This window comes from Astatotilapia calliptera, chromosome 3, assembly GCF_964374335.1.
Source record: "Astatotilapia calliptera chromosome 3, fAstCal68.1, whole genome shotgun sequence".
NCBI classification, from domain to species: domain Eukaryota; kingdom Metazoa; phylum Chordata; class Actinopteri; order Cichliformes; family Cichlidae; genus Astatotilapia; species Astatotilapia calliptera.
This window is the reverse complement of record NC_137424.1, coordinates 69274976-69383517: the sequence shown is the minus strand read 5'-3', so window position 1 is coordinate 69383517 and position 108542 is coordinate 69274976. Positions and strand designations below refer to the sequence as shown.

The 108542-nt window shown below is 40.8% G+C and overlaps 7 protein-coding genes across 18 annotated transcripts; 6 read left to right on the top strand and 1 right to left on the bottom strand.

Annotated features, from left to right (window-relative positions):
- Positions 1–9671: 9671 nt before the first annotated feature.
- On the top strand, positions 9672–15576 carry LOC145425681 (myelin-oligodendrocyte glycoprotein-like). Of its 2 annotated transcripts, none has more exons than XM_080298970.1 (4): positions 9672–9796; positions 11106–11233; positions 13669–14022; positions 14261–15576. In XM_080298970.1, the coding sequence occupies exons 2-4, from the start codon at positions 11167–11169 to the stop codon at positions 14458–14460; spliced, it is 621 nt and encodes a 206-aa protein (XP_080155096.1). In that variant the 5' UTR covers positions 9672–9796; positions 11106–11166; the 3' UTR covers positions 14461–15576. The 2 variants fall into 2 exon arrangements, with proteins under 2 accessions (XP_080155096.1, XP_080155095.1); XM_080298969.1 differs by having other exon boundaries at positions 9711–9990.
- A 3614-nt stretch (positions 15577–19190) lies between these two features.
- On the top strand, positions 19191–21294 carry LOC145425672 (E3 ubiquitin-protein ligase TRIM35-like). Its single transcript, XM_080298923.1, has one exon. It carries the CDS (start codon positions 19541–19543, stop codon positions 20936–20938), a length of 1398 nt encoding a protein of 465 aa, XP_080155049.1. The 5' UTR covers positions 19191–19540; the 3' UTR covers positions 20939–21294.
- A 2855-nt stretch (positions 21295–24149) lies between these two features.
- LOC113018460 (sialoadhesin-like) lies at positions 24150–53095 on the top strand. 6 transcript variants are annotated; one of them, XR_013906400.1, is made up of 14 exons: positions 36793–37021; positions 37890–37964; positions 38323–38398; positions 39501–39608; positions 39759–39791; positions 41176–41457; positions 41742–42008; positions 42879–43184; positions 43279–43539; positions 43927–44175; positions 44380–44442; positions 45436–45487; positions 48792–48860; positions 52304–52429. XR_013906400.1 is itself a non-coding variant. In XM_080298909.1 (13 exons), exons 3-13 carry the CDS (start codon positions 38338–38340, stop codon positions 52509–52511), a joined length of 1890 nt encoding a protein of 629 aa, XP_080155035.1. In that variant the 5' UTR covers positions 24150–24378; positions 37890–37964; positions 38323–38337; the 3' UTR covers positions 52512–53095. The 6 variants fall into 6 exon arrangements, 5 of the variants coding, with proteins under 5 accessions (XP_080155035.1, XP_080155037.1, XP_080155034.1 ...); XM_080298909.1 differs by lacking the exons at positions 36793–37021; positions 48792–48860 and adding an exon at positions 24150–24378 and having other exon boundaries at positions 52304–53095; XM_080298908.1 differs by lacking the exon at positions 48792–48860 and having other exon boundaries at positions 36791–37021; positions 52304–53095.
- Positions 27990–31875, top strand: LOC113018500 (Fc receptor-like protein 5). 4 transcript variants are annotated; one of them, XM_026161567.2, is made up of 6 exons: positions 27991–28968; positions 30486–30521; positions 30732–30995; positions 31075–31320; positions 31389–31568; positions 31649–31875. In XM_026161567.2, the coding sequence occupies exons 1-6, from the start codon at positions 28938–28940 to the stop codon at positions 31750–31752; spliced, it is 861 nt and encodes a 286-aa protein (XP_026017352.2). In that variant the 5' UTR covers positions 27991–28937; the 3' UTR covers positions 31753–31875. The 4 variants fall into 4 exon arrangements, with proteins under 4 accessions (XP_080155060.1, XP_026017352.2, XP_080155061.1 ...); XM_080298936.1 differs by having other exon boundaries at positions 27994–28968; positions 31479–31568; XM_080298934.1 differs by having other exon boundaries at positions 27990–30521.
- On the bottom strand, positions 53059–65816 carry LOC145425674 (uncharacterized). The gene is made up of 4 exons (XM_080298929.1): positions 65766–65816; positions 57727–58464; positions 57377–57540; positions 53059–53706 (listed from the first exon to the last, which is right to left on the bottom strand). Exons 2-4 carry the CDS (start codon positions 58435–58437, stop codon positions 53619–53621), a joined length of 963 nt encoding a protein of 320 aa, XP_080155055.1. The 5' UTR covers positions 58438–58464; positions 65766–65816; the 3' UTR covers positions 53059–53618.
- Positions 65817–69892: 4076 nt separating this feature from the next.
- On the top strand, positions 69893–74330 carry LOC113018079 (GTPase IMAP family member 8-like). Its single transcript, XM_026161147.2, has 2 exons — positions 69893–70081; positions 71515–74330. Exons 1-2 carry the CDS (start codon positions 70057–70059, stop codon positions 73719–73721), a joined length of 2232 nt encoding a protein of 743 aa, XP_026016932.2. The 5' UTR covers positions 69893–70056; the 3' UTR covers positions 73722–74330.
- A 16791-nt stretch (positions 74331–91121) lies between these two features.
- LOC113018071 (uncharacterized) lies at positions 91122–105480 on the top strand. Of its 3 annotated transcripts, XR_013906398.1 has the most exons (7): positions 91122–91410; positions 93315–93665; positions 93769–95948; positions 96211–102595; positions 102922–103077; positions 103311–103406; positions 103608–105480. XR_013906398.1 is itself a non-coding variant. In XM_080298906.1 (4 exons), the coding sequence occupies exons 2-4, from the start codon at positions 102964–102966 to the stop codon at positions 103845–103847; spliced, it is 450 nt and encodes a 149-aa protein (XP_080155032.1). In that variant the 5' UTR covers positions 101608–102595; positions 102922–102963; the 3' UTR covers positions 103848–105480. The 3 variants fall into 3 exon arrangements, 1 of the variants encoding a protein (XP_080155032.1); XR_013906399.1 differs by lacking the exon at positions 102922–103077; XM_080298906.1 differs by lacking the exons at positions 91122–91410; positions 93315–93665; positions 93769–95948 and having other exon boundaries at positions 101608–102595.
- The last annotated feature ends 3062 nt before the right edge of the window (positions 105481–108542 follow it).

The following is a 108542-nucleotide window of genomic DNA, read 5'->3' as shown; positions in this document are numbered from 1 at the left end:
TGGAAAAGTATGCAACATCAGTTTCAGCAAATGCAAGTTCAAGTAAAAGAAATGACAGAACAGCAGCAGGAACAAGAGGACAACCAAATCAAGGAGGGAAGTGAACCTGATGAGGGGCCTAGTCTGACTGGTCAGCAGATGTGGTCTCTGCCAAGACAGGAACCATTTCACCAGAGAGATCCCAAGTTGTTGCCACTCACTCCAGATGATGATATTGAGCATTTTCTCACTACTTTTGAGAGAATGGCTCAAGTTTGCCGTTGGCCGAGAGATTTGGTGTCTAATGAAGTTCCGGGACATTTGCATACAGTTCATGTAGATCAGGACCACAACGTACAGAAGCAAGACATTATTCTGCAGGCACAGCCAGAAAGTGCAATCCCCAGTTTGATCACCACAAGAGCTCAGAGTGCAAATGACCCATTAAAAGAGCTACCTTTCTATGATGAAGAAATAGAAGTAGGCCCAGCAAAACCAGCTAAATCTCGAGCGCAAAGACGAAGAGAAAAATTTAGGGGTTCATCCAGGTTAGAGGGTGTAGACCAGAGCCCCAACCTCCCTCTCGAACTTGATATCCCACCAGATATCTCTTCACTTCAACGGGCAGATCCATCATTAAAATCTTGGTTTGATAAGGTGTCGGAGGTTGATGGACAGGTGCGAGGGACAGTAGATGTGTTGGCAGATGCAACCTATGTGTTGAGAAATGGTGTCCTTTATGAGTGTAAAGGCAAGACTGAAGCCATAGCATTACCACAGGCACTAAGAAACAAAGTCATGGAACTTGGTCATTCTGTACCTTGGGCAGGCCATCTTGGTTTTCAGAAATCTCTACATAGGATTGCAAGCCGTTTTGTCTGGCCTGGCATGTACACTCAACTACAGCAGTTTTGTAAGTCGTGTCAGATATGTCAGCTCACCCTAAATAAAGGAGTGGCCCGTGCCCATCTTCAGCCATTGCCTGTTATAGATACACCTTTCGAAAGAATAGGAATGGATGTAGTGGGGCCCCTTGAAAGAAGCTCATCAGGTAATCGTTACATCTTGGTCATTTGTGATTATGCCACTCGTTATCCTGAAGCTTTCCCCCTAAGATCAGTGAAAGCGAGACAGGTTGCCAATTGTCTCCTGCAGTTGTTTTCTAGAGTAGGTATAGCTAAAGAGGTCCTGACAGACTGTGGCACAAATTTCCAGTCTAAATTTCTACAGCAGGTATATAGATTACTTGGCATAAAAGGTATTAAAACCACCCCTTACCACCCCCAGTCAGATGGACTAGTAGAGCGTTTTAACCAGACACTAAAGAACATGCTGCGGAAATTTGTAACAGACACTGGCTCAGACTGGGATCAGTGGCTGCCTTGTTGTTTGCCTATCGTGAAGTGCCACAGGCCTCTACAGGATTTTCACCATTTGAACTGCTTTATGGCCGTCAAGTGAGAGGTCCACTCGACCTGCTGAAAGAACAATGGGAGAATCCAGAGCCTGATGGAGATAATGTAATAGCTTATGTGCTGAAAATGAGAGAGAGACTAGAACAAATGACAATACTGGCACAGCAAAACATGAAAGTGGCTCAAAACAAGCAGAAAACCTGGTATGACAAGAAGGCCAGGGAAAGAACATTCCAACCAGGACAGCATGTGTTGCTGTTGCTTCCTACGACAGACAGCAAACTGCTAGCCAGGTGGCAAGGCCCCTACAAAATTACAAAACGTCTTGGCAATGTTAACTATGAGCTGTACATGCCTGACAGGAGGAAGAAACATCAGGTCTTCCATATTAACCTGTTAAAAGAATTCACGCAGCAGCAGCAGTCCACCACGCAGCAGCAGCAACCGCCAATGCAGTCCATGCAGCAGGTAAAACAGCATTGTCTTGTTCGGGTAGTCAAGGACGAAGAGGAGGGAGAACAGTTTTTTCCCACAGGCAAATCAGGGCCATGTTTAGTGTCACTGGCCCATCTTAAGCCCTCCCAGCAGGGAGATTTAAGGGCTCTTCTGGATCCAAATTTGTTCCAGGAAAAACCTGGTTTTACAAAACTGGTACAACACAAAGTCCACTTGAGGGATAATGCTCCACCCCGTAGAAAATTCTATAGGATTCCTGAACGCCTGGTTTCACAGCTGAAGAAAGAAATCGACCTAATGTTGTCACTTGGGATAATTGAAACATCAGCGAGTGAATGGTGCAGCCCAATTGTTCTGGTCCCAAAAAAGGATGGAACATTGAGGTTTTGCATTGACTTGAGATATCTCAACTCTGTCTCAAAGTTTGACCCCTATCCAATGCCTCGTATTGATGAGCTCTTGGAAAGGGTGGGGAGAAGTAAGTTCATTACCACTCTTGACCTAAGCAAGGGCTACTGGCAGGTGGCCCTAGCTCCAGAGGCAAAGGAACTGACGGCCTTCAAAACCCCGTTTGGGCTGTTTCAGTTCAGGGTGATGCCGTTTGGTCTCCAAGGGGCACCAGCAACGTTTCAGCGGCTGATGGACCAGGTCTTGAGGGATGTGTCAGACTTTGCTGCAGCATACCTAGATGATGTTGTGATATTTAGTCAGACCTGGGAGCAGCATGTGGCTCACCTGCGACGCGTTCTAAAGTTAATCAAATCTGCTGGTCTTACTATCAATCCTCACAAGTGTAAGATCGCACAGAGGCAGGTGGAGTACCTTGGATATGTGGTTGGACATGGACAGGTGAAGCCTCAGGTGGGAAAAATGGAGGCAATCCATGCATATCCAGTTCCTACAACCAAGAAGAAGGTGCGGGCATTTATAGGCTTAGTGGGCTGGTACAGTAAATTCATCCCCCACTTTGCAGAGAGGGCAGCACCTCTCACGGATTTGACAAAAGCGTCGGCGCCGAATAAGGTGAAGTGGACAAAAGACTGTGACAGAGCTTTCATTGACCTTAAGTCAGCCATCACAAGTGATTCTGTTCTACACAGCCCGGATTTTGCTCAGCCTTTCACACTGCAGACAGATGCTTCTGGAGTAGGCTTGGGAGCCGTGCTGCTGCAGGAGGTGGAGGGAGTGAGGCGCCCGGTTGTTTTCCTCAGCAGAAAGCTTCAGGACAGAGAGTCTAGATACTCCACCGTGGAAAAGGAGTGTCTTGCTATGAAGTGGGCGGTGGAGTCACTGAGGTACTATCTTCTAGGCAGACATTTCACCCTGGAGACAGACCACCGTGCCCTTCAGTGGCTGCACAAGATGAAGGAGACCAACATGCGTGTTGCGAGATGGTATTTGTCATTGCAACCCTATGATTTCACAGTGCGGTATCGTCCAGGCAAATCTAACTGTGTTGCAGACTGTCTTTCGCGTATGTATGAAGATTGAAGTACAGTAGTCTAAGGAGAAGGGGGGAGGAAATGTAATGGAGACCAGGGGTTCCATTACCTGGTTGGTATTGTTAATAATAAATTGTTGGATTGGGAATTTAAAATGGGGTAATAAAGAAAACACACTAGTTCTTATGGAGTCTTTTATTAGGTTATTTGACATACGATTAAATTGACAACTTGTAACAGAAAAGAGACAGTGGGACTGGCCATCCTACCTGTGTCGGAGAAGAGCCAAAGTTAGAGCTGCTTGCAGTTAATCATTTATCAATAACCTAAACATATGCGAAATGAGAACTTGTAAAGGTACTCACCTGTCCTAGTTGCTTCTTGCAGGATGTGGAGCAAAAGAGTGAAAGCAGCTCAATCACCTGTTTAAGAGCTCTTGGGGCAGACCAGTGTGCCAGGTTAGGGAGTATGGATAAAGAGGGTTTTAATTTAGATAGAAATGGGTGAAGCTTATGTTATTGGTTTGTTTATAGTATGTGTTGGAAATATGTATATGTTTGTGATGTGCTTTAATGTTATTGTATGTTTGTTTGTGTGGAGGGTTATGTGTTCATTTTGATTAGTTAACCCCCATACTTGGGCTATTCCGGATGCTCACCTGGAAAAGGTAGAGTATAAAAGGAAGCCATTTTGTTTAGTTGTGGTTAGTGTTTTGCTGTTATCATGCTCCTTCTTTAATAAAGTGCCAATCCATGGATGTCTTTTACTCCAGTCTCGCGTCATATTATTGGACAGAACCTATGACCGCCGGCCAAAACTGACACTTCAAATACAGTCATGACAATAAAAGAATATGACTTTAACCCTCCTCTCGTGTTAGGGTCGGCACCGACCCATTTTAAATTTCAAATGCATAAGAAAATCACATACATTGGTTTATTGTATCAAGGCTTTTTGACTTTGTCAGGAACCTCTGTTTCTACAAAATAAAACAAAAAAATATATTTTCACTAAATTATAAAATGCCCTAGTTGAAATTATGACATTTGTGTTGTTAGGGTCGGTTTCGACCCAGGTATAATATTATGAGTATAAAGCAATAATTAAAGCCAAAACTGAAATCATAAGTGCACTGTCAGCTAAAACGCTTACAGCAAGCGCCTCTCCTAATCATATGAGCTTTAGGGGATTCTTATTTTGCATGTTTTTTGCAGTATACCTGCACAAAAACAAAACAAAATAAACACGGGCATGTGAGGTGAATTCACTATTTGAGTGGCCATTTGACTTCCAGAGTGCACATTTACAATTTGCAGCATACAAAAAATGAGAAGAAGATTCACAGTGAGCTAAGTTCAGCATCATATTTTTGGTCAAAATGAAGGAGAGGACACAGAGCAGCATAGCGATTCAGATGGGCAGGTTTCTACGGAAGAAGGCAATGTGGACTATCATCCAGAAGACACAGACACATCTGATCAGAGGTGGAGGTCGCTGGTGCTGAAGCTACTCCTGCTGAAAGATTCAAGTCCAAAAATGGTAAGATCTTTTGGAGCTCAGTACCTCATGATGTACATGGCAGGGCAGCTGCTGCAAATGTCATCAAAATGACCCCTGGAATCACAAGGTTTGCTCTGACCAAAGTCAGTGACATCAAGAGATGTTTTAAGATATTTATGCCATTGTCACTAGAAAGAATCCTCATTACTATGATAAACCTTGAAGGGAAAAAAGTCCATGGCGACATGATGAGGAATACCTGGATGCTTTCGTTGGTGTTCTTCTTGCTGGAGTGTACAGATGCTGCAATGAGGCCACTGATTGTCTATGGGATGCATCGACAGGCAGAAACATTTTCTGGGCAACGATGTCACTTCACACATTTGATATCATTTCGATTCAAGAGTCCTCAGATTTGACAACAGAGAGACCAGACCGAGGTCTGACAAGCTCGCTCCCATCAGGGATGTCTGGGAGAGATGGGTGCAGCTTCTACCACTGATGTTCATCCCGGGGCCAGTGACAGTGGATGAACGTCTTGTCCACTTTTTGAGGAAAATGCCCCTTCCGGCAATATATACCCAGTAAGCAAGGGAAAAACGGCAGAAAAATCTGGGAAGCCTGTGATGCAAAAACCAACTATGCCTGGAATGTACAGATTTTCACAGTCAAAGCTGTGAGTGGCACCCCTGAGAAGAAACAATGAAAATGTGTGGTCCTCCATATGACCACTGGACTGCAGGATCACAATATCAGCTGTGATATTTTATTTTATTTTTTACCAGATATGACCTCGGACAAGAACTTCACAAAGGAAACTGAGGTGAAGCTGTATCATTGGGAAGTGATAAAAAGCCCACAATTACCCACGGCTATAACTAAAACAAAGGAGGAGTGGACTTTTTCTTTTTTTCAGTTAATATTAAAGGTCTACTGCTGAAAAAAACAAACTTTTTTTGTCTTTTCTTGATGTAAATGTCTATGGGTCGAAATTGACCCGTAACACCATAGATGTCATTTTAGTTATTAATCTTAAAATGAAAAAAATCAATAAAACAGATTTATTTAAGAGATGTGTCCTATACCCCTCAGTAATACTCAGGTAACACAGAAAACTTTTATTTATTAATATGATTCTCTTGAGGTTAATTTTACAGTTTTTTTTTTTATTGAAATCGAGGGGTATAGTGACAAAAAAAGACCCAGAGGCCCACGCCAAAGGTATTAAAACCAACATTTTCATGGATAAGGAAGCCTAACAAGGTAACCAAGAGATGAGAAACAAATTGGATGATAACTTATTGTTTTTAGTATATTTTATAGCTGATTTAATTCACGGGTCAAAACCGACCCGCTAACATAAGAGATGATAACAGAAAGCTAACACGAGAGGAAGGTTAAGGACTTAACAACATTACTTCAGTTATAGTACACCAACATCTCTTAGATGAGATGAGATAGCCTTTATATGTCAGTTGCAGTTGCCCAAAACAGAGATGACAGACCTTGCCAACCGTACATACAATACACAAACATTACATTGGGGAGACAGGTCAGGCTAGGTAGCAAGGGGGAAAAAAAACATTGAAATGTGTAACACAAAAGGATAATAATACAGGAATGCACAGATATTGACACACCATAGCACAATAAACACAGACAAGCAACATGGGAGAGCATTCCAGTGTGTACAGCTGATCTGGGACCACTGCAATCTTCGATTGCGCCTCCAACTGATCCGGTGTCCAGATCGGATGGGAGGTAAGCATGGGAGGAGGAGTTGGATCCGGGGTGGGGAGGGTGATAGTGAGGGCATATCAGTGTACATGTTTCGTGCGTGTGCATGTGGAGGGGGGATGAGTGAGTGCTTATCAGTGTATATGTATGTGTGTGCGTGTCCATAGTTCAGCTGAGACAGTGTCCTTCGCCCTGCCAGGCTAAGTAAACAGTCTTCCAGCCAACCCAGGTGGCCTTGCATGGAATGGGAAGAACAGTCTAAACACAGTCGTTATCAGGGAGTTTTTGTTTGGCTCCAACATTGAGCCCACAGCTGGCGCCGAAGGGGTAGCCGCATTATGATGGTGATTTTTCTTTTGCAACAACTCATGAGAATTTCAAAGCTGTTCTTTAACACTCCGACACTGGTCTCTCAATCTCCCGTTAATAGCTGTGAGTTTCTCCATGATGTTATCAAACTTACGTTCCGTGATGTTGTTATTCTTGTGCTCAAAGAGCAGATTCTGAGACCTCACGACTGCAGTGAGCTGCTCCAAGATGTGATCCAACTTTCGCTCAGAGGTGTTATTCTGAGTGAACTTCTCCTTGATGTAATTCAATGTACGCTCAAAGGTCTTATTCTGAGTATTCACGGCAGCCATAAGCTTCTCCAAGGTCTTAACCATGCTGCACCCAGTGAGCCCATTCTGAGAAGTCGCGCCTCGTCCCATCGTTTCAATCCCAGCGGGCAGCCTTGGGGGGTTTGAACAGCCGGTTCCGCTTTCTTAATTCTCTGATAAGCCAGGGCCAAGCCAGCTCTGATCAGCAAGAACCCTGTTACCATGGTTCCGAATAGGTAGATATCTTCAGCGTCCTCGATCGACAGTCCCGCCAGGCACACGATCCTCCATGTCTGCCACCTGTCCATTGTGTATCCGGCAGGGAAAGTCCCTCCAGGGCACTCAGGCTCTCCCGAGCCCAGACTTCTCGTTGAGAAAAGGGTGTCAATAGCATTCAGAGACCAGTTGATCAAATCCATAATTCTCTTTTAGATTTTAGAAACAGACTGTGAGAGAGTGTTCCAGGGAAAAGTAATACAAAAAACACGAGACTAGACAAGGACATAAGAGCTAAGCAGGGAAGATAAGGGAGGGGAGAGGAGAAAAAGTGCGTCCGCCTCCTCCGAGAGCCAAAGAAGTTACACATTAGCACTAAGTGAACACTGAATGACCTGGTGGTTTTTGTCTATAAAACTACTCATCTAAGATCTCTCAGCAAAATTATGCAACATCGTAGGCACTATTGCCCCTATCAGATCAGTGAGCTGGGATTTTATATTCTAAACATGAACTACTGTTACAGGAACAGACATGGACTACTGGTGCCCACACAACAACTCAATGTTCACTATGTGAAGGAGCCAAACACATGCCTTCTCCTCTCGTTAACTGAGATAAACTGCTGGCATATTTGTTTTACATCTATACTGTCCAGTCTCTCCTGGTGGACATGGCAACACGTTATTCATGGTTACATACAATTTTAGACTGATGTGGACCAAAGCTTTGCACATACTTGCCAACCTTGAGACCTCAGATAGGGAGTCATTCAAAGGGGCTGTTATATGTATATATATATATATATATATATATATATATATATATATATATATATATATAAACACCCAGCACGCCCCTGCGGGCGGTTTATCCTTCAAGCTCGGGTCCTCTACCAGAGGCCTGGGAGCTTGAGGGTCCTGCGCAGTATCTTAGCTGTTCCCAGGAACAGCTAAGATCTCTGTCTTCTGGACAGAGATCTCCGATGTTATTCCCGGGATCTGCTGGAGCCACTCGCCTAGCTTGGGAGTCACCGCACCTAGTGCTCCGATTACCACGGATATATATTATCCGATTACCATTTTTATATATATATATATATATATATATATATATATATATATATATATATATATATATATATATATATATATATATATATATACAAAAACTATTTATCGGATAAAATAAGTTAAATGTTACCGTTATTATTGGGATATGATTTTTCAATGATTTTTTTCAATTTTGTTGTCCGGGTGGAAAATTGAGAAATTGGGAAGAATGGTGGCTCCAGGAGATTTTGGGGAGTCACACTGGAATTTGGGATTTTCCCGGAAGAATCTGGAGGTTGGGATGTATGTCCTAGCATAGCCTGTAACGTTATTATGACGGACACATTTTATGAGTGAACTTGACTTTAAGTCTTTAAGACTTACAGGTTTCTTTGAAAAATACTTTCTTATATCCATGTTCTTCCTTTTTGCTGCCATCCTCCTCTCCTCCTGCAGCTTGCCACTGCTAATTAGCAGCTTTCATGGAGCTCTGTTTAGTTTTAAAACTAAAATAGGTAAAAATGTACAGCCAAACACATATTTGTCACATGAGGCAGGACTCCAGTAGAGAACATAATTTAACTCTTTCTGCACCGCTGGCTGAACGAGACCTTGACATATCTTTTTTTTTTCTTCTTCCTATTGGTTTTGTTTGTCTTTACTCGAAGAGATCAAATTATTGGTGGGGACATATCCCTTCCCTCCTTGACAAATCTACGCCCTTGACTACTATTGTACTATAAAGTTTATAAAGTTGTTTTCAGAAATATCATATACTTGTAAGACTTCATCACCCACCAAATATAGATTGGATTCTAGTATTTGGCACAGTGTGCTTTTTGTTATCAGAGAGAGGCTTTCATTCAAAGAACACTCAGTTGAAACCTGGGAGATACCTTCGTGACATATGTGTTTCTCAGCTCTTTGGCAAAAGAGCCAATGAAACATATGAGCCAACTATGCACTTCATTTAACTGGTTCAAGGTTTGGCAGATTGGGTTTGGAACGCAGTCCACTTCCACCACATCTACAAACTCTTAACTTTTAAATCACGCCTTAAAACCAATGTTTTAAAAATTGCATATCCTTCATCATGATCATAGTCTTTCCCCCCCCCCCCTTGGTCAGCTTTTATGCTTTCATACTTGCATTCTTTTATTTTTACATGTTTCTATTTTGTTCTACTTATTTAAGGTGACCTTCAGTGTCTTTAAAGGCACCTGTAAATAAAATGTATTATTATTATTATTATTAGTCACTGCTGAGCCAGTTTGTCCAGGATGCAGATACGTAGAAATCCACATAATGTTGAGTAGCTTAAAACAGGTCAAAGTTTTGTCTTGTAAACCAGGTTAACAAGGAAATAAAGGTGCACTTGTTGGTGGCTGTTTGGTACAGAGGTATCTTTACTTTTGGATTCTTAACTTGATGTATTTCATCTTTTCGGTTTTTAGTTTTTAAACCTTTCAATTTTATTTAACTTTTCACTTGGAATCAATCCTTTGAACCGATTAAAAGGCAACAGGATAAATCAACCTTACACAGTTTAGTTAACCTGTCAGTGGATAGTTTTCGGAGATCCTTCAAAACAACAGTAAGTCTTTAAAATGATGTCTTTCAGTCTTTTAGCTAATCCGACAGGTTGACTGAAGTCTGTGAGCTTCAGTAGATTAACAGATTGTTAATGTTAATCCATCTGAACTAGGATTAAAGCTTCACTTTTCTGGTGACAGATGAATGTCATGTGTAGTTAGTGTGAAACATTTGATTTACTGTTGGCTGGTTTCATCTATGAAAACACATCATATGAAATGAATTCAATGCGTTTTATCATCTGGGGCGATCGTAGTATTTTGTGTGAAGGGACAAATGCCTATTAGGGGCGATCGTGGCTCAAGAGTTGGGAGTTTGCCTTGTAATCGGAAGGTTCGAGCCGGCTTGGACGGTCTCGGTCGTTGTGTTCTTGGGCAAGACACTTCCCCCGTTGCCTACTGGTGGTGGTCAGTGCCAATGTCCAGCAGCCTCGCCTCTGTCAGTGCGCCCCAGGGTACCAAAAGCTGTCAGATTTTATCTGACACAATCTAAAAAAGAAAATCACATCAATCACAAACAGGAAATGTACTGAGTTACTCTCCTGTACTCTGATTACTGTTGTGAATGTTTTCTCTGTGTGTGTTTCTGCTGCTTCTTTGTCCTCACTGTAAACAGATGTACTGAGAGACTCCTGCACTGATGTTTCATAGGAAAGTCCAAACAGTCTCACTGGTTCTCCATAAAGAACAAAGATTTGCTCTCTGTGGCTCCAACACAACTTAAAGACAATCAAAGGTGGACAAAGTTCTCCAGAACAGCTGTGGTTTGATGGAGGCTACAGCTAAATGCTGCCTCCTCCATAGTACTATATACATTTTATACAGTGACGTCATGCTGAAGTCCTTTGGCTGATGAGTGTAGCCAAAGGTTATGTTTGTGTTGCTCTGTGGAGATCATTCAAGAACTGCACCTGTCCTGCTCTTTAAAGATGACACATGTTCTGATCCTCCTCCATGCTACCAAACATCACTCTAATGTTACTTCTTTAAGAGAACTGATACAGAAGTGTCAAGTTTGAGCGACTATATTATAGACAAATCGTTCAGCTTTATTTAATCCTTAAATTTAATCTCATGTAGTCAGATTTGAAACTCAATTTCTGTTATTCTATCATAGAAAATACCAACCTGCCCACATTTATGACACTCAACGTGTTGGATCAGGAGACCTGGACAACATGGAAATACCTGCTGCAACTGCGTTGGCTTTGCTGTTTGTCGGCGTCTTCACATTTGTCACTGCAGGTGAGATTTATAAACCGAAGCATGTTCTTAGTAAGAAAAATAAACAGTATCTGCCTCGTTCACACATTACTTCCCAAATAATTATTTTCATATTTCATATTAAGTTTTTTTATGTCTGTGAAGGCATCATGAGGTCTTGTGGCATCAGTGTGGATGTAAGTGCTTGGTCAAGTGCAGCTTTTACCACAGAGACAAAGATGTCTGCGTCAGTGTGATGTAGTTTCAGGGGTCAGTATACAGCTACAAAGCTTTTTCTTCATGTTCTACAGTATAAATTTAACCTGTGCAGTTGCATGTAAAACAACAATTGTATTTTTTGTAGATACCCTCTGAGGTACCCAAGGGGAATCACAGTTACTGCTCAGCCTGTGCCCAAAAGAATAGAATAGAATAGAAAAAAAACTTTATAATCCCACAGATGAGAAATTTCGGTGTTACAGAGCCTTTAAAGCAAAGGAAAATAAAATATAAAAGGGGGGGGGGGGGGTATTCCTATAAACATAAGCAACCGAAGTCCGTATATACAGGTAACAGTGTACAGAATATGTAAAGATCTATTTATAAAATGTACAGTAAACAAACAAGCTGGTGAGTAAGATGACCAAAAGAATTTTAAACTGTATTATAGAGTCTGACAGCTGCTGGTAAGAATGACCTGCGGTAGTGAGCACTTGACATATTTTACCTACATAACCCAGGCCAGGAGGTTACTGACGTCCATTCATTCATTTGCTGATCAGAGAATACAAATGCTTGAATCAGTGGATTGATTAGTTATGATGCTTCCTGTGGAGAGAACAGAAACTATGTACGTGGCGGTTCTATTCTCCTAATCTTAAGGAGCTTCATTATTCCGTTATTGCGCAGTGTAGTACAGGGACTATCAGTTGTTTATCAGACCATCTGTTCAGTTGTACGATACAGTTTGCATTAGTTATGGCCTTTGCTTTATTGATTATCATAAATTTATGTGTGTGTCTGTGTGTGTGTGTGTTTGGGGGGGGGGGGGGGGGTTACAGAAAAACATGCATCACAAATATATAGCAAACGAGCGCAACGCCCCCTGCTGGACATAGAATAGAATAAACCTTTAATATCTGACCTGCAGTCAGCTGAGACTGAAGAAGTCACTTGGATGAGTGACGAAACGTTTCTCCCACAAAACGCTACGTCCAGATGAACAGAATCAACTTTTGGAGAACCTTTAATATCCCACGTCGCACAGCTCTTATAGCAAGATGAATATGACATTTAGAAGGAAGACACAAAGTGGTCTTATATACATAAGCAACCATGTACAGAGATTTGTACATGTGAGTGTGGGGGGTGTATGGATGCTCCTGGTGAAATAAACAGTGTACAAACAAGCTGCAAATAAGTAGCAGCAATAAAAAACATGGGATCCGTTAATTAAACAGGTGATGAGTAAGATAACAGTGTTAAACTGTGTTATAGAGTCTGACAGGTGCTGGTAAGAATGACCTGCAGCAGCGCTCCTTCCTACACTGTGGGTGTAAAAGTCTCCTGCTGAACGAGCTGCTCAGAGCTCGTACAGTCTCATGCAGCGGGTGGGAGGTGTTGTCCATGATGGATGTTAGCTTACACAACATCCTCTCTCCCCAACCTGCTCAATGGACTTCAGCGGACAGTCCAGCACAGAGCTGGCCCTCCTGACCAGTTTTTTGAGTTTCCTCCCGTCCCTCTTTGCCATTCCACCACTCCAGCAGACCACAGCATAGAAAATAGCAGACACCACCACAGTGTCCTAAAATGACATTTTTTAAAATGTCCTTAGGAGAGTCCTGTTCACGCCAAAGGATCTCAGCCTTAGCAGATCGAGGCGACCCTTTTTGTAAAGTGTATGTGTGCTTGTAGACCAGTCCAGTTTGTTATTGAGGTGAATACCCAGTTATTTGTACTCCTCTACCGTATCAAACCCTGGATGTTTACTGGTGTAAAAATGTTCTCCAAACTAACTAACAAAAATTCTTGCACATAATTTTAAAAAAAAATGTAACTACAGGTTGTCCTTTAACAAGAAGAGAATACTTCACTGTCAACAGGACTACAGTATCAGCAGATCTGCTGATGCAAGGAGGTCGGGGTGCCTTTGCACTGCAATGCATTGGTAGCATTTGCCCTGATGCTGACAGTCACAATGAACAATTCACATTTTCTCCTCTTTCTACTTATTTCCAGTCTGGAGTCCTGGCACCTCCTCTTTATTACCTCACCATAGGCACACTCAGTGCCATCAACTATCTCATGCGTTAAAGAGAAAGGCTCCCAAATAAGTTAGAATTAAAAATAAATGATTAGTGATAACAGAGAAAAAGATAGTCTGCAACTCTGCTTTTTGGTGTTTCAACCTTGTTCAGGTGAACAGTTGTACTTCGACCTTTAACCTCTCTGCTCTGTGTTGTTTCCTCTTTCAGAACAGAAAAACATCACAGCTGAGTCTGGACAGGACGTCACACTGCCATGTCGAGCTCCAAACAACAACACCATAGTTGTGGAGTGGAGAAGAGCTGACTTGGATGAGTATGTCCTTTTGTACAGAGATGAGGGGTCTGTACTTGAAGAGCAGCATCCATCTTTTATGAACCGGGTGGATCTGCTGGACAGACAGATGAAGGATGGAGACGTGTCTTTGATTGTGAAGGATGTGACGATTAATGACACTGGAACATACGAGTGTCATGTCGTCCAGAGAGAACCCAGCCTCAAGAAGAGACTCATTAACAACAAGCCTATCTGTATCATGGACGTGAGAGTTGTTGATCCTCCAGGTGAGTGAGTAGAGTTGAGTGTGTGTGTGATCAGAGGTGAAGCTGCTTCCTGGTTGTTGATGTTTGTTTCTAAAGATGTTGTTGATGAGACTTTGTAGAAAGCAGCTGGTCTGAGTGATGTGATCAGAGTGCAGTAGATAATGTCTGACAGCAGTTTGAAGAGGAAATGGATTCTGTTCTGTTCTTCACTCATCACCTACCTGACAGCTGACACCTCACACCTGTTTCTCACCTGCAGGTCAGACAGGAGGAGACACAGAGGATGGAGGGAAGGAGGATGGAGGGAAGGAGGCTGGATCTGTTGGACTGGTCGTTGGTCTGTCAGTTCCTGCTGTGCTTCTTGTTGCTGCTGTTGTTGGTTTTCTCATCTACAGAAAACATAAACAACAGCAGAGTCAGGATTCATACCAGCCTCCAGTTGAAATGCAGCCTGTTTGAAATCTTTGGAGAAAATGGATCTGGTAACGTCTTTCAATTCTTATGATTATGGTGATCTGTGATGGTTTAAAAAACAAACAAATCAACAAGAAAAAAAATGGCAATGTGATTCAGAATGGCAAAAATCCAAAGTAATTAAAAAGAATACTATTGCCATAGTAACTAAGATATGTGACAGTCTAAATTAAGATCCAATAAAATAAGAATGTCTATAGGAGATATGATTCATGTTTGCTGAACTGACAATTTTTGCCCCAGTAATGTTTTTGAGTTTTAATTATTTTCACAGCAAAGAGTATATTTACTATGTTTACTGTAAACCTTTAAAATAAATGATTGCTGACAGTTTTTATATCAGCAATAAAGAGAGATATCATCATGATCATATAACTGACTATTTTGATGAGTTTCTCATCCCTAAAATTATTTTTGTCTAAATTAACATTTATTTCTGGACTCTCAACATTTTTTTGCAATTTGCTTCCTGCAAATTGGTGATTAATTCTCAGAAATCACCCCTCATTCCCTTTAAGTGCATCATATCAGTAAAGTCTTATCTAAAATAAAAGTGCTGTCTGCTACACACACACATATGTGTCAATTGATGCATTCAAATGAAATCGTACTAGCAGACTTAACAAAACTGGAGCAAAGAATCAGATTTAGTTGATTTTTTTCTGTTTAATCAAAACATGAAATTACATTTTCATGCAGCTTTCATGCTGAATTGAATTGTAACATAAAAAGAAAAAAATGGTATAGAAATATTATGGATTTTATGAATCACATTCCTGATTTGAAAACAGTGAAAGCTGCAAATATTAATCTCTGAAGGTTTTTGAATTATTATAAAATTATTTTTTTGTTATTTTTTTGTGGTACATCTATATTTGATCATTAAAGCATTGAAAAACAAGTGAAAACACTCAAGCACTTTGACAATTTTGTTATCGTGATTTTCTGCAGGCTGGGTGCAGCCATTAAAACAGAGAAGCAACACTGCCACCACGAGGTCAAACTTGAACATGACACCTGACAGCTCTTATCAAACAAACTGCCATTAAAAGAAGACATTCACACATTTTTTTAAACATTAAAAAAGACCAATATGTTTGATCTCATGCGTTTTATTGTAGCAGGAACTGAGAATTATTCATTCTTTAATCTACTCCCGTGCATTTTTTGTGAGTCAGTGAGAAATGTAACCTCAGCTTCCAGTTAGCTGACAGGAGTGGAACCTGCTGTGATCTACTGAAAGGCCACTCTGAGCTTAGAGTAAATGTATTATGCTTTGTAGTCAAAATCCTTTTGACTACACACTTCCACCATATACATATGTAATTTAGAATCACCAGTTAACCTAACATGCATACGTGTGAACTGTGGGCCGAAGATGAACACGTGAGGAAGCACACACAAAAAGACCCCAACTGACATTTTAACCATCGCTAACTACTCCACCAGCATCCCAACCAGTTACAGATCTTTTCTTTATGTCAGGGCCCTCTCTGACCTCTGCTAGTATGGCCTCTGCTCTTTCTATGGACAGCATATGATCACTCATATGCTGTTTAATTGTTTCACTGGCTGTGGATTCCCCCATGGTCCTCCATGTGCACGTAATACATTATTTTATATTTAAGTAAACTTTGTGTGTGGACTCCCTGCTTGTCACCTACTTTCAGACAGCTTGTTACACGCATTTAAGACTCAAACTATTGATTCTGGTCTCCAGCCAAGCCTTTCAACCCGGACTATGAAGTTTCACTATTTAAAAGTAGAAAATGTCATTTTCTGTACATTAACATGAAACAGTACATCTATAAGAGCTCATGTGGAAAATGGTGTTCAGAGAAACCACAATAAGGGATCAAACTCTTGTCTGGAAACAGAAAAAAAATGGAGAAAGTGTGTTTGCAACGTGAATCAACAGATTAAAAGTCTTGACTGTGTAGTGCCTCTACTCAGGATCAGTACAATATCAATTCAAATAGAGACCCCAGACATTTATTGAAGCTAGGTTCAGAAGGTTTTGATTTCACACAAGGGGCTTAAGTGAACAATTAAGGACCAATTTGTCTCAGTAAAACTCCTAAACACTCATAATTGCACAATCAATTGCAGTAAACAAACTTTGCACAGTAATAGTGCTTCTTTAAAAAAAAAAATACAATAAAATAAGAAGCTAATGAAAATACTTAAATTGGTGCTCCCTTAACTGAGTGCCAATAGAAGCAAATTAAAGTTTTCCTGTAGTATGAATTGTCCTTTAGAGAAAACACAAACTATTGTCTACTACCTGGGTAGGACTGATAGGGCTCATTTGATATCCAAGGTATGGCTTGAATCATTTCTTCAAAGACTTTCCGATTGCATGGTTGGCATGGTCACCTTCCGGATCAATTACTGCAAATCTCTTCTTTTTTGTCTTAGTCAAAAGTCCATCCATAAACTTCAAGGTGCCCACAACTCTGCTGCCTGTATTATCACCAGGACCCCTTCTATTCACCACGTCACCCCTGTACTGCAGCAGCTCCATTTACTTCCAGTCAAAGATCACATCAATTTCAAGATACTTTTGTATACATTTAATGCTATTCATCATCCCTTCATACCTCGCTGATCTGGTTCAGATCACCATTACTTCTCAGTGTTTTAGATCCTCGTCCTCTCTTTCTTTTTCCATCCCGTCCCCTCATTTAGCCACCATGGGGTGCAGGACTTTCTGCTTCCTCAACTTTGGAATTCCCTTCCTCTTGATATAGGAAAATATCACTTCCCTCTCTCTTTTTAAGTCTAAACTCAAAACTCACCTGTTCATAATAACCTATTAATGACTGCCAGCCCTGGCAGTTGCCATTGTAGGGCCACTTCTTCGATGCACGTTCTCATAAAAAACTCGGCTATGTGAACTGGTGGTCTTCAGGGATGCTGCGGTGTATAAGGAGAAGCTGGATTTGGAGGAGTATACATCTGCTGTCCTAGGCTACATGAGTAAGTGTGTGGAGGATGTTACCATCATCAAGTCTGTGATGTGCTATCCAAACCAGAAACCCTGGCTGAATGCAGGAGTCTGTGCCCTGCTGAAGCCGGGGACGCCACCTTCAGGTCTGGTGATGCACAGAGACTCTGGTTAGTAGAGAACTGACTGCAGGTGTAATAAGAGCCAAAGCCACATACGCACGGAAGACTCACGGTCATCTTTCTTCCCAGGACCCACAGTATGTGGAGGGGTATCAAGTGCAACACTGACTACAAAACCAGGGACGTACAATGCCCCAGGACCCTTCTCTGCCTGAGACTCTCAACCGCTTCTACGCCCACTTTGAGGACCCTATCCCGCTTTAAATACAACTAACTTGTTGACAAATTACTAACCCTGGGACTGAGCTCCTCTCTTTGTAACTGAGTCCTGGACTTCCTGACTACAGACTGCAGTCTGTGAGGATCCACAATGTCTCCTCATCTTCCAGAGTCCTCAGCACTGGCTCCCCTCAGGGCTGTGTGCCAAGTCCCCTCCTGTTTACGCTGCTTACATATGACTGTTCGCCCAACCATCCAGGCTGTCATATTGTAAAGTTTGTGGACGTCACAGCTGTGGTTGGTTGCATCACAAACAATGATGAGACTGGCTTCAGGAAGGAAGTGGAACTCTTGGAGGACTGGTGCAACCAAAACGATCTCTGTTTAAATGAGAAGAACACAAAGGAGATGACTGTGGACTTCAGGAGGGGAAGACACACACACACACACCCCTGCACGTCGGAGGATTTGTAGTCAAAGTAGTACCCAGCTAGAAGTACCTGAGTAGGTACCTGGATAGCAGCCTCACCTGGAAAAATAACACTTTCAGCCTGATCAGTAAAGTTACTTCCTGAGGAGGTTGAAGCGTGCAGGAAATGAGAGCTCAGTCCTCATCTCCTTTTACAGCAGTGCGGTGGAGAGTGTTAATGTGTGGCACGGAAACTGCACAGTGGCAGAGAGGAAAGCTCTACAGAGGGTGCACAGAGAGTTGTCGGAGGCAGCCTCCCAACCGTCACATACATATACACCTCCAGATGCAGAAAGAGGGCAGCCTGTATCATGAAGGACCATTATTGACACTTATTATCACTTTATCAATGCAGGTCACCGTGCCCTTTGCTGCTAAAGTCTTTCTTTACACCTATATTTATACCTACACTCTAAACCCATACTCCATACTGGTACTCAGGTTGTTACATTTACTTATAGTATTATTTATTGTATTGTTTTATTACTTGTCATTTCTGTTTGTTCAAAAAAAAAAAAAACAACCCAACTATTTATTTATTACTTAAAAAAAATCTTTTTCGTCATTATTTTTGTTTCTTTTCACTCCGGGACCATGTGTACACAATTTTGTTCCACCTCATGTTAACATGTGATGTGAATGTGTTGAATCCTTGAACCTTGTTTATGGGTGAAGCAAAAGCTGTAAAAAACTAGTTTACATAGTTTTAGCTATGTAGAATACACCAGGCACAGACACACGCACACACAGGTAGGTACAGCCAACTTCCACATTTATTCAAGTGTTGTTGTTTTGACAGCTGACTCAGTCACACAGTCCGACAGCTCACGAGCCCAGCTGATCTTCCTTCTGGCCGCTGCTCCTCGTCTCACTATAAACACAGCGGAGGGAGTCCATCATCAGTCCATAAACAACATCAGCTGTTCCTACCGGCCTCGCAGCGCCGCCCTGTTGAGCCTTCCGCTCCACTCCTCCCCTGCAGCTGCGCCCGGGGCCACGCCTCCGCCACAAGCTACTTGCAGGATGACATTTAAAGTCTGGAATGAAACACCTGAGTTACAAGTGAAACAACATTTTTCTCCACAGCCCTTAACCGACTCTAACCAGGAAACAGGCTATTCGTCTTTCTTAGTAAAGACACACATATGATCAAACTGAGTTCAGACAACACTATCAGCTTCCTCTGAGTGAGTCCAGCTAAAGGACAGAAAAGCAGAAAACTCCAACACTGCTGCTTGAAGCTGTTGACGGGAGAGGAGCCAGGACTGACTGTACTTCCTATCTGCTGTTTTCAGCTTTACTCACAGAATGGCTTCCAGATCAGAGGAGGATCTTTGCTGTCCAGTGTGTCAGGAGGTCTTTACAGATCCTGTTATTCTGTCATGTAGCCACAGCTTCTGTAAAGACTGTCTGAAGAGATGGTGGAAAGAGAGACCAACACACGAGTGTCCAATTTGTAAGAGAAGGTCTTCAAGGCCAGAACCTCCTTTAAACCGGGCTTTAAAAAACCTGTGTGAGTCATTCTTACAGGACAGAGATCAGAAAGCTCCAGAGGCTCTCTGCAGTCTGCACTCTGAAAAATTCAAACTCTTCTGTCTGGACCATCAGCAGCCAGTGTGCGTTGTCTGCTGTGCTTCAGACAAACACACCAATCACAGATTCAGACCCATCGATGAGACTGCACAACAACACAAGAAGGAACTTCAGGAAACTCTGGAGGCCTTAAAGGAGAAGTTAAAGATTTGTGAAGACGTTCAAGTGAAGTTTGATCAAACAGCAAAACACATTAAGGTCCAGGCCCGACACACAGAGAGGCAGATTAAGGAGCAGTTTAAGAAGCTTCACCAATTTCTAGCAGATGAAGAGGAGGCCAGGCTGGCTGCACTGAGGGAGGAAATAGAGCAGAAGAGTGGGATGATGAAGGAGAAGATGGAAGCTCTGAGAAGAGAGATAGCAGCTCTTTCAGACACAGTCAGAGCCACAGAGGAGGAGCTGAGAACTGAAGATGTTTCATTACTGCACAACTACAAGGCTGCAGTGGAAAGAGTCCAGCGCTGTTCACTGCTGGATGATCCACAGCTGCCCTCAGGAGCTCTGATAGACCAGGCCAAACACCTGGGCAACCTGACCTTCAACATCTGGAACAACATGAACGACATGGTCTCCTACACTCCTCTCATTCTGGACCCAAACACTGCTCATCCACAACTCATCCTGTCTAAAGATCTGACCAGTGTGAGACGACGAGAAGAGAGGCAGCAGTTTCCTGATAATCCAGAGAGGTTTGATTATTACATCTCTATCCTGGGCTCTGTGGGCTTTACCTCAGGGACTCACAGCTGGAATGTGGAAATTGGAGACAGTACAGGGTGGGTACTGGGTCTGTTAGCAGAATCTGATGAGAGGAAGGGAGATAAACTGTCTGGATTATGGGGAATACGGCACATATTAGATAAATACTACGCAGTCTCACCATTGGCTCCAAAAACCTCTCTCTCAGTTCAGAAGAAGTTCCAGAAAATCAGTGTGAATCTTGACTGGAACAATGGAAAGCTGTTGTTCTGTGATCCTGACACTAACACACACATACACACCTTCAATAACACTTTCACTCATAAAATAATTCCATACATTTACACTAATGGTAAAGTGAAGGTGTTGCCGTTGAAGGTGTCAGTGTCAGTGGAGCAGATGAGTTTAGGATGATTTTATTTCTAATCTTGTTTCCTGTCAGTGAATTGAATCTGGTAAAGTGCAGCTGTTGTCCTGCTGGTTCTGTCTGGGGGTTTGCTACGGAGGGGTTTCTTGGGTGATCGACGCAGGGCTGTTGTCATGACCTGTCCTGAACAGAGTAAAGCAGTGAAGGAATGGTACGCAGTAGGGGGCAGGTGACTGTCCAGGGTAGCTCCTTCAGCCCTGCCACTGACAGCCAATTCCAGCTGCAACTCCACTTCACAGTAATTATAATACTGCACATTCAGATTCCATTACTTGTTGAATACCTTCATAAATACCAGTCTGGAAATGTACAAAGCTCAGATAATAAAATCATATATTTCACATTTGTATTTGGAAATGTTGTCTTCATCGTCTTCGACATTTAATCTCTTTATCCCTGGAACATAAAGGCCTATTATTTTCTGTAAAATGACCTAAGCGAGTGAAATGTTTATGGCAACAGCTGTGTGCAGATCAAAAATGGATTATATAATGAGTGCGTGAGAGAGTATGACTGTGCAGGGTTTAAAGCGTGGAAGTACTGACCTTACTTTGAGTTTGATTCCTTAAAATGTGACAAAAAGATTAGCGTTTGCTGTTCACTGCGTGGGACGAAAACTACAGTGAAAAAACCCCTGAACTTCTGAGCAAGCATCGAGTACGCTGTCACAGGAATATAAAATTCACAGAGAAACTCCTGAATCCTGCCAATGGCCGCTGCAACACACCTCCACCAGGGCAAACCTCCACCGACCCTACCCCTGCTAAACAGGTGAAAATAGAGCAACAGGATCGCTGAGTCTTTGATTTTATTTATTTTTTACTGTGTTTTACTTGTATCTATTTGAAAGACTGAGTGTAAATACAAAAGAACTGTTCAGGGTGTAAATCATATTTTTAAAAAGTAACTAAGTAACTAATTACTTTTAAAAATAAGTAATCAGTAAAGTTATCGGATTACTTTTTTGGGGAAGTAATCAGTAATTATTCGCTGATTCCTTTCAAGTTAGTTGTTGGTCAAGTAACTTGCCCAACACTGATTACAGCTCAGTAACTGTAACAATTATTTATTTTTACTTTATTCATCATTTTTGATGAATGACCAAAACAAAACTCCTATGTGGCACGTTAGTGACCAGAAATTGTCGTTTAAGGGCCAAATGACCACTAAAATGACCTAAATTTGTTTTTCATTTTGTGCGCGTGTGTGCATTCTTGTTAGCTGTGGGGTGCACTAAACACAGTAGAGTGGTTTTTGTAGGCACACTCTCCACAGCTGGAGCAAGTGGTTGCTGTTCTAATCCTGTATTCTACACCTTCTTCTCATTTTGTTGGTGAGGTAAGGGTCACACTGGCTCAGACTTCCAGGATCACTCTTCATTTGTAGGTTTTAGAGGAATCCCACTCCTGTTAAATTATTTCACGGGACAAAAGCATTGTATTAAAGACACCCATGAGATTGTAGAAAAGAGGCAGCAGCCATCAGCAGGGGCAGATCTAGAACGGGGGCATGGGGTAGCATGTGCCACCCTAAAATGATGTCTTGCTACCCCTAGTTCTACCCTAGTTTTGCATATGACAGTTGTTTAATAAAATAGCAGTAACACAGTAACAGTTCGAGCTTAGCTACAGGTAACACTGAATGTAAATTCTAAAACTGAATATGTTGCATACCCCTCCCCCCCCAATTCAGGTGTGTGTGTGTGTGTGGGTGGGGGGGGGGGGGGGGGGTTAGGGGTTATGGGGTTAGGGTCCATGCTATGTGTTCAGCCCATAGCATGGACTGTCTTTATTTCTTGTTTTCAGTAGCTACCCGATCTTTACCGGAAACCTGATCTGTACCACGCATGCCCGAATCTTACATCACTTCCTGTCGTTGCCAACATTGCAACAGTTAATATATTTGAATGACATGGTTAGTGCCCAGTTAGCTCCTAGCATTTCTCGACACCTCTACCTCCTTTTCAATTCCCTGGGACATTAAACAATGGATACCTCCATACACAAACAAATTCACGCTTTTTTCCTAAATGGAGAACTTCAAAATATAGCCTATTGTGTATAAAAATAAAAAAAAATGTAATATGTCACGTGAAGATTCATCAGCCAGATTTAGTGTTTACTGGCAATTGACACTGATAGCGGACATCATCATCACAATTCCAATCAATCCTCTCCACACAGACAAGCATAAACACACTTGACTATCACTACATGATTTGTAATGACGCAAGTTCAGTTTACAATAGGTCTCATTCGCTCAGTGAGCAAGTGGCTTGTTTTTCAAGCCTGATACTTCTTTTCTCCTCCACTGGTTCATTTTTCTCTTTCTTAGTTCTTAAGGAAATCCTGCACACTATGCTGTGATAGTCTCTTCTCTTTGGGAGTCAACTTGTGCACCTTCCTGCCAAACTGTATGAAACATTCTTATGAAAATAGCTGGATACATGGATGGGACTGGAAAAAAGTGAAAAATCTGCTAATGTCCAAAGAAAAAACTGAAAAACCTTTAGAAAGCCTATAAATATCACTCAAGAGCACTTTAAAAAATTACAAAAATGCTGTTTGGAAGATGACAATTATGAAGTGAGAGGAGGCTCAAGAGTTTTGCACAGCACTGTATGACTGTATGTGTTGTTGCTTGGCATCAAAACTACACGAGTTACAAGGAGTGGAACATCAGGCTCTGATTTGACTGATTTGTTTGCAGTGCAGCTGTTAACAGAACGACAACTACCATTGTAATAATTTTATGATTTGGCAGATTCTCCCTTTACATTGGCTTTATGCTGGCTAAGAGCTCCTAAGCAGCCACGATTGGCAAACTGCAGTTCTTGGTTAGTTCACACTGCAGTTCGACTTTTAACTTTATTTGCAATAGTGAAACCAAAGCCGTAGGACTCATGAACCTCATAAAGAGGCACAAACTGGTATTTGTAGCACAGTGTCTGTTGTGCCACAACCAGGCTGACAGATGGTTTGTTCCATATTCTTCGCTTTAAGTTCAATAAATACCACACATATATATTACACATACAGCAGGTGAAAAGCAGGGTTTATGCACACAGTGCTACTGCTCACTTTAGCACGAGTAAAAGGAATGCACCCCTGCTCCAGGAATCGTCGCTGACTTATCACTGAAGCATCTTCTGAGCGACAGAATGCTGCCGCTCAGGTCGTCACAGTGCTTGGCAGGTTAAACTTTTCATAATACGGGTAAGGGTTGGAAATCTGCCAAATCCCACTTTAACAGTGATTACACTGACGTCTGATGATGACTTGAGATCTGTGATCTGAGATGCCTCCACCCATCCCATCCTGGGCATGAACAAAGGCGAGGACTTACATAAACAGAGCTGTCCTCACAGACATTCCTGCCCAGCTGCACCAGGATCGCCTTCTGAACAGCAGCCTTCATCAGAGCCAAGGTAAGATGAGCTGCAATCTACTCCTTTGGTGGGAAGCTGGGACAGTCTTTGACTGTTAGCAGCAATATGACGGGAGATGAGTGGGGGTTGGTGGATCCTGCTAACTTCTTTTTTCTTTTCCCTTCTTTTTTTGATCGCCTCTGTCAGTAAGCCCCACGGCGGCTGTGGCTACAATCTTGTAGAGGAACATAGACACTTCAATCCATCCATCTTCGTCCGCTTTGTCCGGGGTCGGGTCACGGGGGCAGCAGCCTAAGCAAAGAGGCCCAGACCTCCCTCTCCCCAGCCACCTCCTCCAGCTTGTCCGGGGGAATACCAAGGCATTCCCAGGCCAGCCGAGAGATATAATCTCTCCAGCGTGTCCTGGGTCTGCCCCGGGGCCTCCTCCCGGTGGGACATGACTGGAACACCTCACCCAGGAGGCGCCCAGGGGGCATCCTTGTCAGATGCCCGAACCACCTCAGCTGGCTCCTTTTGATGTGGAGCAGCAGCTGCTCTACTCTGAGCCCCTCGCGGACGGCCGAACTTCTCACCCTATCTCTAAGGGAGAGGCCAGCCACCCTTCGGAGGAAGCTCATTTCTGCCGCTTGTATCCGCGATCTCGTTCTTTCGGTCACTACCCACAGCTCGTGGCCATAGGTGAGGGTAGGGACGTAGATCGACCGGTAAATTGAGAGCTTCGCTTTTACACTCAGCTCCCTCTTCACCACGACGGACCGGTGCAGCGTCCGCATTACTGCAGCTGCAGCCCCAATCCGTCTGTCGATCTCCGGCTCCCTTCTCCCATCACTCGCGAACAAGACCCCGAGATACTTGAACTCCTCCACTTGGGGCACGAACTCATCCCCGACCTGGAGTGGGCACTCCACCCTTTTCCGGCTGAGAACCATGGCCTCAGATTTGGAGGTGCTGATCCTCATTCCCGCTGCTTCACACTCGGCTGCGAACCGTTCCAGTGCGAGCTGGAGGCCTTCACCCGATGAAGCCAACAGAACCACATCATCTGCAAAAATCAGAGATGAGATTCTGAGGCCACCAAAGCGAAAGCCCTCCGCCACTTGGCTGCGCCTAGAAATCCTGTCCATAAAAATTATGAACAGAACCGGAGACAAAGGGCAGCCCTGGCGGAGCCCATCACCCACCAGGAACGAGTCCAGTGACCTCGCCCCCGGAAATTGGCGGGTCATTCCCCTCATCCCCAGACGTGTCAGTGGGATTAAGGAGGTCCTCGAAGTATTCCTTCCACCGCCTGACAATTTTCTCAGTCGACGTCAGCAGCGCTCCGCCAGCACTATACACAGTGCAGGTAGAGCACCGCTTTCCCCTCTTGAGACGCCTGACGGTTTGCCAGAATCTCTTCGAGGCAGTCCGAAAGTCTTTTTCCATGGCCTCTCCGAACTCCTCCCACACCCGAGTTTTTGCTTCAGCCACTGCCTGAGCCGCATTCCGCTTGGCCTGTCGATACCTGTCAGCTGCCTCCGGAGTCCCAAAGGCTAACCAAGCCCGATAGGACTCCTTCTTCAGCCTGGTGGCTCCCTTCACCTCTGGTGTCCACCATTTGGTTCGGGGATTACCACCACGGCAGGCACCAACCACCTTGCGGCCGCAGCTCAATGCAGCAGCTTCGGCAATGGAGACGCTGAACATGGTCCATTCGGACTCAATGTCCCCAGTCTCCCTCGGAATGCTGTTGAAGCTCTGCCGGAGGTGTGCGTTGAAGATCTCGCGGACTGGGGCCTCTGCTAGACGTTCCCAGCACACCCTCACTACGCGTTTAGGTGCACCAGGTCTGTCCAGCGTCCTCCCCCGCCACCTGATCCAACTCACCACCAGATGGTGATCAGTTGACAGCTCAGCCCATCTCTTTACCCGAGTGTCCAGAACATATGGTCGCAGGTCTGCTGATACGATTACAAAATCGATCATCGACCTACAGCCTAGAGCGTCCTAGTGCCACGTGCACTTATGACTTATGACACTTAGGACTATAGAGATTAAAAAAAAAAAAACATTCAGTTAGTTTATTTCCTATTACAGGATTTTACAAACATGCAAGTGTAGTGAAAGTTAAAACATCAGAGTCTGGCAACAGCTTGCTGCTTGCTGCTTTTACACTGTGACTGTCACAACTGAATCCATGACACAGGCAAGTTCTGGTAGGTGAAGCCTCACACCTGCATTCTTTTTAATGACACTTATTAATGGCAGTAAAACGTTCACGAAGGTTGTTTGGCTCAAACACACACATATGTGTGTTTGACTCAAACACACACTCAAACACACACATATGTGTGCTTGAGTCTGCGGTGGTTTTGGCTCAGGTGGTAGAGCAGATCAGCTACTGATTGGAAGGTTGGTGGTTTGATCCTTGGCTTCCCCGGTCTGCATGCCCCATATCCTTGGGCAAGATACGAACCCCAAGTTGCCCTCCGATGAGTTCATCGGAATGTATACAGTGTTTTGAGTACTCTGGGAGAGTAGAAAGTGCTATATAAGAATCAGTCCATCTACCATTCACTATGTCCTGACAACCCTAATAGATGAATGTTGGTTGTCAGGACATATTGTTGTCCATGGTCTCAGCCCCACTTTACAACTGTGATATTGTTAACTGGAGCTGCTTATGCTGGAGGGTGGGGCCTGGGTGCAGTACAAGCATTAAAAAAATAAAAAAGAATTAAATAAAAAAGAAGCTATCTTTCCAGCAGCTGGTGTGTACTCACCTCAGGACACTTACATTTCATTTCATGGTTCTCTTTGTTGTGTAGTGGGAGCTCAGTTGGATGTGTAGCAGTTCTCTGGGGCCTGGGGTCCCATCGTAGTCTCGCACTGGGGCCATCAACATCTGCCAGGTGTAACTTTTTAGATTCATAACAGTGGACAAATTCCAGCAATAAAGCTGCCGCTACTAACCATGTGGATATTTAAAATTAAACAACTTATTGTTGTTAAATAGAAATGAGATATAATATCCAAAAAGTTGGGTAATTGCTCTTTTTTGCTGAGTTCAATATAGTCTTCCGTCTTCTTTCAGTCCTATTTGTTTTTGTTGTTTTTTTTTTTTACTTACTTCGACAGCTGAGTCTTAAGAGTCTTCACTCCACATTGGCAACTTTTGGTAGCTAAAACATATGAAGCGGCACATAAGGACGCTGTCAACAACTTTATTTAGCTGCATATATACGAATGTAAACCGCATTATTGGCTGGAGCAGCCAGCCAGTCACCGGTCACTTACTGACTCATACTGCATAACAGCACAGAAAGAATTGTTACGTATTTATTTTGATTTCAATGCAGGTTAGATTTTTTTGGTGTGCAGCACAGATTTTCTGTTCGCAGAGACCAGCACTGCGCAATTGCGCACACTTAGAGGTTAGAGGGGACATTGTTGCAGTTATGCTCATAGTGTCTTTTACATTGCACATGGACTCTGACTTAAAAATTAGTGCCTAAAATAAAAACAGGGACTCTGGTCATCATTTCATTGATCATTTTGTGTATTATGATTGTGTTCTGGAACTTAAATGTGCATGTTTTTCACAGCACATGGTGAGTGTTTTAATGTTCTGTAATCCAATTTTTCACTGTTTAAGTTTACACTGAACACACAGAAATGGAAATATTAAAAAATGGAAAATAATATGATGCCTTTGATCCATTTAACGTTTTCCCTGGCACAATGGTGGTGCTCTTGAAGCATGCTGGTAATACTGCCTGGGCAAGCAAGAGGTTAAAGATGTCTGTATAGACCCCCTGCTCAGCAAGTGCTCGAAGCACACGTCCAGGAATGTTGTCAGGGCCAGCACCTTTGCGAGTGTTGATTCTGCTCAGTGCATTATGGACATCTGTGATGGTAAGAGTGAGTTTTTTCACAGTTTTTTGGGGGTAGTGTTTTCAGGAAGTCAGTGGTGGTCAACTTGCCTGAAGCCTTTCAGCCATGACAGCACATCAGTGGTTAAAGCAGAGAGATGCAATCAATCAAACAGCATTCGTACCACCTCCAGCTCACTTCCTCTCAGCTGAACTGTGGTCAGCTACAGGAAGATGCAAGTTGTTTCCACGAATCAACAACATGATCAACACAACCAATGTCTAAGATAAAAATTAAATAAATCATTGATGATGATCATTATTGAGATAAGAATAGTTTGCCCTGTAATGACAAAGACATAATCCTGTCAGTGAAGGCACCATGCGGGCGATCTATAAATATCTTTTTTTTTGTTATTTACATGTTTTTGGTGGGGATTTGTGTGTGTGTGGTTTCCTAACTGACTTCAGCCACTCACAATGTTTTTTTTTTTTTAAGTCAGTGAAGGGATCTGTTCCCCTTTATGTCAACTAAATTTGTTGGGGCCCATGTCTACAGTCACTTAACAGTCAGTTTGACCAGTTTAAAGTTTTTTTTTCTCTTGTATTTGTTGCAGTCAGACAAAGAAACTTTGCTTCCTCTAAAAACCACAACACTTACATCCTGTCACAGAGCAGAGGATTACGGTTTGACTTTATCTGACTGTGAACTGGTTAAAGTGTTGACCTGATATCACAGAGAGTAGGATGAAGAATGCATCTCTGCTGTGGCTGCTCAGTAAGTACACTGAAATGATTATATATGGAAATCTGTTATTTCTTCAGGAACATGCATTCAGGTTAGATTAGAATAGGAGAGCAGTAGATGAGTTTTTATCAAGGACACCAAAAAGAAGGAAGAGGGTCAACAGGAAATCAGAATATTTCATAATAAATTAATACAGTGCAGAAAATTGACATGGATACACTGATTTACAGTTTTGTGTACATCCGTCATACAGATGCATGACATTTAGTGTAGTTTAATGTGGTTTGTGTTCAACAGCAATTTAAAAAAATTCTAAAAGAAGCTACTTTCATAAATATCAGAAGGTATAAAGGTACAAAGATTTCACTATTTCACTAGATTTCACTTCCAAAAAGTAAAATTCCTCTGTTTAAATTTCTCAGCTTTTTGTGTATTTGTATCTTGGTTCTGTATTTTGCACTGTTGACATTTAGCTTGTTATTATTTCTTATAGTTCATTGGTCTTTATATCAGTTTACTTGATACTAGTTCCTTTTGCTGTTATTTCAGTTCTTTTGTCCTGATGCTCATTTATTCTGTGTGTCGTGGGTTTGTGGCTTCCTTTTTGGTTTTAAGATAGATGTTATGTTTGTGCTCCATAGTCTTTGTTCATGATGTTAGTTTTACTTCTCTGGTGCTTCTGAATTTCTTGTTATGCTTCTAGTTCCTTGACATTTTATGACAAGCCTTTTGTGTTCTTATTCTGTTCATTCCATGTTTGTCTTCTCTCTCTATGTTAAATTCACATATGTGAGCTTATTATCTGTTACTTGCTGTTGTATTTTATTTCATTTTGGTTGACTTTTGTCTCTTAAGTATCTAGTTAATTCACCCTGTTCTTGTTATTCCTGATTTATTCCCACCTTTATACTCTCCCCTTGTCTGTCACCATGCCTGCAATGCAGTGTGCTCCTGTTTTTTGTGTCTTTCCCTAGATTCCTAGTTTTGTACTCCTGGCTCCAGCACTGCCCTGTTTTGTTTTTTGTATTTTGAACAATTTCAGCATTAAAGCTGTTTTGAGTTTGTTTCCCTTGTTGTGAGTCCAGCATATGTGTCCAACCAACTGTTTTAATGAAAAATCGACTTAATATATACTGCTCGGTAAGTTTATCTATAATAATATAACAACATATGGTACTTAAATCTTTAAAATATCTGGTGTGCAATACAATGTTTTAATCCAAGATACAGCTGAGCTGAAGTTGAAAGGTGCAAAGCAAAGAAATGCTTAAACATAGTATAAAGTATGTAGAATTTCCATTAACTACTCGAGTAAATGTATTACTTTACACCGTGTCCCTGCTGATATTAACAGATTATCAGCACTATAGTCCAGCACACATGCCTCTGTGTAGGACACGAAAGAGAAAACTGTTTCATCCTTTCTACGCTTATCAGTGGACAACTCGGAAAAAACCCCGTCTGTCTCCACAGTCTGGTGGATTTGCTTTTACTCCTGTTTAGTTAAATGTCAAACTCAAATCAACCTGAGTGTCATTTCTCTTTAGTTCTGATCTCACTGCTGAGCTGCACAACAAACCAAGGTCAGTAACCTTCTTCTGTCACAGTTTAAAGCTGACATGAACTAAACCTCACTAAGTGTCCTTTTTTGAGCTTTCTTGTAGCATGACATGACAATCATGCAGAAACAGATCACTTCAGCCTGCTAAATATTTAACCCTCATAGGTATAAAGGAAGTAGAGTCACATCATTTATTTTATGTGATAGAAATTACTAAATATTCTCTTCACAGCTCGTCTGACTGTGAGTCCCAGCAGTTCTCAGTTTTTTATTAGAGACTTTGTGTCTCTGAGCTGTGAGGAGGACGACAGCTCTGCTGGATGGACTCTGAGGAGAAACACAAGCAAACAACAGAGGACTCAGTGTGGAGATGGGTGGGGAGAAGCAGCTGGTTCTTCCTGTAACATCAGCTACATTTACACATCTGACAGTGGAGTTTACTGGTGTGAGTCCAGAGAGGGTCCCATCAGTAACATGGTTAACCTGACAGTCACTGGTAAGCTGAGTGTGTGGAGTTAGTGTTGATGAAGCTGTGTGTAAATGGATGAAATGCTGTAGTTTGTCTCTGTGTTGAGGTGGATCAGTGATCCTGCAGAGTCCTGTCCTCCCTGTGATGGAGGGAGATGACGTCACTCTGCTCTGTAAAACAAAGACCACTCCCTCCAACCTCCCAGCTGCTTTCTATAAAGATGGCTCCCTCATCAGGAAGCAGCCTACAGGTCACATGACCATCCAGCATGTTTCCAGGTCTGATGAAGGCCTCTACAAGTGTGACATCAGCGGTCATGGAGAGTCTCCATCCAGCTGGATCACTGTCACAGGTGAGGATTTTCACTCTGGTTTCACCTCTTATTTTGTCCATATATTCACTGACCAGAACTCTCTGCAGGGAGACCTACAACCACAACCTCGCCCACCGCCTCTACAAATATGTACCCTACCTCTGCTTTGCCCCCTTCCTCCACCACCCTCCCTCTAGTGATCAGGCTGGTCTGTCACCTGGTGGTGTTCTGTCCATACTTCATCTCCACTCTCCTCTCTGTGTCTTTATATCAACACAGAGCCAACGGTAAGACTCTGAGTTTCCTTGATTATTTATCAAACTCAATTGCTTTTGCCTCAAAAATATCTGATGACCTCATGTTACAGGAAATGACCCCACCGTCATCTTGGCAACAGCAGCCAATGCTGAGCAGAGAATGTGTGAGGACTATGATGATATTGCGGCGGTGACCTCTGAGCATCAGTTCTGAGCTTATGCTCCATCAAATTGTGGTTTTGAGTGAATTTTATGTGACTGTGTGAATTTTATGTGACACCACAATGCGAGTCTTTGTTTGTCTGAACTTTATGAATAAATTTTGATTGTTCTGTCAGCTTTTTTTTACATGTCAGTATAACAGAAAGAGCTTGTTGACATCCTGATGTTGCTTTGGCACATTTTTATATTATAGGTTTTATGTTAGCACCAGGCAGGCTTGATCAACAACAACACAAGAACATGTCAGCAGTTAACATGACACCCGTATCTTTATACTGTGGTAGTAAATGCACACAACCTGTGTTGTTTTCTACAGACTCATGTACATCACAGCCTGCAGACTCTCGTTTGACACGTCTCTGTGTAACTGAAACTTTGACTGTGTCTCTATTTTAGCCATTTGTGGTGTGTTTGCTCTCAGCTTTTTCTGTAGCACCACCACTTACACCTAACCTCCTCTTGACCTGAAGCACCTTCCAAAGCTGTGACCTAGACTCCACTGGGACCCTAAAACATTTATATTTTAGTAAATCAAAATACAAAGCAGAAGTAGAAAACAGTGTTCTGTGGGAGAAAATGCCTTATTGATGTCATAGGTCTGACGTGAGTGATCTGATTGCTTTGATGGCACAGTAGGTTCATAATAACTCAGATAAGCACTTGTTACAATCAAAGTATGCAGGATAGCATCTATGACAACGTTTACACTATGAATCAGATGGGCTACAACAATGTTATAAAAGCATGGATCCATCCTTTTATCAGCAGTTCAGGTTGATGATGATCATGGTGTAGAGGTGTGGGCCATATTTTCTCGGCACACTTTGTACCCTAACTCTGGCAAAAATGTCAACCCCAGAGTTTTGCAGTCTGAGTATAAGATGAGTATAATTTTCTTTCAGATGGCGTCCATCATATTTTACACAAATTTGCATAATTTCGTGACTTTGTGGTGGCTCACGGTCTGTTTTGCATGAGCTCAAAGTGTGGTCATAAATATTTTGTAAATAACTGAGTGTAAAACTCTGCCTAACGCACCCCTCCAACAGCCAAACCCATCTGTTCTCGGACTGGATTGTTAAATTTCTGATTGACATGACATTGACCAATCAGCTGAAAGGAAGAAAAATCAAGTCAAAATTTGTACGTGTAAGTTGAAAGCCACACGCAGCCAGGAAACCTGAGTGCAGATGTTTTACATGCAGGTTTTTGCTTTGTATCTGTAAACAGACCTTAAGCAAAAAATGTGTAACTCGTGTAAATATTTTTTACAAACACACAAATTCTCATCTGTAGACACACAAACATTGAATTTTCACATATTTTGTTTTACGAGGTTACAAAACAAAAATATGCATTTGATTTACAAGTACAAAATATTTATGACCCAGTTTGAGCCCATAGTTTGTTTTCTGTGTAGTGCTGGCAGGAAGGCTGCTGCAGGTCAACCTGCATGAAGCGTTTCCTGTTTTCTGGCTAAAACAAAGACTTTAGAAATGTGTTTCTCCCACACTGATGGCAAGATCCTGTCACGGTTTTGGTCTTTGTCTCAGTGTCTCAGTTTTTCTAACAGCAAGTCTGTGGTTAAAGCAGACTGATTACTGATGCAGTCACTCATCAGTAATCAAACCATCTCCAGCTCACTTCCTCTGTGCTGAACCACAGTCAGGTAGAAAAAAAAATGTGTCAAAAATGTGCAACACTGTCACGGTGAGTGAGAGGAGCCGTGTGGAGGAAATGAAGGAGGATCCAAACGCAGGCAGTAGTGGGGAAGTGAGGGTGGTTTATTAAGCACGAAATAAATATGGACAAACAGCAAATGGAGCACGAACTAAACTAGACTGGAAACAACTAAACTACAGAGCACAAACCTGGACAAGAATGAGAACGAGCAGAGGAGATGGACAGCAGGGTGAACACACGAGCGAGACACGGTGGTTACACAGACGGACCAGCAACTACAATAACTTAAGGATACGACTTAAGGTGGTGGACACAGCTGGGAACAATCAGTAAGATGAGGCAGAGGTAAAACTGAACACACTCACATGAGACGCAGACCTTCACAATAAAACATCACACGCAGGCTCGACATCGAGAGACAGACAGGAAATGACATATGAAACTAAACCCGCATCTTAAACCCAGATAAACAGAAACATGGAACTCTAATAATAGACATCATAATCATCATCATTAACACAACAAGAGAACAAGAAAACAATCCCTGATGCAAAATTACACCAAAACATAATAAACTCAAAATACTGGGTCCCAGGGACCCAGAACCGCGACAAACACAAGAAAATACTAAGACAAAACTTAATCAAAGTAACTAATAAGTACTGTTGAAATTCTCTTATATTAAAACAGAAAGGTTTGCTATCAAATAGTGAACATAAAGAACTGCCAATGAAGGCATCTTATTGGTACTGACATGTTTTCATGTATTTAATTTTGTGTGCGGTCTCCCAACTGACTTCAGCCACTCACCCACAATGTGTTTTTTTTTTGTCTGGCAATAATTTATAATTTATAATACCTGGTGGCAGTCAGGTTATCTAACTTTTAGAGATCTGTTTGTCGCTCCACTGACTCACCACCAAATCTGTCACGTTGAGCAATCTTACAGGCATAAATTAGCTGTAATAAATCCTAAAGTTTGAAAACTTTACCTGCTTAACAAAATGGGATCCACCTTCAATAGACAAAGTCAAAAACATGGTGCAAAAGAGGTGTTTAGTCTACAAGTGTTTAATGTCTTCTTGCTGTAGAAACATATCTACTAACATTACTCCCACTTCTTTCTCTAACATTACTTAAAAAAAACAATGCAGGCACCTGATTAGTGGAAAAGAAGCAATACTGAGCACATAGTTTCTTACAGGACCCTATTCTCTGTTATTGAAAGAATTATTGAAAAAAATATCCAATTAATTGTGAAAGGCAAAAATTACACAGAGGTCCAAATGATTATTTTTTTAACCAACCTACAAATATGTTTATGTCTGCTGTGCATTTGGACAGTTTAACTCACTGGTGAGATCGCCTACTTAGATAACGAGTGAAATCTGAGTCTGTGTATTGAGGTGAGAACTATTACTGAAGACCACTTAAACAAATCTACTAGAACATCTGGCTGCTTGGAAAAAATTAGAAAGACACAAACATGAGCTTTAGACTTTTGTCTCCTGTTGTTCTCTTCAGGAAAATAGATCAAATGATGGCAAACTGGATGCCAGGAATGAGTTGTCCCCCCACTGACTTATCTCTGAGTGACTGAATGCTGCCACTCAGGTCTTGACAAAGTGTACAAGCTTGGCATGACATAGTTTGTGTTGCACTTTGTTTTGGTACATAGCACTGAAGTCAAATGTTTCACCCAGGAAGAATGTACAGCAAAGAAATGCACAGTAGTGTTCAGTGTTCTTGATCCACCCCTCACTTGTCACTTCTTCATCTTTTCCTACCAAGAAGCCAGACATTCTTCTCTATGTTTTCAAGTAGTGTTGATAAGCAGTTCCACCGGGTTTCTGGAGGTCTTTCAAAGTGTTTCTTTGGATATCGGCAGATTTATTTTATTAATTTTCCACATCATCCTTCTACTTGATCATATTCTTAATTTCTTTTTCTTCCTTTTCTGTTAAAGATTATATTATATATGCTCCTGAGAACCAGCCTACATTTGTATTTATTAAATTTGTTTTTCAAGCCTGACACTTCTTTTCTCCTCCACTGGTGAATTTTTCTCAAAGTTCTTAAGGAAATCCTGCACACTATGCTGTGATAGTCTTCTCTTTGGGAGTCAACTTGTGCACCTTCCTGCCAAACTGTATGAAACACTCTTCTGAAAATAGCTGGATACATGAATGGGACTGCAGCAAAGTGAAAAACCTGCTAATGTCCAAAGAAAAAACTGAAAAACCTTTAGAAAGCCTAGAAATATCACTCAAGAGCACTTTACAAGTTACAAAAATGCTGTTTATGCTTTATGCTGGTTACGGGTTCCTAAGCAGCCATGACTGGCCGTGCAACCAATTTCATACCACTTTAACCCATGATCACACCCACATCAAGTGCAACATTAGAGTTTGGGGGGGGGGGGGGGGGGGTTGGCACACTAGTGTGCGTCACTTAACTACGTTTAACTTTAGTTGCAATAGTGACACCAAGGCTGTAGGACTCATGAACCTCATAAAGAGGCACAAACTGGCATTTGTAGCACAGTGTCTGTTGTGCTACAGCCAGGCTGACAGATGGTTTGTCAGCCTGGCTTTATTAAACTTAAAGCCTTTGCTTTAAGTTCAATAAATACCACACATATATATTACACATACAGCAGGTGAAAAGCAGGGTTTATGCACACAGTGCTACTGCTCACTTTAGCACGAGTAAAAGGAATGCACCCCTGCTCCAGGAATGAGCTCTGTCATCGCTGACTTATCACTGAAGCATCTTCAGAGCGACAGAATGCTGCCGCTCAGGTCGTCACAGTACTTGGCAGGTTAAAGTTTTCATAATACAGGTAAGGGTTGGAAATCTGCCAAATCCCACTTTAACAGTGATGACACCGACATCAGACGTAACTTATAAAGCAGATGTTTTTTTTATTTTATTTTGACTTTACATATTACAAAATCTTAATGGCTTTAGTGACACTTAAGCCACATTCTTACAATTACCTAAAAGTAATTTTAAAGGCCTCTCATGTCCCAAAGCCTGCCCGCCCACCCATATTATTACCTTTTTAAGTTTTTCAGGATCTGTTGATTGCTATGAAGTCTGGCGATGTGCGATGTGTAATTAATATCACACATAAACCAGTCACAGCCATCAATTTAGAGGCGTTTATCTACAGCCATCAGTTGTATATGCTTCAGTCAGTCACCAGCTGATCGGTAAAAATGGAAACTGAGGCACTAAAACAGAAAAATGAAGGTGCAATATTTGCAGGAAACACTGGCAAGACTCACAGTACTGTGAGTTATAGAAGTTATCCAGCTAACTCTGTTGCTACCATTTCAGGCAGAGGTGCCATTAATTATGCTCTCTGATTGGATCAGTCAAGGCCTCGTTTTTACATAATGAATCATCAGTGGGAGGTTCCCATCAGGCAGCTCAACTGTGAACTACACCTCCACCCATCCTATCCTGGGCATGAACAAAGGCGAGGACTCACATAAACAGAGCTGTCCTCAGAGACAAATCTGTCCAGCTGCACCAGGATCACCTTCTGAACAGCAGCCTTCATCAGAGCCAAGGTAAGATGAGCCGCAATGTACTCCTCAGCACGCCGGTACCTGTACTTTATTTATTCTAATTCAGTTTTAACATGAATCTCTTTTCAATATTGTCTTTTAATTTGACACTTTTATATGTGAAATATGTGAAAAGCATTATTTAAATAAACTTTACCTACTTACTGACATCCACATTGCAAAGTTTTACTTGAAACACATCAGGACTGTAAACAAGCTGCACAAGCAAAACAATAAAAACACAGAGATCCAAAGGCAGCTCTGTGGTGTCATCCGGAGAAATAACATGAAGTGACTTTTTAAAAACCCTTTTAAATAATGAAAATATTTTACTGAACTCCATCCCTCTGTGTAAAAGTATATTTTAATGATTGTCTGGAATTAATCTGTGACTTTTAACAGAGTCAGTCAAGGTATATGTAGATCTTACAAAAACATACAGCCAGTTTAGCATTTTAGTCCAAACACAAGTAGAGCAGATAATAATGGTTCTTTTATGCATTGTTGCCTTAATGTTAACGTAGTTAACCATGTCATGATAATGATGTAAAGTTGGGTGAATGTAAAATATAATGTTATTAAATGTACAACCTTCAAATGTAACATATTCAAAATGTCATTTTATAATGTTCCTGTAAAAGGAGCCTCGGGCTGCTTACATCTTTATGTTAGTTTTCATAATTTGTTTATAATTGCTTAATTATAAGCAAATTATAATTTTTCATAATTGCTTAATCCCAGTTTTGTTTGTAAGGAAGGATGGCATTAAAAAGAATTGTTTGCTCTGCAAAGACTGAAACTTCAGGAGATTTGCAAATGAGAAGTGACCCATTTAAAAAATGCAATTTGTTTTTTATCCATGTTGTTTTAGGCAGAATCAAGAAGTGACTTCTTTACCCACATCACAAGTGTGTTTATCACAGACACACAGCTGGTTGTGTTTGAGGTAAACTCCAAACTCTACATCCCAGAAATGAAACATGCCTGGTATTTATTGAAAAAAATCAAGTGACTGTGTGACAGAGAATTTATAGTAAATATGCTGGGCGAGGAACACTTGAAACTTTTGGATTTGATTATGAAATAAAAACAAAAATAGCAAACTGAGTTCTCTTCCAGTCTAGAGAAATGTGTGAAATATAAGTGTGAGGAATCAGATTTTAGAGATGAATTACAATCATTACACTTTCTTTGTTCAAACACTGAGTCTGTTCGCATGTTATGATTTTTTTTTAATAATGTGCACTGTTCAGACTGTGGCTTTGACTTTCTGTTTAGTGGTTTCGATCTTTGTTGTCTTATAGTTCCCTATCTGCTAGATGGCTCCCTACAAGATGCTCCACCCCCTGCTCTTCCTGTCTGCTCTCATTGCACTTTCAGGTAAACACATGCATCAGTCGTTTTGAATGTGTCCTTACAGAGGAAAGAGGAAAAGCGAATCAGGAGGGTTGGATTATGATTTAACTTTCCATTGAGTTACATGACGACTGTTATTAGATGTTGGTTTTACATGTAATTCAAATAAGTAATTCTTTGTAAATATCCTTTTTTACTTTTTATGTTGAATCTTGATGCTGCAGTTATTCAGTTTCATTTTCTCTTAATAATCTACTCTCAGTATCTCATGATGACAAACTGTAATCAAAATGAAATAAATGAATTGATCATTGCTATAAGATGCTTCCAAAGCTTGACTGGAGTACACCTGTTGACCAAAACTGATTAGACATGATGTGGAAAAGCATACACCTCTTTATAGAAGGCTTCACACCTGATTATCCACATCAGAGCAAAAATAAGGCCATAAAGTCAAAGGAACTCTCTGCAGAGGTCAGAGATGAGGTTTTACAATGCAAAGCTCTGTGCAAGGCTGCAGAAAATGTTCTGCTCTACTGACGGTTCCCAAGAGTGTAGTGAGCTCCATAATTTTCAAATGGAAGAGGTTCAGCACAAATAGGACCCTTGTGAGAACTATTCAGCTGCCCAAACTGAGCAGTTGACATAGACTAGCTTTAGTGAGAACGCTGACCAAGAACCCGATGACCACTCTGAAATCCAAAGATCCTGTGTGGAGATGAGAACAAGAACCCACTGTGACTACAGCCCTCCAGCTGTTCTTCAAACAAGAAAAAAGCTTTTGTAAAACAAGAGTAATTTTTTTTTCTTTATTTTCATAAAATTTTTGAATATATTTTGATTTACATATTTTAGGGTTATGTTTAGCAAAAGCAGATTTTTGTTATCAAAATACTGCTGTTCCAGTAACACAGTTATGTCAAAGGTGTATTTATGTTAATGAGGTGGGATTTAATAAATGGCATCATTGTCCCTTTAAAGTCCTTATAAACTGCTTATTTTGACCTTATGAAAGACATATTTGCCCAAATTCAAAGTGTCCAGTTGGTGTGTTTTAGATTTTATTGACTTCCATACACAGTGTAAGAGGTCTGAAGTGACCCATTTTTTTCCCCATACTTTTTAGAACAGCGCAGCCATCCGTTCAGGAGTCCAGGACCTGTGCAAAGACTACTCCGTCTAGACCAACAATTAGCAGGGTTTGAGAAAAGGGCAAAGCATACAACCCATACCAGTATGTGTGTGTGTGTGTGTGTGTGTGTGTGTGTGTGTGTGTGTGTGTGTGTGTGGCAGGCAATCTTTTGTAAAGTTTCCTTTTTCCCATCGTTTAATGATTTTGATAGTCTGCTAATTTGATAATGCCCTAATTTAATCTTTGCTACAGAGCTTGCAGCACTTTTCTCTGACGATGCTCAAGGTAAGAAGTTGTTTTCTTTCTCTTTTATAATATATAAACTATCCGCACTCTAAGTTACAATTAAAGTTACATTTTCTCTGTATTTATATTTTACATATGTAACAGTTAATTCTATGTACCTGCACTGTAAGATGAGTTGCTTGTCTCAAATTGCAGTTGCATGAAGAGTATTTTTAATACTGGCTAAAGTGTCCTATTATCACGAAGACACCTAAAGCCGCTGGAAAGACCTCTACCTGTCAGATAAAAACTACTATTGGGCAGGGGAAATATGACAACAAAAAAAGAAACCTAGTACAAAATAAAGACTTTAAATTTAAGTTGTCTTAAAAACAGTAAGACAACAACACATGCAAAAATAGTGACCCAGCTAGCTGTCTTGCATTTATTCGTATGTTATAAAGACCAAAGTTTTTTTTTGTTTTGTTTTTTATCTCCTAAATGGATATTTTTATGTAAACAGTTCATATTCAGTTTATTGAAGTCCTAGACTCATGATAAAACAGCCACTGTTATATGTGGTGCTAGGCAAAGCTAACAAACTGTTAGGATGCCTGGGTCGTTGACCCAGGGTTTTTGAGTTTATGATATTATTTATACTTTCTAGTTTTTGGTTTCTTTGAGTTCTGTCTTATGGTTTATGTCTCTGTCTTCTTTAGTTGCTCTGTCTCCCCTATCACCTGCATCCCCTTGTCTAGTTCGCGTCTATGTGTATCCTTAGTTCCTATATCCCCGTGTCCAGTCAGTGTTTGTGTCTGCCCTGGTCCCACGTCTCTGTTCCCTCTGTAGTGCCTGCATGTGAGTCTGTGTCTTTGTTCAGTCTGTGTTATGTGCTTCCTGTTTTACTTTGAAGGTCTCTGTCTTTTCTCAGTGTGTTCAGTTTACGCTTCTTTGGTCTCGTCAGTTCTGATTTGTCCCAGCTGTGTTTCCCTCCTGTTATTCATTCCCTGATTGCTCCCTCTGTATATTTAAGCCCTGTGTTTCTCTGTGTCTGTGTCGCGATCTACTGTTTTCCTAGCTGTGTGTTCTGTCAATCCGCCGGTGTTAGTTTATTTTTGAGTTTTTCCAGTTATGTTATGTTTGCGTTCAGCATTAAAGCTGTTTTGGTTTAAGTTCTGTCTCCGGAGTCTGCACCTTGGGTCCTATTCCTGTTTGCACACAGCCGTCACCTAACACAAACTCAGAGTTGTGCATACATACCCCTAACATCCGAATTTGGACAATTTCAATTCAAGTTATTATTTTAGCAGAATAAGTTGAACATTGTGTTTTATGCTGCTTTTTCACACTGTTTTGTTTTTGTGGTGAAAATAAAATAACTGAAACAACAGCTTTTAAAATAAATCTCTCTCTTTCTGCTTTTCTCTAAATCCTACTGGAAAAGTTAAGTACCTTTTTGACACACCCACTGCCACACTGAGACCAACGAGGTATGAGATACCACTAGGGGGCAACGTGACACTGAGCTGCTTTGTGGACGGCTCTGACAACTGGACCATTTTGTGGTACAGAGCTGCCACATATGGCTCTAAAGACGAGCCTATGACAGAATATGAAGGGAAGAAAGCTATTAATGTGTCACAGGGAGGTATCTACCACTGCAGAGGAAGAAGCGATTCAGGTAGCATCACACACCAAAGTAATGCTGCCATCATTGAAGACACTCGTAAGTTCCTCTATTTATCTCTTAGTTATGGAAGTTAAAGTTATGAGATTATGTGATCTGTCCTTCGTTTTGTCTTCCTCTCAGCCAGACAGAGAGACTTTGTGTGTGTGTGTGTATATATATATATATATATATATATATATATATATATATATATATATATATATATATATATATATATATTTATATTGTTGGCATCATTTGGTGCTATGTAAATAAATTTAATTGGACTGAATTAGATGATGCTTCTGTGTTTCTTTTAATTTCATATTTTATGTGAACAGTTCCTATTACGGCCATTTTGACCCTGAAGCCCAACTGGACTAAGATATACATGGGTGAAACATTCACTGTCAGATGTGACATCCAGGGAGGTGAAGGAACTTACTGGAGCTATGATTGGAGACCAAAAAGGTTTACCACATATTATACAACCAATGAAAGAACATTCTACAATGTTGGTTGGGATGACAATGGAGATTATCAATGCAGAGGCAAAACGGATCTTTCCTTCACACAGTGGAGTAATGTCATTCCAGTAACTGTATCATGTAAGTTGGGCATCTTTCATCCATATAAACTGTTTCATCCAAATTAGCATTAAAAAAAAAGAAAAAAAAAAGACATACAATAACTTGTCTGTGCAGATTCTCATTCATCCAGGCCATGGTAACCTAAGGAGCTTGGAAAAAAAAGCAACTCGACTTCTTTAAGTTTATTGAATGGACTTAAAGAAGTCCAGTCACTTGACTGATTCATTAAATAATGACCCAGTATTTTGAGTTTGTTCTGAACATGTGATTCTTTGCCTTGGAGTTAAGAAATTATTTATGTTCCAGTTCTAGAATGTGTGTTTTTTCTCTGAATTTGGTAGCTATAGCACTGGACTTCTTGTTTTATGTTGGTTCCCTTTTTCATGCCTTGTCTGATCTCCATGTTCTGTCTTCAGCATCTTTGTGCAAATTTCCCTTTTTTTACTCCCTCTCAGTCTGTCAAATCTAAATGTCGTGTTTTTCCAGTTGTATCTCAGTGTCTGTTATTGTGTTCTCCAGTGTGTAACTTTATGTGTGCCACACACAGCTTATTGTGACATGGTGTGGTTCAAATGACAACAATTACAAATTAGTATTATGTATGACAGTGGTACAGTTTGTAATTCCACTGTCAAGATTTGGTGATATTTATTTACATGTTTTCATCCAGTTATTTAAATGTTTTTGTTCAAAAGTGAACAGACACTAAACCAGATGATAAGATGAGTATATAATATATATATACAATAAGATGAGTGTTCAAAAGGGCAGAGTGAACCTGGCCTGATTTGCAGACCTATCATCTAGCAATATTATTTTAAAAAATACATAAATATATAAGCCTAATCTAAAAAAAAATTGTAATAATAAAAAATCTTGTTTCAACAGTTAAACTGCATCCTGTCCTCACTCTGTCTCCCTCATGGCTCAGTCCTGGAGCCTCAGTAACTCTGAACTGTGAGGTTGAATATCCTTCTGAAGGATGGAGCTTCTCCTGGTATAAAGCTGTTCCTTATTATAAAATAACAGAGGAGCCCTACACATATGAGCTGCTACCTGATGGCAGCAAGACTGCTCAGAGTTTGTACATCATTACTGGGCAGACAAGCACAGCAGCATATGTGTGCAGAGCGGAAAGAGGAAGCAACTACTACTACACCTACTACAGCGATCCAAAGTTTGTCTGGTCTGCTGGTCAGTTTCTTTCTGTCTCTCAATACTTGTAATGATGCTTAGTTTTTATGTGTTCTTCCTGTGCTTTCACTTATTGATCCATGTTGTTTTTCAGATGCTTCATCAGCAGCGTCTCTCACAGTCGGCCCTGTAGTGCAAAGATTAGGCTATGACTTTGTCAAACTGACTTGTAAGGGAAACTCCTCTTCATGGAGAGTGAGGAAGTTCCCAGAGAATGGCCGGCCATATTGTAGCAACTTTTGGCTGTCAGGAGAATCTGTATGCACAATCGACACAACATATTCAGATGACGGAGTGTACTGGTGTGAGTCTATGTTAAAAGAGTTCAGCAATGCAGTCAACATCACTTTACAGGGTTTGTAGAAGGTTTTTTCCCCTTTTGTGTTATAATGTTTCATGAATATTTCTATCACTATGTATGTTAAGCAATTCTGTTTTATAAATTAATTTACCAAAATTTATATATATATATGATTATGATGTAATTGTACTCCCCATTCAGCTGAGGCTGAATAGCATCTCACTGAGACACACTTGACAGTTGAAAGGGCTCTATGAGCTAAAAGAAAGGACGATTTTGTTGTTTTTTTTTATAAGTCGCATATCAGATCTTTAGCTATAAGCTATAAGACATTTGATCAATCAGTAATTATTATTGCACATGTTTTTTCCCTCTTTTTTATTTTCTAAAATCCAGCACCAGCTGATCCATTTGAAACAATATCTTCTGTATGTTTTGCAGACTTTTATTCTGGTCCTCTCATGGTGGTCCCTGCTGATCCTGTGAATGAGGGAACTTTTGTTAGTCTTAGTTGCAACTTGAGAAGAAAAAAAATCTTTCCCAATGTGGCTTTTTATCACAATGACAAACTTGTCCAAAATGATTCCCGAGAGGAGCTGAACTTCTTGGCAGTGTCAAAGTCTGATGAAGGTTTCTACAAGTGTCAGTACTCAGGAAAAGAGTCACCATCGCGTTACATGACAGTTAAATGTGAGTAGCATTTGAAAATGTGACTTCTTTTTTAAATAATCGTAATCTTTGAGAAGGAACTCAGTTGTCATTTGTTGTATTAGCACATATATGAGCATCGAAATAATCTTGTTCTGTTTTGGGAGAATGGTTTTAAAATTGTATTTTGAAAAATGTCTCATATAGTGTCATTTAATACTGTTTAAATGTTTGGTATCACAATAGCTACTGTACCACCTGAAACCTTCAGCCAGAATGAAAGTAGTGAAAACAGCCCCCTTCATCCTGGTCAGTACTTAAATTTGTTATTATTAAAATTTTAATTTTGATTGAGGCTGCGTTACAAGTCAAATTTTTATGTGACATGATATGGTGTCAAGAGAGGAACTGTGGATCTGCTGGAGGAAGTCAGAAGTGACAGAGAAGTTTGTGAGGGTGGAGCAGGACATGTTTGACAATGTGTCAGGGGTGATTTGTGATATTAAGATTTTCATTGGGAGTGACCAGGATAGACAAGAGTAGAAATGAGTACATCAGAGGGACAGCTCAGGTTGACAAGATTGAAGGTGAGACTGAGATGGTTTGGATATGTGCAGAGGACAGTGGGCATAGTGGACAAAGAAAGTTGAAGATGGAGCTGCCCTAGAGGAGGTAAAGCAGACGACCATAGAAGAAGATTCATCAGTGTGTGTATAGCTTAAAAAAAAAAAATCATATGACCGAGCCAAATTGACTGCAATTTCCAAATCACCAAGAGGAGAGGTGCTAGCTTTTTATCCTCCATTAAACAATCCAAGTTGAGAGAAAACATGATTTTCTCCAGTCTGGGATCATCTGGGATCCCAGTAGCCGGAAATGTTTTGGGGGGTTTTTGTTTTGTTTTTTACAATTCAGCACATATCGAGTAACACGCCAACACAGTATTGACACAGGTGACATAAGGTGCATAAGGTGTCATCTATCCATAACTAGTCGAGTATGTAGAGGGTTGGTGTGACTGTGGAGAATGATAGGGAGGCTGAGATGGAGTCAGATAATGTGTTGTGGTGACTATATGATAATGTGTTGGCAGCCGGCAGCCAAATGAAGAATATTTTAATTTAAAAAGACTCACAGTATGAAAATATTTTGAATTATGAAAAATTGCATAGTTCTGGATTTATTTATACAATAAAAGTTGTTGTTGTTGTTGTTGTTGTTGTTGTTGTTGTTGTTGTTGTTGTTGTTTATTCAGTCTAATGACTTTAAAATAATTGTTGCTGGATTTATTTATTTTTTTAGGTAGTGCCGCTGTCCATGAATCAGCAAACAAAAATGGAAGACACTGGAAATGGTACAGTACAGACACACACACACACATATATATATATATATATATATATATATATATATATATATATATATATATATATATATATATATACAGTGGGGCAAAAAAGTATTTAGTCAGCCACCGATTGTGCAAGTTCCCCCACTTAAAATGATGACAGAGGTCAGTAATTTGCACCAGAGGTACACTTCAACTGTGAGAGACAGAATGTGAAAAAAAAATCCATGAATTCACATGGTAGGATTTGTAAAGAATTTTTTCGTAAATCAGGGTGGAAAATAAGTATTTGGTCACCTCAAACAAGGAAAATCTCTGGCTCTCACAGACCTGTAACGTCTTCTGTAAGAAGCTTTTCTGTCCCCCACTCGTTACCTGTATGAATGGCACCTGTTTGAACTCATCATCTGTATAAAAGACACCTGTCCACAGCCTCAAACAGTCAGACTCCAAACTCCGCCATGGCCAAGACCAAAGAGCTTTCGAAGGACAGCAGGAAAAGTATTGTAGACCTGCACCAGACTGGGAAGAGTGAATCTACAATAGGCAAGCAGCTTGGTGTGAAAAAATCAACTGTGGGAGCAATCATCAGAAAATGGAAGACATACAAGACCACTGATAATCTTCCTCGATCTGGGGCTCCACACAAGATCTCATCCCGTGGGGTCAAAATGATCATGAGAACGGTGAGCAAAGATCCCAGAACCACACGGGGGGACCTGGTGAATGACCTGCAGAGAGCTGGGACCAAAGTAACAAAGGTCACCATCAGTAACACACTACAACGGCAGGGAATCAAATCCCGCCGTGCGAGACGTGTTCCGCTGCTGAAGCCAGTGCATGTCCAGGCCCGTCTGAAGTTTGCCAGAGAGCACATGGATGATACAGCAGAGGATTGGGAGAATGTCATGTGGTCAGATGAAACCAAAGTAGAACTTTTTGGTATAAACTCAACTCGTCGTGTTTGGAGGAAGAAGAATACTGAGTTGCATCCCAAGAACACCATACCTACTGTGAAGCATGGGGGTGGAAACATCATGCTATGGGGCTGTTTTTCTGCCAAGGGGACAGGACGACTGATCCGTGTTAAGGACAGAATGAATGGGGCCATGTATCGTGAGATTTTGAGCCAAAACCTCCTTCCATCAGTGAGAACTTTGAAGATGAAACGAGGCTGGGTCTTCCAACATGACAATGATCCAAAACACACCGCCCGGGCAACAAAGGAGTGGCTCCGTAAGAAGCATTTGAAAGTCCTGGAGTGGCCTAGCCAGTCTCCAGACCTCAACCCCATAGAAAATCTGTGGCGGGAGTTGAAAGTCCGTGTTGCTCGGCGACAGCCCCAAAACATCACTGCTCTCGAGAAGATCTGCATGGAGGAATGGGCCAAAATACCAGCTACTGTGTGTGCAAACCTGGTAAAGACCTATAGTAAACGTTTGACCTCTGTTATTGCCAACAAAGGTTATGTTACAAAGTATTGAGTTGTATTTTTGGTATTGACCAAATACTTATTTTCCACCCTGATTTACGAATAAATTCTTTACAAATCCTACCATGTGGATTCATGGATGTTTTTTTTCACATTCTGTGTCTCACAGTTGAAGTGTACCTCTGGTGCAAATATACTGACCTCTGTCATCATTTTAGGTGGGGGAACTTGCACAATCGGTGGCTGACTAAATACTTTTTTGCCCCACTGTGTATATATATATATATATATATATATATATATATATATATATATATATACTGTATAACTATGCATGTGACAAATAAAGAACCTTGAACACGCTGCTGTCTGCATTACACTGAGTGATAAATTCACTACTTCTCTTTTCAACATATGATCCTGTCACAGAGGAAGCTCTCTGTCAAACCTTATTCCTGCTTCAGACTGAGGTGGCAGAGCTGTAGCAGCTACACTCTTTGATCAGAGCTTCATGTTGTCTCTGATTACAGTAACAGGTCCAATGCGACGGAGTGAAAGCCCAGATTATGTGTGTGTGCTTTGTTATGTATGGATGGATAGATGGTTAGATAGATAGATAGATTACCAACTCACAGGAACATATCAAATACCACGTGATGATGATTATCTCCCATTTGTCTTGCAGATATATCTTAGCCTATATTTCATGTAGCTCTGGATCTTTAATGGATGTTTCTGCCTGCATGTGTAGAGGATTGAAGTATTTAGCAAAGAAAACACAAAGTGACCATATAAGAGGGTTAAATTATTGTCAGTGTGACTAAAATCTTATGTGCAAATTGACAGGTGTTTTTGACAATGTCAAAAATTGTATATATTTCACTTAATATGTCTTTTATTTCTTCTATTTTTAACATTTGGGAAAACTTAAGTCTGAAATCCAAATGAAACATATTTTAATAGTGTTTGTGTCCCACACTTTGACTGGATCACTGGCAGCTGATCAAGGTCAGTTTTCAGTCACACACATATTTATTTTACAGCTCCAACATATTGACACTGTTCCTGCAGTCCTCTGTAGGTGACTATGGTAGCACTAAGACAACACTGCCACCTAGAGGTCAAACTGAAACATTTTTCTTTCCTTTTCTGCAAAGTTTTTAAGATTCAAAAGAAGATTAAACAAGTAAAGTTTGTTTTGAAATATGAACAATGTTACTGAGGAAAAAAGTAGGAAAAAACAGCAGCTGGTGATAAACTGGACTCACTCAGACTGACACAAGTGCAAAAATATAAACAGAATTTTATAGTTTCTACTCTGTGGCCACTTTATTAGGTATAAGATGCTTGTTACATGTTTGACGCCTTTTTGTCACCTGAAACTTTGGAAGCTGTGATGTAATTGAAGTTTGTGGAAAAATGTGCATGTAGAGCAGCAAAATGCATGCGTGTGGGTTTCCTCTTATAATCTAAAGATGTAAAATGTAAAGACAATAAGCTGGCCCAGGGGATCTCCAGGCCCCAAGGTTTTAGATGTGTCCTTGATTCAACACAGCTAATTTAAATGGCTAAATGACCTCCTCAACATGTCTCATAGCTCTTCAGAGGCCTGCCAATGAACTAATAATTGGATTCAGGCTGCCGAGGCCTGGAGTTGTTCTACTTGTTGCCTGGTCTAGTTGTTTGTCTGTCTGTGTCAGCCCTGTGAAGGTCCAGGATGTACCATGTCTCTCACTCTGTGACAGGAAATAATCCAATACTTTGATCTGCAGGGCTGTCACTTCAGTTTAACCCAAAACTAATTCTATGGATGTGAAGGAAGGTAACAACATGTTACCTGGCCAGTAAAACATGTCAAAAATTATTTTTCACCATCAGATCCTGAGTCGTCTATGTGCTAATGAAGATGATATTATTATGTTCTGTGAAGGCCGTTCGAGGCAACAGGTAGGCCTACAGGACAAAGTCAACGTTACGATTCACACTAGAGTTTTAGCTACTGATCATTTTATTTATCATCTATTCATCTTCAGCTTTAGCTTTCAGGCCCATCCACCAAGCTGCTGCTGACTTCCCCTACACGCACTGAGCATTTATTTTCCACTCACCATTTTCACTTTTTCATTCTGCAGATGTTTACATATCTCAACTATGCTAGATAGTCTCTATTTTCTCTTCCACTGTTTGTGTTTGTTTCTTTACACCACCTCAAAGATTCGTGCAAGATTGCTTCTCCTCCCTGAGTCTGGTTCTGCCATAGATTTATTGAGGGAGTTTGTCCTCCCCACTGCTTGCAGGTGCTTGCTTGTATATAAATAAACTTTCAATGTGGGATTTTTTTTTTATTCATGGTCATAACAACAACAACCAGTCACATCAAGAAAGTTTAGTTTGGACTTCATGACTTTTGTTCTGCACAACAGCAAAGCTGTATTCCAGTATTTACATAATCAAGTATTTATATTTCCATTTCATGGATCAGGAAGATGTGCAAAGGTTGTGATATCTCTGTTGCTTTCTCTTTCTCCTCTCTTGCTTAGCAGAAGTGCTTTAAATCACAAGATTAACTCACGCCCTCCTTCCCTCCCATGTTCTCAGGGCTGTTCGCAAAATACTTCTCTGTTTGGTTCAGACTGCAGACAGTCTTCTCTCCAGGGATAAATTCTCTTAAAGTCACGTTTTTGGGTCTGATTTTCCAATCTGCAGGTTAGTGAAGAAGATTTTCAGCTCAGGCTACAAATCTGCAATCTGCTCTGTTAGTATTTAGTAAAAAATAACTGCAAAAATTCGTTGTGTGAATAAGAAGGGAAATTAAATGCATTTGACTCTAAATCACCGTTTAGGCCTGTCCCTGTCAGACAGCAGAGAAATACTGAGTCGCCATGATGGTTTTGTGGTTGGAAGCTGTGCAGCAGATTGCAGCACTTCCTGCACTCTGGATACAAAACAGAACCAGCTTCCTCGGTCATGTCTCTTCAGTGTTTCCCACAATCCTTTCTTAGAGATGTTTCAGAGTTCAGGCTAAATGACTCTGAAGTCTTCAAGACGTCAACAAAATTCATCAGCTATATTTTTTTATAATCAGTCTCTTCTTTAAATAGTAAATGATAAATGGCCTGTATTTGTACCCCAAAGCGCTTTACACTACATTCAGTCATCCACCCATTCACACACACATTCACACACTGGTGATGGGAAACTACAGTGTAGCCACAGCTGCCCTGGGGCGCACTGACAGAGACGAGGCTGCTGGACACTGGCGCCACCGGGCCCTCTGACCACCACCAACTCAAAAACAGAGTTAAAGTAACAGAGTCTCCCTCTTTTGCTTCTTTGTAATGCTACTCTCAACCCATACTCTTTATAACACATGTCCACTTAGATTAATATCATACAACTGCAGTCAAAGCTTCTTCCTCTACGACAGCAGAATTCCTCCTCCTCTTTCCTCCACCCACAGACAAAGCTGTTGATGAAACCTCTCTGTTCAGTTCAGACTACAGTCATGCCACGAACTCTCCATTTGTCATGGATGGATTCTCTTGAAGTCGTCTTGTTTTTGTTTGGGATTTGTGACGCTACATGTGAGTGAAACTGAGCATCTAATGTGTTTCATGTTTGTTTGTGTAAGAGCAGCTTACTTCATCTATGGCAGTGGTTCTCAAACTTTTCACAATGAGTGCCACCTCATAAAATATATGGCTCTTGAAGTAACACCCTTATGACCGACATTAAAGTACAGTAGTATAGGCCTATTTAACACCACATACAGTTTACACGAGACAATTTTATTTCTTATATGAATGTTATTTATTTTAACTGTCATAAGCAGGAGGTGACAACCGATAATAACAACTGTACTGCATTAAAACATTCTTAGCAGGTGGAATATCCAATCTTTCAAATCAAATCAATTCAATTTTATTTATATAGCGCCGAATCACAACAAAAGTCACCTCAAGGCGCTTCATAGATACAGAGAAAAACCCAACAATCATATGACCCCCTATGAGCAAGCACTTTGGCGACAGTGAGAAGGAAAAACTCCCTTTTAACAGGAAGAAACCTCCGGCAGAACCAGGCTCAGGGAGGGGCGGGGCCATCTGCTGCGACCGGTTGGGGTGAGAGAAGGAAGACAGGATAAAGACATGCTGTGGAAGAGAGACAGAGGTTAATAACAGATATGATTCAATGCAGAGAGGTCTATTAATACATAGTGAGTGAGAAAGGTGACTGGAAAGGAAAAACTCAATGCATCATGGGAATCCCCTGGCAGCCTATGTCTATTGCAGCATAACTAAGGGAGGATTCAGGGTCACCTGGTCCAGCCCTAACTATATGCTTTAGCAAAAAGGAAAGTTTTAAGCCTAATCTTAAAAGTAGAGATAGTGTCTGTCTCCCGAATCCAAACTGGAAGCTGGTTCCACAGAAGAGGGGCCTGAAAACTGAAGGCTCTCCCTCCCATTCTACTTTTAAATACTCTAGGAACAACAAGTAGGCCTGCAGAGCGAGAGCGAAGTGCTCTAATAGGCTGATATGGTACTACAAGGTCATTAAGATAAGATGGGGCCTGATTATTTAAGACCGTGTATGTGAGGAGCAGGATTTTGAATTCAATTCTGGATTTACCAGGAAGCCAATGAAGGGAAGCCTTCATTGTATAATATATGATATATTATATATATGATATAAGTATATATATATATTGATTATTATATTATTATTATAGTATTATATTGATATTGAGATTGTGGTATCCTGTTTGGTCAGGTTCTGGATACACTGTAAAACAGATTTTTTTTCTATGAAATTTTAATGAATTTTAATGTTATTTTTAAATACTTGAAATATAATTACAAAAGTAGATTGTGAATTCAGGCATCACATGAGGTCATAATTTGAGTGGAATATATCGATCCAAAATACTTACTCCAGGCAAAGAATTTAAAGAACAAAAATACACCTTTATTTTGGGACGGGACCCAGATATTTGGATATGTGTATTTTGTATATATTCATTTTGTTTTCTTCTTTAAAATGTACTTTAAGAAGCAAAAACAAGTGCAGACTGCAGGCTTTTTTGATCACAAGTTTACTTTGTACTTTAAGCACTTATACATATATTTAAATTGTTACTTAAACAATTATAAGTTGTTGCTGTATCTGCAAAAATCATGTACACTAAAAAAGTTCCCTATGCCAGCATTATTTTGTGAAATAAGCATAATTTGTCGGCAACATTAACAACTTTAGAGCAATGTATACTGGATCATGATACTATGTGACACATTGTGCTAGCTAAAGGTTGAAGCTTCATTCTGGCTGGTGTGGGATTATAATATTATTTTATGCCATGTTATATCCCTAATTATAATTATAATTAACTACAGGGCGACCGTGGCTCAGGGGGTTGGGAATCGCATCTGTAACCGCAAGGTCGCCGGTTCGATCCCTGGGCTCTCTGTCTTGGTCATTGTGTCCTTGGGCAAGACATTTTACCCTACTTGCCTGTTGGTGTTGGCCAGAGGGGCCGATGGAGCGATATGGCAGCCTCACTTCTGTCAGTCTGCCCCAGGGCAGCTGTGGCTACAACTGTAGCTGCCTCCACCAGTGTGTGAATGTGAGAGTGAATGAATAGTGGTATTGTAAAGCGCTTTGGGTGCCTTGAAAAGCGCTATATAAATCCAATCCATTATTATTATTAATTAAAGACTGTGAATTATTATGTAGTTTTAGTGTGCATTATTCTCCTGAATTAGAAGAAGGTGATAACTATTGCATTAGTTAAACTGATTTGCATTATATTAGACTGCTGATTCATTGTGAATGAATGATATTGTTTTATGATGCAGTATACTGCTGAGTTGTAATAATAATAATAATAATAATATAATAATACTGTTCACAGAGGGTCATCGCCTTATTTGTCTGATTAGAAGAGAACGGAACATGCTGGAGTTTTCTGCCCCATCTCAGCAGGAGCAGATAAACAGGGAGCCAAGGTCATAGCTTAGGCGCTGTGTGAGAGAAAGCATGTGAATGTTTAGGCTTTTATGATTAGGTGGGGGCAACTAGAGGCTATAAGAGTTTGATCAATGCGCCACCATTTTGAGATCTGATGCTGTCTGCGTACGGTGTCCATCTCCCACGCGTGTGATCATTAAAATCATTGTTTGACTCAACCCGGCTGGACCAGTGTTGTTATTGTGGTTTTTCCTCTTGTCTCCATCCCCAATATTTGAATGCGTAACACTGGCTACCTGTATGAATGTCTATTAGTCACTTAAGAATATGAAGAGAGCGAGTAGAGAAGCACTGTATAAGAATCAGTCCATTTAAATATACTGATAATGTCTAATTGTGCCATCAGCTAGGAAAATTAGATATCTATTTTGATTACACATTAAACATTATGTAGGAGCAAGTCATGGATCATAGGTATTGATATGTAAATATCTGGATGTGAATAACTTGAGCTTATAGTACAATATATTTCTAACTAACTTGGCAACTCATCATTCACAGCACTTTCTTTAAAGATTTAATTTATATTGGGGTCAAAATGAAAGAAAGACAGATGTTTAATATATATATTGGTCCCCACACTGGCTATAGAACACTTGCTCACAGATGCTTAATATTATTCATATTTTCATTCATATTTTCATACATGAGAAATGATTCAGTGATCCCTCTTTGGTTATATCATGGTGATGAAGAAGCACATGAACACAAACAGCTTCTCTTTCTGTACTTCTTCCACTTTGTGTCAGCTAACCTCGCACACGTTGCCCTGAAAGAAAAACATAAAGGGATGAAATTCACTGTGAGGCAATGTTTGACATTAACTGTTAATACCTTATCTCTGTGATCCTGTCCTTTGGAGGAAATTGATATACATATCAGAATCAGAACAAAACTAGATAAATATGTTGTCAGTGACTGCGAGTAAAGGTAGGGCTCACGATAAAGAAAAAGAAAGAAGTGAGCGTTGCCTTTGTCTAAGATTAAAATTAGCTTCAAACATTAAGAAAATGTTAGTAATACTCATTACAGGTCCTTGTAGTGGTCTTAACATTTAGATTTGCTTTTCATGTATATTTGTATTGACACCAGTTTTATTAAGAATTTAATTGATATGTTTTGTTTGTTGATAACTTGTCACATCTTATTGTGTTGATACTAGAGCTGGGCGATAGAACGATAACGATATGTATCGCGTTATAACTTTTACTCAAGAGAGAAATTAAGCTATCGCGATAGACCTCGCCGCTCTTGTCCTCTTAAAAAAAAAAAAAGAATAAAAAAAGGTCAACCAATCCAAATTAAGTAGCGCAGAGCCGAACCAATCACAGCCGCAGCGTCACGTCGCGTGACTTGTTACGTACAGCACAAGTGCCAAGCCGCACGTGTGTTTGTTTGGGAAGCAGCCAGCGGGTAATGGAGGAAATGAGTGTGCCGACTAGAAAAATCAACCGAGCGTGACTGAAGAGAAAACAGATGATGGTTCCAATGCCGGAGAGATTGTCGAACGGAAGAGCCATAGAAGTTCCGTAGTGTGAAGGTATTTCGGCTATTTCAAGTCTGACAAAAAACAGAGTAGCGTGCACTGTAAATGTGCCGAAAGCAAGTCTGGAAATACAATAAACTGGTGCATGCGTCACACTGTGCGCCACATTATTGTTTCGGTGAAATGAATTTCTACAATACTGTTAATTCTACTCTCTGCAGTGTTTAAATGCTTACATATACACACAGTTACTGTCCCTCCACACATACGACTCGGTTCTGCTTCTATGCCCCAGCTTTGTTTACTTTTTCCCACTGAGGCTTCTAGACTTCTGATTGGCCAACATTTCTGCACGGTTAGGAATCTAGCGCCACCTGCTGCTTTGGCATGTTCATAGCAGCGTTTTCCTTCATTTCTGCCTTTATGTGTGGACGGGATTATTTTTTAAAACAAAAACGGAAAATCTCAGTTTTCAAAAATACCCGTGTACGTGTGGACGTAGCCTCAGTCTCTGACTGGAAGCGCTAATTCGTCATTTGGCTTTTGTCAGACTAAAGTAACTGTTAAAACTGTTTGAAAAGCTAAGCTATACAACAAGGAGAGATTGAGAATTTCCTTTTAGTTCTCAGTTTATTTGATATTGACAAAAGTTAGTCAGTTGTGTCTGTTCTTCTGTAAAACAAACTAAGATTTAGTAGTTAGTAGTGTTTCGTTTGTTCTATTTTTAAACTTAAACGCTTTAGCGGCTGCCTTTTGTGTAGTTTGTAATATTTGCCTTCATTTATCTGAAAAAGTCTCATGTTCCTTAAGTACATCTACCCTGTTGAACTTATTATGGGAAATAAATATTTAAATAAAAACAAGCTGCTGATTATTTCACATTTTACTTGTGAGCAACGTCACATTTAAATCTTACAAATATAGTTATTTGGCTTATATCGTGATAGATATCGTTATCGCCTGAAATGAAAAAAACATATCGTGATATGAAAAAATCTTATATCACCCAGCTCTAGTATATACTCAATTTCACTTTTCACAGTTTGAATACTAACAAATAGTATTAAATAGTAGTAAATAAAGGGGAAGTTAGGATACAGCATAATAAGACCACACCCTTAATAATCCTGTGCATCTAAAATGTTAAAAGTGAAAGATTTCCCTTAAATACCCCAAAGAGATTCAGAAGTATAGATGAGAATCGAGAAATGATTTCCAGTTGTTCAGTTCCTTGGAATTGTTTGTCAGCATGTCTGTAGATTTTCCTTATCAGTTCCAGTTGCACTTGAGCTACAATGAGCTGATTTCAGTTCACGCACAGGTGAAGAAAAATAGTGTCACAGTCTACAGCTTGGATATAGACATACTATATTTTATATTGCACAAAAAGATGAAAATGCAATAGATTTATATTAGTAAATGGTAGCTATGCAACAATGTGTTTCAGGTCATTTTAGGGAAAAACCCGAAAGTAACATAATGAGTATTATAATAAATTACCTTCTCCTGGGAGTAATTAAGTAACGTACAGCAATACTTTTTTTAAAGTGTTCTGTGTAATATGTGTAATACTATGCGTGATTACTTTTTTTGAGTGACAACAACGATCACTGTCCTACATGGAGAACTATGTCCAACACACACATTTGACCACTCAGCATGCAATTTGCATGAATGTAATGTCTTCGATGTGCTGCTTAGTGTGAACCCAATGAGAATAAAAACAAGGGATCAAATTGTTAAGTGATATTGATAATGTATTCAGAATCACTACGTTTTTATCAATTCCATCCCTACTGAAAACTTTGAAAAGATTAAATTGAGATAATATGTTTTTACTTTTCTGTAAAACTGACAGTTGTTACTCTCTTTTTCTACTGTGCTTATATTTTAAGCACCATTTGGAAGCAGTCAGTATTTTCAAATACAAAAATAATTACACCCTAAAGTCACAAGAAAACATGGTAAATACTGGGACATTACATTTTAACAGGTAAGCTGCATTATGAAGTGCTGCCATACTGTATAGTAACTGTACAGTCACACCATCAAAGTCTACTTTCCAGAGTGTACTCTTGTTCACACAGAGCTCACGTTGCTTATAAAATCATTATTGTGAGTGATTTTAAGATCCATGTAGATGGTAAAAATGACAGCCTCAACACAGCATTTTATCTGTTATTAGACTCAATTGGCTTCTCTCAAAATGTATAGATGTCTTTCTGAAAGTGCTGTCACTGATTTTTAAACTTTATAAATTATTGTAGGGTCTACCTTTCAACAAGTGCCTTGAGGTGACTGTTATTGTGATTTGGCACTGTATAAATAAAATGTAATTGAATTGAAAGTCCCTAATAAAATGTTTACAAAGTTATGATGCTGCAATGTAATGTATGTTGTTAGTCAAGTCCTGATGAACTTTCCTTGAACTAAAGCAATGCTAAGCTGGTCCAAATCTTTACCGGAATGTTGGACTTAGCTGAGTTTAACAGTTTGATGACATTGTGTCCTGTATACTGCTTAACTAGCACCAAAATTAATAACTATGTGGAATTAACATCAATTTGTAGTGGGTTTTACTTAAATGTTATCTTGTTGTTTTCTAAAATTACCATTAATAAACAGCTGTACAAGAACAATTTTACTGGGTTTTTAAGAGAAATATAGCTGCATGTTAGCTTCTTGAGTTGAAACATAATTTTTTCATGTCATCTCACAGCTCAGTGAGGGTAGGGGTATATAAAAACGGCCTTGAGGTGACTGTTGTTGTGATATAGTGCTGTATAAAAAAATTAATTCATTTGACATTTACTGATGCACTAGCATGGTTTTTATTTTAGTGTATTTACGGTGCTGGGCCGATCAGATCGCATCTTGCACTTTGCCTCTAACAATATTTCCAGAACAGCCCTTCACCCTCTATGAAATAATAAATTTTTCTCATTTTACTCACTCAATTTCATCCAGCTCTGATTTCATGGCTTCGTAAGCTTCTTGTATTGCTCCAGCCTTCACTCTCAGGTACCGACTGGCGTCTGTCTCATTGTTGTTCAGATTTTTACAGTTTTCAATGAGCTCAGGAACCGAAAACAGAAGTCCTACTGCCCCTCTGCCAATCTGAAAGTGAGCATTTAAGAATAAGAGCTCCAGGATTTACTGCACTGAGATTATTTTATATTGAAATGTTAGTTCACATCTGAGTATGTTGTTTAGTGCTCTGATTAGTGGTTCTGGAAACACAAACATACTCTGGTCTAGAGTATTTCTTAACCCCGCCCATTGTAATGGCTGTCTGATACTCACTTTTCCAACTGCTGTAGTCGATGCCTTTAAACCCAGGGCATTGGCTTTGCTGACCTTATTTTTCATGAGTGTTTCTGAGACCAACCCTGTAACAAAGTCTGAAAGCAGTGGCACCTCCGTTGTTGACTTTTTGAGGAGGTCTGATTCTGCGTCGTTCTTAAAGATCTTCTCAAGAGGCAGCTGAGATAACAGCTTGATTAAACTGTCCTTCTCCTTTAATATCAAACCCTTGCGTTTGGCCATTGCTCTCAAGATCGCCTCCTTCACATATTCTTCTGGAGAAACATTTTTACCCCGTTGCTGTCTGCCTGTTGCTTTTGTTAAGAGGGACTCCATGAGTGCTGTGATTTCTGCTGTAAGATCATCAAGGCTTTTTGAAATATTTTGGGCCTCTTTCATAGTCCTACTTGATAAGACAGCACCAACAACATCAGAACCCACACTAGTAGCCAAACCGAGACCTGATGCCACTGCTCCTGTTCCAGCTAACAAAGGTATCGACAGTCCTCCTGTTAAAACACTTACTACACCTGCTACTGTCATGGCAGCTGCACCACCCACAGACACTGAGCTCCCGACAACTTTAGTGACATTAATAGTCTTCTGCTGTTCCTCCAACTCACTGGCTAGCTCGTTCAACTTGTCTACACTGTCCTTTTGTAGATCCATCCATGAGAAGATTTTATTCACGATCTTGTCTGCATCATCCATCTTGGTGTCACACCTACGTCAGCAGCTCTATAAAAGGAAAACATAAGTACAATCAGAAATAAAATTCAAATATTTTGAGACAACAACATTTTAAATTAATAACAGAATTGTAGAATTTCCAACATTTATGAAAATGTCATGTCAATTTTTTAATTTTAAAACATAATTACATTGTCAACCGATCACCACCTGTGTGAGTTAGATCAGGTGGCGGGGGAGGATGCTGGACAGACCTGGCATTCAAGCCAATAGGCTGCCAAGCAGAGCACACCAGCTACCTGAACGCTATTCCTTTTTTTTTTTTTTTTTTTTTTAAAGTGACATCAGAAACAGCAGCATGTGACATCACGTGATGGCGGAGCTTCAGTTCATCCTTTGTCATCTTTTTTTTTTTTTTTTTTTTTTTTTTTTAAATAGGACAGGGGGAAAAGAATGAGAGAAAGAGGGGGAGAGAAAGAAAGAAAACCTAAGGGGAGAAGAGATGGTGAGAAGGGGGGGGAAGGGAGAAAAAAAAACAAACAACAAAAAGAACAAACTCCTGGGTCACCTGTATGGAGAAAAAAAACAAACAAACAAACAAACAAACAGAGGAGACAGCAAACAACAAAGAGCAACACAATAATAGAAAAAAAAAGCACCTGAACGCTATTCCAACAGAATTCCATCTATCCATCCATCATCTTCCGATGGATGGATGGCCCTTACCCAGGGTCGTTTCGCAGGGGCAGCAGCACTAAGCAAAAAATCCCAGACCTCCTTCTCCCCAGCCACTTCTTCCAGCTTGTTTGGGATAATACTAAGGCCAGCCAAGAGATATAATCTCTCCAGCATGTCCTGGGTCTGCCCCGGGGCCTCCTCCCGGTGGGACATGCCCGGAACACCTCACCCAGGTGCCCAGGAGGCATCCTTGTCAGATGCCAAAAGCACCTCAACTGGCTCCTTTTGATGTGGAGGAGCAACAGCTCTACTCTGAGCCCCTCACGGATTGCTGAACCTCTCACCCTATCTCTAAGGGAGAGGCCAGCCACCCTTCGGAGGAAGCTCATTTCTTGTATCCATGATCTCGTTCTTTTCAGTCACTTCCCACAGTTCATGACCATAGGTGAGGGTAGGGACGTAGATCGACCGGTAAATTAAAGAGAGAGCTTTGTTTTTACAATCAGCTTCACCAATTAACCAAACAATTATTGGACACTTTCTGTAAATCCAATAAACTTCATTTCACTTCTCAAATATCACTGTGTGTGTCTCCTATATCAGCGGTCCCCAACCTTTTTTGCGCCACGGACCGGTTTATGCCCGACATTATTTTCACGGACCGGCCTTTAATGTGTCGCGGATAAATACAACAAAATAAAACTAGTACCGGTACCGAAAAAAAGAAGATTTATTCATAACACACGTGAAAAGACCCAGGAAAACCGAGTTAACGATAAAAACGATAACAAAATAACCCTGAAAACCGATAAAAACCCTGAAAACCATATATTTCACACCTGAGCCCCAACTCTCGCGGCCCGGTACCAAACAACTCACGGACCTGTACCGGTCCGAGGCCCGGGGGTTGGGCCATTGGGCCATTTAACTGACATTTTTTTTATTGTAACAACACACGATTTATATAGAAAAATAATGACTGTTAACAAGGTTGCCCAAACGTTTGCATCCCACTGTACTTAAACTCCTCCACTTGGGACAGGAACTCATCCCTGACCCAGAGTGGGCACTTGACCTTTTTCTGGCTGAGATCCATGGCCTCAGATTTGGAGGTGCTGGTCCGTATTCAAGCTATTTCACACTCGGCTGCGAACCGTTCCTGTGCGAGCTGGAGGCCATCACCCGATGAAGGCAATAGAACCACATCATCCGTGAAATGCAGAGATGATATCCTGAGACCACCTAAGTGCCTTCCGCCACTTGGTTGGCCTAGAAGTTCTGTCCATAAAAATTATGAACAGAATCGGTGACAAAGGGCAGCCCTGACGGAGCCCATCACCAACCAGGAACGACTCCGACTTATTACCGGCTATGCGGACCAAGCTCTTGAAACGGTTGTATGGGGATTGAATGGCCCGTAGCAATGGGCCAGACACCCCATACTCCCGCAACACCTCCCACAGGATGCCCCAAGGGACACGGTCAAATGCCTTCTCCAAGTCCACAAAACACATGTAGACTGGTTGTGCAAACTCCCATGCATCTACAGCTACTTTTAGTACCGTTGATATTTATGTAGACTCTTTTTCTCCAATTGGTCTTTCTGATTTAACTTCAGTAATTACTTCCTCCAAACCATCAACGTGTCTTTTAGACCCCATTCCTACAAAACTGATTAAAGAAGTCCTGCCATTAAAAAACCTTCTGGGGTCGCGGGACGTGCCAGCGCGTCAAAATCACATAACCATTTTAAGACGACACAGCTACAAGATGCAGCACGTCAGAGTCTCCATTTCAACTTGGGTCAAAAGTGCGGACTTTTTGTGTCGATGGGCCACGTAAAACCAGAGTTATGATAAAAAATACACGCGATGTTTTTTTCTGAACAAAACAGTGGTGTTTACAGCGGGAAGGACGGTAAAAACAGCGTTTTCTACAGACAGCGCTAGCAAATACTCTCCCTTTGCAAGTGAAAAAAGAAAAAGAAAATACACCCCTTCCCTATTGGTGTTAGAGTTTACCATGTCAGCCAATCAAAAAAATGATACGTCAACATGTGGCACTTGGTTGTTTAGGGAAAAGGGGAAGTTTTTAGGAGTGACACCCACGACAGAAAGCGGGTGAGCGAAAGACAGAGAGAGAGACAGTTTTCATATGTGAGACATTAGGCTTCCACCTCAGCTCTCCCTCAAAACGCAGAGTGGTGCCTGCTGCAACTCATACAGTTCAGATTCGGCTGGTATCATTGCGTGTTGGCACATGAGTTGTCATTTTGTCAGGGGTCGCTGTGTGAATGCGGAAAAGAAAGGACCCAAATGCATGACTCAGGGGTTGGCGAAGGATGAAGATCGTTTTTATTAGGAAGGCAGGATGAACACAACATGAGACTGACTGAAAGAGTGAAGGATTGGCTGAATTGAACTGAACTGAAACACAAAAGCAAAATTGACCACAACCATGACAAGACAATGATCTGGAGAAAACTAAGGACTTAAATGCCAGAAGTGGGTCAAGTACCTAAAAATGGTACTGAAGTAAGAGTAGCGTTATAACAGTATTCCTCAAAAAAATTACTCAAGATTAAAAAAGTAGTTGGTGAAAAGACTACTCAAGTACTGAGTAACTGGTTGTAAAATCTGACATAATTTTTACTTTTTTTTTAAATAAATGCTGTCAGATAAACAAAAATAAATGTACAAATGTTAGTATTTTCAAAGAGAATTTATATAAAAACATCAACAAATTAAGGCACAACAATTCTAATTTCCAGATATCAGTTTTTCACAACATAAAGCTTTTTTAACCCATACCTATAGTAAGTAATATAAATATATGAACAGTGCAAACCATTTCCAGTGACAAGATATGCTGTATACTTTATATTCACTTTTACTCCAAATGGCACAGCAGCCTCAGAGAAAACATTAGAATGAGGCAACTTCAACATATGTACATAGAAGGCAGCTCACTTTGTGTGTGCATCTATCTCTGCATATTTAGCAGAAGTGTGCCATTTCGTCACTCACTGAAATGATGGTCAAGGTTCAAGGTTCTTTATTTGTCACATGCATAGTTATACATGTATAACACACAGTGAAATGTAGCCTGACACGCTCCTCGACATGTGCAAAAAGGGGGGGGGGGGGGAGAGGAAGAACATTATATATATACATATACATATATATATATATATATATATATATATATATATATATATATATATATATAGTATATACATTGGGTGAATGTGCAGTAGTAGCAGGTGAATTCTGTACATTAATATGAATAGACATCTGACTATTTTACAGAATAGACAATAGAAACATATTTAAAATTAAAGGAATTTGGAATGTATGGTTAAGCTTCAGCAGCAGTTGGCTCTCAAGGTTCTTGCTTTGAAGCTGTAATTGTTTAGCAGTGAACATGAGTACTGCCTGAATAAAATGTCCCTCACAGGCTCCAGGAGGAGCTGTATTGATTTTGATTGAGAGCTTCTTGATGTGAGGAAAGCTTGAAAACTGAAAACACCGGGTCAACGACCCTAACACATGGGAATCCCCCAGCAGCCTACACCAGGGGTTGGCAACCTGCGGCTCCGGAGCCACATGCGGCTCTTCAGTCCTTATAGTGCAGCTCTGCGTGGTTTGGGAAAATAAATTAGAAGTATTTAGCTGAAGTGTATTTTATTTATGTTAGTTCTTCTTTAACTTGTAGTTCTAAATTGGAAGATCATTGTGATACTGAAATATTAAAATAAAATTATATTCTATTATTTTTTCATCACTCAAAATAAGCGTCACACTGGCGGAAGCCGGTATACCCGCCGAAACGCTGCGCATTTATCGAGACTTTCAACCCCAGGTAGGCCAATTATGGATCTTGGATCCACATTATGTCAGCAGCTGTTCTCCACCGTGAACTATGTTAAAAACAAACCCCACTCACGCCTCACAGACGACAGCTTACAGTCCTGCATAAAGATCAAAGTGACTTCATTCAGCTCACAGCCCGACACATGCCAACAACAACACAACAGCATAGATGGCACAGATGTTAAGGCGGCGAGGCGTGATTGCGGGTGCCGCTCACGTGTGTCCACCTCCCCTGCAGCAGCGCTGCAGACCATTAACCAGGTAAAATACATATTTAGGCAGAATTTTGAAAATATCTATTTTTAATTTTTTTTAGCAGCTAGTGGTTTTTTTCCAATTATTTTTTAAAAGTCAGCTCCAAAAGCCCAAAGGCAATATAAGGGTGGCGGCTCACAACAGTTTTTGTTTGCTTGATCATTTTAGTTCAGCTGGGTGTCTTTCCTTTTGTTATATTTGTTTACAAGTTCAAAATGTGTTAATTACATAAATAAAATGTAATTTTCTATGTAGCGCTTCATGGATTTCATAAGCAACACACAAACACACACAAAGCATAAAGGTAAAAAACAATATATACAGTCTTATCTTCATTTTAGATGTCAAAAAGTATTTGCGGCTCCCAGTGTTTTCCTTTGCGTGGAAACTGGGTCCAAATGGCTCTTTGGGTGTTAAAGGTTGCAGACCCCTGGCCTACACCTATTGCAGCATAACTAAGGGAGGATTCAGGATCACCTGATCCAGCCCTAACTCTATGCTTTAGCAAAAAGGAAAGATTTAAGCCTAATCTTACAAGTAGAGATAGTGTCTGTCTCCCGAATCCAAACTGGAAGCTGGTTCCACAGAAGAGGGGCCTGAAAACTGAAGGGTCTGCCTCCCATTTTACTTTTAAATACTCTAGGATTTTAGATTGTTTTTTAACAGACAGGTTTCAGAGGCTGAGAGTGAATGACAGTATCATTCCTAGTGCACTGGCTCTCCTCAAGGATGTATGCTTTTGCACTTGCTAAATGTTCTTTATACCAATGGCCGCAGGAGCTAGCGTGTGAGCAGGCATATCCTTAACCCTTTAATGCCATTTGTATCATATGTGATACATGAGTTTCTGAGAGAAAAAAAATGGTAATTTCAAAATGTTATGGATAAAACTCTTTCGTTGTCAAAAATTATTGTTACTGTTATTAACGAAAAGTTGCCAAAAACACCCAATCTATCAAATGCGATAAATAACATTTGTAATAAACAACATGATAATGCAAGGAAAATGTTTGTGGATTTTGTTAGAAGGGTTAATAAACACAAGTGTTAAAGTAAAAGATTATTTTTTCCCCACAGTCCTCAGGAGGATATGTAACAGCAGCAATAAGTTTTTATTTTGGATGATAAAGTGCTCAGCTGTATTAAATAATAAACACAGCAGTTTGTGAACTTTGTGTCGTAGATAACCGTATCAACACTCAGGTTGATATCAACCTTTCAGGATGGGGTGAGTGAGGTCACATTCAGGTGAAATAAATGTTAGTTGACTTTGTTTCTTACTGCTCCTCCCTACCTTTGCACATACGTGTTATTTTTAGTTTAACACAGGTGACCAAAGTGGTTTTGTGCAGGAAATGTGACTAATACAGAATTTGTTATAGACAGCCAACCAAACCCATATGGAAAAGAAATAGTAAAAACTTACATGATTTACTCATGAAAGTGGCCACTTTCTCATTACTTTCAAATATTGTTGTAGTAAGTATCCAAAACATACAAGTTTCATTGTATAATTTTTCAAGGGATCTTATATCTGTTTTCACTCTTGTGTGCTTTTCATACAAGTTTCACACAAGACAGATACAAACTTTATAAGATTTATACATATCTTTTCCATATGGGAAGACTGCAGTGGACCCTTACTGAGTTAAAGTCAGGAGAAAGCATAATTATTACAAATTCAATTCAATTTAAATCTCAGTTCACTTAAATTCAGTTCTAATTAATTTATACAGTGCCAAATCACAACAACATCTCCCTTAAGGGAATTTATATTGTAAACTAGACTCTACAATAAAACAACTGAGAAAACCCCAACAATCATATGACCCCCCTATGAGCAAGCATTTTGGCAACAGTGCAAAGGAAAAACTCCCTTTTAACTCTGTTTTAAAGTTCCCCAATTGTCTATAAAGCTCACATCATTTTTTGGACACCACTCAGACAGCTAGCAATTTAAGGAGAACATGCGGCTAAACATGTCATGAAGATGTCACTCCTGGTCCGATTGGGGAGGACACCAGAGAAAACTACATAGTTTGTTTTGACACATTTACACATCGATTCAATATTGATTTTAATGACCTCCGATTGATGTAACCAGGTGTCATTACTGCCAATGTGAATTACAGTTTTATGGAATTTCCATTTGTGTTTAGCCAGCAGTTTTAAATTTCCTCAGTTTTGCTCTGGCCCCTGGAAGACGATTGACTATGGTTGCTGGTGTCTCTAGCTTCACGTCTCAGAACAGAATCACCGATTACTGGGGTTTGATCCCCTGCAGGCATGTCATTGAGTGGGGAAAAGCAGTTAGACACATGAACAGGCTGATGGTGTACCTGGGGCTTCTGTTTAAGACTGCGCTTCCTTAATCCCTCAGATGGGTTTTAAAAATCTCCAAAGATCAAAAATGTTTAACAGCAAATACAACTCAGATTCAAACAAGATGAGAGCTTATTGTTGATCTAGTGATTACATGCACAGAGCAGGACATAAACATTTGAAATGACATTTTAAACTGAGAGAAAAAATTCTATTACTCACTGTGTCTCAGACTTCGTTTTCACTGAAACATCCACCTGCACTCAACTTTACTTCCTCCTGTACCCATAATATTGTCAGGCTCCACCTTTACCTGGAAATACCTGAGTGATACCAGGAATATGGAGCCTGTGATGATTTTCAAAACAAAGCTGGAAAATCAGAATAACGGTCATGTTTCATGATTATGTCTGTGAAGGTTCTCAGTCATCCAGGTCATCGTAGTCATGATTATGTCCTCCTGAAACCCAGCCTATTCATTGTGTCCTCTGTAGTAGACAAGTGTTAAAGTGAAAGACATTTTTTCCTTGGTCCTCAGGAGGATATGTAACAGCAGCAATAAGTTTTAACTTTGGATGATAAAGTGCTCAGCTGTAGTAAATATTAAACACAGCAGTTTGTGAACTTTGTGTCATAGATAACTGCGCACATAGCAAGCAGGTCTGACCCAGTGGTCCTTTGCTGTGCTGCTGTGGAATACAGCCAGAGATAAATAACAGGTATGATTCAGTGCAGAGAAATCTATTAACACATAGTGAGTGAGAAAGGTGACTGAAGAAGAAACACAATGCATCATGGGAATCCCCCCAGCAGCCTACACCTATTGCAGGACAGCATAGCACGTTGGTTCCCAAACTTTTTTTGCTGGGCCCCCCTTTGTTTTACAAGAAAAATGTTCGCGCCCCCCCTCGTGCGCGGACACATCCTCCAACCACACACACCTATATTTTGCTCCATTGCAGTTTATTTCACACCTCAAACATTTAGTAAACAATTAAGCAAACAAGTAATCTGCAATAAATTACAGGTAGTAAGAACGTAAACTCTTTTATGCTATATCCGAACCTACATGGGTAGTTTTGAAAACGCAGCTGTTTCGTCCACACGTAAACGGTGTTTCGAATCACCGAAAACTGCGATTTTTTAAAACTCCTTTTTTGCGTTTACGTGTGGATGAGGAATACAGAGTTCGTCATGCAACGTCAAAGGTATGTGCCTTTTTTTACGTCAGCTGTGCGCCACGTTATTGTTTACATGAGATGAATTGCAGATAGAGACAAAAATACTGTTAATTAGGGCTGGGCCATATTATACCGTTCACGGTAATACTGGTATAATGATAGGCAACGATAGGAAAATGAAATATCGCGATAGAATGGAAGTAAAACGCGCATGCGCCGTGCCTTTGTTTTCATACGCACATGGCCGATTGTTGAGTGAAACAGATGAACCAGAATTGGTTTGTATAAATGGTGCAACTTCAGTGATGTGGAACTGGTTTGGTGTTTGTCCGTCAGATACACAACAAAACACATTTTTTTGCAGAACATGCAAGCGGCCGTTGTTATTGTCGTATTTGTCGGACTAAGATGCTCTTAAATCTGGGAGTAATCTGGGTCCTAAACTCTGTATGCTTCAGGTCAAACAACACTGCAGCATCACTGAGAGTTAAAAACTGTCTAAATTCTTTCATCTTTAATAAAACGATCAGCATTGCTGGTTTCCCAGGTGTAACTATAAAGTTTAACTTCCAGGCATCCATGAAAACAAAAGTTATTACATTTAACGGAGTTAGAAGTTAGCAGGAAGCTAGCGGAAGTTAGCTCGCTAGTTTCGCTAGTTACCTAAGCATGATATAGCATGTTCTGACTGAGAGATTTCTGAAAAAAATCAAACGTACAGCTCTGCTATCACTTCCAACATAAATGAAGACAGGAAACTAAACAGCAGTGACGTTTGTAGGGTTACTGAAGTTGGGCTAGCTGGTATATAATGATGTGCTACGTGATCGCTAGCGACACAGCTATGTTAGCATAACATAAACAGTGAAGCTGGAGGACGAACACTAACACTTTTCCACTTATAAAAGTTAACGTGAAGGTTCCTCGTGGTTAGAGACAAATGCAATCGCATGGCAGGATGCTGTAAACGGACCAAACTTCAGTCAGGAGAACAACTGAGATAATCCATCCACATTACGAGGTTAATCATTAATATACTGCAACAACATGGGAATAGAGCAGCTGCCAGAGAATTCAACATTAATGAATCAATGGTACAGAAGTGGAGGAAGCAAGAAGAATGAGTTTAATAAAGTTTGATTTATCTGACTGCTTTGTTTTGCTTAATGTGCCTTATAATCCCGTGCACCTTATGGTCTGAAAAATACGTACTGCACACTGCAGTTTAATGTTGCAAAGCACCTCTTTTTAACTTCAGTGGATTTTATACATGGTTATACTCAGGATATGTCAGCCCATTTCTACTGGAAATGCCTTTTGGTTAAACTTTAAGCAAGGAATTTGCATTTGCACTGTTACATTTTTATAAAGCTTTAATGTACATAAAAACCAGCTTCTTGTTTAAGTGAAAATAAATGGAAGGTTGTCTTTTTGCGCTAGTAATGTTGTGGAGTTGTATTTTGTCTCGCATCAATTATATCGTCAGTTATATCGTAATCACAAATTTTCAAATATATATCGTGATAAATATTTTTGGCCATATCGCCCTGCTCTACTGTTAATCTAACTATCTGCAGGTTTCACACGCATACATATACACGCAGTTACTGTCCCTCCATTGTTTGTCCGTGATTTGAAGAGCCCAGCGCTGCTCCCGACGAAGGGAAAACCAATCCTGCAGGGGAGACCTACCTTGGCACTTGTGCAGGTGAAGCCAAAGGGAAGATATGCGTCAACATATTTTCTAGTGTTTGGCTTAGAATGAAGTTGGTCTTTGAGAACCTGAATCGAATGGATTATAGAAATCAGTGATGATACCCAGCCCTAGTGAGCAGCCTTGGCCCGACAGAAGTGGATGTAGATGTGGGTAATAAGAAAAGATGAAAAGAACTATTGATAACTTTTTTGTTAAGTTAAGGCCTGATCCATCTGAAATTCATAGGTAGTGCTCTGACACAGTGCCATCAGTCTTTGAATGCTGAAAAAGCACAGTGTATTCAGAAAACACATTATATGCTGCAATAAATGCCCAAGTGTCCCCTCTCCCCACCGCCACAGACAGCAGCAAACAGGTCGTCAGAGGAGTCAAGATGATGATTAAGTTTAACATTATCTACAATATTGATGAACTAATATTTAAGTACAGGATTGTTAGATAATCAATTACAAATCAATATTGTATGTATGGACTGCAAAAAAAAGAAAAAAAGAAGTGCACATGTAAAACTGCAGTGTTAACACTAGGAGTCCCAGGCTTCTACCTTTCTACCTATAAAACCCACCACCAGCCAAATGGCTGGTAGGCTTTTAGCAAAGCTTTAGCTTCAGCCAAGTGGAAGCTAAATTGGCTAGTCATTCATATGTATATTAGGTTGTTAAAAAGGAATTCAGGAGGGAGGGGAGTGGGGGTGTGTGGATGAGGGGGTGCTGGAGCTGCTAAAAGCTTTGAACTTCCTTTTGTGTTTCATCTTGATGCATTCTCAATCATCCAGGGAAATAAATCTCCAAAAGTCACCAACTTGGAGTGTTTCAGTTTGCCGTCTTAGGGAGAAATCAACACACATGGGTGTTTGTCCTTTCTTGCTTAGATTTATTGATAAAAACAGTACAAAAAACCAACCATTTGAACCATATGAAGTGCTTTTCATTATATTTCAGTACATCACAGAAACAACTGGGACAAAGATCTGAAAGCAGTCTAGCAGCAAACTTTGTGTAAACTAATATTTGTGTCATTCTCAAAACTTTTGGCCACGACTGTATTTTGTGTCATTTTTTTTAAATATCTGCATGTAAGAGTTTTAAATGTATAACATAATTAATTTAATTTAATGAACATGGTTTGTCATGAAAGAAAAGTGTATTCTAAACACTTTATATGTCTACTTTTATGGTTTAAATGGAACAATATGAAGATAAAACTAGTCTTGCCAACCTTTACCTAAAAAATAGCCTTGGACCTTTTTCAATATCATGATATTTCAAAATTTTTAGTGTCTGGCACTAAAATATATTTTCTAATCAACACAAACAAACATACTAATAATGTAACTGAAGCATGCGGCATGCTGTCAAAAAAAGGTTTATCCCTTGATTTTTATCGTCACTCAATGGCTTGATCTGCCTCAAGTCAGCCGTCAACTGCTGGTGATCGTAAGAACGATGTCTGAAGTGCACTTGACTGAGCGGTCTGTGATGCTGAGGAAGTTGCAACATTCCAAAAGTCCACATCTGCACGGAGGGGCTAGAAAGAGTCTCTTATAGAGTCGTGAGATAAAGAAGAAGTTATTCGACAGCAAGACGGGCAGTGACACACAAACTGCTATACAGACATGTCTGACCAAGAGCTTCTACCAGGTAAGGACATTTAAACTCACTTTTTCAATGTACATTTAAATATGACACAAAAAATTATATTTCCAATGTCTAGTTGGATAAAAAAAATACACCAATGCAATCTTAATGTTCAGGAGAACATAACTCCATGTCAACTTCATGTCAAAATCCCAGAAAGTTGATTTTGTTGATCTGGACATAGTGTTTTTGTCCAGATGAACAAAATGAACTTCTGGGGATTTCCTTACCTGGTTGATTGAGCATGCATTAAGAGAATTTGGCTAAAATATTAATTATTTTCTTTCACAATGACTTTTTGAAAGCAAAAAATTAAAACTACAGAAAAGAAAGTTTTAGCACTTTGAATAGTAAAACTGAAAACAATACTGGTGAAAAGAACTTCTGTACAGGTTTCATGTTCACAGTGTTCACAGTTCAAACAGGTAATAGCAAGCATGTATGTTATCCAAATTTAATTTGATACACTACTACATGGAAAAGGAGTTCATATTAGTTTCTCTGTAATAATTAAATAAATACATATTCCATAAAATTCCCCTTGTGCCCCTGCGGGTGGTCTGTCCTTCAAGCTCGGATCCTCTACCAGAGGCCTGGGAGCTTGAGAGTCCTGCATAGTATCTTAGCTGTTCCTAGGACTGCGCTCTTCTGGACAGAGATCTCAGATGTTGTTCCTGGGATCTGCTGGAGCCACTCTCCTAGCTTGGGAGTCACCACACCTAGTGCTCCAATTACCACTGGATACCTCTTATCTGAACACTTCATACCAAGAATGTGTGCTTTATAGATCATTGGGAATGTTTCTCAGAAAGAAGTGTCTGATTAGGAGAGAGCCATTCCAATTAGGCTTATTTCCAAAGATGTAGCTGATTCTATTAAACCTCCCAAAATGAAATGATTTAGAGTTTATTTTAACATCTAATGCCTAAAACACATGTGTCAAACTCCAGGCCTCAAGGGCCGGTGTCCTGCAGGTTTTAGATGTGTCCTTGTTCCAACACAGCTGATTTAAATGGCCAAATGACCTCCTCAACATGTGTTGAAGTTCTGCAGAGGCCTGGTAATGAGCTAATCATTTTATTCAGGTGTGTTGACCCAGGGTGAGATCTAAAACCTGCAGGACACCGGCCCTCGAGGCCTGGAGTCCGACACCCCTGGCCTAAAAGAAGAAGTGTAGAAATGCAGAAACCTGCAGTTTCTCTGTCCACCACAGGGTCAAAGACTTTCTCTCAGAGTTTTCTCTTTATTTATTTATTTATTTGTTTGTTTATTCAGTGACTTAAGCCCTAGTCTCGGCTGCAAAACAACTGAGGGAAGCTAACAAATATTTGTTTTCAGATTTTCATCTGTAAAAAATGTTAATTTTGGAGAAAGAAAATAGTAAAATGTGCCTTTTACACCAACAACAGTAAAATGTTCATAATATTTTTCTGCAGAGCTAGAGGAGCCAGAACAACAAGAAGAACCAGATAAACCAGAGTACAGGATTGTGCTTCTTGGAAAAACTGGAGTTGGAAAGAACAAAATTGGAGATGCCATTTTAGGAAATAATAGAAATGGTTTTGAGTCAAGGTCATCTTTAGAGTTTCAGAAGAAAACACAAGAGTTTGGGGGTCAGATCCTGACTGTAGTTGTTACTCCAGATCTGTTTGAGAACAGACTGACTGACGTGGATGTGAGGAGGGAAATCCATAGATGCATCTGCTTTGCTGCTCCTGGTCCCCATGTGTTCCTGGTTGTGTTTCAAACTGGCAGCTTCACAGAAGAAGATAAAGAAATAGTGAGAAGAATTCAGCACATGTTTGGAGAAACAGCAGCACGTTATATTATGGTCTTGTTCACCTGTGGAGATGATCCAGAGGCAGACAGTGTTACCATAGATGAATTTATTAGTAATAACCCACCTCTGGGTAACTTCATCAGTCAGTGTGGAGGAAAATATCATGTGTTTAACAACAGAATGGAGGATCCCTCTCAGGTCAGAGAGTTACTGAAGGAGATCAACAACATGGTTCACAGAAATGAAGGAAGCTACTACACCAGTGAAATATTCAGACAGGCTGACTTCAGGATTGTGCTTGTCGGAAAAACTGGTGTTGGGAAAAGTGCATCAGGAAACACCATCTTAGGACAAAAAGTATTTATGTCTACACCAAATGCTTCCACAGCAACAGCAAAGTGTCAGATGAACACAGGTCAGTTTGATGGTCAAATCCTGGCTGTAGTTGATACCCCAGGTCTGTTTGATACCAGTAAGACTGAAGAGGAGGTCAAGAAAGAGATCAGTAGATCCATCCCCTTTGCTGCTCCTGGTCCTCATGTGTTCCTGGTTGTGATTCAGGCGAACAGATTCACAGAAGAAGAACAAAAGACAGTCAGGCAGATTCAGAATGCGTTTGGAGGAGATGCAGCACGGTACACTATGGCCCTGTTCACCTATGGAGACAATCTGGAGTATGATGGAGTCACAATAGAAACATTCATAAAAAATCCAGCTCTAAGTGAGTTCATCCGTCAGTGTCATGGAAGATATCATGTTTTTAACAACAGAAGTGAAGACCCTGCTCAGGTCAGTGAGCTCCTGGAGAAGATAAAGAACATGGTTCACGATAATAAAGGAAGTTGCTACACCAATGAGATGTTTGAAAAGGCAGAGAGAGCATTTAAAAAAGTGGAACCAGACCTCAGGATAGTTCTTGTGGGAAAAACCAGAGCTGGGAAGAGTGCAGCAGGAAACACCATCTTAGAGGGAAATGTATTTAGATCAATATCATCTACTTCCCCAGTGACATTAGAGTGTCAGAAGGAAACAGCTCCGTTCGACTTTCAAAAACTGGCTGTAGTTGATACTCCAGGCCTGTTTCACACCACGTTCACCTTAGACCAGTTCAAGAAAGAGATCAATAGATGCATCTCATTGGCTGCTCCTGGTCCTCATGTGTTCCTGATTGTGGTCGATCCAGAAGAGTTTGAAGATAAAGAACAAGAAACATTGAGAATCCTTCAGGATGTGTTTGGAGACAAAGCCGCTTGTTACACCATGGTGTTGTTCACCCATGTAAATGATCTGAAGGTCTCCATAAAGGAATGCATCATTGAAAATCCAGCTCTCAGTGAGTTCATCAATCAGTGTGGAGGAAAATATCATGTTTTTAACAACAGAATCAGAGATCCTGCTCAGGTCAGAGAGCTGCTGGAGAAGATCAACACCATGGTGAAGGAAAATGGAGGAAGCTACTACAGCAATCGAATGTTTGATAAGGCAGAGGAGGCTATAAAGAAAGAGGTGGAACGACTAATAAACAAAGAAAATATGACACCAGAAGAAGCAACATACAGAGCAGAACGGAAAAATAAGTTTATTCAAGACAGCAAGGTTGCAATTCTTATAGGATCTGCTCTTGGACTGAGTCTTGGAGTTGGTGCTGGAATTGGTATTCCAGCTGTTTTCACAGCTGCTGCTGCTGGAGCTACAGTTGGACTTGTAGGAGGTCCAGTGGGAGCTGCAGTAGGAGCTACAGTTGGAATTGTAGGTGCTTCGGTGGGAGCTGCAACAGGAGGTTTAGTAGGGTCTGGAGTGGGAGCTGGAGTTCATTATATTCCTGCAGCTAAAATAAAAAAGAAGGCTTGTGTTCTACAGTGATATGCAGTGTTATTTGGCAGCAGCTCATTAACATAAACATGAATATACAGAGTGGAAATCAAATTTTAGAATTATTATCTTATTTGACTGTGCATTTATTGATTATTAAATGTATTTTGATCAAATATATTTTTTAATTTTACAGAAAAAAGGAAATTAAAAATTGATTATGTCATTATGAAGACATTATTAAACTGTAAAACAATCAGCATTTAAGATGATCTAAACTCTGTTTTAAAGCTGTCCAAGTCAGTAGAACAAACATTTTTTAATAATGTATCATGAATCAAACATTACTGATGGAAATTATTTTCTTGTGTTGTTAATCAGAATCAGAATACTTTAGAATGCGTAGTCTTTGTTAATATGAGAAAAAGAGGAGATAAAATGAGGAAAATCAATCAAACAATTCAGAGAAAAACATTTACTGTCAGTTTTTTTTTTTTTTTTTATTAAAGTCTGACATTAAAGAACAGCAGAGATATTTGATTCATGTTTCCTCTGGGCTTTACCTTTCTTCTGATCTGTTAATAAAAAAAAAAAAAGCCAAATGAAATGGTGTAAAAGCACTGTAATAAATATATCTGAAAACTAAAAACTTTAAAAATATGTTTCACTGGATATGATTTTTTTCTGCTAATCTACAAAATATCATCTGTAAATTCAAAACAAACAGCTAATATCTTTTCTTCCTGTTTGATTAAAAAAATGTGATCAAAAAATTTTTAAGCCGCAGTTTATGATCTGAACCTGTTTTCTGCAACCGACCCAGGACCTCCACTGATTTTTACTCTCTTCCTGCAGTTTAATACTAAACACAGAAGGTCTTTTTATTTTATTTTATAGATTATTGATCACTTCAATTCAGTTTTATTTCTACAGTGATAAACCAACTACCAGTTGCCTTAAGGTGCTTTGTATTATAAGGTAAAGACTCCATAACAGAGGTCACTACCAGGCACTCCACGGTCCAGGTCCAGACACAGAAGCTGTCCCATATATTTTTGGTCAAAGTAATGTTTTTTAGCAGACTGAAACCATTACCCTCCATCATGTACAGTTTTTTTGTAAAACATGAAGAGTTTACATTAAAAAAAAAAAAGCAGAACAGCTATGAAAAATTCAATATTTTATACAAATAACTATGCATAATTATTCTGAGATTCCTCACCTTTCACTATGAGCAAAATAAACCTGTTGGGACATGATCATCTGAGTTCCTCACACCAACAAACCCACTAATATGAAGGTTTGCTCTTGTCCACACAGAAGTGGGTTCTCCCTGAAATATGAGCCATCAAATGAGCTACGACACCTCAAACGACACCTACTCTCTGAATTGGAGCAAAGTGGACTGAGGCTGTGCAAGGAATCAGTTACCAATGTTATATTGTCGTCATCAATGTTACCACTGTGCTGCCTTAATAACCTTCTTACTGTATACCTGTTTAGAATCAAAGTGCCAGTTCTATAAAACTCACTGATCTCCACCTCAGTTCCTTTGATGATGAGAGTGGGCCTGTCAGCTTTGGACGGATGGTATTAAAAGCTGAACTCTAGTCCAGAAAAAGCATCCTGGCAGATGTTCCGCTACACTCCAGATGTTGCAGAGTGTGGTATAGGGCTATTGTTACCATGTCATCCACTGATTGAGCAGATTGGTAGGCAAACGGGATCGAAAATGTCTGGGACCATGTCGTAGATGTGCGTGAGAACCAGTTTTATCAGGCACTTCATGGCAGTAGGTGTGAGCGCTGCTGGCCTGAAGTCATTGCCTGAGATACTGACAGGTTAGTTATTCCCCACAGGCCTTCAGAACTCTGGGAGAACTCTGTGGTGGTTCGCCTTGTTCAGAGCTTTAGGGACTTGTGTGTGTGTCACCTGGAAGGCAGTGTCCGTGGGGTCTCTTCGGGCCTTTGAGGGTGTTTCTGTGTTCAGTCTGTCAAACCTGGACTAGAAGGTGTTAAGGCTGTCTGGGAGGGTGGCATCTCAGTTGTCTGTGGTAGTTGTGGTTCTCTTGTAGTTGATTGAGTAGATTTAATCACCTGCCACATGCTATGCGTGTTGTGGTTGACATAGTAGCCTTCAGGTTTTTGTGAGTGGGCCCTTTTTGCTGCTCTGATGGACTTTTGCAGCTCATACCCAGCTCTCTTATACTCCACTTGGTCTCCTCACTTGAAGGTCTCCCACCTCTTCCTGATTTTCATATTTATGTCCCTATTAAAATACAATTTTTGGTTGGGGAACATACGCACAGCCTTGGAGGGGCACATATGGATGTGCAACAGCTAATGCAGTAAATTTCAGTGTGAAATTCCTACAGGTTTTGAGGGGTAAGGCAAAGATATATGTCAAATGTCATATTTGTCAATGTCAAATTACAGAGTTGCATGCTGCTACCACTCCAAATACTAACGTAAAACTCTAAACTGGATGTGAAAATGTTCCTGTGGTTTCCAGTTCCTCTACAGAAACTTCAGCAAAGAAGTAAAACAAAGGATGTGGTATCGAAGGGACGCTGACACACTAAAACGTTGTGTGTTTGTGGTGTCTGCTGCATCTTCCTGGCTTTTTCGGTTCTCAAACGTACGTTGTGGAAGTTTTCCATTTAAAGCCGCAGACGAGCGGTGAGCGGTAGTTAATCCAAACACACAAAGAACAGACAACCAAGCTTGTGGAGAGCCTGCATGATCATGGGGCAGACAGTCAGCAGAGTCTCCTGAGCCTAGCATGGCTCTCAGTTAAATACCTTCTTCAGGAACAAAAGGCAGTACTCAGCTGTTTCACACCTTAAGGTTCACACTCCCTTGCTACCTCCCAGAGTTCTCAAAGAGACAAAAGATTCTTCCTGTGGAGTTGTCTGCTTCCACCCAACTACTACACCCCCACCATTTGTCTTAATGTCTGAGTGTGAGATTTCTTAAAATCCAGTGGCACCAAGGCATTATACAATAAAATAATGTGATTAATACATAAGTAAAAGAAATTCCTATACAAGTATCTCCTATCAGGTGCTTAGTCTGAGCAGAGTTCTTTTTTACCCTCCTTTTCCCTCATGTATTGTCAGTGTTGGGACTAACGCATTATTAAGTAACGCGTTACAGTAACTACGTTATTATTGTGGTAACGAGCACGGTAACTAGTTATTATGCCAAAATCAGGAACGCGTTAGTCGTTACTGGGATTTAGATAGGGTCGTTACTCGTTACTTCATGTGGAGCTTCCACAGATTCAGTAACATTAGCAAGTGGTGGAGGCCAGCAGGTGGATGAGAGAAAGCAACACGTTCTCGGGCTGGAGAAAGGGGACGCAGAAGGAAAAGAGACCCGAGGCGGCCGCCGGTCCAAGTGTGAACTGAACTTCAGGTAAGAAGTTATGACCTGCAGTCTATCTGGGTCAGATTTAAACCAAGTTTAGGTGGAGTTTATTTTCGTTATGCTGACTTTTTCCGTACTGCGTGCTAGCTAGCATGACGGAGTTTTTATACAGCTGGGTGGGTGCTATGAAGTTAATGATGTTGAACTTTATTTTGTTCATAAGTTATTAGAGTTGCCAAACGTCCCGTCTGGTATTCAGAGAAAATATTACGCGTTTCTTATTGAGGTGAAAAGGAACAGTTTGTCCCGTAATTCAGCTACAATGAAAATGACACAAAGCTGGAGTTATTCTGTGTCTTTGCTGCACAGCTGCCTCTTCTCCTCTCATTCTCCCCCCTCCCTCTCCCGTTTCTACTTCAATCATGAAAACTGATCAGTGATCAGCTGATCGGCTCTCTTGTTTGTTTATCGCCCACTTTGCGCCGAAAGAGGAAACCAGCGGATGTCGCACTAAACAACAGCAGCACGTTTAAGCTTGGAGACTCTGTTGTCCTGCTGGGAGACTTCAATGCTCACGTGGGTAACGACAGCGAGACCTGGAGGGGCGTGATTGGGAGGAAAGGCCTCCCTGATCTGAACCCGAGCGGTGCTTTGTTATTGGACTTCTGTGCTAACCACAGTTTGGCCATAACGAACACCCTGTTCGAACATAAGAGTGTCCATAAGTGCACGTGGCACCAGGACGCTCTAGGCCGTAGGTCGATGATCGATTTTGTAATCGTATCACCAGACCTGCGACCATATGTTCAACAGCATTCCGAGGGAGACTGGGGACATTGAGTCCGAATGGACCATGTTCAGCGTCTCCATTGCCGAAGCTGCTGCATTGAGCTGTGGCCGCAAGGTGGTTGGTGCCTGCCGTGGTGGTAATCCCCGAACCAAATGGTGGACACCAGAGGTGAAGGGAGCCACCAGGCTGAAGAAGGAGTCCTATCGGGCTTGGTTAGCCTGTGGGACTCCGGAGGCAGCCGACAGGTATCGACAGGCCAAGCGGAATGCGGCTCGGGCAGTGGCTGAAGCAAAAACTCGGGTGTGGGAGGAGTTCGGAGAGGCCATGGAAAAAGACTTTTGGACTGCCTCGAAGAGATTCTGGCAAACCGTCAGGCATCTCAGAAGGGGAAAGCGGTGCTCTACCTGCACTGTGTATAGTGCTGGCGGAGCGCTGCTGACGTCGACTGAGAAAATTGTCAGGCGGTGGAAGGAATACTTCGAGGACCTCCTTAATCCCACTGACACGTCTTCCGAGGAGGAAGCAGAGTCTGGGGATGAGGGGAATGACCCGCCAATTTCCGGGGGCGAGGTCACTGAGGCAGTTAAACAACTCCTTGGTGGCAGAGCCCCTGGTGTTGATGAGGTCCGCCCGAGTTCCTGAAGGCTCTGGACGTTGTAGGGCTGTCCTGGTTGACACGCCTCTGCAATGTTGTGTGGAGATCAGGGGCAGTACCTGTGGACTGGCAGACCGGGGTGGTGGTCCCCATCTTTAAGAAGGGGGACCGGAGGGTGTGTTCCAACTACAAGGGGATCACACTCCTCAGCCTCCCTGGGAAAGTCTATGCCAGGGTGCTGGAAAGGAGAGTTCGCCCGCTAGTCGAACCTCTGATACAGGAGGAACAATGCGGTTTTCGTCCTGGTCGCGGAACACTGGACCAGCTCTTTATCCTCTCGAGGATACTTGAGGGTGCATGGGAGTTTGCCCAACCAGTCTACATGTGTTTTGTGGACTTGGAGAAGGCATTCGACCGTGTCCCTCGGGGTGTCCTGTGGGAGGTGTTGCGGGAGTATGGGGTGTCTGGCCCATTGCCACGGGCCATTCGATCCCTATACAACCGTTGCAAGAGCTTGGTTCACATTGCCGGCAATAAGTCGGACTCGTTCCCGGTGGGTGATGGGCTCCGCCAGGGCTGCCCTTTGTCTCCGGTTCTGTTCATAATTTTTATGGACAGGATTTCTAGGCGCAGCCAAGTGGCGGAGGGCTTTCACTTTGGTGGCCTCAGAATCTCATCTCTGACTTTTGCAGATGATGTGGTTCTGTTGGCTTCATCGGGTGAGGGCCTCCAGCTCGCACTGGAACGGTTCGCAGCCGAGTGTGAAGCAGCGGGAATGAGGATCAGCACCTCCAAATCTGAGGCCATGGTTCTCAGCCGGAAAAGGGTGGAGTGCCCACTCCGGGTCGGGGATGAGTTCCTGCCCCAAGTGGAGGAGTTCAAGTATCTCGGGGTCTTGTTCGCGAGTGATGGGAGAGGGGAGCCGGAGATCGACAGACGGATTGGGGCTGCAGCTGCAGTAATGCAGACACTGCACCGGTCCGTCGTGGTGAAGAGGGAGCTGAGTGTAAAAGCGAAGCTCTCAATTTACTGGTCGATCTACGTCCCTACCCTCACCTATGGCCACGAGCTGTGGGTAGTGACCGAAAGAACGAGATCGCGGATACAAGCGGCAGAAATGAGCTTCCTCCGAAGGGTGGCTGGCCTCTCCCTTAGAGATAGGGTGAGAAGTTCGGCCATCTGGGAGGGGCTCAGAGTAGAGCAGCCAGCTGAGGTGGTTCGGGCATCTGACAAGGATGCCCCCTGGGCGCCTTCTGGGTGAGGTGTTCCAGGCATGTCCCACCGGGAGGAGGCCCCGGGGCGGACCCAGGACACGCTGGAGAGATTATATCTCTCGGCTGGCCTGGGAACGCCTTGGTATTCCCCCGGATAAGCTGGAGGAGGTGGCTGGGGAGAGGGAGGTCTGGGCCTCTTTGCTTAGGCTGCTGCCCCCGCGACCCGGCCTCGGATAAAGCGGAGGAAGATGGATGGATGGATGGATGGATGGTGGGCCGGTCTCTAGTCAAAATGTCCGGGCCAATTTTCTGTCCCAGTCCAGCCATGTATGCAGCTCATCTGCAGTCTGGTGTTACCAACATCTTACTATTCAGAAGGCAGAATTTCCGAGTTCTGAGTACAATCGAAAGCACCACGACTGCAGTTTATGTGTTGGATGTAAAAGGCGCACATGACGCTGTGACGTAGGCTAGAATCATGGCAGCAGTCAATGACGGTCCAGGCGTGGGATTTCTCTCGTGGAAATATGCACATTATCTTTTCCTTTCTATTGGTAGGTGGCACAGTGCACTTGTGGCAAGTAAGCAAGCTAGAAGACTGGCAAAGTTATGGAAGCAACACATTAACAAGAGAATTCTGAGTAAAACCAAAGTTACTTTCCCTAGTAACTAGTTACTTTGAAAGTAACGAGTAACTTGAAGTAATGAGTTACTTTTGAGAGAAGTAACTAGTAATGTAACTAAGTTACTATTTTAAAGTAACTTACCCAACACTGCGTATTGTGCACTTTCATTATTTTTCTTACCATCATACATCTCTCTGGCCTGTATGGTCATATTTCACTGCATGTAACATGTAACTGTAACATTGCTAGTGGCAATTTATAAGCTCAATCAATCAATCAGATTCTTCACTTCCCCATCCACATTTATGCAGCCCAAGATATACAGTAAGAAAGCCAGTCTGAGCATCCACTTTCCATAATGTTTTTTGTATGTTTTTGGTAGCTGGCGGGTTCAGAGGGAGGAAGAGATGGATGCAGGTGTGAAGTTCGTGTGAGAGCAGGGAGTGAATTCAGCATCCTGACAATCTGATAGACAAAGCTGTCTGTCAGTCTTAGTGATGGGTCGTTCGCGAACGAAATGGCTCTTAGAGCCGGTTCTTTGACGTGAACGACGCGAGCCGGCTCCTTATCGCGAGCCGTCACGTGGTTTTTTTTGTTTTCTTTCTCTCAGCCTCTCTCTCTCTCTCTCGCACTTTTTTTCTGCTTCACTCAGCATGCCAGCCTTGTGCTTTATGCTGGGCAGAGGGGGGAGGGGCGGTAGTTACACTCAGTAGCACAGGAACAGAGCGGGAGGGAGAAAGAGAGCCAGGGACAATAACGTCACATTAGAAAGGTATAGTAATCATCCACAACTATTTTCAGTTGCAGATGATAAAGGATTCAGAAAGTTTATTCATGCAGGCCCATATGAAAGAGAATATGCATGTTCTTTTTGTTTTCATATTTTAATTTATATTTAATTGTGTTGTGGTTTGCAGTGTTTTGTGTTGTTTCACTTTAAATTTGTGAAAGGAAAAACATGAAAATTTAAATAGTTAAAAGTTGAAATGTGAATAGTTGATTTTTGTATTATATGATTTATTTATTACATTTTATGTGAAGTGAATAAATAAAAGTATATTTACGGTGGCCCCTAGAGATAAAGCACATACAAACTTCAAATCACGTAAAAACTCCAAAACACATAAAAACACGTACAAACTCCGAAGCACGTAAAAACACATACAAACTCCAAAACATGTAAAAACACGTACAAACTCCAAAACATGTAAAAACACGTACAAACTCCAAAACATGTAAAAACACGTACAAACTCCGAAGCACGTAAAAACTCAGAAGCACATAAAAACTCAAAACACATACAAAAGACAACAGAAGTGCTCCAGGATGCTAGGGCACAGTGTTGAGCTTTTGTTACCTAGTGGCTACACAAGCCAGCAAGTACCAACGACCAGATTTGGTGTGTGGTAAACAATAAACAATACACACATGCTTTCAGTTGTGTAATTTAAGTGATCTAGGTAGCTCTGCTTTGGAAGTTCAGTTCATGCTAGAAATGTGTTTTGGAGTTAGTACGTGTTTTGTCTCTAGGGGCCACCGCATATATTTATATATAAACATATATAAATAAAACCACTTATTTTTACTTTAGTAATTCCTTTTGTGCATAATTTTATATTATTGTTAATAATAAATAAATTAAAGCAACAAAACAACCTGAAGAGCCGTTTCGGAGCCGAAAGAGCCGGCTCTTTTTAGTGAGCTCTCTGCAGGTCATTCACCAGGTCCCCCCGTGTGGTTCTGGGATCTTTGCTCACCGTTCTCATGATCATTTTGACCCCACGGGATGAGATCTTGCGTGGAGCCCCAGATCGTGGGAGATTATCAGTGGTCTTGTATGTCTTCCATTTTCTGATGATTGCTCCTGTCACGGGGTGGAAAGGGACAAGTTATTTAAGTTTTGCATGTTTTGTTGTTTTACCTTTTTAATATTTTAATATGAAGTGTATTTACTTAGTTTTTATATTGCATGTATTGGTCATGTTTTGTGCAGTGGTTATGTTGTTGCATGTTTTAATGGTATTTATTTGATGACTTGTCCTGGAAAGACTCCGCCCCTACCTGATAGTAAACTGATCACACCTGCGAGAGATCCCAGAGAGGCCAATAAGAGGGCCTGGCAGACCATAGAGCAGGGGGGGAGAAAAAGCTTGAGAGAAGGCTTGAAAGGAGGAGAGACATGGCATGGTAACAGGTGTGGGCGACGGCCGCGCAGAGCGGCACAGAGGCCCGGCTATAGGCAGCTGGCCAAGGCGTGCGGCAAAGGAGAACGAGACCAGAGATCGCGGACGACCGCGCACTGGAGGGAGTGATCGGAGCTGAGCGGAGAGGTCTGTGCTGGTGTTGACGGGAGGTAGCTCCTCGCCGAGAGAGGCCCACGGCAGGGGATAGAGAGGCAGCGGGATGGCGCCTTATGTCCCCGGGACGGCGAGTCTATGGCTACGCGTGTGAAGCACAACACAGTGGTGGGCGGAGTTAGGAGCTCTGCCCATCTGGGGTAGGTCCCGATTCATCCCGTCTAAGACGAACCTCCAGTGGAATTTAAGAATGGTGACTGCCGCTGGCCCCCTCTCCTTTTTCTAGTTGGCATCAGAATGAAGAGGCCGACAGGACGGCGACAATCCTGTTGGTTTCTGCACCGTTTGGACTTTTATATCGTGGCGGATGCCACTGGACTGTTGATGTTGTGTTTTATTGCTTTTTATTGTGTTACCCCTTGGCCAAGGTTGGTTTAATTCATTTTGCATTTTTAACTATTTAAATATAATAAATTATATTTTTAATTATACAACTTTTTAATCGTGTGCTTTCTCTTGGCGGCTCCACTGCTCTGTCCGTTTGGAGGAAGGTTTCCTTCCTTTAAAAAAACGATACTGTGGAAACAAAATCAGCCTTTCCGCTCCGTTACACTCCCACAGTTGATTTTTTCACACCAAGCTGCTTGCCTATTGTAGATTCACTCTTCCCAGTCTGGTGCAGGTCTACAATACTTTTCCTGGTGTCCTTCGAAAGCTCTTTGGTCTTGGCCATGGCGGAGTTTGGAGTCTGACTGTTTGAGGCTGTGGACAGGTGTCTTTTATACAGATGATGAGTTCAAACAGGTGCCATTCATACAGGTAACGAGTGGGGGACAGAAAAGCTTCTTACAGAAGACGTTACAGGTCTGTGAGAGCCAGAGATTTTCCTTGTTTGAGGTGACCAAATACTTATTTTCCACCCTACTTTACGAATAATTTCTTTACAAATCCTACCATGTGAATTCATGGATTTTTCTTTCACATTCTGTCTCTCACAGTTGAAGTGTACCTCTGGTGCAAATTACTGACCTCTGTCATCATTTTAAGTGGGGGAACTTGCACAATCGGTGGCTGAGTAAATACTTTTTTGCCCCACTGTACACTGTGCTCATGTTGTCCATGAAACACAGCACCCAGTGAAAACGGCAGTAGGAGACAGTGAGAGGTTCCAACCACATTTGAAACTTGGGCAGACCTAAAGTTTGGTGCAGAGTGGAAACTTTTTCTCTACTTGAGAATTATTCCAGCATTCAGTCTGATATTGGTGGAACTCAGGGCATAAATGAATGCTGCCACATTTTTGCCACTTCGATGGATTTTCCTGTCTCTCCTGATGCTCTGTTAACCACTTGTCATCAGCTGATTTCCAATTGGTGTCAACTGATGTCTGTTTTCTTAGCTCTCACAATTTAGTGACAAACATGTTTTAGTCAGACAAAAAGATAAAAAAAAACAAACCATAAAAATGTAAGTTTAAGTGCTCCATATAAAAGTGGCATCGTGCCAGTGTGTTTTAACTATTGTCTGTGTTTTTAAAAAAGAAAGAATTAAGAAAAAGAAAAAAATGTGCACACTATATTTTAGCATATTTTAATCATCCAAACACATGGCAAGTCAGGAAATAAAAAAATAAATAAATAAACAAACAAATTTGTAAATTAACAGGGAATATGAGATCTTGCAGTTGGCCTATTTTAAATTTTTATCCCAGAGTTACTTCAAAAACTCTTCATTTGTAGTGAGCGCTCCCAAAGCCTTGCATCATTTCCCTGTGGTGTAGGCTAAGTCCACTTAATTGTGTTTCAGATTAACCTGCTTTTACATCAAATGGGTGACTTATTCACATTTGTTTTCTTGCAATCTTTAATCTGCCATTTCCAGTTCATGTGAATGCAGAGGTGTTAACATAATCTTCAGATAGCAATTTAAATAATAACTACAAATGTTTTAATAAAGTTATAATAAATGTGTTTCTGTGACATAAATCACAAGCAACTATCTTTCTTCTGATTCCACCAAACAGCTCAACCAGAGTTTACCTGCATTTTGCTGATTTAGGAAACACATTTGGTGAATATTACAAAATTCCAGAGTGATAAGTTGCCATGCAATGACAAAGTATCCTTAACTTCTGTAGAAAACTTTAATGATGACATTTTTAAGGGTGCGTGTGTCGTGTTACTGCTGGACTCGAAGGAGGTGGTCCCACATCAGGCTGTAACTGCTGATCGTTTTCATTTGCCGACTGAGTTTTCATTGATTGTTTTGTTTATAAAAATTCTAAATGACATCACTGCTTAAACTGTCAAAGAATCATCTAAATTATTATAAATGACTGAAAGGTAAGAAATAAAAACTGTTCCTCACCCTAATCGGCTGCTGTAGAAGTGAACAGTTGTACGTTTGAATCAAAAAACATGAAATTACATTTTCCTGCAGCTTTCATGCTGAATCTAGTTGTAAGATAAATAGAAACATTTGTATAAAAATATAATGGATCACATTGTGATTTGTTGAATGTTAACAAAAAACAGTGAAAATTGTACTTCTTAATCTCTAAAGCTGGGGCATCCAAGTCCTTAAGGCCCGATGTCCTTCAGATTTTAGACGTGTCCTTGATCCATCACAGCTGATTTAAATGGCTAAATTACCTCCTCAACATCGCAAATATTCAACAAAATCATTTTATGAGTTACGATAAGGGTGTCATCTGGAAACTTCAGTATTTTGTTATCTTTGGGTTACACTAACTAGTGGTATTTTTTTCCCTTGTGTGTGTGTGTGTGTGTATTTCTATCTACACTCAACAAAAATATAAACGCAACACCTTTGTTACTGCTCCCATTCCCCATGGGATGGACGTAGAGACCTAAAATTCATTCCAGATACACAATATAACCATCCCTCCCAAACAGTGGTCACAAATCAGTCCAAATGTGTGGTAGTGGGCACATCTGCCATATTGAGATAATCCATCCCACCTCACAGGTGTGCCACATCAGGATGCTGATCTGACATCATGAGTAGTGCACAGGTGTACCTCAGACTGCCCACAACAAAAGGCCACCCTGGAATGTGCAGTTTTTTGTGCTATTGGGGGTCTGGGGACCCAGAACCAGTCAGTATCTGGTGTGACCACCATTTGCCTCATGCAGTGCAACACATCGTCGCATGGAGTCTATCAGATTGTCAATTGTGGCCTGTGGAATGTTGGTCCACTCCACTTCAATGGCTGTGCGAGGTTGTTGGATATTCGTGGGAACTGGTACACGCTGTCGTATACGCCGGTCAAGCACATCCCGAACATGCTCAATGGGTGACATGTCCGGTGAGTATGCTGGCCATGCAAGAACTGGGACATTCTCAGCTGCCATCTGCCCTGAACAATGTGAACCATGATTCATCCGTGAAGCGCACACCTCTCCAACGTGCCAGACGCCATCGAATGTGAGCATTTGCCCACACAAGTCTGTTACGGCGACGAGCTGGAGTCAGGTCAAGACCCCGATGAGGACGACGGGCATGCAGTTGAGCGTCCCTGAGACGGTTTCTGACAGTTTGTGCAGAAATTGTTTGGTTGTGCAAACCAATTGTTCCAGCAGCTGTCTGGGTGGCTGGTCTCAGACGATCTTGGAGGTGAACCTGCTGGATGTGGAGGTCCTGGGCTGGTGTGGTTACACGAGGTCTGCGGTTGTGAGGCCGGTTGGATGTGCTGCCATATTCTCTGAAACGCCTGTGGAGACGGCTTATGGTTGAGAAATGAACATTCAATGCACGGGCGACAGATCTGGTTGACATTCCTGCTGTCAGCATGCCAATTGCACGCTCCCTCATTGCTTGTGGCATCTGTGGCATTTTGCTGTGAGACAAAACTGCACATTCCAGGGTGGCCTTTTGTTGTGGGCAGTCTGAGGTACACCTGTGCACTACTCATGATGTCAGATCAGCATCCTGATGTGGCACACCTGTGAGGTGGGATGGATTATCTCAATATGGCAGATGTGCCCACTACCACACATTTGGACTGATTTGTGACCACTGTTTGGGAGGGATGGTTATATTGTGTATCTGGAATGAATTTTAGGTCTCTACGTTCATCCCATGGGGAATGGGAGCAGTAACACAGGTGTTGCGTTTATATTTTTGTTATCCCTGTGTTCTGCAGGCTGGGTGCAGCCATGCAAACAGAGAGACAACACTGCCACCACGTGGTCAAACTTGAACATTACACCAGACAGCTCTTATCAAGCAAGCTGTCACTAAAAGAAGACCTTCACACATCTTTTTTAAATATTAAAGAAAGAGCAAAGTGTTTGATCTCATTTTGTTTTATTTTATTGTAGCATGAACTGAGAATTATTTAGACAAGATAAAATACTATTAATTTACTGTGGTCCTTTTTTGGGAGCTCATGAGCTCATTGTAGTCTTGGATTCTTAGCTGACAGCAGTGGAACCTAATGTGAGCACCTCAAATGCCACTCTGAGCTCAGAGTAAATTGACATAGTCAAAGTCCTTGTGACTACACACTTCTACCACATACACACGTAATTTAGAATCACCAGTTAACCTAGAGGTGTCAACCTCCAGGCCTCGAGAGCCGGTCTCCGGTTTTAGATGTGTCTTTGATCCATCACAGCTGATTTAAATGGCTAAATCACCTCCTCAACATGTCTTGAAGTTCTCCAGAGGCCTGGTAATGAACATATCATTTGATTCAGGTGACCCAGGGTGATATCCAAAACCTGCAGGGCACTGGCCCTTGATCCCTGGAGTTCGACACCTCTGAGTTAACCTAACATGCATATGTGTGAACTGTGGGACGAAGATGAGCACCTGAGGAAGCACACAGAACGACCCCAGCTGGCATTTGAACCATCCCAAACATCTCCACCACCATCCCACCCAATTACAGATATTTTCTTTATGTCAGGGCCCTCTCTGACCTCTGCTAGTATGACCTCTGCTCGTTCTATGTACAGTATATGATCACTCATATGCTGTTTAATTGTTTCACTGGCTGTGGATTCCCCCATGGTCCTCCATGTGCACGTAATACATTATTTTATATTTAAGTAAACTTTGTGTGTGAACTCCCTGCTTGTCACCTACTTTGAGACAGTTTGTGACACACATTTTTAAGACTCAAACTGACTCTGGTGTGAACGTCTCCAGCCAAGCCTTTCCACCCAGGAATATGAAGTTTGACTCTTTAAAAGTAGAAAAATTCATTTTCTGTACATTAACACGAATCAGAACATCTATGAGAGCTCATGTGAAATATGGTGTTCAGAGAAACTACAATAAGGGATCAAACTCTTGTCTGTCAGGGACCCTGGATCTGAGCGACCCAGGGTCCCTGAGCAGTTATGGACTTGTATTATATTATATGTGTTTTGGTGTTGCTGTCCCTCGTTCTCCCTGGTTGCAGGTATGTGTGTGGGTGTGTGTGTCTGGGTGTGTCTGGGAGCACCTGTTTACAGGCACCTTCAGGCCTGGTAGGTGGTTGGCCACACCTGAAGACCATCACACAGCTGATGAAGCCCCGTCGGAGGAGCTACTTAAGAGTGTGGTGGAGCTCTCTCCGACACTGGGTCATTGCGTGGCTTCACGTTAGTCTTTTGGCTCGTTAGCAAGTTCAGTCTGCCGCATTGTGTGTGTATTACGACTGCATCTTTGTTATTTTCCCCGGGAGAAGTGTGGAGACGAGAGGGCAGCGAGCACGGGGTGCTCAGACACTGAGGAGCGGAGACAAGGAACATTAACACTGGGAAAAGGACATGTCACGGGAGTCGGGAACGCACTGAGGATTTATTGTTATGTCTTCCATTCACTGTAAATAAACGCATTGCTTATATTCAGAGCTCCGTGCCTGGGTCCTCCTTTTCCTCCCATCCCTCCGGTTGGCCAGCGTCAGCCGTAACAGAAACCAGAATAAAGGAGGAAATTCTTGTCCGGAAACAAACAAAAAAAATGGAGAAAGTGTGTTTGCAAACTGGAATCAACAGATTAAACATCTTGAGTGTGTAGCGCCTCTACTCAGGACCAGTACAATATCAATTCAAAAAGAGCCCCCAGACATTAAGCTAGGTTCAGAAGGAAGTTTTGATTTAGGACTAACACTGTGAGTTGGCTTGGAAGTGAACAATTAGCTTATATTGACTGAGTACCAATATAAGAAAATTAAAGTTTCCTGAAGTCTGAATTATCCTTTAAAATTTGTTGAAACCCAAACAGACCCTATGTTATATTACCTGGTAGGACTGATAGTGCACAGGGCTTATCTAATATCCAAGGTATGGCTTGAATCACTTCTTCAGAGAATTCCAAAAATCTGATCGCATAGTTGGCCTCACCATTTCACAATCATCCATAATTTGGGCGGGGCTCATGATCAGTGGTTCCCTAGAATCCTTTATAGCAGTTCAAAAACTAGTCTGGATTTTCCAACACAAATAACTCGATAGATGTTATTTTTTTTGTGCTCAGGGCCAAGATATTTTCCTTTTGCACTCCAACACATTTAACAGCCATTAGAGGGAAGATCTCACAGGAAGGGAAAGACAACGCTTCCTGGGCACAAGACACAAGGTCATCACAAACACAAGACAGCCTCATAGCGCCCCGTGTGACAATAACAATAGCGTAAAATGACGAAAAGGGGTTTAGTAGCCGTGTATTTCACATGGGTTACACCTGTTTCACAGAGTAAAGACACGGCACTCATATGTTCCAGCATCTGCAGTCCTCACATCCTTCAGAATCAAAGACATGTCTTCATCCTTCTTGGTTCCCGCTTCTTAAAACATAGATGCTGGTTGGTGGTATCAAAGTGCCCGTCCTGGTACAAAAGCACATATTCTGACTCCAGGTCAGCTCTGCTCCAGTTCACAACTATGTTCCTGTTGTTTGGAGCTTACAGTACTGCTCCATTTGTGACAGCAAGTCAAAGGGAGGAACCTGCAGCCTATATTCAGTTTGAATACAGAAATAAATGGATCTGGATCATTTTCTTCCTTTAATTAGGTTCTGTTTCACTTTTTGATCGAACTCTTGGCGACCGGGAGAGGAGGATCAAAACAGCAAAGAGAAAGAGAGGCAAAAAAAGAAACAGGTAAGAGTCGATAAAAAATGATCAATCCAGTGTAGCAGATGGGATTTGGGTACACGATGCCCTGTGCTGATTCTGCACATTAAAAGGGAGGGTATGTTTGAATTAAAAAAAAAAAATCTTTAATGTAAAAGCACCGTTCTCATCAGTTTGCTTGTGGTCCAGGTGTTAGGAGTGGCAGTGGCACTGTTTGTACTGCCTCTTTGTGAATAAGAGTCAGGAAAAAAGGACAAATCTGTGTACATGTTCCTTTTCTTATCTGCTTTACTTCAAACACTTCTTTAACTTACTTTTTACTTTACTTTACTTACTATTTTTTGGTGTATTTTGTCTATGTTATGAGAAATGCTTTAACTCTTTTAAAAACTCCTTTGGGAGTGCTGAGAATGATGTTTCTGATGTAAGAACTGCATCAAATAGTCAAAGTGACGAACGTCTAGCCAAGAAACAAAGCTGGCAGCTCTGCAGCTCTCCCTTTTTAATTCTCTCCCTCTCACGTTTACATTTTCTCTAACAATTCATATGTCCTGGAAAGTCTCACGTTATTTGCACAAAAGCAGGTGCACATGCCTTTCAGACAAGGTAGGATTTGTTTGCACATCTTTGGGATGTGCACCAGCAGCTGTGAAGCCTGTCGCCATAGCAGACAGTCTATAGTGCAGCGTGACAGAGTAAATGGGCTGTAGGGTGGATTCTGACAAGTCCTTTTACTTTTACTTCTGCTTTTAGAATATTTGAGCTAAAGTTCACCATGATGCATCAATGCTCCCTCGAGTGTGTGTGTGTGTAGAAAGAGATGGTTCTCATTTTAAAATACAAATACCATCATACCTGACCAGATAAGTCGTGGTGAAGAATGCATCCACATGCTAATGAGTTTCAAACTGTTTGTTGCACTCACAGGTAAACTTCCTAAAGTGCTACCACTCTGTGAAGCACGTTTTGATGTGAGTTTGAAAAAGATCATTAGCTTTGGGAATATAAACAAAGATAAAGTTGGAATGCAACTAAGTTTGCATTTGTGGTAAAGTAACTTAGGTGAGCTTTTTAGATTCATCTTCAGATCAGTGCAGCGCACAACAACAAAGTATGTTGCTGCCAGAATAGAATATGTAGTATAAACTAACAACTAAGACAGAAAAGTAATGAGACTGTGTGGCTGAGGATTAAATTTGTCCCGAGAACTGAGAACAAACAAACTAAACGAATTTAACTGAATTCAGGGAAATCCCATAAATTCCAGATATTTTCATATTTTCTGTGATTTTAATTATTTAAAACCTTTTAATAATATAAAGTTCGCTGTGTGTGTGTGTTTCTGATTGATCAGTACAGGGTTTGCTGTTTATTTTTTCTTTGGTAAATATGAGAATAAAAAATAATATTGTCTACACTGCTCCACCTGCAACCATCCACCCTCAGGCTTGTTTGTGTAGGCCATGAGCAGACCTCCCCCCTTTTCAGGAGTGTAAAGTGTGTTTGTGTTGTCCATGAAACACAGCACACAGTGCAAATACAGCAAGAGCAGATGGTGAGAGTTTTCAAAGGCATTTGAAACTTAGGCTGAACTAATGTCCTCGGGAGTTTGGTTCAGAGTTGAAACTTTTTTTCTACTTGGGAATTATTTCAGCATTCAGTCGGATCAGTGGAACTCACAGCATAGATGAATGCTACAACATTTTTGCTACTTTACTGGATTTTCCTGTCTCTCCTGGTCTTCTGTTCAGCTGCTTCTGGAGGTGAAATCTGAATTTATTACATTATGTTTCATGTTTAAATGTTTTGTTTTTAATCTAGTGAATGTTTGACTATTTCAGTTAAAGTGTGTAAAATTTGTCACCACTTCTCATCAGCTGATTTCAGATTGGTGTCAACTGAGTTGGCTGCAATAGGACAAACATGTTTTAGTCAGACAAGAAGGATACCCCCCCCCCCCCCCCAAACATTAAAGCATCCAATTTAAGCTACACCCCAGGGAGACTTTCAACAGTTGTCTGTGTTTTTAAAAAATAAATAAGTAAATAATAATAATAATAACAATAACAATAATAATGGAAATTGTGTGCACAATATGGATAATTATCATGGATAATCTCAACACATGGCAATAAGTAAAAAAAAACATTTAGGTTTATTAACAGAGGATTAGACATTTCACAGTGGGCCCATTTGAAATTTTTACCACCGATTCACCTCAAAAACACCTGCAGTGCGTGCACCAAACACCAAAGTGACTCCAGCCCTGCAGCTTGTCTAGGCTGCAAGGTCACTTTTTACCTGAGCTGTCAATGTTGGTGTTCCAGATTAACTGGTTTTTACATCAGATGGTTGACCTCTGTACATTTGTTTAGCTCACTTTGTTTAGCTCATTTGTTTAGCTAGATCTTTAATCTGATATTTCCAGTGTCAACATTACACTTCAGATAACAAAGCACATTATATTGATTAAAAATATTTTTAATGAAGTTAAAATAATGTGTTTCTGTGAAATAAATCACAAGCCAACATCTTCCTTCTGATACCACCGATCAGATCAAGAGAGACCAGAGTTTAATCCTTTTAGTTCTTTATTAAAATCACTATAGTATGCATTGTAAACATGTCAAAGGAGCTTGCAAAGAAAAGCGTCTGGACTTCTTTAAGTTACTTGAAGACGTTTCACCTCTCATCCGAGAAGCTTCTTCAGTTCTAAGGTCAAATGGTGGAGAGTCTGAGCAAAAACTGGTTCACCCGAAAGACAAAACGCCAAAACACAGACTTAACAATGTGGTGTATGCTCCACATTGTAGCGAGGAATGCCCAGACCTCTACATTGGAGAGACCAAACAGCCACTTCACAAGCGCATGGCACAACACAGAAGAGCCACCTCCACAGGACAAGACTCAGCAGTCCATCTGCATCTTAAGGACAAAGGACACTCTTTCGAGGATGCCAATGTTCACATTTTGGACAGAGAGGACAGATGGTTTGAAAGAGGAGTGAAAGAAGCCATCTATGTCCACTGTGAGCGACCATCTTTGAACAGAGGCGGTGGTTTACGACACCAACTCTCTGCCATCTATAATCCAGTTTTGAGATCCCTTCCCAGACGCCTTAACACCCACTCACATCCTGGGCCATCTGATCTCAGGAATTCGCATGATAAGGTGGGGCCAGGTTTCACAATGAACTCACTTAAAAAAAACAACAACAAAAAAAAAAAAAACCAATGAACTCACCCGAAACTCTGGCTGATTGGGACCCACACCCAGTTTCACACCTTGGCTCAGGCGATTAGAGGATCATCAGGGGGTCCTTTTGTCCCTCTGTGGGGGGAAACTCCCACTAGGTTTATATCTGGGACTCTCCACCATTTGACCTTAGAACTGAAGAAGCTTCTCGGATGAGAGGTGAAACGTCTTCAAGTAACTTAAAGAAGTCCAGACGCTTTTCTTTGCAAGCTCCTTTGACTATGATGACCTGGATGACTGAGAACCTTCACAGACCCATTGTAAAAAGTTACTGTAGTCATCCTGATTGAAAATGCTGAAACATTTTATGAGACAGAAATTCTTAACTTTTTAAATAGAGCAATGATGAACAGTGAGGTTCAGTTGTACTTTGACCTTTAACCTCTCTGATCTGTGTTGTTTCCTCTTTCAGAACAGAAAAACATCACAGCTGAGTCTGGACAGGACGTCATTCTGACATGTCGAGCTGCAAACAACAACAACATATTTGTGGAGTGGAGAAGAGTTGACCTGGATGACTATGTCCTTTTGTACGGAGATGAGGGGTCTGTACTTGAAGACCAGCATCCGTCTTTTAAGAACCGGGTGGATCTGCAGGACAGACAGATGAAGGATGGAGACGTGTCTTTGATTCTGAAGAATGTGATGATTGCTGACAGTGGAACATATGAGTGTCGTGTCATCCAGAGAGGACACAGTCACAAGAAGACTGTCATTAAGAACAAGCCTATCTGTATCATGGACCTGAGTGTTGATCCTCCAGGTGAGTGAGTAGAGTTCAGTCTGTGTGTGATCAGAGGTGAAGCTGTTTGATAGTCTCTGATGAGATTTTGAAGAAAGTAGCTCACACCTTTTCTCACCTGCAGGTCAATCAAGAAGAAATGAAGAAGATGGATCTATTGGATGGAAAGTTGCTCTGTCAATTTTCTGTCTACTTCTTGTTGCTGCTGTTGCTGTTTTTATGTACAGAAAATGTTAACAACAACAGAGTCGGGATTCAGAGCAAACTCCTGTTTAAAGAAATAATGTGACTAAAACTGAAACCTCTGATGAGCCTCTCATTGGATCTTTGTGAAGAGACAAGCTAGACGAACACTTGTTCACACCACTTATTATTTTTTAATGTTTTGTAATTAATAGTGAACTGCAGCTATAATAAGTTGAGTGATTAGTGCAATTATTTTGACTGTTACAAAACCACAAACATCATAAGCCCAGTTTCTACATGTCAGAAAATAAATCAGAGCAAAGCAGGAAGAGCTTGCTTCAAGCACATGCTCATTAACACTCCAGCACTTTGACACAGTTTTTATCACAGTCCTCTGCAGGCTGGGAGCAGCTATGAAGTGAAACTGGGAAACAACACTGCCACCATGAGGCCAAGCTGGAACCAGACAGCTCTCATCAAGCAAACTGTACTTAATGGAAGATCTTCAACATGTTTTTTTAAACATAGTATAAACATAGGCCGGCATAGTATACAGAAACATCTGTGCCGAATATGGCCTGGAAGTTCCAAGGTTAAAATGGGAGACGCCCCCAAGGGTGGTGGAGAATGACCGAGCTAAGATCCTGTGGGACTTCCAGATACAGACGGACAAAATGGTGGTGGCTAACCAACCGGACATAGTGGTGGTAGACAAACAGAAGAAGACGGCCGTAGTGATCGATGTAGCGGTTCCGAATGACAGCAACATCAGAAAGAAGGAACACGAGAAGCTGGAGAAATACCAAGGGCTCAGAGAAGAGCTCGACACGATGTGGAGGGTGAAGGTAACGGTGGTCCCCGTGGTAATCGGAGCACTAGGTGCGGTGACTCCCAAGCTAGGCGAGTGGCTCCAGCAGATCCCGGGAACAACATCGGAGATCTCTGTCCAGAAGAGCGCAGTCCTGGGAACAGCTAAGATACTGCGCAGGACCCTCAAGCTCCCAGGCCTCTGGTAGAGGACCCGAGCTTGAAGGATAAACCACCACCCGCTATATATATATAGCCAAGTCCTGATCGGGAGGTAACGTCAGATTCCGATCGAGTCTGAAACCACGTGATTGGGCAGATTTCCGATCACGTGATCGGATCTGGATATCCCTAGTCTCCAGTGGCCCTGCTAGCTCAGTCTCCTGTGTTCCCGCTAGCTCAGCCACCCATTTGGCCACCATTCTCGCAAAGTCATTCCATACAGGGAAAAAATTTCACATTAACCTTTGGTGTTTCTCATGAACTGGCTACCTTTGAGACTATAACTCCCCCCAGGGCCTCCCCAGAGGCTACGTCTCAGTCCTCAGCTGATTCTGGACCCCTGGAGGCTAAGAAGCCTATTGAGGATTGCACCGTGTGTGCCTTTGGAGCTCCTGTTTTGTTTCTTTAGACATGAGTTTCGAGTTTTGTCAGTTCTGTTCTCGCCACCATCGTGTTTTGTTGTATGTCATCCTCCTCAGTAAAACTCACTCACATCAGCAGTGCCTGCATCTTGGGTCCTTTAATAATTCCCACACGGCTTGCCTTGCAAACAGTGACAGATACTTTGTTACCAAGAAACTGTATGACTGTCAGAGAAACGAAAGAAAAACTAGATTAAAACCAATGATGCCTATCAATTCTTTCCATGACAAAGAAGTTTGCCTAGACATGCCATGACTTCAGCCAAACAGGACACACCCACATTTTTTGCTTTTTGACTTTCAAGTCCTGCACTTCTGAGCAGTGAATCCAGTAAAGGGGAAGTGGAAAGTTTTAGGCTGACTTGACAACTGATTAAAATGATTATAAAACTATTAATCAAATTATTCCTTGTTGGAACAGTCACTGTTTTGCTCTTTAGAAGTACACTTTATAACTTATTCAAAGAAAGTGTCTTAAATTACAATAAATGCAAATCATAAGGGTAGGCTTGGCAGGAAATTCCCTTGTGACAGTGCCAGGGCAGGGTTTGTGAAAGAGAAACTAAAGACGTGAAATAAAAACACAGAACCAAAACAGAGACAGCAGATCCCCTGAGGCATCTTGACAAACATACATCATCTGCAATTTTTCTCATCATCTCAACAGGTCAGTATTAGATTTAAATAAAACTGCATTAAATATAAATAAAAGAACGTATTTTCTGCTCCTTCCTTGTCATAAAGGGTCACCACAACATATTATCTGTACATGTTTGATTTTTTTACACTGTGTGTGTGTATGTGTTGGATCGTGATTCTCAGTGTAATACAGTGGAGAGAATAGATGCAGGTTGCTTGGAAATTTGTAAACAATGTATTTTTATTTTCAAAGTAACAATCTCAACATATTTTACCTCTGTTTTGACCAGTGTCTTTTTCAAACACCTTTAAAAATGGATGGTGATAAAGAAATTCTCCTCCAGAAGCTGAAAGGACTGGTTACAAATATCAAATGGAGCCCAAAGGAGGTCGCTGACTTGTTTGATGCTCTTTTGAAGCGATTTGAGTCAACAACAAATAACAACTCCCATTTCCTCACATGGATGATAAAAATGTTGCACTGCATAGAGATTTACTTTATTACTTCTGACTGGAAGGATAAAGATGGAAAAACACTTCTGGAACTACTCAGAGACAAAACTGTAACAGATGAAACCTTGAAGGAATATTTAGCAAATGACAGAGAGAAGACCTTGGAGGAAATCATTGATGAAATCCGCCAAGAAAAGTTGAACCAGGTTGATGTAAAGATTTTAGATGATGTCAGAGATATTGTATCAACAGTTCATCAAGACTGTGATATTAAAAATGACAGCTTAAAGAAGAGTGAACTGAAATCAATCTTAAAAAATCTGCTTTTGCCAATGAAAAAAAAATCAGCTGTTGTTTCAGGACCTAAACTCATGCTTAATTTTTGTAATGACAGCTCACCAAATAGTCATTTGAAAAACATCTTAAAGATTCTCTGTTTGGCAGTGAGTATAACAAAAACTAAAAATATTAAAAAGCCATTTCGGCCACGACTGACACAGATGGTGAGCTGGTGTCTGATGGCTCTTTCAGAAACAGGACGATTGATTCAGGTTGGCACAGGAGAGGGGAAGTCTTGCATAGTGGCCATGTTTGCAGCTTTTCGAGCTCTGAGAAAAGAAAACGTCGACATCATGTCGAGTTCATCAGTTCTTGCAGAGAGAGATTTTAAAGAATGGGAAGGATTTTATAAAGAGTTGAATATCACTGCTGATTATAACTGCAACAGGCCTGATGTAGAAGTAAAAAAGTGCTATGAGTGTCAAGTTGTTTACGGCACTGCAGAAAACTTTGCTGGTGACTGGCTTCGGCACCACTTTCAGAGGTTGGACATATTAGGGCAGAGGAAATTCCAGTGTGCAGTAGTGGATGAAGTGGATTCCCTGATGCTAGACAAGGGTCATCATGTAGTCTATTTAAGCAGTAACATGCCTGCTTTGCAGCATCTCAACCCACTCTTGGCATGTATATGGGCCACTGCTAATCAGTACAAGAAAACTGGCACAGATGTGACTGTAGGGCCAAAATTTCCTTTTTATCACGTGCTGGAAAACATCATGGAAAAAGATAGTGATGAGTTCATTATTCGTCAGATAGCAGAGGACACAGGTATACTGTCAAAAGGATCAGTCAAGGACCTGAGAAAGAACCCGAGCCTCTTAAATGAAAGTGTTACTGCTAACGAGCTGTCTGAGTTCTTTAAAACGGTGGAAAGGAAATTCCCATCTTGCCAGTTTGCTCTCCACTTCATAAATAACAATGAAATAGAGGAACTCAAGAAAGAGCTGCAGAGTGAAAATGTGGAAAGCAGAAGAGTGTCACTGCTTTTACTTGATGGTGGCTTCTGTCAGTACATGTACTCTGATCACAATAGCGTGGTGAGCGCTGTGGAAGAGGAAGTAAAGAGATCAATTCATTTTACACCATGTGAACTGAACCAAGCTAAAAGCAGCTGCTACATCCCAGGCTTCTTTTCAGAGCTGGTCAAATCTAAACTAAAGGTCTGGATTGAAAATGCATTTGAAGCTCAAGTCATGACAGAGGACCATGAATATGTGATGGAGAAACATGGAATCGTGCCTGTGGACTACAGCTGTACAGGGGTTGTTGAAAACTACATGAAGTGGACTGATGGACTTCAACAGTTTATTGAAATGAAACACGAGTCAAAGATTAGTGACATGACAGCCATCACAAACTACATGTCTAATGTGGGCTTGCTTCAAAAGTATAAAAACCAGTTTGGAAGTCAGATCTACGGGATGTCTGGAACTCTTGGTCAAGAAAAAGAGACTGAGACTTTGCAAAAGATTTATGACGGTATCAAAACCTGTCAGATACCTTCATTCAAACGTAGAAAGCTGTTTGAGGTTGAAGGTGTTGTTGTAGAAGATGAAAAAGAATGGATTAAAAAAATCTGTGATGTTGTCATTGCACAAACCAGCCCTACATCATACAGGGATCCTAGAGCTGTGCTCATCATCTGTGAGACCATCAAACGAGCAAAGATGATCCATAGCAGTCTAGGAGACAGAGTCCAGAACAAAAATCTTTATATAAACAACAACATGGACAACAGTGTGATCATTTCCAAGGAGTTTAAAGCAGGAGAAGTCATCATAGCAACAAACCTCGCTGGCCGTGGAACAGACCTTCAGGTTTCTGACACAGTAAAGGAAGCTGGAGGTTTGTTTGTTGTGCAGACCTTCCTGCCCAAGAATGCTCGTGTGGAGACACAAGCATTCGGCCGCACTGCTAGACAAGGATCTCCAGGATCTGCTCAGCTCATTGTCTGTTTGAGTCATCTTTCAGAGTTGCTCCAATTAATGGTTTTAAGAATGAAACTTCTTTCTTTATTCAGAAATCTAACAGATGTGACTCCACTTAAACAACTTCTGTTTGTGATGCAGTTAAGGTCATATCAACAAAGCAACCATAATGAAGCATCTGCAGAAATGACTTCAACACTGAAGGATATTTTGACTGGAACACCACAGCAGGAAATAAAGACAACTAAGAAGGTCAGAGACAGCACAGTGGCTGATGAGCTATCAAGCTACTTGGAGTCTCAGATCCCAGACATGAAGAAGAAGGAAGAGCTCTTCAATGATTATCTGGATGTACTGGATGATCTGTATACAAGCAGCAACAACAAACCAGAAGCTTCAGATTTGTCTGCTCTGAATGAGTTTTGGGGTGTGTGGCTACTTACAAGCTTCAGTGCAAAAGATTCTACTGAAGAGTTGAAAAGTCGACTAAAAACAGACCTGGACACAGCGAGGCAGAAACTCAGACGGAGAGAATCACCATCATCAAACCTCTACCACTACATTAGCTTTGGTAACAACCTGCGTGAAAAGGGGAAGTTTGCAGAGAGCATCAACATGTACACTAAAGCCATTCAGAAGGATCACTGTTGGGGAGCTATTGCATATTACAACCGTGCTTTTACATCTTTGAAGCAGCAAGACAGGAGTCAGAGTCCAGACTGTATCAATCGAGCTCTAGAAGATTTGCAAAATGCACTCAAGTCTGTTCAGCTTCACTGTGACCAACTCGAAGTCACTCACAGGTTCTTAACACAGCACACCAACAAAGACAACGGTGATTCACTCACCAGGCATGACAAACACTTAATAGCCAGATACACAGTGTTGGTGTCATTCAAGGTAAACATTACAGAGGCCATAAAGAAAGTGGACAAAGCCAGAGATACAGGTGGAAATGTAAAAGTGGAAGAGAGTCTAGTCTACTTCATGGTTCCACTGGTGTATTTTTTGCCTTTTATTTTCCATTCAAGGCAATCAGTGTGTGTTATCCGCTCTAGAGATCCTCTGATGTGCCAACAACTCATCAGCCATCCTTCTTTTGATATTCTAAATGAACTTGAGTGTCTTAAGAGTCTGGGCCTGACTCATGTCTATACCTTAGACACACTGTTTTCTCTGGGAGGCTTTTTCTCAAAGATTGGTAGAAGAATAATGCAGACAAGTTAGCTCTTTTTTGGGGGGGTGGGGGGCCTTAAGTGAAGAAAGAGAATATTTGTCAGATTTTCAAGACTGGGACAAAAATAATGTTGGCCCACCCCTGAACCTCCTGATACATACAGCTATGGCATTAATTTCAAAATTCTATGTTTCCTTGTCCTCAAGTTAAATTCACGAGATTTTTAGAATATTTTACCTTAGCAATGTTTTTTGTGTGTGTGTTTTAATGAGTTTTAATGCAGAAGATGTGTACCATGCCTCTGCAATTCTGACATTATTACAATGTTTTAACGTGAAAATGTGTTTCTGAGTTGATGAATAAGTTAACTGCAATAACACATTGTCAAAGTTGAATCATTTGTGACTGGTGGATGACAGCCAAAGAACCATCACACACCTGTTACTATGGCCAGACTTGCAGTTTTATAGAAGAGTTTTGGAAGTAGAAGTAAATGTATAGCGCTTTACTTGGTCCTAAGGACCCCAAAACGCTTTACACTATACACAATCATCACATATCACAATCATCCACCCATTCACACACTGGTGATGGCAAGCTACGGTGTACCCGCCGAAACGCTGTGCATTTATCGAGACTTTCTGCCCTAGGTAGGCCAATTATGGATCTTGGATCCACATTATGTCAGCAGCTGTTCTCCACCGTGAACTATGTTAAAAACAAACACCGCTGACTTCGTTCAGCCCCGATTTGCAGACGCTGTGTGCAGAGGTTTGGGACCATAAGTCTAATTGTAAACATATCACAGCAGAGCCGATGATGTTTCCATCAACATGCTTTTCAGCATCTCTTTATTGGCCACTTTTCACACACTGCTGCTGTACGCATACAGCCGGCTTTAGCTTTTCAGCTCACACCCCGACACACACCAACACAACAGCGTAGATAGCGCAGACGCAAAGGCGGCGAGGCGGGATTGCGGGTGCCGCTCATGTGCGTCCGCCTCCCCTGCAGCCCCGCCACACACATTAACCTGGTAAAATACATATTTAGGCAGAATTTTGTAAATATCTATTTTTCATCTTTTAGCATCTTTTAGTGCTTTTTTCCAATTATTTTTTAAAAGTGAGGCTCCAACAGCCCAAAGGCGATATAAGGTTGGCGGCTCACAGCAGTTTTTGTTTGCTGGATCATTTTAGTTCAGCTGGGTGTCTTTCCTTTTGTTGTATTTCTTTAAGAGTTCAAAATGTGTTAATTACATAAATAAATTGCAATTTTCTCTGTAGCACTTCAAGGATTTCATAAGCAACACACCTTAGTTGTTCACACAAAGCATAAAGGTAAAAAAAAACAAAACAATATATACAGTGTTATCTTCATTTTAGATGTAAAAAAGTATTTGTGGCTCCCAGTGTTTTCGTGGAACCCGGGCCCAAGTGGCTCTTTGGATGTGAAAGGTTGCTGACCCCTGGGTTAGTACACTGAAAAAAGTGATATTGTCTCCTTTTAAATATAGCATATTATATTTTGGTATATCTTTTCAATTCAAATGAGTAATTCCTGTCTACATATATAATTCGAGTAACTCCAGAATACATTCCCTGCGTTTTAATCCAATTAATTTTAGTTAATTAAATGTAGCTCAAAATGCTTAAGTATGTTTTTCATAGCCTCCTGCTGGGCCATTTTGCGCATGCGTTAGGACAGGCCACCATTTTGCGCGCGGACTGAAAAAGCGGACGCTGTGTGCTGCAAGCGGGCTCAAGTTAATCGCACAACTTCATATAAAGGTGGTCTAGCTTCGGTAAGTAAACCTTTTACGGTCGTTTTTGTTTTAGTTTTTTTTACCTCAGTCAAAGCATGTTGACTCTTTAAGACGTGTGCACATGGAGAAAGAAGTCTAAGTAGTTGTACAGCTCTGAACTTTGTCGTGATTTGACTTAAGCTAGCTATGTGCTCTATTAGCTACTGCTCTATTAAAAGAGTAATTGTATTGATGCGTTAAAATGTCATATGTTTTTAGCTTAGTTCTGGTGGCACACTTTGTACTAACAAATTATGGAACGAGGCAATTTCTCTGTTGTAGTTAGCTGTAAAGTTCACTGTACAGTCGCCTGCAGTTTTAAGTTGAGAAATCGTCCCTCCCGCCACATTAAGGAATAGTCGGGCGGGGGAGGGGGCTTCTGAACGCGCCTGCACAGTCAGGGTGCAGTAGGAAATAAATAAGTAGGATTGGCGTTGCACAACGTCTTTTGTGCAGAAACAAATAATGGTTGTAAACTGTGGAGGAGAATAACTCAGTGGTTGCCAAAAATGTGAGCTCAAAAGGCACTGAGAGTGAGGTTTGTCAGGACTGAAATTAACTCAGAAAAGAAGTTGCTTCACTTGATAGAGCTGTTGAGTTTAACATTTAAACCTATTTTCTGCACATTCCAGCACATAAAATAAAATAATTTTTTGTGTTTACACTCACTCTTTCAAATAGATGCAAGTAAAACACAGCAGAACATAAATAAAGTCAAAGACTCAGCGGTCCTGTTGCTCTATTTTCACCTGTAAAGCAGGACTGCAGTAGGCGGAGGTTTACCCTGGTGCAGGTGTGCAGCGGTCAGTGGAAGGATACGGTAGTGTCTCTGTGAGTTTCCCATTACGTCGTTGCGCTCTTGGTGCTTCCTTGGAAGTTTAGGGGTTTTTTTCGCTGTAAAAAGAAGTTTTCTTCCCACGCACGATGGACGCTAATGTTTTTGTCACTTTTTATGGAATCAAACTCAAAGTAAGGTCAGTACTTCCACGCTTTAAACGCTGCATGCTCATACTCTCTCCCGCACTCGATATGTGATCCATTGTTGATCTGCACACAGCTGTTGTCACTAACGGCGCACTCGCTTACGTCACTGTCGTGAGACATTCTCGCAAAAAATCACGGTTTTAGTAACGCAGTAACGCAGCGTTCCTACGGGAAAGTAACGGTAATCTAATTACCGATTTTGCAATAGTAATCCCTTACTTTACTCGTTACTCGAAAAAAGTAATCAGATTACAGTAACGCGTTACAAGTAACGCGTTACTGCCCATCTCTGGTGGTGTGTGTGTGTGTGATACAGGTAAATGCTGAATTCCAGTGTATTACAACACTTCAACTGGAGATGACCTTCGCGGCACAGTTAGACAGAATTACACCTCAGTTGATGACAGTTTTCCAGAAGAAGGGCGGTGTTTCTGGGCAGAAACTTGCCCACCACTTGCAGATCATGCAAGAGGTAAATCTGAATATTGCAAATTCTATTTGGATTTCTTTTGTCTTAAGTGGCAGGTCACTGGTGAGTCCAATAAGCCGTTTTAGGTGACCAGCCAAAGAATCTAAATTTTGAAATTTCTTATATAAATTTTATTTACTATGTTTGAACTGACATATGATAAAATTTACTTATTGCGAATTTCAGACATTGTTCTTTTTTCCAAATTGGTTTAATCAGCAACTCTCTTTAAACAGGCTGAAAGTGATGTTAAAGTGAAAAGGGAAGCAGTTCTCAGGGCACTTTGCCTCTACCTTGGTGAAGAGGACGGAAGCTTTATTCGGGAGTTCTTTGTAAGTCATTTAAGTCATTGTAAGCAAGTCATCTATACACACACTTTTTAGATAGATATCTGTGTGTGTATTACACACACACACACACACACACACACACACACACACACACACACACACACACACACACACAAACAACTAGATTGGAATTTAATTGTAGAGTTAATTGTTTTTTCTTTTACCTTTTTATTAAATGTTTAGGACATTGAAGGAGATGATCTCCAGAGAGACCTGAAGAAGCACACCATGGGCATTTATGTCATCAACGGGGTGGACGGACAAAATGGACATTATGATGACATTGGAATATTTGTTGAAGGGGAGATAGTCATGGACAACATTGGATCTCTGGCCCAAGCTTGTGCATTGATGCTTGGAGTAATCTATGCACTAAACCTAGCCTTCCCCAAGGAATTGAAGGACTATTATGAATTCATTTAGAAAGTGTTGATGGGATTGGATGGTGAAAAGCTCTCCCCCAAAGTCTTTGGGCTGAAGAACAAAATTGCTACTGGATAGGAAGATTTCTAAAACCACACATCAAGAGAATGCTGTTATGTAAATTACCAATGACTGGTGCTCTTGTGAATAGGAGTGAAACTCTTGTACAACCATCATTTGTTCTGTTATGTTTTGATTGAACATTTTAACTTTCAATAATGAATGTTTCACATGTGGTACATTTGAGTAGCTTGAAGAGCAACTTTGTAATTATTCAGTTATAGCTGCTGCCCTGCGTATAATCAGTGTTAACTCAACCGAATTAAAAAAAAAACAAAAAAAAAAACATTCATGATTACCACACTGCAGCACACTGGTAACACTTTAAAGACTTAATTGTTTTGAAGCGAGTATGTTAGGTCAGAAAATATGTAAAACATTCAGAATCTTCAAGGAAGGACTAGAATGGAAAGACAGTGGTCAATAAGCAGTAAGGAAAACACAAGTTTAATTTTAAGTCTAATTACCTTATTAAAATGCAATTTCTAAATATGGATCGCAGAACAGCAAGTCTGAAACTGGTTAGCTTGTGGATGCATCAGTTTCTAATTGTGATACTTTATACTGCTGGCAGTGTTTTATTCTTTTATGTAAGGAGGTTTTTTTTGTTTTTTGTTTTTTTTTTATAGAGGAAGAGAAACATTGGTTAACATTTCTCTTGTCTGTTGTTTCTGTTTTGTTTGAATACAGCTTTTTAAAGCTACTAGTTCATAGGCAAAAGTTTTGTAATTTGTATTATACAAATTGCAGCAATTTTTCTTAGAGATGTGGATTCTTATTCTGTTTGCAACAAATTTTGCATTAATAAATGGTGTGAAAGAATGTTGTAGTTTTCATTATTGACGTTTTTAAAAACTACAAATCAGGGTAAGCAATATTTTTTAAGTAAACTTAACTTAATTGAAATAGAGAGAAATTAACAATTTGATTGATTTGAATATAAGTTTGGGACATAAGTGTAAAGGAAACAAATTATTCTGGTACATTTAACACGACCTTAGTTGGAATTACTAATAATATTTGACTAAGTCGTATCCACAACAGTTAAGTTAAAGTAGCTTAAAAATATGTTGGTTTTACTCGCTTAAATTAAATTCAGTGTACTTAAAAAATATTTCTGGATTCAAACAAATTTATTTCGTGCAACCACTTGTCATAAAAAAATTGAGTAAATTGAACAAAACATTTTTTTCAGTGTATCTTGCCCAAGGACATTTGGCATACAGCCAGGAGGCAGCCTGGGATCGAACCACCGACCTTCTGATTAGTGGCTACTACCTGAGCTACAGCCACCCTATGAGCTCATTGTGAAACCTAACCCCACCATATCATTTGATTTCCTGAGGTCAGATGGCCCAGGATGTGAGTGGGCTTTGAACTTTGATCCCTCTTATCTGTGTTTGCACTTTGGGTTTTACAGTTTCTTGTGTGTGTAAAAAGCAAATAAACATGTTATTGAATTCTTAAATTTAAAGGGATGCTTACTTTGATTACGTTGCATGAATGTTCAGGCATTAATACTGTTTTTGGAAAGCTGAACTAAAAGAATAAAAAGTAAATGTGAAAATGGTCACTTCATTGTGTTGTTTTTTTCTTCTTACATTTAGAGTCTCTTTGTTGACACGATCAAATGAACTGCTGCAGTCTGAGTAATTTTAAAAGAGAAAAGTATTTGGGTTGAAAGAGATTCAGCTAAAGTGAATGAAATGCTAATGAACTCCGAACTGAATGAAGACAGAAGTGGTACATCTCAAATATCTCAATCCGCCCGAAAGCATGAGTCACGATGGGTCACTGACAACCACGTGATGATGATTATCTCCCATTTGTCTTGCAGATATATCTTAGCCTATATTTCATGTAGCTCTGGATCTTTAATGGATGTTTCTGCCTGCATGTGTAGAGGATTGAAGTATTTAGCAAAGAAAACACAAAGTGACCATATAAGAGGGTTAAATTAGTGTCAGTGTGACTAAAATCTTATGTGCAAATTGACAGATGTTTTTGACAATGTCAAAAATTGTATATATTTCAGGTAATATGTCTTTTATTTCTTTTATTTTTAACATTTGGGAAAACTTAAGTCTGAAATCCAAATGAAACATATTTTAATAGTGTTTGTGTCCCACACTTTGACTGGATCACTGGCGGCTGATCAAGGTCAGTTTTCAGTCACACACATATTTATTTTACTGCTCCAACATATTGACACTGTTCCTGCAGTCCTCTGTAGGTAGCTATGGTAGCACTAAGACAACACTGCCACCTAGAGGTCAAACTAAAACATTTTTGTTTCTTCTGCAAAGTTTGTAAGATTCAAAAAAAGATTAAACAAGTAAAGTTTGTTTTGTAAGATGAACAATGTTACTGAGGAAGAAAAGTAGGAAAAAACAGCAGCTAAACTGGACTCACTCAGACTGACACAAGTGCAAAAATATAAACAGAATTTTATAGTTTCTACTCTGTGGCCACTTTATTAGGTATAAGATGCTTGTTACATGTTTGACGCCTATTTGTCACCTGAAACTTTGGAAGCTGTGATGTATTTGAAGTTTGTGGAAAAATGTGCATGTAGAGCAGCAAAATGCCTGCATGTGTGGGTTTCCTCTTATAATCTAAAGATGTAAAATGTAAAGACAATAAGCTGGCCCAGGGGATCTCCAGGCCCCAAGGTTTTAGATGTGTCCTTGATTCAACACAGCTAGTTTAAATGGCTAAATGACCTCCTCAACATGTCTCGTAGTTCTTCAGAGGCCTACTAATGAACTAATCGTTTGATTCAGGTCTGTTGACCCAGGGTGAGATCTAAAACCAGCAGGACGTCGGCCCTTGAGGCCTGGAGTTGCCTACCCCTGGTGCAGTTGTTTGTCTCTCTGTGTCAACCCTGTGAAGGTCCAGGATGTACCATGTCTCTCACTCTGTGACAGGAAATAATCTGATACTTTGAATTAAATTTAAGAAGAAAAGTGTGTAATATCCAAACTAAAGCCTGCACATCTTCTACCTCACTAACGTTAACATGTGGGAAACACAAAAAAGGAACAGGTCCAACTTCACGTGTTCACAGTAATAAAGCAGGTTTTGTTATTTGACATGATGTGATAACCACCATCACACTGATGGAGCAGGAACTCTGTGCAGCTCGGAAGGGATGCTCAGTGGTCACCACCACAATGTCTTTGCAGGTCTCCCATCCGATTACAGGTGTTTTCTTTTCAAGGCCCTCTCTGACCTCTGCTCCTTCTATGTAAGAGCTCCTAAGCTGTTTTATTATTTAGCTGGTTGTGGATTCCCCCATGATCATGAAAAATGTGCAGGCGTGAGTCTCTGGGGCAACCTCTGCAAATGTGGTGGCAACACAGTTCTCATGACAGTGTCAAAGTAGCCCTTAACTTCTGTCACCACTGCCCCATGAAAGAAGATAAATCTGATCTGGAACAATCTCAGTTTGCAGCTTAGGGTCACTTCAGGAAAAGTCATTACGTTAACACTAAAAGAATGACAGTTAGGCAGTTTTTGTCGAAACAGGTCAAATGTTCTGCAATCAGGAAGTAAGAATTCTATTTTCTTTTTGCTTAAAGGTGGATTACAGTGGTGTGGAAAAGTATCCCCCCATTTCCAGAGTTCTCATTTTTTACATATTGATACATTTACATTGTTCAGAACATCACACAAATGAAATTATTAGACAAAGATATCTCAAGGAGCGCTCGCTTTGATGTTGTTTTTCTGTAAAATCAGAAAACAATTTTCAAATTCACTCCTACAGAATCGACTCCAAGCATGAAGGGTGCTAACAAAGACAACAAAAAATAACACATGAAGCAGAAGCAAACCAATCAAGTGATGGTTGTCACATTTATTCTCTTTAGTCTTTTACATTTTGAATTAAAAACATGAACAAAATCTTAAACAAGTAATGAAAGAGTCCCCTCTAAGCTTCAAGCTGCATCCCTCAGCAGAAGTGCATCATAATTGTCGCACACATTCTTATTTGATTTAAAAATACAACTTTTACATCAGGATGTGAAAGTCTTCTTCTTCTTTGCTTTAGTTACATTTGGGTTTAAGTTGAAGGTAAATTCCATAATCCACAAATAATCATTTACAGCCATATTTTCTGGTTTAAATCTTTACAACTCACAACAGAGAACACAATAAAACTAATAACTGCTGCACACTGACACGTTCGTGTAATTTCCTGGGTTATCTGACAGTTATTGAATCCTTTAAAATGGAAAATAACAAAGTGGTACAAATAAATAATAATCTGAAACGTATATACAAAGAAATTGATGTTTTACACATTAGTTAGTCTCATGGACAATAGGGGAAAATAATTTTTATAGTAAATTTACTCGTCAGGAAGCAGAATGCCATCTCAAATACCACGTGATGATGATTATCTCCCATTTGTCTTACAGATATATCTTAGCCCATATTTCATGTAGACCTGTTTCTGCCAGCATGTGTAGAGGATTGACGTATTTAATTGAAGTATTGAAGTATTTAGCAAAGAAAACACAAAGTGACCATTTAAGCCCTAAGACAGATGGGACAGGCTCCAACCTCCTGCGACCCTGAAAAGGAACAAATGGATGGATGGAAAACTTAAGTGTGAAATCCAAATGAAAC

Bases quoted from the DNA above. Each gene is read 5' to 3' on its own strand.
- LOC145425681 (XM_080298970.1), top strand. From the start codon at position 11,167: ATGGAAATACCTGCTGCAACTGCGTTGGCTTTGCTGTTTGTCGGCGTC. The intron at 11,234-13,668 runs GTGAGATTTATA...TTCCTCTTTCAG, and splicing joins CTTCACATTTGTCACTGCAG to AACAGAAAAACATCACAGCT. The intron at 14,023-14,260 runs GTGAGTGAGTAG...TCTCACCTGCAG, and splicing joins GAGAGTTGTTGATCCTCCAG to GTCAGACAGGAGGAGACACA.
- LOC145425672 (XM_080298923.1), top strand. From the start codon at position 19,541: ATGGCTTCCAGATCAGAGGAGGATCTTTGCTGTCCAGTGTGTCAGGAG.
- LOC113018500 (XM_080298934.1), top strand. From the start codon at position 30,446: ATGTCAAACTCAAATCAACCTGAGTGTCATTTCTCTTTAGTTCTGATC. The intron at 30,522-30,731 runs GTCAGTAACCTT...TTCTCTTCACAG, and splicing joins GAGCTGCACAACAAACCAAG to CTCGTCTGACTGTGAGTCCC. The intron at 31,569-31,648 runs GTAAGACTCTGA...CTCATGTTACAG, and splicing joins ATATCAACACAGAGCCAACG to GAAATGACCCCACCGTCATC.
- LOC113018460 (XM_080298909.1), top strand. From the start codon at position 38,338: ATGGCTCCCTACAAGATGCTCCACCCCCTGCTCTTCCTGTCTGCTCTC. The intron at 43,185-43,278 runs GTCAGTTTCTTT...GTTGTTTTTCAG, and splicing joins AAAGTTTGTCTGGTCTGCTG to ATGCTTCATCAGCAGCGTCT. The intron at 44,443-45,435 runs GTCAGTACTTAA...TTATTTTTTTAG, and splicing joins AAACAGCCCCCTTCATCCTG to GTAGTGCCGCTGTCCATGAA.
- LOC145425674 (XM_080298929.1), bottom strand. From the start codon at position 58,437: ATGGATGATGCAGACAAGATCGTGAATAAAATCTTCTCATGGATGGAT. The intron at 57,541-57,726 runs GTGAGTATCAGA...GCTCACTTTCAG, and splicing joins CGACTACAGCAGTTGGAAAA to ATTGGCAGAGGGGCAGTAGG. The intron at 53,707-57,376 runs GTGAGTAAAATG...TTTTTCTTTCAG, and splicing joins TCAGAGCTGGATGAAATTGA to GGCAACGTGTGCGAGGTTAG.
- LOC113018079 (XM_026161147.2), top strand. From the start codon at position 70,057: ATGTCTGACCAAGAGCTTCTACCAG. The intron at 70,082-71,514 runs GTAAGGACATTT...ATTTTTCTGCAG, and splicing joins TGACCAAGAGCTTCTACCAG to AGCTAGAGGAGCCAGAACAA.
- LOC113018071 (XM_080298906.1), top strand. From the start codon at position 102,964: ATGACCTTCGCGGCACAGTTAGACAGAATTACACCTCAGTTGATGACA. The intron at 103,078-103,310 runs GTAAATCTGAAT...CTCTTTAAACAG, and splicing joins ACTTGCAGATCATGCAAGAG to GCTGAAAGTGATGTTAAAGT. The intron at 103,407-103,607 runs GTAAGTCATTTA...TTAAATGTTTAG, and splicing joins GCTTTATTCGGGAGTTCTTT to GACATTGAAGGAGATGATCT.